The 103,939-nt window shown below is 38.4% G+C and overlaps 1 protein-coding gene and 1 pseudogene across 1 annotated transcript; both read right to left on the reverse strand.

Annotated features, from left to right (window-relative positions):
• Positions 1-38,206: 38,206 nt before the first annotated feature.
• On the reverse strand, positions 38,207-100,067 carry OTC (ornithine transcarbamylase). Its single transcript, XM_069464452.1, has 10 exons — positions 99,873-100,067; positions 87,940-88,078; positions 86,370-86,451; positions 74,389-74,476; positions 57,686-57,839; positions 55,689-55,811; positions 48,470-48,523; positions 48,240-48,389; positions 45,605-45,742; positions 38,207-40,185 (listed from the first exon to the last, which is right to left on the reverse strand). The coding sequence occupies exons 1-10, from the start codon at positions 99,947-99,949 to the stop codon at positions 40,126-40,128; spliced, it is 1,065 nt and encodes a 354-aa protein (XP_069320553.1). The 5' UTR covers positions 99,950-100,067; the 3' UTR covers positions 38,207-40,125.
• On the reverse strand, positions 44,678-44,796 carry LOC138379390 (5S ribosomal RNA; annotated as a pseudogene).
• Positions 100,068-103,939: the final 3,872 nt, after the last annotated feature.

Here is a 103,939-nt window from a genome sequence, read left to right on the forward strand (position 1 = left end):
AATCCTTGTCTTCAAACTCTGAAATTCTTTCTTCTGCTTGGTCTAGCCTGTTGCTTAAGCTTTCTGTTGTATTTGAAAATTCCCTAAATGACTCTTTCATTTCTTTAAGTTCTGTTATCTCTTTTCTAATGTTATCTATCTCTTTAGTGATTTTTTTATTCATGTCCTGAATTATTTTTGTGGTTTCTGTGAGATGGTTTTCTACCATCTCCTCAATTCCATTCATCTTACTTGCTATCCATAATCTGGATTTTATATCTGTCATTTCAACAATTTCCTTTTGGTTCTAGCTCATTGCTAGAGAGCTACTGTGATCCTTTGGGGGTGTTGAGACTGCCTGCTTTTTCATGTTGCCAGAGTTTTTATGCTGGCTCCTTCTCATCTGGGGCCTCCTCTCTCAGCTCAAAATAGATAGCAGATATGTCACATCTGTTCCCCTTTGCTGGGAGCTCTGCTGCTTGGTGAAGATAGGGTTGTGTCCTTGGATGGCATGCTTGGGTCCTACTGTGGAACTTTGACCAGGCAGGAGAGGGGCAGGTATACTGTGAACTTTAAATGCTGCTATTCTGCTTTGTCTCCCCGGTTCCCCTGTGGTTGTCACTGGCTGCTGTAGCAGGGCCAGCCCCTGGTTCCAGGTGTGCATGTGAGGTGGGGCTGGCTGGCAGGAAAGGTCATGCATGTGGGATGGAGGAGGCCCACTAGGCATAGCAGGCCTGGGTACCGAGGTGCCAGACACTTTGGTGGGGCAAGGTGAATGCAGGGCATACCAGGAGTGCAGTACTTAACAGGTCTGTGGGGCAGAGGAGGCCCACATGGCATGGGATGAAGCAGGCACCCAGTGTGGAGTGGGCCAACAAGTCACAGCTTATGTGTGGGGTCAAGCGGGACCCCAGGACAGAGCAGACTCACAGGGCAGGGTGCCTATGCCGGCTGGAGCAGGTTCATGGGGTGTGGCGCTCATGCACATAGGCCAGGGCAGCTGCAGGGCAGGGCAACCCCTGGGCGCATGTTCCTCCTGGGTCCCATAGGAAATGCAGTTGAGCAGGTTTACCTAGGCCACAGCAGTGGGCAGCAGCCCACCCACAGTCTCCTGCTCTGCCCAGGCCCCCCAGCAATGGTGTGGTAGGGGTGCATGTCACCTGCCCATGGTGTACACACAAGCACCAGGATTCTCTGCTCCTTCCCTGCCTGGCAGGGGGAAGGGGGAGGTGGCAGTCACAGATCTAACCCCCTGGGCACAAGTAGCATTCCGGGGTTGGGATGTTACAATGGCACCAGCCTCAGTGTCCAGGGCTTGCAAGCCAGCCATCCCCTCTCTCCGGAGACAGCTCCAGTCAGGTCTCTGTATCAGTTCAGAGGCTTGCAGCAGTGGAGGGGCCCTCCCACTGCTCCACTGTGATTACAGTATCCTCAAGGAAAGTGTAGAGCCCAGGATTCTCTCTTCTGCCCCTTTCACACGTGTAGGTGCCTTCCCTAACTACCTCTGGTCCTGCTGAGCAACTCGTTCCACTTCCATCTTCTTCAATTCACTCCTGCCTCCTCTCTGTGGATTCCCTGAGCTCTTGCTCAGATGATCAATCCAAAGGTGGCTATCTATTCACCACTTTCAGTCCTCTCTGTGAGAGAGGCATTGTGCAGTCTGCTTCTAGTCCACCATCTTGGCCTCCTTCCCTGAAATCTTTCTGATGAAAGTAAAATAAGAAATTTTCCCAAACAAAAGGTGAATGGAGACTCTATGGCAAATTAACCAGCAATAGCATTGACTCCACTTAAATGCATGCCTAACACTAAAATAAAGTGGTAGACTGCAAATGTAAAATATGGCAATAAGACAATATAATTACTAACAAAACTAAGGAGGTAAAAAAGATACATATTCTAACAAATTGTTGCTTGTTTTAGACATGCAACTGACTTTTATATACTTGGTTGTTTTAAAATTCAGGAAACTTTCTAAACTCTCTTCTTAACTCTAATAATTTACAAATTCTTTCAGATTTTCTTTTTTTAATTTTTTATTGATACATAATAATTGTACATATTCATGGATTACATGTTACATCTTGATACAAGCACACAACATACAATGATCAAATCAGGGTAACTGGGACAAGATTCACCTGAAACAGGCATCATTGCTTTATGTTGGGAGCATCTGAAAACTTCTAGCTATTCTGAAATACAATAAACTATTGTCAGCTATAGTTGCCCCATTGTACCACTGAACCTCAGAACTTCTTCCTTCTATTAAACAGAATTACCCCTTCACCAACATCTCTTCATTACCCCATCCCACCACCCTTACCAATCTCTGGTAGCCACCATTCTATTCACTACTTCCTTGAGATCAATTTTTTTTAGGTCCCATATATGAGTATGAAATGAAATATTTGTCTTTCTGTGCCTGGTTTATTTCACTCAAAATAATGTCCCCCAGTTCTATCCATGTTTCTGCAAATGACAAAATTTCCTTCTTTCTCATGGCTAAATAATATTCCTTTGTGTACATACACCACATCATTTTTATCCATTCATCCCTTGATAAACCCCTAAGCTGATTCCATAATTTAGCCATTGTGAATACTGCTGCAATAAACACTGAAGTGCAAATATCTTCTGGTTACATTTTATGACTTTGCCTCAGATTTTCCTATGCAGAATTATTGCATCATTTGCCATGATGACAACTTTTCCCTCTTTTTAAATTCTTAAATTTACATTCAATTTTTTTTCTTGTTTTATTGCACTGGCTAGGATATCCCGTGCGATGTTGAATAGAAGTGGCGATGGGAGGCTTCTTTGTCATTTTTACTGAACTTAAAGGTAATCCTTTCACTTTGTCACCATTAAGTCATATTTTGGGGTGAAATTTCCTGGGTTCAATAGTTATGTTTCTCCATGTCTTTTAATCTTTCCTTTATAGGTTTTATCTCCTCTCTCTGGGCTACATTCTGGATAGTTTCTTTAGATCTCCCAACCGGTGCTGCCACAACACATTCCTCCGATGGCTTAGCTTCTTTCCTCCCACATTGCAGTAGTGCCAGAGGATGAGGGCTCCCACTTGCACCTTTCCTTTGTTCATGTGGGATCTATCTTATGTCCCTCTCAGGAAACACGAATTTAAGTGGGGTTTGTTCTTGGCACCCTCTCTACTTGGCAGTCCCCCACTTTGCCATCTCCTCCCAATTCTTGTTTTCCTCTTCCAATAGTACAGGGATGGTCCAGCAAGTTGTATGACTAAGGAGGCACCCAATGAAGGAATGAAATTTCAGTTTTCTTTTCTAGTAGGCATCTATAACTTTATGTGTGCTTCTCTTGAAGCCCACATCTTGGCTTTGAAAAAGGGAAGCACCCTTACACAATCCAATCAGAGAAAGGTTAATGGTAATGGTGAGGGGTCAAAACAGCTCACTCTTCAGATACTAGACAGCCATGGGATCTCCCTGAGTTCTCCCACTATACTGACTAGGAGAGGGATGGGATAGGGTCTGTTTTTTTAATCTGCAGTTCATATCATTTCCACTCGAGTGGCTGGACTCAACTCTAGATGATTTTCTGAACCTGCATTTAGGGTACTAATTAGACTTTTATTGTCAGCTTTAGAGCTTAACTATAATTACAGAGAAACAGGAAAATCCCCCTCAACATCCAGTTACACACACAAGTGTTATTTTTGAGAGAGGTTGTTCAGCCATTGGGATACTCAGCCATTACTGTCAGTTGTTTTCTCAACTTTACTCCTTAATGTACTGTGCTTAACTCAAATAATTAAATGTATATGTGTTTAGAAGAATCACTAAACCTGTTTGAGATCTAGTTCTGATATAGCAATTTATCTTATAATTTCTAAAATTATATCTGTTATAAGGGATAGTTTATTAAACACTTTAAAATGTATGAAATCTACACGATTCAGTAGACCCTATCCTCATCTTTGCATCCAAACAACAACAAATAAACAAAAACATCAACTTCTGGTTATTTTTCCAAATTAGAGTGAGTACAAGTACAATTTATTGATTGGGATGAACACACACTAGCACCATTAACAACTCTAATTAAGGGAGACATCAATTAAAGTAAAGCAGGCCTTGGGCTGAGAATAGACATGGTGAAAAAAAGTCATGATCTGCTAATTATCTAAATAACTAATAGACATTAGTGAGTTAAAGGGCATTATGATTCTCATAAAAACAGCGAAATTTTTAAATAAAATGTCATATGCTTTGTGTAAGACAAGTTAAACAAGACAGAAAAGTATTTTTAAAAACCCATAAAAATCCCCACAAATCCACTGATTTGAAGATGAATGCTATTAATATTTTGGTAAACATCCTTATGGGCAAGTTTTAAAAGAATCACATTTTGTCATGATTTGGGGTATTTCATACCTTACCATTCCAGATGCTTTTCAATATTCTCCATAACCTCTTCTTATTTTGTCATTTAATAGAAGATAAATGATTAGCCAGTCTCTGTTTGTAGACACTTGCCTGAGGGGGTTGACCTCCAGAAAACTGGAATATAAAGAGGTTATGGACCCTATTGAGAAGCATCAGAAAAATTTAAGAGTTGCCTTTAATTTTAGGGAAATTCTTGATCTTTAATATAAAAGACTGTATTTAAAGGCATACGTTAGCAAGTTAGTTTTGCCGTCTTGATCCCATGCTGGTGTTCAATGAGAGGTAAGTTCTTTTTGGTTTTCTTCTGGGTGGCTCTTTTTTATAGTTGTCTTTATGGTGTCTCCTTTCTTTGCTAAGCAGGACTGCCACCTAGCTTTAGTTGGCTAAGCTTTCAGAATGTCAGAGCTCCCACTAGATAATGAGGGGCCAACTTGAAGGTCCCTTCCAGTGCCTTTATCACCTATCACTTCAAGTACCTTTATCCCAGGGCACAGGAGCTCCTCATTTGGCCTATTGTTTGCAGGCAACAAAGATCTTAGAGCAAAAACTAGAATGATTGCTCCTTGTGCAATCAGAAGATAACAACAATGAGGGGATGGAGCAAAGGGGAGTATGCCATGGTCCTTGGTCAAGGGAGGCTGGCAGGGACATCTTTTTACCTAAGGAGATCTTAAGTTTTATACATCATTCACAATAGCAGATGTCTTGTAATAGAAATAATTACTTGATGAATGCCCAAATCAATGGTTCTCAACCCTGGCTGAACATTAGAATTATCTGGGAAGCTTTTAAACAGTATCAATGACTGGGTCCCACCTCCAGAGACACTGCTTTAATTGTTCCAAAATGTTTCTCAGACATTGGTATTTTTAAGCTTCTCAACGATTCTAATGAACACCCACAATTTCAAATCACTGATTGAAATGAATATAAGGGAGAAGAAATTTCATTTTATCTATAGTTTATATCATGCAAAATGTCAGTTTGAGCAGATGCTCAAACTTTGGGGAAGGAGAAATGGGAAAAAGAGTTAGTCAATTTTTTTCATTTTGGTCTTTTGTGCTTTAGTGCAGTCTCCTTAAAGCTAGGATGACCATTTATTTTATCATCGAAATCGGGACACTTTTGAGAGTGAAAGAGGGAGCTATTAACAATTATGCCAGAATAACAGTTGTTAACTGTAATTGTCCAGGCAACTTGGGACCAATTGTCACTATGCTTAGAGCTATGGCTTGGTTTCAGTAATGGCCCAAAGTTAAGCTATGCTGTTGTTGATGCTTTAATATTTGCCTGTTGGAAGACTTTTAAGTCATTTTTCAAAAACAGGTGTCTTCATCTTATCAAATTTTGGCAATCATTTTTTTTGGAAAGCTATTTTTGAGTGTTTAAAAAAATGTACTTTCTCAAGATTCTTGTTTTACTTCTCTACCACCATTCTCTTACAGAAAAGGAAATAGAACACACATACATTTCCTTTTTTAAAAAATTAATTAAGCACTGTGGATACATTTTAGGACCTCTAGCCAAAGTTTAATGAGAGAGAAGTTAGAAACTACTTGCTGTAATTAAGTTTTTAGTTTGCATGTGGATCTTGCACACACAAACTGGGTCCATTTCCCATTAACAAGAATAATTAAATGTTGACTGGACTTACAACATTTGTGAATGCATAGGCTTAAATAATTACCCTTATTGATTGGTTTTGTTCTTCTGGCTAAATAAAATGTCTGTAAAATCTCTTTACAGAAGTAAAAAGTGCCATATAAGTGGAAGGCATTATTATATCACTAAAGTTTGTGTTTTAAAACAGAGAATCCTCATTTTCCTGGGATGATTTAATTCAATGGGCTTTCAATATTTTTCTTAACCTGAGAACCATTTTATCAAATGAAATATTCCATAGACAATATATAGAACAGTTTAAAGACAAGCTGCTTGGATTGAAGTGAAAAGAGGAGATTGGGGTGAAGATGAGGGGAAAGAGGTTGTGCCTTGCCTGTTTAGTCTATTCACTCTCTTTCAGAATAAGGGCACAAGAAGAGAGTGGGAGAGTAACTTTGGGCTTTGGAAATCTACATTGTACTCCTAGTGTCAGTCCCAGCTTTCTGTTACAGGCCAAAATATTAGTTTACTTCCAGAAGTTTCCTTTTTGAAGGAAGATAACATAGTCTGCCATTTGCCTGCCACTCAAGGATGTTAAGTGAGGCAAAGATGATAAATATGACATGCTTTGATTTCTGTCAATTAGAATCTCAATAAACCTAAAGGACTTTAGGTTTGTATAACAAAATTATTACTAATTAACTAAAAAAGCACAGGCCCAGAGAAAGAAACAGAGACAGAAGTTAAGTTGTTGAGTTGGAGTAAAGAATGTTTTAGCAAGAACTCTACTCTCTTTACACCTTTTGTTATTCATAAAGCCAAGCTAAAAGACCTACAGCATTTTTTTCCATTTTCTTTCTCTTACAGCTATTTGCTCACCAATTGGTGAATGGATAAACAAATTGTGGTATATCCACATAATGGAATATTGTTCAATAGTAAAAATGAATGAACTTCTGATACACATGACATGGCTGAATCTCAAAAACATTATTCTGAAAGAAAGAAACCAGGCACAAAAGACCATATACTCTATGATTTCATTTATATGACATCTTAGAAAAGACAAATCTAATGCATAGTAACAAAAAGAATGTCAATGGTTGCCTGGGGCTGGGGGTGGTGAGGATTGACTAGAATGAAGTACAAGGAGCATTTAGTTTTGGAAATGTTTTGCATCTTAATTGTGGTGGTGCTTACAAAGGTTTATAAACTTCAAAACTAATCAAAATATACACTTAAAACAGGCACATTTTATTGTATATAAACTATTTGCCAATTTAGTTGATCAAAAAGTTTCATTGTCTTAGGACAAACACTAGTTTGTTCTTGGCACTGATGTCAGTGAAACAAGACGAAATATTACACTGAACTAGCCCTATGCAATATATAGATCAGTTGGTCTGCTGTTGTCTCCCAGACACTATTATATCTGCTTCTAGAAGCTTAAACTCTAGATGTGAATGCTATTATTGTATCTACGTCTATGTTTACTCCTAACTTCACTTTATTCTCTGATTTATTTAATTTTCTTTCACCCCATTTTTAATGCTTGCTATTGTTTATGTAGATGTGTACCCATGCAAGTTATATGAAATCCTCTCTAGTACAAGGTAGAGTACAATTTTGGTAAATAAAATAACTTATTTATTTTTTTTAAATTATAGCTGAAAGTAATGTGTATTTTTACCTCACTACACTGATACACATCCTAGCATGTCCACACGTGCGTGCGTGTACACACACACACACACACACACACACAATTACTAACCATCAATAGATTTAGAAATCCAATACAGTTAGAGGATTTGAGAGGATATCTCTTAATTGTGATAGGTCCAATAAATGAAATGTTTGTTGTGTTCTATGAGTCCTCTCCTAAAATAGAAATCTGATCAAATATGATTAACAGTGGGCACCCAGTAGTTGAGAAACCTGGCAAAACGTAATTCTAAATGGCCCATTGGAGAAGTATAGTGTGGATTTAGATGTTGCTTATCATGTTATTGGTAGCAATGGAGATTAATAACAATAAGCCCTGCTTTTAGGCCGGGCGCGGTGGCTCACGCCTGTAATCCTAGCACTCTGGGAGGCCGAGGCGGGTGGATCGCTCGAGGTCAGGAGTTCGAGACCAGCCTGAGCGAGACCCCGTCTCTACTAAAAATAGAAAGACATTATATGGACAACTAAAAATCTATATAGAAAAAATTAGCCGGGCATAGTGGCGCATGCCTGTAGTCCCAGCTACTCGGGAGGCTGAGGCAGTAGGATCGCTTAAGCCGAGGAGTCTGAGGTTGCTGTGAGCTAAGCTGACGCCACGGCACTCACTCTAGCCTGGGCAACAAAGTGAGACTCTGTCTCAACAAAAAAAAAAAAAAAAAAAAAAAAAAAAACAATAAGCCCTGCTTTTGTATTTAGGAATACTCAAAATAAGCTTTTCTTTCCTGAAATCAAAGCTGTCTCATGACACTGATGAAGTGTGCTGTTAAAAGGAGATTCATCATTGGGAAATGTGCCCAAACAAAAGTAAATAAATGAAGTTTTAGATATCGAGTTGATGGACTAAATCCAAGAAGAACCTTTATTAAGTGCTTTCATATCTTATATATGAAATATATAAGAAATATATAGAAATGTGTCTTTGTAAAGTAAGAAAAAGAATAAAAAAACATACAACTCCATTTGAAGGTACAGATGGTGTATGTGATTGTGGTAGGAATGGGCAGTGCAGATATGTTAATAAAATTATCTAAGAAAATATCAAGTTCAGATTTGCTAAAAATTCAGAAAAGGAAACTAAATAAACAATACAATATAAAATGTACAGCAAGAACTGTAATCTATAATTTTTGTATCAATTAAAATGTTCTTTGTTGGCTGGGCATGGTGGCTCACGCCTGTAATCCTAGCACTCTGGGAGGCCGAGGCGGGAAGATCGTTTGAGCTCAGGAGTTTGAAACCAGCCTGAGCAATAGCCAGACCCTGTCTGTACTAAAAATAGAAAGAAATTATCTGGCCAACTAAAAATATATATAGAAAAAATTAGCCGGGCATGGTGGCGCATGCCTGTAGTCCCAGCTACTCGGGAGGCTGAGGCAGGAGGATCACTTGAGCCCAGGAGTTTGAGGTTGCTGTGAGCTAGGCTAATGCCACGGCATTCTAACCCGGGCAACAGAGTGAGACTCTGTCTCAAAATAAATAAATAAATAAATAAAATAAAATGTTCTTTGTTGTAAGTTCAATACCCTTCCTTTAAACTATTTTTCATAAACACAAATGCACTATTGGCAAGTAAATTAAATTTTTCTTCCTTCACCATGAATATCCATAGAGAAATATTATCATCACATAAACACTTTTATTTCCTTAAGTTAAAAGCAGAGATAAACTAAAATCAAATTTCAAATGTTGGAGATGTGCAGCAAAACTTGTCATCAATATCATCCCTGTCCTTGACTCTTCCCACTTCAAGTGTGTTCCACAAGTAGGCCAGAAGTATCAGCATGACCTGGAAACTAGAAATGCAGACTCTCAGGCCCTACCCCAGACTTCTTGAATTAGAATCTACATGTTAACAAGAAATTCAGGGAATTTGGATGCACTTTAGTTTAAGAAGCCCCGTCCTAAACCATTAATATAACCAGAATTATTCAAGAAATGGCTAGGGACAGAGAGAATACCCCATGCTTGAGACTTTCAGTGCTAAAACTGGGAAAATCCCAGGGAAATTGAAACAAGATGGCCACCCCATAATTGACCAAAGTTCAATTTTAGAATTGAGGAGGAGAAAACTGTGGATGTGGGAAAATTATACTCTGGGTCAATTTCCATTTATGTTAGCTCTTCTCTCATAGTCTATGTTTCTGCTTACTAATTTTAAGTAAATAAATGAAACGAGAAACAGCTCTCTGCTCTGTGTGATGTTGGGATCTTACAGCTCTTTAGGTCCTCCTATGAATCAAAACATGAAGATCTAAGGCCTAAGAGGCAAAATTTGTTCACTTAGTGGGTCAACTTCTTACCACAGAGTTAAAATACTTGCTAGTCTCAAGGATGTCATTCTATTCCATTCCTTTCCTGGTTTCTCATTCAGTATTGTTGGGCTGCACCTCTGGCCTCCATGTGATTATCTTATAGTTACAAAAACTCTAGGGAAGGCCACCCTGGGTAGAGCTGTTGGCTCTCATTAGCTGAGAAAACAAAGCTCTGTTTATTCCTCTTGCTAGTGTCAGGGGAACCCTGGTTTAATTCCAACACAGGTCTACGTGTTGATTTCACACAAAGGGATTACCTTAGGCATCTGTGAAAGTTCTAAGGCAGCCTCAAAGGAGACATCTGACTCAACACTGTGTGACTAGGGAAAACTGGGTGTATATAACACACTGTAATTTTCTTTTAACACATGTGATTAGCAAATAGTTATGAAGTCAAGTAAATAAAACACCAATAATGCTTTCCCATTTATCATGGCTATGGGTGTTGATTTTAAAATCATCCCTGATAAATGTCCCTTTTGCACATTACTGACCTCCCATGAGTGTGAGACGAGTAGTCAAATTCACTGAAGCAGATGTTGCCAGTGCTCCCCCCATTAAATCCGCCAATCCCTTTACCATTTTCATGCTTCCTGGCTCCCTAAAGGCTTTCATTCATAACAGTAGCATCCACAAGTCTCAGTTGAATGACTTCCCTCAGGCAGTTGAAGGCTGATTTGCCTGGAGACATGGAAAGCTGGAAGTACCTGGGAATCTGTGTCCCCTGAGAGCAGCCCTTAACCAATCAGTCACTGAAAGTGAAGAGAATAAATATTCCAGCTCCCTTTCTACATGTTGGGGACAATTCTGAGGTATGTTTCATGCAGTTTCCACAAATCCCCTATGAGATTGCCCCAGAGCAATATTCTTTGTAACTTCGCTACCACACCCTGGCTTGGCCTCCTTCTTTTTCTAGTCCCATTTCTCCATTAGCATACTTCTTTTTCATGGAAATATCTCATAATAATTCATTTTCACATTAATCTTCCTCTAAGGGTCTGCCTCTGGGGAACCGAACCTAAGACACTTACATAATTTGAACAGCATTCAAATCTTTCCTGTCTTAAAGGGACAGAATGTTTATACAAATAGACATGCAGATGACCCTCAAGCATGTATAAAGATGCTCTACCTAATCATGGCAAGAGAAATGCAAATTAAAATTACACTGAGATACTATTTCTCACCCATTCAGGCCACCAAAATCTCAATGTTTGACAACATATACTCCACTGGTGAGATTATGGGGAAACACACACTCTCATATAGAGCTGTTAGAAGTATAATTTCTTCAGAGAAGAATTTGAAACATCTTTTAAAAATTACAGATGCATTTATCTTTTGACCAAGCAATTTGACTTCTAGAAATCTATTAAAAACACAAGATTACATATATCAAAAACTATTCATTTCACCACTATTTGTAATAGTGCAAGATTGGAAATAACCCAAATGACCCTCCAGAGGAGACAGGTTGAATGAACTACGTTACATCTAGACAATGAAGAACTAGTTTGTATTAAAAAGAACAAGGGAGACCTCTATGTACTGCTGTAGATAGAGTAATCTCCAGGATATGTTGTTAAAAGCAAAAAAAAAAAAAAAAAAAAAAGCAAGGTGAAGTAAAATATGTATAGCTTGCCACTTTTGGTATAAGAAAGGTGTTGGAAGACACACACACACACACACACACACACACTTCTCATTTCAATAAGAAACAATGGCAGGAATCCTTTGAAGTGAGGTATCACAGGACGGAAAAACATGCACCATATGTACTCGCCATCAAATTAGTACTAACTGATCAACATTAAGGTGTTTACGTGGTAGTAATATTCACTGGGTGTTGGTAAGGGAGGGCTGGGGGGGTAAACCCACAACTAATGGAATTGGAGCGTACTGGATGGGGGAAGGACACGCTTGTAGCCCTGGCTTGGGTGAGGTAAACACATTACATGTACCAAAATGTTTGTACCCCCATAATATCCTGAATTTAAAAAATAAATAAATAAATAAAAGAAACAATGGCAGGAAACAAAAATTTAATGCAAAAATTATTACTCTAAAGGAGGATCGAGGGAATAAGTGGGCAGGAACAGTGATAGAAGTTAAAACTCTGTGAGTGTAACTTGTTCCATAATTTTGACTTTGGAATTATAGAATTTTTTTCACAAAAGCAAAAATTAAATTACATTAAAAAGCAAAGGAATTTCTAAAATATAAAACAATTTTAGTGATGGAATCTAATAATTCAGTTTGGTGGCATAACCATAGAAGAATTATTTCAAATGACTTTACAATGCATCCCTTCTACATACCTTTACATTTTTTGAGGAATATATACTAAAGACCAAACAATCTCAAAGAAATTTTACACTGCACTCAATAGTCTTATTTTTAATAATAATATTGTTATTTTTGAGACTAGGATATGTAAAATAAGATAAATCAAATGATTATGTTAATGTCACTAGGAATAAATATTTTCAATGTAAGAGAAAAGGGATACACATATAAAATCAGGTAAGTTAAAAACCCCGTAATCTTGAATTTGCATTGGAATTAGCAATATATACTCATGATTGGTTTTCACTTTCTAAAACTGTACATATTTCCTAATTCTGTTCACTGAAAGAATGTAGAAGCAATGAAAATCCAGCATAAATGAGAATACCTAATGCCCCAATTATGGCCTCTAAATAGCATTTGCCACAAGAAAAAAAAAAAAGGAATCAGGATTCCTTAATGTTTGGTTACACATCTGAAGCAGGAAATGTATAAAAGTAATCTGAGACATCACATTGTTCCAGAAAGTGAGGAAGCTATCAAAGCCTATTTGAGTAGTGACAAAAAGGTAAAGCATGAAGGGACTATGGCTAATGAAAGATGGGACTGTTTGAGCATCAAAAGAAATAATGAAGCACAGCAAACATATAAATACCAATGAGTTCACAATATTATTTGCAAAAGGGGTGGCTTCTTTGGAGTTTACCAGAGCATCAACTCTATTCTGAAAATTGATTAATAAAGAGAAATAATCAAATGTTTATTCTATTTCTTATACAAGCTATGTTTTACAGTAACCACATAGTTGATGCACAGTGTTTCTAGCAGCAATCATCAAAAGCTGTCACAATCATTAGGTGGATGTCAATGAGGACCTTTATAATGGAGGAATCAGACTGATAACATCTGAACCCAATGTCATCAGTCAAGTCAAAGAAGGAAACAATGTGGCACAGCCAAATAAGATAGTTGAGGACAGTTTAATAAAAGAACTGCTACCGTTGGACAAATAGACGTCAGAGGACAAAGAAGTCTGTTGACGCAGTCTATTAAAGTCAGCTCCTGAGGCAGAGAGCAGGGTGGAGAAGAGTAGACAGTAGAAATGAAGGGGAAAACATATCTGATATGCAAGTCATAAATCCTTTCAGCACTAGTCTGACTCTTTTATAGACCTGAAAAAAACACCCAACTTCATAAGGATGCTCTGATTTCTCAATTCCTTCCTAATTTTGAAAACCAATAAGAAGAAGGGACCCTATTTGTTCATTCCATTTGCCAACTGGCAGACTAAAACACCCACAGTGAGATCCAAGATTTGGTTAGAATTCTGAGCTCCAGGAACTCCAGAGGAGGATAAAACCTGTAACAAATCCAATCTGGCCCCTTGGGACTCCTTTAAGTTGATTTTAACCATTAATTCTCTTAGACAAAATTTTACCAAAACTCTAAATCGTCCTTTCTCTTCAACAAATTCTTTTGGAGCTCTCGCCCTTTCTATCCATGAAAAGACCTAATGATTTTTGTCACTTAATAACTAGGGTGAATTCTCAACAAACTGGTTATAGAAGGAATATATCTAAAAACAATAAAGGCCACACATGACAAACCTGCAGCTAACATCATACTAAACAGGCACAAATTGAAAGCCTTTCCTCTAAGATCAAGAACAAAACAAGGACACCTATTTTCACCACTTTTATTAAATATAGTACTGGAAGTCCTAGCTAGAACAATTAGGCAGGAGAAAGAAAGAAAGAGCATCCACACTGGAAAGAAAGAAGTCAAATTATCCTTGTTTGCAGATGACATGATCCTATATTTAGAAAAACCTAAAGACTGCCGAAAAAACTATTAGAACTGATCAATGAATTCAGTAAAGTTACAGAATACAAAATCAACATTTAAAAATCAGTAGTGGTTCTAAATACCAACAACAAACAATCTGAAAAAGAAATCAAGAAAGCAATCTCATTTACAATAACTACAAAAAATACCTAGAAATAAATTTAACCTAAGAAGTGAAAGATCTCTACAATGAAAACTATAAAACACTGATAGAGAAATTGAAGGGGATACACACATAAAAAATGGAAATATATCCCTTGCTTATGGATTGGAAGAATTAATATTGTTAAAATATTCATACTACCCAAAGTGATCTACAGATTCAATGCAATGTGTATCAAAATACCAATGCCACTCTTCACAGAAATAGAAAAAACAATCTGGAAATTTGTATGGAAACACAAAAGATCCGGAATAGCCAAAGCAATCCTGAGTGAAATAACAAAGCTGGAGGCATCATACTACGTGGCTTCAAATGTACAAAACTACAGTAACCAAAAAAGTATGGTATTGGCATAAAAGCAGACATATAGACCAATGGAACAGAATAGAGAAGCCAGAAATAAATCCATGCATTTACAGCCAACTAATTTTCTACCAAAGTGCCAAAACATAGATTGGGGAAAGGACGGTCTCTTCAATAAAGGGTGCTGGGAAAACTGGATAACCACATGCAAAAGAATGAAACTAGATCCCTATCTCTCACCATATACAAAAATCAACTCAAAATGGATTAAAAACTTAAATGTGAGATCTGAAACTATGAAACTACCAGAAGAAAGCATAGAGAAACACTTTAGGATGTTGGTTTGGGCAAAGATGTTTTGGGTAAGGCCTCAAAAGCATAGGCAACCAAAGCAAAAATAGACAAATGGGGTTATATCAAGCTCAAAAGGTTATTCACAGATAGAAAGGATTCAACAGAGTGAAGAGACAACCTACAGAATGGGAGAAAATATTTTCAATCTATCTGACAAGGTATTAATAACCAGAATATATAAAAACTCAAACAACTCAATAGCACAACCCCCCAGGTAACCCAATTAAAAATGGACAAATGATTTGAATAGATACTTCTAAAAAGAAGACATATAAATGGCCAACAGGTTTATGAAAAAAATGCTCAACATAACTAATAATCAGAGAAATGCAAATCAAAACCACAATGAGATCTCATCTCACTCCAGTTAAAATGGCTATTATCAAAAAGGCAAAAAATAACAGATGCTGGTGAGGATGCAGAGAAAGGGGAACACTAGTACACTGTTGGTGGGAATGTCAATTAGTGCAGCCACTATGGAAAACAATATGAAGGTTCCTCAAAAAACTAGAACTACCATATAATCCAACAACCCCACTGCTGGATATATATCCAAAAGAAAGGAAATTAGTTTATCAAAGAGATATCTGCACTCTCATGTTTATTGCATCACTATTTATAATAGATAATATATGGAATCAACCTAGCTGCCCATCAATGGATGAATGGATAAAGAAAATGTGATATATATACACAAGGGTATACTACTCATCCATAAAAAAAGAATTAAATTCTGTCACTTGCAGCAACATGGATGGAACTGGAGAACATTAAGTGAAATAAGCCTGGCACAGTAAAACAACTATTGCATGTTCTCACTCATATGTGGGAGCTAGAAAAATTGACCTTCTGCAGGTAGAGAGTAGAATGATGGTTACTAGAGGCTGAGAAGCGTAGTGAGGATGGAGGAATTAAGAGTGGCTGGTTAATGGGTACCAAATTATAGTTAGATAGAAAGAATAAGTTCTGGTGTTTGATAGCACAGTAGGATGACTATGGTTTACAATAATTTATTGTATATTTTAAAATAGCTAAAAAGAAGTTGTGAAATGTTCCAGTACAAAGAAATGATAAGTGTTTGAGGTGATGGACATCCTAATTACCCTGATTTGATCATTACACATTGTATGCATGTATCAAAATATAACATGTACCCCATAAATATGTATAATTATATATCAATAAAAAATTTAAAAATACCTAGGAAGATCATAATGTGCAGTCAATTTTCATAATTCAAAGATATCATATTTTCAAATTTGCCAATTTGCTAACATTTATTTGTAACACCAAAATCAATATCTGTGGTGCTTTTGCCATCATTCACAGACATGCATGGAGCGGCAAAAAATTTTAGACACTTAACGTACATTTTTCTAGCTTAGATTGAACAAGGCAACACTCTGCCTTCTTGTTTCAGCTCTCATGTTGTAAACAGTATCTCTTTCTTGGTCTATTTGGTGCCACATTGTTCCCATTTTTGTGCTTTTAGTTGGTGATTTTGCTATTTAAAATGACCTCCAAGTGTTGTGCTGAAGTGCTGTCTAGTGTTCCTAAGTGCAAGAAGACTGTGATGTGCCTTAAAAAGAAAATACATGTGATAAGCTTCCTTTAGGCATGAGTTACAGTGCAGTTGGCCATGAGTTCAAAGTTAATGAACCAACAATATACATTAAATAAAGCGTCTTTAAACAGAAACACACATAAAACAAGATAATCTACTGATTGGTTGATGAAAATGTGACCAAAGGCTTGCAGCAACCTAACCTTGTATTTCCTCTAGAATCAATGGTTTAGTATTTCCTAATTCAGTGTTTGCAGTGACTTTATAGAACATGATTATTGTGCATAACAAAAATAGACTGTATTAAAGAAGATACTTTGGGAGGTGAAAGATGAAATGTCTGAACAACAAGGGCAAATGGGGACTATCTTGGACACTCTACTAATAAGATTATATCAAGTGTGTGTAGCCAGCTTCCACTAGCTTGCAGAGCTGACTGTGTGTATCTCTCTCCAATTCCACATTCATTGATGCCACATTGGGAGCTTGAAATTGGCCATTGTGGGAGTATTTACATCATGGAAACTGGCAAAGCCTGAAAATCAGGGTTTTTTTTCCTTGGGAGGGCCAGCTGTTAAACATTTACCAGTGCATCACTGACTATAAATCTTCTTTTCTGTATTTTGCCATTCAAGTTCTTCAGCAGTTTGGGGTCTTTCCTCAGGTCATTGATTATTACATATCCTGCTTATAAACTATAATTAATTTCTGCCTCTAGTTAATTCCTTTTTGGATACCTTCTTCTGAAGCAGAATGGACTAGGAAGCCCCGAATGTCCCAAACTTAACTGTGATAAAATTTGGTGAATGATCTAGATCTCACTAAATTTGTTGAAGTACAGGGATCACAGGGTAGTACCACCAATGATATCAGCTGCCTGTAGCACTGGAGAGAGGAATCCTCAGGCAGATGCCTGGAAGTGTGTGGCAAAACTTCATGCCTGCTGCCTTGTCTGCTGATGCCCGCGTGCCTGCCATTATGGAATAATTGCTCTTCTTTCATTCCACTTTCAATTTCTCTGATACCAAAATCTGACTGGAACCCTGATGGCAAAGGAATCTGGGAAATATAGTTTCCATGCTTTCAGTGCTCGTGGTACAAGGGTAACTTAGAAGGTGGTGATAGCTCTGAATATTAGCAAACTGTATGTGACGTGGAAGGCAAATAACTCTGATATTAATATATATTAATAAATTAGTCAATAAATATTTCCTGGCCGGGCACAGTGGCTCACGCCTATAATCCTAGCACTCTGGGAGGCCGAGGCGGGTGGATCGCTCGAGGTCAGGAGTTCGAGACCAGCCTGAGCAAGAGCGAGACCCCATCTCTACTAAAAATAGAAAGAAATTATCTGGCCAACTAAAAATATATATAGAAGAAATTAGCCGGGCATGGTGTCACATGCCTGTAGTCCCAGCTACTTGGGAGGCTGAGGCAATAGGATTGCTTAAGCCCAGGAGTTTGAGGTTGCTGTGAGCTAGGCTGACGCCACGGCACTCACTCTAGCCTGGGCAACAGAGCAAGACTCTGTCTCAAAAAAAAAAAAAATGTTTCCTATGTGCCAGGCGCTGTGCTAGGGCAGTAATTTTCAAATTATGGGTAAAAATCTATGATATGTTGTAATATAAATTTAGTATGTTGTTTCCAATATTATATTTTAATGAAATTAAACAAAGCAGACTAGAGAGATATAAGAATGCATCACACATAGTATGAGTACATATTGTTTGCAAAACTTTTGTCTTAGATTGATAGATATACATATGAGTCTACTTGTTTGCTGAATAAAATGCATTTCTTACTGTTGATCACAGTCAAATAAAGTTTGAAAAAACACATTGCTTTAGAGCAAGGATCAGCAAGCCTTTTCTGTAAAGGGCTGGATAGTAAATAGTTGAGGCTTCGAGAGCCATAGGGTCTCTATCGCAGCTATTCAACTCTGCCTCTACAGGATGAAAGCAGCACATATAATAAATGAATAGGCATGACTGTCTTCCAACAAAACTTTATATACAACAACAGGTAGGTGGCCAGTAGGATGTGACTCACAAGCCATAGTTTGCCAACTTCTGATTTGGAATAGTGCTTCTCAAACTATCTATGATAAGCACTATTTTTTTTTATTCTTAATTAATTGCAAGCCAGACCAATACATGGTCCTGCTGCCTAGGACAAATATACAGCTTATACCACATGCAACCCATCCAAGCCAGTTCAACAACACTCAGTCTGGTTCATGCCTTATTCCATGAGGTGAGTGTACTCATTATGCACTTAGACAGTATGGTAATATTAAATTTCTATAAGAGATTTTAAATACCTACTCTCAGTTTGTGTACTTATCTTCTTGCAGACTGGTAGCAAACAGTTCACGGACCAGCTCCCATTCAGAAATCACATTTTAAGTAGCAGTGCTTTAGAAAATACAAAGAAATAGAAGACACTGCCATTGTTCTCAAGAAGTTTATGAGCTAATGAAGATGAACCTGTTAACAAACAACAATAATACAAGGTAGAATATAAAATGTGCCCTAATACAAAAACTCATTCATAGCACATGAACATATTTTTCCCAAACCTGATCTAACTATCTGGAATGGTATATGCCATTTATAAAATTACAAATAAATTACTTAATGCATATCAACAATTATTAAAACTTTTTCTTTGATAACAAGATGTATGTGTGTGTGAATTTTATATATATTATATATATCAGAATTTTCCTACTATCTTTTTTTTTGTTTTGTTTTTAAAGGTGCTCTGTGAAATCTAAAAGGAAAAAATCCTCTCATGGACTTCATTATGAACAATTCTTGGTGAATGAAGACTTGGAAAACATCCAACTCAATTACTGCTGGAGTTGTGGTTGACCAACTGGAGGCAGAGGCTATTGTTATTTCTGTGTCAAATGGCTTGCTTCTCTCTCCAGTGAGAGCCATCACTCTCCATATGCTAGTAGGAAAAACCATTTAGGAAATATTTTTAGATTTACAAATATGTAATATGGTAGATGAGAGCCAGATTATAATGTGATGGAGTCAAACTTCTTGATATGAGAGTTTTCAGGCCATTCCCTTCCCCATTTTCTCTAAAATGGACTGTTTTGTTGCTATTCCCTTTTTCTGCCCTCTGAGGAGGGATTTCTGATGACTGGTCTGAACGGTTCTATGCTGGAGAATAGGAAGAAAATGGTGAAGGATGGTGTGTGCACAAGAGTTTCATGAAATCTTGATTTGCTAGATACAGGCAAGAGATCCATGTAAGCATGGGCTGTTATGTCAAGGTGCTGGCTGGAACGAGAGAGATGGGGGAGCACCTGTGGTATGTGATGGGAGTGTATGAGAGAAAAATACATAAGGAAGTTTAAGGATTATTGCTGAGGACTATATGCTTCCCTTCATAGAGTTACTGAAATATGAGTAAAAAATTTAACCTATTTAAAATTTAATTTTGGTTGTGTGAAATGTATTCTTTTGAAGACAACACCACATGAGGGACGGTTTTATAACACTGATATTAGTGTCTTCAAACTAGTAATGTTAACTAGAAACATCTTACCTTGTCCTTTCCCCCCATCAAAGTTCTTAATGTTTGAAGCTGGGTCTTCAGAATCTGTCAGAGCTAGTAAGTTTTCTTTTGATGAATACAAAACCAACATGGATAATGTTGAAAGATTCTCCTGAGTCATAGATTTGACACTTTATTTTTGGCCACTAAACACTGACTCAGTTAAAATTGAGGCATTTTTTTCCCCTTTATAAGAACCTATGAAATGGGGAAGAGATAAACAACATAATTTCAGTTTTACAAGTAGATGAATTTAGGTGCAAGAGATTAGATGCTTGATCTAGGGTCACTTGGTGAATTGGGTCTCCTGATTAATTAAATTGCAAAGCTGGCACAGACTCTCAGTATTTTTTTTGTCCCAAAGACAATGAACAGATGATTTTGGCAACTAGAAACACTACAGACATAGGAATGAGGGGAAGCTTCAATAAACCTACTGATTGTTCCAACAGCCTCTTCATCCTAATATCCTGCCATGAACACCAGGATGCTCTACAGAGATACTGCTCTTGAGGAAGGATCATTTGGGACTTTTTGTGCTTTGAAAAAGTCTTCACTACCATCTATATCCCAGACCCCACCTCCAGCCTCTCTTCTGCCCACACATCACCCTAGAAAAGTCATACGCTCAGCTACTTTAAGTTGGGCTGACATCTGGAGGGATTTGAGACACTGAATGTTATAAAATAGGATTTTTCTTTCACTGTTTTGAGGGGCAAAGATCCAGAAAATATTACCAGGACAAGAATGAGACAGAAAGAGGACAGAGTATGAATTTTGCTTGAGTTTATTTATTTTTTATTATGCTGTGAAATAGAAAGTTTGGGACTATTCTTGATAGCAAACCCACGAAAAAATGGGTCACAGGGAGGAGCACTCCGAATCAGACCTTTCACTAATAAGAGGAAGTTGCCAGCCTCTGAAATACTCCCCCATGGGTAACAGATCTATTAGGTAGATATCCTCCCTCTCCCTGCCAGCAGAACATGATTAATGTCATGGAAAAAGCTCAAGGGTGGTGACGGAATGCACATTTCATAAAAAGCCTAACTGTCTAAAACCTGAAATGTATGTATTTAATTTTCGCCAGAAATGGTTTGCAATCATCTTCCCTTGTCACTGCATTTTTCAGGATGGAGAAAACTCATGGCTTTGTGTTTGCGGAGTGACTGATGGCGCTGTATTCTTGGATGATTCAGGAAGGATTTTTAGTCTCTTTAACGTATTATTTTAATAAGTACATTTAAGGCAGACTATTTCTCCAATTTAATTGCTTTTGTGACATTCCACTGAGTTCCCCTAGTTTATATAACAAGCTGACTTTGTTGGAAGGGTGACTTGCCTGGCCAAGGGGAAGAAAAATCTCTTTTTGATCTAAACTTACTCTTCCTCCCAGCATTGACTCATCTTCCCAGATGCTTCAGCACAATCTTACTCACCTTGATCAGGGATATGGCAAGAATGAGATCACTGATCTGGGTCAAGAACTCTTCCATATTCTGTTCCTGGTTCTTCCAAGGCAGCATTTCAAACTCAGCATCTGGCAAATGGGTTGTAACCTTTTTCAGGTCACAGACCTTTTGAGTATCTGATGAAAACTGTGTTGATCCAGATAACCTGGATCCAGTCCCCTCTGAGATGGGATTAACTGTGCAAGCGATTTATTGAAGGAAAGACTTGTGAGGGAAATGGCAGGAGAGGAGTTCCTGGGGGACGCTAGGAGAGCCATCAGACTGAGAAGGAGATTCTGCCCCCTTGTAAATGAGAGAGCAAAGGAAGGAAGGTTAGATGGAAGTGTCTTTGACTTCAGAGCGGTTCTAAGAGAGTTTGGCAAGTCTATCTGGGAGTCCTCGAGCCAAAATTGCAGGTTAGCGGAGTCCCGCATCTCCGGTGAAGGCTCCTGCCTTAGTGTCCCTGCCGCACTCACTCACTGGCTGTGAGCAGCAGGTGTGGGGCGTGGCTTCAACGCGGTAGTGGATTTCAGAGCACAGCCAGGGCTATGGGGTCAGTTACACTCCGTCTGAAAGCGGCATTCTAATAGCTGCCATGGTCTACTCCTTGCACTGCAGAGATCTACTTCTCCACACAAGTTCAAAGAGCAGATCCTCCATGGTTCCCATGGGCCTCTCTTCCTGAGGAAAAAACTCAGAAAAGAAAGGTTAGTGGGACAAATTTCAGCCCCTATTGCTGCAGTTGATCCTGGGGCTGCAACCGGTACCTCACCCTCAGCTATCACCTGTGCAGTTCTTACTGGCTTTACCTTGCGGTATAACCCAAACCTTCATTCCTGAGAGGTCTGAGCCCTTGGGAATCACACCCTTCTAAGGTTGGGTTCACTACACTTGCCCATTCACAGTCGTAATTGGGCAACAGAGTACCTAGGGGCACCCAAGTGTATCACCTGGGCAACACACACACATTCCTCCCTACTCCCATTGTGTAAAAGCAGCCTTACTTCCTCCTCATGACCAGCATCAATTACTATTGCCGTGATTGTAACTCCTCTTCTTGCCTGCTGGCACCTGGACACAAGAAGCCCAAAGTGTCCTGGTGGCAGCCATAGCTTAGAGTTCCTTGGGACCCTCCCTACATCCTCTGGCAAGAGTGTGCCCTCCTTGAGGACCATGATCACCAACCCTGCAGAACACAGAGTTGATGGAACTGGAAGCACAAAGTCCTCCAGTAGTGTGTGGGGCCACTCATACTTCTACCTTTCTGTTCTCTGGATCCATGTATTCTTTCTACTGGGGACACAGCACCAGATAGAATTTTCTGATTTAATCATATGCTGTGTCCTGAAGGACACTTTCAGAGTGTTGCCTTCAAACCAGCACTTTGGTTACTCCTTTCAAAGGCCATTCCAGCCTTCTATGAGGCTAGCTGCCTGCTTCTGGACAGTGTGGTACCTGATACCAAAAAGTGGATCTCACAGTCATGGGCTCACTCCCACTTCTCGTTTGCAGTAAAATGGGTCCTCGGTCAGGTGTTATGTTGCACAGGACTCCATGCTTGTGAATCAGGAGTTCCATAATCCCTGGATAGTGGTGCTGGCTGATGCTCTGCAGGCAGAAATGGCAAACCAATGCCTGGAATAGATATCTATCCCTGGGGGAACAAACTGCTAACCCTTGCAGGATGGAAGGGGCCCAGAGTTGGTGACTTGACATCAAGTGACCAAGGGATAGTACCATATCTGTGGGCTCAGTGTAGGTCTCTGTTGATGACAGGTTGAACATTCAGAGTCAGCATTAGCTAGATAGGCCTTGGTAAGTGGGAGTCGACATTGTTGACCTACATCTCTGCCACCATGGCTACTCCATACATATGCCCATGGTGCCAATTCTAGGCAAGATGATGAAAAATGCTGGCTAATGTCAACTGGCTGAGTCATTTTGTCTACTTGGTTGTTAGGTGCCTCTTCTGCAGTAGATGTTTTATGGTGGACATTTATGTGTGATACCAAGATCTTCACACTTTGTGCCCACTCCTGTATGTCCATCCACATGCTCCAACCCCAGTATCCCTTGTCTCTAATCTAGCCTTCCCTTTTAGGCTTCTGACCAGATAACCAGACCATTGGCCACTGCCCATGAATATTTAAATATTCTTATTTCAAACCACTTCTCCTTCCACACAAAGTGGATGACCAGATACCAGATACCACTTCAGCTCCACCTGTTAGGAAAATTTTCCTTCTCACTGTCTTTTAAGGCCACTTCTGAATGTGGTGGCAATGAAGCCATCATTCATTTTCAGCTTTCACTTACATACTGAGCAGACTCATCTGTAAACCAAGCAAGAGCTTTATTCCCCTCCTTCAGTTATTTATATGGAAAGCCTCTCCCGTATGGCTACAGGTACAAACTGGGGGAGGAGAACTGGTAAAACATTTATGGATGACATGGGGGTCTAGGCTACCTGCTCATACAACTTGTGCCCTCAAATATGGCTCAGGCTCCATCCTGGATGTACCATTGGACTGAGGCTAGGTTTGCCTAACTTTATGACTTGGAAGTTCAGAAAGAATCCAACCCATATGAGGTAGATCCAGCTGCATGGTCACTTGGTGCCCATGGTCAAGTGTTTTGTTTCTTTCAGGGCCCAGTAACATGCCAGGACCTGTTACTCAAAAGACATATTAATTTTTGCTATGGATGGCAGGTGTTCGTTTCAGATTCCTATGACCTACATTGTTTTTCTCCCACTGAAGCTTGCTTTAAACTCCATGCTATATCTTTTTCCACCACTGACACCTGTAACACCATATGGTCTGTGGGATTGTATGGCCCAAGTGGCAGGATTGATTGTACCATAACCTAGATCTGCTATAGATCCCTTTCCTGCTCTGGACCCTACTCAAAGCTGGCAGCCTTACATTCCACCTTGTATATGGGCCAGAGGAATATTCCAAAGAGTGGAATGTGGTGCTTTCAGAACCCAAAGCAGCCTAACAGGTGCTGTGCTTCCTTCTCTGTGGTGGGAAGTATAAGATTCAGCACTGTTTTTTTGTTTGTTTGTTTTGTTGTTTTATTTTAGAGAGAGTATCCCAGCATGCTCCTGACCACTGAACTCTACTGGGACATTTTCCCAGGTCACTACCAGTGAAAGCTTTAGCAATTGAGCCACCATTTTGTGTCAGGGTCTAACCATACCCCACCTATCAACCAGGACAGTGTCTTCTTCACCTGCTAGGCAATCAATGACCAAGTTCCAACTCCACACTTTACTGCCTATATTCTCAGACCACTCCTGGTACCACTTATATAGTCCAGGTCCTTCAAGAAGTAGATGCCATAATAGAATTAGCCATGCAAGAAATTTATTAGGGAGGGTGCCTATGAGGGAAAATTGGGAGAGAACCAGGGAAGGCTGGAGACATCAAAGCAGATCTAGCCCTGGGTGAAGGAGAGAGGGAGAAGGCAGGAAGGAAGAGAGGAAGGTTGAGTGGAAGCATCTTAAACTGAAGTACAATTCTGAGGGAGTTCAGCAAGGCTTTCAGGGAGTCCTGGAGCCAGAGTTGCCATCAGAGGAGACATTGGCTTGGAGCAGGCTGGGGAAAGTGTGGCCTTGGCATCAACTCAGTGAAGGATTTCAGAGTGCTGGAGCCATCAGTCACATACTATCCTGACAGTAGATCCAAGAGGTTCATTTTTGTGGCTGCCACAAAAGCTTTGGTTCCTGTCACAGGAAAAAAAAAAAATACTAATATGCATACAGAAATGCAATGTATAATTTCATGTGGTTCATGGATCCTCTAAAGTTTATTCATTATCCCCCATGGGTGGTTAAGAGCACCTATTTTCAAAATTTATAGTTGATCTTATTTAGCAAGAATAGAGTGCTGTTGAGCTTTTGTCTGAAAGCCATACATCTTCAAAAATCACTATAAATTCCTGCTATGATTTGAATGTGTGTCCCTCCAAAATTCATATGTTGGAATTTAAACCCCAAGGTGATGGTTTTAAAAGGTGGAGCCTTTACGAGGTGATTTGATCATGAGGGTTCCCTTCCCCCTGCCCATGAATGGGATAAATGCTGTTTTAAAGAGGTTTCACACAGCATTTATCCCCTTTTGACCTTCAGCATTCCACCAAGTGAGGACACAGCCACAAGGCACCATCTTGGAAACAAAGACCAAGCCCTTACTAGACACTGAATCTGCTGGTGCCTTGATCTTGGATTTCTAGCTTCTAGAACTGTGAGAAATAAATTTCTATTATTTATAAATTATCCTGTCTGTCATATTTTGTTATATAGCAGCAGGAACAAACTAAGACAATTCCTTAAGGAGATATATAACTTCTTCATTAAAAAAAAGAAGGGCTATATGCTCTCAATGTAATGTACAGTTCTGTATACATTGTAGATAAACTGAATATGTTGAATGGGTATCAAATAAGGATCCCAGCCAAAATAGTCCCATTTTAAGGATAGTTTCAGCAGTAGAAGTGGGAAATAGCAACAGCTTTTCAATCATGAAGCTCTCTCTTGTTTTGCAGTTTGGCAGAGCAGAAATTTGGTGAATTGGTGAATCCACCAATCGTAGAGGGTTCATACCTTCATTGTAATAAAGAAGATGCACAATTTATTTAATCAAATAAAATAATTTTAAAATGTAATTTATCTTTCATAGGCAGTTCAGTTGAAGCAGTGCAGGAGAATATATTTCCAAATCCAGACAAAGGATGAAGCTGGGCAATTCATTTATTTCCTGTGTTTTGGATTCCCCTATCTTCTTTAATATTTACAAATATTTATTTACTTTTAATTTTAATTGAGATAAAATTTATATACTTACAAGTGCACAAGTATTAAGGAAACAGCTCAATAAATCTTTACATACACTCATGTAACCACCAACCAGATCAAGTGTTATTACTGAGTCCTGGGACCTATGTATATGCACCTTTGCTATATACTACTAAATAGTTCTGCAGTGTGGTTGCACCAGTTTACACTTCCAGCATCAAGCTGTATATTCTATATCTTATTCTTATAGACACTAGGAAGTATAATTCCTTTAAATCTTAGCCATTCTGGTGGAGATTCCACTTTTAAGTAAGACTAACTGAGCTACTATCAGTCAGTACAAATGCAAGTCAATGCTCTGAGAGCCTTTCTAAGAGAGCTTGGGGGTCGTTTCATTCTGCTAGATATACAGGGTTGTGATGTGGATTCATTTTATTGACTATATATTAAAATATTCTTAGTTCTTTGGAAGAAGGCTTATAGAAATACAAAATTATAATTACAAAAAAAAGACACTGTAAGTGATTGCTGGAAACTGTAAGTTGGGTCTATGGCCAAAATTGAAGTGGTATAAGGAGTGAAATGGCCACTTCAGGGACCAGAGAAGTGGTCAGATCCAGAAGAAAGAATGGATCATGTATTTTATTACTGAGAATAACTGTCCATTCCTACTTAAATATGTATGACTTCTTCCCAATGGCATGTAAAGAATTAATAATTTAGTTATCAAAAAAGTTGGATTTTGTTAGGTTAGAGAAACAGAGTTGTTTACATCCATAAAGTTCTGATGTTATTCAGCTTTTACTGATGAAAGGGGGAGGACAGGGAATCCATAAATAAATATAACTAAATAGTTTCTCTTCTTCATTCTACTCTAAGACCCTTGAGCAGGAAATATGTTTGTTCAATCTATTAATATGTAAATCAAATTTGAAGGCAAGGAATATAGATCCAGTACTTTCTTTAATCCTTTCCCTTAGCTACTCTCACCCTATCAAACTGCCTTGATTTCTCTATAAGGTTCTACTTCTAAAGGTATAGAAATAATTAAAAGTGAACAAATATTTATTAATTACTTTCCTTGTGCCACTTAAGGGGCTGGAAGCCCTTGTTTCTATTATCATATTTATGCTTCACACCAAGTATCTTGCTTAAGTTTGTCTAATCACTGTGAAGCTAAGAGTTTATATTGTATTAACTCTGCTTTAAAGATAGAAATATTGAGGCAAAGAGGTATAGTAACCTGCTTTTATAAAACTCATGATAATTTTAAGTTCGAATTATTTATTCTTTTATTTGACTTTTAGATTCAACTGCCAAGTCCTGCCAGTTTTGTCTTAGCTCAAGTCTTCCATTTCCGCAACTGCTTTCCTAATTCAGGGAACAAAGTAGCAATGAGACTGGTTTCCCAAATAAATCTACACAGCATTGCCAGGTCAGTCTTTTTTTTATTTCAGTATATTATGGGGGTACAAACATTTTGGTTACATGTTATGACTTTGCTACACCCAAACCATGATTTTAGGCATGCCTTTTCCCCCCTACAACGCTCAGTCTTGATGAAACAGTGCTTTCATTACGTCCCTCTCTCATGTCAAAATGTTCAATGGCTCCCTAAAGCCTGTAGCAAAAATTGCAAACATTACATAGGTCTTTAATGAAGGTGCTCCTCAGTTTTGTGTCAACATATTTTTCTAAAGACATCCACACACAAATACTGCACTTCAAATAATATGGACTACTTGCTGGCCATCAGACAAGCCATGTACATTTTCATCTCACACGTTTGCTTACAGTCCTGCCAATTTGAATGCCCTCCTCATTTTTCTCTGCCTATCCAAATGTTGCCAGTCCTTCAATGATCAAGTTATATCCATCCACTAACCTGAAGGGTTTCCTTATCAGTCCTGCAGGTGGTATTTTCTCCCTCTTCTTAAGTCTTGTGGCATTTCACCGTTGTATCAAACAGACTGCAAATATTTACAGAGTAGCAACAGACTGCAAGGTGACATAGCATATTTGAAAATAAATGATATACTCTTTGAACTGAAAGAGCTCAAGATGTGAGATGCCAACAAAAATGAGAAGTTTGAATAGGAAATGAAAGATAATATTGCTAACATTTTTGAGCACATACTATGTAGCAGACCATGCACTAAATATTTTCCCTGGACTTGCACATTTATTTCTATGAGTAAGCACCATTCTTATCCCCTATGTACAGCTTAGACAGCTGAGGCTATAGGACTTAGTCAAGGTCATCCAGCTAATAAGGGGAGAGATGGGATTTGAATAGCTCATATTCTTATCCTTTAAGCTGTTGACCTAAAGAAAGAAACTGAGGCAAAATTAATATAAAGAGTTTATTTGGGCCAAGGGTGAGGACTGCAGCCTGGGACACACTTCCAAGTTGCCTGGGGGAATGCTCCCTTCGGCTTTTGTTAGAAGCAGGATTTTAAAGGCAAAAGGGGACAAGGAGGGGGCTGATACAAAGTAGTTTGACAGGAATTCTCACTGGTTTACAGAAATAACATTGGTTAGTGATTGGCTATACATTGTTGAACTATGAGTTCAATGGATATGAGTTATGGTGTCCAGCACGTGGCATTTTATGGTTAGTTGGCATCAGTTAGTCTAGAGCCAAGCTCTAGACTAACAAGTGGCCTCAGGATGTAATTATTTAGCTCAAAGGAGAATGAGAGTGACTGCTATTGCATTTCTTTTTTGTTATTTTTATTTTTTTATTTCAGCATATTACAGGGGTACAAATGTTTAGGTTACATATATTGCCCTTGACCCACCCAAGTCAGAGCTTCAAGCATGTCCATCCCCTAGATGGTGCGCACTGCACCTATTAGGTGATAATATACCCATCCCCTCCTCCCCACGCCCACCTGCCCGACACTCCGTGAATCTTATTACTGTATGTGCACTTATGTGTTGCTCACTTAATACCAATTTGATGGTGAGTACATGTGGTGCTTCTTTTTCCATTCTTGGGATACTTCACTTAGTAAAATGGGCTCCAGCTCTATCCAGGATAATACAACAGGTGCTATATCACTATTGTTTTTTGTGGCTGAGTAGAACGCCATGGTATACATTTACCACATTTTATTAATCCATTCATGTACTAATGGGCACTTGGGTTGTTTCCACATCTTTGCAATTGTGAATTGTGCTGCTATAAACATTCGAGTGCAGATGTCTCTTTTATAGAATGTCTTTTGTTCTTTTGGGTAGATGCCCAGTAATGGGATTGCTGGGTCAAATGGTAGTTCTACTTGTAGCTCTTTGAGATATCTCCATATTACTTGCCACAGAGGTTGTACTAGTTTGCACTTCCACCAGCAGTGTATAAGTGATCCTACCTCTCCACATCCACGCCAACATTTATTGTTTTGGGACTTTTTGATAAAGGCCATTATCACTGGAGATAAGTGATATCTCATTGTGGTTTTGATTTGCATTTCCCTGATGATTAGAAATGTTGAGCATTTTTTCATGTTTGTTAGCCATTAGTCTATCTTCTTTTGAAAAGTTTCTGTTCATGTCCTTTGCCCACTTTTTGATAGGGTTGTTTGATTTTTTCTTGCTGATTTTCCTGAGTTCTATATAGATTCTAGTTATCAGCCCTTTATCGGATGTGTAGCATGCGAATATTTTCTCCCATTCTGTAGGTTGTCTGCTTGCTCTTGTGATAGTTTCCTCGGCTGTGCAGAAGCTTTTTAATTTGATCTGGTCCCACTTATTTATTTTTGTTGTTGCTGTGATTGCCTTTGGAGTCTTCCTCATAAATTCTTTGCCTAGGCCAATGTTTATAAGAGTTTTTCCAACATTTTCTTCTAGAATTCTTATAGTTTCATGTCTTAGGTTTAAGTCTGTTATCCACAGTGACTTGATTTTTGTGAGAGGTGATAGATATGGGCTCTGGGCCTGATAATTAAAGGGGACTTGGATTCTTCAGATAAAAAGTTTCTTTTCTTTCTCAAGGCTATCCTGCACTTAAGATGGGATCTCAAGTCATAATTGCTCCAGGAGAAAGACAGAGAGATTGGGAGGATGCAACACATTGAAAGACTAATAGGAAGGTGAATACAGAATAGCAGAGGAGGGCAAAAATTAACAATGGAGAAATAGACAGATGGAGTGAAGCATGAGCCAGCAAAATGGAGCTCAGGATTCTGGAGCTAGTTCCGTCAATATTTCATAAACAGATCTGTGATAGATTCTTGACTGGCTCAAATTTGGTTAGACATCTGGTTCTCACCTTTAAAACTATGGAAATGCCAATTTGTTGGTTTGTCAACAGTTGCACAGACTTCAAGGAATAACTCATACCAACCCAATGTATAAGAAATCAATGGATAAACCAGTTAACAATGTATTTATATACAATGACTCAGTTTTACAATATACTCAACTCAAAATTTCTTCACAAAACACTCCTAATGGCTTCCCATTGAACTTAGAGAAAAAAACAAAATTCTCACCTTGACCTCTCAGGCCAACATGGGCCAAATACTGCTGAACTTTCCAAATTTGTCTTGTCTTCCTCTTTTCCTTGCTCACTACACACTAGCTATACTCTCTTCTTTTGGTTCCTTGAAGACAAGCCCCTTTTCACCTCAGGGCCAACCTCTACACTATTCTTTCTAGCTGGAATATTTTTTCTCCTTCATTCTTCACTTAATTATATGGGAATCAGAAATTAAATACCTTAATTTCTTTTACTGACCTTAGTTAAAGAAATGTAATTTTTGCAATTATATTTAATGAAAAGCCTTGAGGGGAGATAATCTTATTAGCATAAGTACTTTGAGAATTAATTCAAAGTGTCATGCTGGTGGTTAACATCTTAGCAAGACAATGAAGAGAATTTCAGAGAACATTTATATCCAGTGACCATGTAAAAGGGCACTGCCAGAAAAATAGCCAGTTGAGGTGACCAGGAATTAGAACAAACCTGGGGTTTCGACTTAGGACAATGGACTTCATGGCTACTACCTCTGGCCGGGCTGCTAATAATTATTTTTCTCCTTGTCACTGTAGGCCCCTGCATACTGAGCATGGTTATAAAATTCGTAGAGACAACTGTATCCCAGAGAGGAACAGCTCACATAATGGCCTTACAAGGCTATCACCCACTGGGAAATGATGCCCTATAATAGATATATAATGGCATCAAAGGGTGGAATGATAAGGAAGACCCCCATCTATTGCCTGGTGCATCAGTCACCTGAGACCCCACCCCTCGGACCACCCCAACCTAATAAAAGTGGGAAAAACCCGGTAGATCGGGCTCAGAATTTGGTGGTGAGACCCCTCTGAGCCCGCCAGAGAATAAACCTTGATTCTCCGACTCTGTGTGCCACTCGATTTGTCCTCAGAACCACCCACTGTAACACATTTTTAAAGATAAGGATATGTGATCTATTCCTTGTTAATGGGTTAAGACTTTCAGAGAGATGTTCCATGACGAGGCTTATAAATACAAAATGTCTAGTGCAAACACTCCTCTCAAAAAACATGCTTGTTATAGGAACTTGTAATTTGTTTACTTAAGCAATAAAATATTTTTTGTCATAAGAAATGGAATGGGCTCACTGAAACTGTAAATGAACTTCCCAGCCTTACAGCTGAACCTACAGCTGTAGAAGTACTGGCATCACCTCAAACAAATCTGATCCAAATCCAGTGAAAAGCCTGGTTCCCCCAGTTATTCTCATTAGCTAGGACTCAGTTTTAAGGTCATCTTTTATGAGAGGCTTGATCTGGGCATGGTGCTTAAAATACCAAATTTTGGAAAATCATTTGGTAAAAATACAGAAGCCCAGACTTTTCCTACTTCAATGAAGCCAGGACCTCTGTATACTTTATTAGCTCTCCAGATAATTCTGATACCCACTGAAGTTTGAGAACAACTGGTCTAAATGTGTACCCTTCCTTTCATCCCCTTATTTTCTATTATAGCATCCTATTTGTTCCCCCATACAGTTCTTATCAAAAAATCTATTTACATGTGGTTTTCAGTCTCCCCTAATAGACTATAAGCACCATGAGGGCAGGAATCATGTTTTTCTTGTCAATTACTATATCCCCACAGCCTACTACAGTGCCTGGCACACATGTGGGGCTCAAAAATTAGATGTCTAGGTATGTGTAGAATAAAAAGAAAAGATTTCAATGTGGATTTCATTCATAGTTAGTGCAGTTAAGACTTGTTTTATAGCAGTGAATCATAAACTATTTTCCACCAGAATCTTTTTGGGAGAATGTTAATAAATATTATAGATAAAATCAGAACAGGGTCAGTTGTTCTGGTTTAATCAGGAATGGTTGTTCCAGAGTTCTGGTTACTTGGCCTCCCTTGGATCCCTGAAGGCAGTATGGAGCCTTGCTTCACAAATGGTGGTCCCTGGACCAGTAGTATCAGCAGATTGTGCAATAAGAATGATGGGTAAAACTGCTGAGATCTTAGCATGAATCAAGGCAGTAGAACCAAAAGTCATTGTATTCTTTACTATTACACAGAGGCACTTAAGAAAGCCAGGTTTACTTAAGAATGTCCTCAATGAAGCAGCAAAAATTATTAATATTAAATTTCAACCCTTGAACACATGTCTTTTCAACATTCTGTGTGATGAAATGGGAGGTAAGCCTTAAGCCCTTCTGTGGCATTAAGAGGTATAATGATTGTCTTGAAGAAAAGCACTTGTGCAATTCTTTGAGTTGTTCATTGAACTCCTGCCTTTTTCATGGGACACCAGTTTTACTTGGGGGAAAAATGGCTGATAAACTATGGTCATTCAGACTTGGATATTTGGAAGACATCTTCTTGAAAATGAATGAGGTGAACCTGCCACTTTAAGGAATGCAACTCACAGTATTTGTTGCCAAAGATAAAATTTGAGCTTTCAAGAGAAAGCTATAATTGTGTATAATTTGTGTCTGCTTCTCAATACTTAAAAGATTTTTCTAATGATATCAGCAGTAATATTAACAAATGTGATTTTCTGATTTTGTGTAATGAAATGTGCCATCATTTGGAAGATCTACATAATTCAGTGAACTAGTATTTCCAAATGATCAATGTGGAATCATGCATGGGTAAAAGATCCATTCAAAATGTAAGATAGACATGAGATTTAATGTGAAAGTGTAGAAAAGTTAATGATATGGTTTCAGATTCCACATTGCAGCTAATCTTTAAGGAGCTATCACTTGTGGAGTTTTAGTGTAACGCCACAATTATCTGAAAAGGCTATTAAAGTAGTCCTTTTTTTTCAGCTACTTATCTGTGTGAGGCCAGATATTCTTTCTATACTTCAAACCAACTTAGTGCCACAGATGGAATGCAGAAGTAGATGTAAAAATTCAGCTGTCTTTTCTTAAGGCAGGCATTAAAGACTTGTACAAAAATATAAAACAATGCTGGCCACTCTATAAACTTCATTTTGTTTTGAAAAATACTGTTATTTCTCATAAAATATATTATTTATGTTAACTTGTAATGGGTTTATTATTATTTCAAATGAATTAATAAATAAATAAATATTTCTCAAGTTTCTCAGTTCTACTTTCTAGTGTGATATATAGTGATAGATATATCCCACATAAGCAAAAGATTTTTGAGATCTTTATAATTTATAAGAGCATAAAGAGTTTTTGAGACCAAAACATTTGAGACCTGCTGCCTTAACAGTTTGAAAACTTCTTTCTCTGAGCAGTCCTATCCTTAGACAAAGAGAGCTAAACCCCGATGAGTCCTTCCTAATCCTTTTCTCCTTTTATCAGCTAGACCCCAAGTCTAAAAATTGCTGAATGCCTCTGATTTATTTCACATAAATATATATTCCTGTTATGCCTTCCTACGCGGAGTTTAATCACTTTGATTGAATTTTCAGACTTGGCCTCCACAATTCATTTTGGCAAAGAGCCAAGTCACTCCCTGGAGTAGCATATTTACAAACCAGCTCCCAGGGAGAAACTGCTCAACTGAAGCAACAGCTGCTAGGCTCCACCAATTTCAGAAGACAAGCTCATTCCTTGTACTTTTTTTATACCAACTATTCTACTCAATATCTTTCTGATGATGGGATATATTTTTATACAGAGCTAAAGAAAAAAATGTCAAGTGTTAGAAACAATTAAACAAATAAAGGGGGGCTAATATTTATTTAGCATTTGCTCCAAGCTAAATACTATTGTTTACATTACTTAACTTAATCCTCCCAACAACTCAATCAGATGGCTGTTATCATTCCCATTTTACAGCTGAGGAGAGCAGGGTTAGACAGCTGTTACAGAGGAGGGATGAAACCCAGGCCTCAGTGACTCCAAAGACAGATCAATAGTCAGACAATCTGGGTTGTGTCAAATACTTTATAGTGGGACTTCATGGATGTGGGTATGAAAACATCTCATATAAACCTTCAGAATTGCCTCAGACCAATGATTGTCAAACTGTGTCCCCTAGACCGGCAGCATCAGCATCCCCAGGAACTTGTCAACATGCAGATTCTCAGGCCCCGTTCCAGACCGGCTGAATCAGAAATTCTGGGGTTGGGGCTCGGTCGTCTGTGTATTACCAAGCCCTCCAGGAGATTCTGATGCACGCTTAAGTTGGAGAACCACTAAGGCCAGTGCAAGGGGAAGGTCAATTAAACAGCTGCTGAGGTTGCCAATCTATAAGGGTGGTAAAATATGACAGAAATAAGTCAGAAATACTGTGGCAGTTAACTTAGATCTCCTTTTCTCTGGGGAAAGTAAATGGGTCTCACTTTTATTCCATGTAGGTAATACATTTCTTGTTATGAAATTGAACATGTGACAGAAAAACAATATTTGCTATTTCTAATATTCTGCTGCCTTCTTCAAAAGGCTGATCCTAGTAACCAGAAAGGTTTTTGCTTGCTAAGCAAGAGCTTTTCAACATTTGTCTAACAGCCTTTACCTCCCTACTCCTCCTTTGATGCCTGAAGGATGAGCAGTACAGACTCTCCTCCCCTACCACGATTGTATTCATGGATCATCTTAGATCAGAGTCCCTAGAAGCAGAACCTGAGATGGGGATTCTTGTGCCAGTGATTTATTGAGGAGGCGCTCTCAGCAGAAGGGCAGCAGATTGGGGTGTCAGGGGAAGACCAAGGATGTGGTCGCAAATGGATATTAGTTTCAGCTTGATTTCACCTATGAGGAGCTCTGGAGTATAAATTTCACTACAGAGCTGGTCCTGCCTACAGAGAAGGGAGCCAAGTTTTTGTATCCCTGTGTCGGTCACTCAATGACTGTGGGCTGCCAGTGGTGGGGTAGGGGTGAGAGTCTGACCTCCTGGGCTAAGAGTGGTTCCTGGTGGCTTGAAAGCAGCACTTCAGAGAAAGAGGCAGCCGTGAGCAGTCAACCCTGACAGCAGCCGGGGGATGGATGAACCCAGGCCAAAGGGATCTTGATGGGGCACCACCAGCATCTACTACCTGGATGTTTTTTAGGTTTCTGTTAGTTCGTCTGGATATCAGTGTCCATCCCTGACTCAGGTATGAACTCTCCTCTCTGTACCCTGGCCTTAGAGAACCATAGTCCTGGACCAGGCATCTTCCCATTCCCGACTCAGTGTATGGGTCAAATCAAGCAGCTATATTTGTAGGATCCCAGATAGCTTGCAGAGGGGCATTGAACACATGAATTATGCCTCTCTATTGAACATATTTCTATCTTAGGAACATTATTGTTATTTCCTAGTTTTTTCTTTTGTGAAATGAAGGGATACATTGGATTATTTTTAGACCTCATTCCAGTTTTAAAATTCATTTGCCTAACGATTTTGCTCCAGAAAGCAGTTGTTGTGCTCACATTTCCTGTGGGGATGAGTTTCATAAAACACTGATTAGAAACTAAGTCTGGTGTCATTGACATAAGTCAGGAACTAATAAGATTGGGAAAAGTTTTAGCACATGTCAGGGAATTCAATTCCATTTGATCTGACCTTTTTTCTTTTATTGATAATTGATATTAATTTTTCTGGATAATTATTAGGGAAGAAGTTTTTCTTTATTATTTTTATTTCAATAGATTTGGGGTTATAAACGGTTTTTTGTTACATGGGTGAAATGCATACTGTGTCTGGGCTTTTAGTGTACCTGTCACCTGAATAGTGTACATGGCATGCAATAGGTAATTTTTCATTGCTTGCCCCCCTCCCAGACTCCCTTCTGAGTCTCCAATATCCATTATACCACTCTTTATGATCATGCATACTCATAACCTAGCTCCAACTTATAAGCGAGAACATGTGGTATTTGGTTTTCCATTCCTGAGATACTTAAGATAATGGCCTCCAATTCCATCCAAGTTGCTGAAAAAGACATTACTTCATTCTTTTTATGGTTGAGTAGTATTCCATGGTATATATACACCACATTTTCTTTATCCACTAATCAGTTGATGGGCACTTAGGTTGATTCCATATCTTTGTGATTGTGAATTGTGCTGCAATAAACATTTGGGTGCAGGTGTCATTTTTATATAATGACTTCTTTTTGGGGGGTAGATAATCAGTAGTGGGATTGCTAGGTTAAATGGTAGGTTTATTTTTAGTTCTTTGAGGAATCTCCATACTGTTTTCTATACTAATTAACATTTGCACTAACAGTGTATAAGCATTCCCTTTTCACAGCATCCATGCCAACATCTATTGGTTTTTGACTTTTTAATTATGGCCATTCTGACAAGAGTAAGGTACTATCTCATTTTGGTTTTAATTTGAATTTTAGGGAAGAATTTCTTTACATATTAAAAAGCTGCAGAGTTGATTCTCTAATCCCTGTTTCAATGATCTGTGTGTATATTTTCCACACAAAATGGACAGACACTATCATTTCCATCGTGGGATCTTAAGGAACCTAACAGAAATTAAGGCAAGACACCAAAACCATCACCGCATTGTCTCTATGTATTTCATTGTCCTCAGGTACAAGGTGATATTGAAAAAATCCCTGATGTAAATTGTTGATGGAAGGGCTTTCCCTACCAGATACTAGTCCTTTGTGTGATTTAAAACAAAGCACCTATTCTGGCTTATGAAATACTGAAAAGTGTCCCCTCTGAGTAGGCAACTTACAAAAAAGGGACCCCTGACTCCTGGATAAAAGGCCTGTAAGAAGACATAAGACTTGGTAAATGAAGTGCAGACCAAGCCTCAACTTTGCTCAGGTCTTCCACCTGAGACCTTTGCACAGGGCACAACTTGCATATCAATATGTGGTGTTCCTGGTCGTAGGAGTCTCATCATTGTGACTTGACTGGCTTTCTATTAGTCAATATGACCCCTATATTTGTTAAAAGACATCAATCTTACAAAATTGCTGAGTAGCACCATGTCTCAAGATGTGCCTCAACCTGATGAGAGCTTCCAAGACAAAAAGGCTCAAAAAGAATGTGTTCTGGATATCCTCTCCAAATGCAGTCTTCACTCATCACATGAGAAGACTTGCCCTGGAACTGTGGCACTGGACTAAGGGGCCCCTGCCATTTTAACTGTGGTTCTAGGGTCACTTGAGTTAGGAGATCTAAGGGGGCATTGCCATGTTGATCCTCTGTGAAGATCTTTCTACCCAGGGACTTTACAAGAGTCAAATCCTTAGCACAATATACATTAGAAATATCTGACATTGAATTATTTTTCTAAAGTACCTGAAAACTTATCACTGAAAAAAACACCTGATGATTCTTCTCTGACATTGAAATCACTGCAGTGTAATCACTTCCAGTTGCTACTCCCAGTGTTACAGTGGAGAAAGCCTAGAAGAAAAGAACTCTTTGGCTAGTTATATTAATTAATAAGATTTATTATGGACACCAAGGACCCAAAGGTCATTGCTAGAATTTTTATTAATCTTTGGAGTTGCAGTAGTTACATAGGAAAAGGAATAAAGGAAGAAAGGGGAAGAAGAAAGAAGAGATGAAAATAGCTTTGCAAAACTTAAGGCCAAATTTTCTTCCCCTGTTTTCTTTTTTCCTGATAATATAAAAAAATGTCTTCTTAAGATGAAATGAAAAGTTAAGAAAGCAAATAAATTCCTGCAGGATTGGGTTGAGAAGGAGGTTAAATTGTGTATATATAAAAAGAAACCTTTGGGACTTTTTGAGGAAAAAGTGACGACATTTTGGCAAGAAAATGATTCCAAGTTCTTTCCAATTGGAAAAAGAATACTATACCATTCATTTGGTTCAAAGAATAACCAGAAAAGAGATGAGGGCTCATTCCTCTGGGGGACCATTTGGTAAGTGGAAGGATACTCCTTTCTATGTAGGCAGTTTGAGGGCGAGCCTCCTCATTCCCATGATACCTTCTGGTTAAATCATTCCTATACTCTCTGCTGGAAGAAGATATTCCACTAAACCCCACTCTCTTTCTTAAGTACTTCCACTAAATTATCATGGACATGAAAGTCACCTTTGACATTTACTGGAAAAGTTGATTTTTTTTTCTGTAACATCATGAGCCTTTTTCCCCCTGCAAAATATGTTTTATTGCCTCTTCATTGCAAATCTAATTTGTAATTCATCTCTTGCTTGGTTATTTAAGTCATAGCTGCCTGCTGAAGAATATCAGTCAACCAGCCTGGAAACATTCTTCTAATAGTAGAGGTAGAATAATGTAAAGGAAATTACTTTATTTTGTCCTCTGTAAAATGTGTAATTTTTTTAAAAAAGTTTCACTTATGTTATTTAACATTTTAACTAAAAACTTTCAAATTATATCATAATAATTAAGCAATACAAATGTTGGTCACCTGTAAGAGAAATCTAGTTTTAATCACATTATAATAATTAAATAATGCAAATTTTGATCATCCAGAAGAATAATTGGTGGGAAAAGACTAGCTAAAATGTGGCAAGTAGTAGATGTATGGAAATATCCAGTGTGTTGTATGAGTAGATGCATGATAAGAACACAGGTGAAAAAATTAAATTGCTCCTGGTGGAGAATTTGAACCTAAGAAAATGCCACTCTAGGCATCCATGGTTTTACCACTTGCTAACAGATATTTCTTTTGGCTTGTAACATTAAGTGTTCAGTACAGAGAAGAGATACGTGCTCTTGAAGGATCCCCCCCCTCCACCTTCCCACAAATGATTGGAAAAAACTCCAGAGTTTGGGCACAGTGCTAGCTGTTTTTTTTTTTTTTTTTTTTTTTAACAATTTCATGATTTGACTCTATAAGTGAATGTCTGTCTACCTCCTTGGCCTGAAAATTGTACCACATCTGCAATATGGATCATTTGGCTTTTTCATTGGTCCTGGGGGACATGAACACAGCCCACAGATCTACCAGCAGCTGACTGCCTGGTAAATGTTTACTTGTAAATTAGCATGGGTGATAATTTATTAAAGTAATAAGCATAGATTACATTTAATGGCTTAGACATTATGCATTATGAACACAGTATTTTATATTTAGTTGAAGCAAATGTATATGATAATTAATATGATACTCAAATGTAACTCAGAAATTGTAAATTAGAGAAAGAGTTTTAACTAAGTCAAGCAGTGTATTACAGTGCATTAGCACTTAAATTAATTTAAGGCTTCAGGAAGGTTTCACCATGGCAAAGCAATATCATACAGTTCACCCATATCATGTGTTAGGGATTTATTTATTTCTTAGATTCTCTTCTTCTTCCCCCATAAACTGACTCATTCTGTTACTGTAGAACATTGTTTCTTTCTTGACAAGCATCACAGCATCAAAACTTAGGCTTCTGGAGCTGAGGTGAGTAATCTGTCAGCAGGGACACCATGACAGCCTGTTATGACACAACAAAGAAAGAAAGAAATGGATAAACATTAGCAACAGTCTGCCTAGGGACCTAGAGAAGGGGAGCTATGTTTCAGCTTTATAGGCCTACAGTTAAAATGTGTTTTCCTAAGGAAATGATAAGGGAACCAGTCTGAACTAATATTTATTTATTTATTGGATAAAGGAAGCTCAAGAGGAATCAGATGGACTCCAATATGTGCTTACTTAGGCTTCTGACTAGTGGGTCAGAGAGTTGAATGAAGTGCTACAGTGGTAGCCATGATTGGATTTTCTAGTCATTAGTAAAACCTAGGCATTGGCTGGTTTTAGAGAAATATAATCCTTCCCATTCCAGTTCCTTGTGTTTACCCTGTGGTTTGGTCACTCACAACATAGAGAAGTTTAGGGATAAATCAGATGTGAACTAATATATAAAATGGAGTACCATTCCACCTTTAAAAAGAAGGAAATTCTGTCATTTGCGACAATGTGGATGAACCTGGATAACTCCACTCTTAAGAGGTAGTTTTACTGCTTCGTAGTTACTTGCACTTACACTTCAACCATACCATACAAGTGTCCCTAGCCTATATCAGAAGTGTAGGTCTTATATTCCAAAGGTGTTCATTGAATGTATTTATCAGTAATCATGTGCCAGGCCCAGTGTTGAGTGCTTTATGTACATAATACCATTTAATATCCTTTCCTACTGTATGAGGTGGTAAGAGATGTAAAATACAGATAAAGAAACTGAGATGTAGGAATTTTCCTAAGTGGTCATGGTGAGAGGTGGATCTGCACCTGCCTGTCCCTGGAACCTGACTACTATGCTCAGATGACTCTTACCTCATTAAATCCTCACAACTTTAGAAAAAGTTGTTTCTATTTTTATCCCTATTTTTCGTACGAATAAACCAGGCTTAGTGAAGTTAAGGTACTTGCCCAAGATCACACAGAGAGCTGGAATTTTAACCTGATTTCCCAAACCTATGTTCTAAAACCAATAGCCTATATTGCCTTTAGGCTATAAAAATGTATTGGGTGAATATTTAGGGAATGTGTCCAGTGCTCTTCTAAGTATAATGAAGAACATTACAGAGAAGATCACTGCTCTTATGAGGAAGTTTTCATTATAGTTGGGGGACAGACAACAAATAGATAAACAAATAAGGAAATATCAGATAGTGTCATTAGAAAATAAAATAAAAAGGGGATAAAGGAGGCTTGGGAACCATTTAAGGTTACCTGGGACAACTTTGTTAAAGGAATGACATTTAAGGTGAAGTCTGAATGACAAGAAGGAATTAGAGAGAGCAAACTCTGGGATAAGAACGACTACCAGGAAAAAAAAAAAACATTTTAAGCTTTTTAAAAATAGGTTCCTGGGACTACATCTCAGGTTTTTCTTCATTTTTAATGGTCATATGAATGGGTCAAGCTTATTTTCAAATAAAAAACTTAGAAAGTCAACTTGGGAGTAGGGTTGTCAGGTTTAGTTAAATAAATAAATACAGACAAACAGTTAAATAGGAATTTCAGATAAATAAATATTTTTTTACTGTGTGTTCCAAATACAAGTATGCATGAGACATACTTGTAATAAAAAATTATTCATTATTTATCTAAAATTCAAATTTAACTGGGTGTCCTATATTGTATCTAGTAACCCTAACTTGGAGAGATGTAAAAGACTATAAAATATCATGAATTACATTTGCAATGGTGTTAAACACTTAAGGGTCATCTGGATAGCAGTGCTTTGAAGTGCCAGCTTTTTTGCAGGGTCCTTTTGGGTTACTTTAGCTCCACAGTAAAATTGTAGGCAGAAGAAGAAACCTACCTGACTTTGTGTGAGTCCTGCTGTCTTACTAATTATTGAAAAATTTAAAAGCAAGCTTTGTGGGGAGGAAAGGGTCATTTTTGGTTTTGTCTTTAAACAAAGGGATCCAAAGGCCTGTGCACTACGAAGAGAATGATGTGATTACTGGAGTGTTTTGAACTGTATTGCTGGAAATTACCCAGCATGGACCCCTTATAAAGCTACTCTGAGTGCTGAAGGAATACACTTTTGCTTTAAAAATGTTATAGGCTTTAAGAATATGCCCTTCTTCCTCTCTTAGTTATATACCTTACATCAGCTGTTATTAGCAGCTCAGAACTGGGAGCCAGATTGTGTCTTTCCTTCCTTCTTCCATCCTGATTTCAAGCGAAGCTGTGTGTGTGGAAATCATTTTCTGGAGTACTGCTGGCTAATAGCATTTTCTGCAATGATGGAAATGTTCAATGTCTGTGCTGCCCAATACAAACAGTGTAGCCACCAGTCACATATGGCTATTGAGCATTTAAAATGTGGTTAGTATGACTGAGGAATTGAATCTTCAATTTTGTTAAATTGTAATTAGTTTAGATTTAAATTGAAATAGCCACATGTGCCTAGTCGCTACTGTATTGGATAGGGCAGTTCTAGAATAAGAAAAGTATTGTGCCTTTAGAGCATCCTAGAAAAATCTATCACAGCAGTGATGAGTCTAAAGGCCACTCTAAATAAGCTAAGAATAAATTCTTTGCCTATTAAATAGGAATTTAGTGTGGATAATCTGTATGATCTTATTCCACTTGAAAATGTTATGCTTCTGTGAATTGACTGCACATTCTTCTTTTTTTTTTTTTTCAGTCTACAATCCTGGTAGAGGACAGAGAGTAGATGCTCATTGTATGGCTACTGAAATGAACTGAACCCAAAAGGACCTCCAAATTGTCTAGTTCAGAGATATAAAGAGTGTGACAAGTATATTGCCACTTCCTTTTCCAATATCCACGTGAGGCACACTTATCAATTATGCTACTCTTTCTGTCTGTCCCACACCACAAGCAGGCACAAAAGCCTTCTCAACAGAAGACTCCGAATATCCTGTTGACGAGATTAGGGACTTGAGATTAAAACTCATTTGCCATCTCTGTGGCTTGATCTGCCTATTTTATAGGTGAGGAAACCGGGACCTAGAGTGATAATATTTATCCAAGATGACACAGCTGACTAGTATTAAAGACAGTTATAGAAGTCAAATCTCCTCACCCTAAGTGGAGCATTCTTCCTAACTTAGACTCTCTACCTTCACTTTAACATGCTTCTTCCTTTTGATTTCCTTAAAATATATTTTCCCCTAATAATGGTGGGTACCTCAGGGGAATGGGAATGGGAAGATGGAGACCTAGATGGATGGAAAATGGGTGGATCTAAGATTTCAACCATGTGAATACATTATGTATTTCATTTTTAAAATAAATTGAATTTAAAGATTTTTTTTAATAAGCTCTTTAAAATTCCAGAAGTGCAGAGCACCTCAATAATTGATGCTTTAGAACGCTTTCTTTTAGTTTTTCCCCTTGGATTTCTACAAAGGACCTACTTTAATGGATTTTCTTAATTTACTTTGTAACTTTTGTAGTCTTCTGATGAAAAATAGAGCTAAAGGAAAATGTTTTGGTGTTATCTCTGTCTGAGGTATATGGTTGAAGAACTCACATGTTTTTATTTTGTCACCTAGATCTTTGCTACTCAAAATGTGGTCTGCAGGACAGTGGCACTTGCATTACCTGGGTGCTTGTTAGAAGCGCCAAATCTCGTGCCCCATCTTAGACCTACAGAATCCAAATCTATATTTTAACTAAATCCGTAGGTGATTCAAGTGCACATTAAAGCTTCAGAAGCACTGGTCTAAATGACATGGCAATTGCTATTTTGGCCAAAGTTAGTGTCCTGAGTTGGCAAGCTGGAAAGATACAGTAGAAAATCAACCTTGTTATTAGATATGACAAATTTAGGCCTGATTACAACCTTCCATTGAAAAGGGAGTCATGATTGGCTTCCAAGCAGCCAGCCATACTGGAGCTTGAACTGCTGGTTGCTCACTGTATCAGATCAACAATGAAGATGAACAAAAATGAGGATAATAATTATGATTATAATATTTACCATGTATTTGGCACCATACTAAAAGCTTTATATGTATTCTTTTAATGTTCTCAATAATCCTATTCTCATTTACAGATTAGTTAAATAATTAGCAGATAGTCCTTTCCAGCTTGCTTTTCTCTACTACAGAGGCTAAAAGCTTAAAATTACATTTCGAAGACTCCTGCAGCCAGAGTGCAGGGATGCCCCTCAGCTTCATCTCCTCCACACTTAAATGCATAAGTGAACAACATGCAGTGGAAGCCATCTTTTAAAAGTTTGGATCTTCTGCTCCATATGCAGGTGGAGATATCTGTTTCAGCTGGGGTAGCTATAATGGAATATCTGGTTTCAAGAGCCTTAGGTACCAGACTGTGGGCGGCTGTGTCAGTGTCAGTGGTGTTCTGGCTATAAAATAACCGCAGTGTGGCTGAACAATTTTCCTGCCTGTGTTGTGTCTGGCTATGTGGTGTCCAAGAATGATTTGCTGTACTCCCTTTCCCAAGAGATTCTGGAAGCTGCTTAACATCTTTTTTTTTTTTTAAGCCTACAGCACTAGGTATTCCCAGGCAGTCTCCCATCCAAGTACTAACTAGGCACGACCCTGCTTAGCTTCTGAGATCAGATGAGATCGGACGTATTCAGGGTGGTATGGCCATAGATAACATCTTTTAATAAATTCCTTTCCATTTATCTACCTAGAGTTGACTCTGCTGTTTGCAAGTAAGACCCTGGCTGGTATAGCAATTGAAACCAGTTAAATCACTAAAAGCTAAAAAATGGTGGAGCTGTTACAGCATGTGAGTACTGTATTCAGTTTTCCAGAGAATGTAACATTTGGGATATTATAAAGTAAATGTAAGGTTAATATTTCCCAGAATTACAGTGATGAAGATGAAACTAGCAGCTTTATCTGAAAGGGATCAATAATTTTTTAAGATAAGTTTTGCCGTGGAGTTTGGAATGTTCTATACCAAAAAACACATGTATCTCTATGGCCAAAGTCAAATAGAGAACTAAAACAATTACCCGGTTAAGTCGTGAAGAAAGGAATGAAAGGAGAAAAGAGAGAAGGAAGGAAATAAGATTTTTTGAATGCCTATTTTGTACCAGGCATTGAATTAGGGGCTTCTATAAACATGAACAAAGAGATTCTAAAGTAAGAATTATACAACTTACATTGCTTGGCAGAAAATGGTGGCTGGTGCTCATCAGGCTGATCAAGGGCAGTAAGAATTTTGATTAAAATAGATTTATTTGGAAGCAGATCAATTTTACTCCATTAAAATACACTATAAATGCTAATGAGCAATAATGATCTAATATGAAATTTCTGGAAAAAATAGATGCCATATGAGCATGTAATGTAGTTGGATAACCTCAGTTGCTTCTTATTTACCAAAAAGCATAAATGACTAAGTTGGCACCACACAAAGAACTCCTTATCCTCCATTCCTTGCTTCTTGCTTACCATGATCGTCCACTTTCTGTTTTCTGCCTCTGGGAACACTAGTGATCGTGGGGAATAAAAGACTTCATCGTCCACTTCTTCTGGCTTTCTGGGCAAGCAGTGTAGAAATGTCCAGTCAGAGGCAGCAACGTTAGCAGTCTAAAGAGATGAGGATAAGACCATGTTTTGACTATTATATGTGGCAGTCATATTCATCTTCTCCAGTATTTAAAAATACATATGGCCTGGGGTCAGCGATCAACACAAAAGGAGAGACAAATGGGGAGAAAGAAGGTTTTATCTCAAGACACCCTGGGAGAAATGTATATAGTACTTAGGGAATTTTATAGTCTTTTTTTTTTTAATTTGGGAGATCATCACTGCAAGTTAAACCACAAACTCAGTTTTCTGGTATTCTGTTTCGTGGGATAATGGGCATTTCTGTAAAGAACTATACTGGTGTAATATGTGGCTAAGAGCATAAGTCACCAATTATACTCCATTATATAAAAAAAAAGTTGCTTTGATGTGATTGTATTATATTCTGAGCTTATCTCCAAATTATGATTTTTAACACTTGAAGCATACTTTGCAACTAGTTAAATCGATTTGAATAAAAGCAAAGGTAGAAGTGAATTAAACATGATTATTAGCACTATGCACTGGATGTTGCATTCTTAATGTAAATGTACTAGCAGTTTTCAGTTTCTCCAGCACTTAATTCCTGAAAGTTACATTTCCCCATCCATTTCCATTGTTCACTTACAGATTCAAAACTACAGTTCCTCATACTTTCTTACCTCAAAATTACTGCCTTTGTACTAAAATTTTGTTTTACCTCCCACCCTAGCTCTAGGTTCAGAACATTCTGAATTTCTAAAATACTAGCAAAATGACATAGAAAAAGAGTAACATTTATACCTGTCATATATCAGTGAAATAAATGACTGTTCTTCAAGCCTACAGTCCCAGCACCAGAAAAACTCGTAAGATTGGTTATGTATGAGATAAACCATGTAGTTTAAAATGTCTCCATGAAAATATTTACCACATATATGACAAGGAGTTAGCCATAATATATAAAGAGCCCCCATAACCAATAATAAAAAGGGCACAAAAGTAGAAAATGAGCAAAAGATATGATAGCAATTTATAGAGAAAGAAATGAAAATGACCAATAAACATGAAAAGATGCTTAACTTAATTAGTAATTAGGGAAATGCAAATTTTAAAAAGCAGTGAGATATCATTTTTCCTTCAGATTTACAAAAATCAAAAATGTAAATAACTGAAAATGGAGAGTATATGGGGAAAGAACTATAATATACATCTGTGGGAATATAAATTGTTAGTCCTTTTTGGGTGGGCAATTTAGCAGCATCTCCCATATTTTAAAAAGTATATACCATTTCTCCCAGAAATTCTTCTAGGGATCTATTCTCCAGTAATATTTGCACAAAGAAATATGTATAAGGGTGTTCAGTGTAGCATTGTTTATAATTGGAATTTTTGTAAATAGCCTAATTTACCAATAGGAAACATTTTATGTCAGTTTCATACTTTGAAATTCCATGCAGCCACTAAAACGAATAAAAAAAAGCTAAATGAATGGACAAGAAAATCTAAGATTTTTAAGTGGAAAAATTAAGTCAGAATAATATGTCTAAAATACCATCTATAAAAAAATCAGTAGCAGTATGTGTATATAGACACATATATGTAAATGCATAAAAAATGTCTGCAAAGAGCCACATCAAATAACAGTGGTTATTTCTGGGACTAGTTACTATTAAGAGGATGAGGGAAAGACATTTTTACTTTTTCTGTTTCAAACTTTTGTCCTATTTGACATGCAATAATAAAGAACTTGTATTTATATATTGCTTTATCAATAAATATTAATTGTATTTGCTTAATTCCTTTCTCCACTGAGGTAGATTAATTGCTCTGTTGCAAAACCCCAGTGTGCACCTGACTGATTCTTTCAGAACAGTGTTTCGCTAAGTGTGGCACTGGAGCAGCACCATTGCATCACCTGAGAACTTGGTAGAAATGCAAATGATCAGGTCTCACCCCTGACCTACTGAATCAGAAACCCTGGGGCTGGCCCCCGCCCCCCAGCTGTGTATTAACAACTCTTCCAGGTGATTCTAATGCATGCTCAGGATTGAGAAGCACTGCTCCAGATCTTATTAATAGAAGGCATCAGAGTGAATGAGAGTCCCCCGGGAATGTCCTGGAGCGAGTTAGCAAAACCAATAGGATTTAGGGGTCTTTAAAAAAATAGAGGCAGGGAGTAGCCTGGGGAGCATATTTATGGGGCTTTTCTGAGGGGAGAAATAAGAAGAAATTGCATGCATCAAAGGTAACCTAATGTCTCTAAACAGAGCAAAGCATTCCAATGCCTCCATTGCCGTGAGAGGAAAAAGCCTGCTTCTCTCTTCTGCCTGGGTTTCAAATTCCTTTATCCAGCACAAAAGTGTCTTTCTAAAGGACACTGCTAATCTTTGGGAGGAGAGAAATTCCTGAGGGATATAGTCAGTCCTTCATAGGGAATGAAAGGACAGTCTGCTCTCCCCAAAGTGAATGAGTGATTAGATGGTTCTGGCCTTTATGAATGGAATTAATGAACCTTCAGAGAGGCATCAATTTGTACCTTCATTGTAACCTGGTAACCTTGGAAAGCCTGGAGCCGCTTTTTCTTCTCCTCTTCTTGTCCCATGCTTATCCAAGTGTCTGTAATTAATACATTGCCTCCACGCGCAGCTTCCAATGGATCATTCGTCAGTGACAGCTTGGTACCATTCTAGCATACATAAGCATGCCGGTTAAACAACTTCATGGAACAGACAAAGGCAATTATAGTTTTACATATAAGGAGCATACCTCCTTGGCATACTGCTCTGCCAGCTTGGTTATACTAGGATCCGGCTCATAGCCCTGCAGGAGGAAGAATTTAATGGTTATTTAGATAATTATATATGTTTTCTTATACATGCATCATTTTCTTTCCTAGAATATTCTCTTGCTTTCCCTTTTTAAAGATGTAGCCCAACAATGTTTAGTAGGACATGATTTTTACATCTAGAATTTGAAACCTTAATAGTGCCTTTTAGAATTTAAAAAGGTAACCAATTGCCCCGTCTTTCTGTTATTATTTCTCACCTCTTTAGTCATAAAGATAAACAATGGGCATGGTGCTTTCTGGCTCTTGGTAGCACCACTGCTGCTGCTTCTTGTTCCCCTAATAGCTTAAGAGGATTATGTACATAATTGTGCAACCTAATGCATTTTTGTCTGAGTCTTTCCACGTGCTGTTCTTTTTTGTCTGAAATGCTTTTCCCCACCTGCTCCATGTGGATAACCCTTTCAGGTCTCAGTTCAAATGTCCCCTCCTCAGTGAAACCTTCCCTGACCACCCCATCTAAATGCCAACAGCCCCCCATGGAACACACACAATCTTATTCTTTTGCATTCTCCAGCAAGTATTCTGAGTGCAGGGTGCTTGCTGTGAAATGGCATTTACATAACAACTACACTGTTTTCGCTAAGATTTTGTATTTTTTTCTGTATCCTTTGGTGAAGGCAGATTGGACTCAGACACAGGTGAGGCAAAGCCCGGTGCCTAAGGCATAAAATTTAAGGAGGCCCTAGAAAAAATTTAAGGAGGCACTCATTCTCAAGGTCATGCAAACACAAATTTTCCACCCTAGGTGTCTCGTTTGCTTACTCTAGCCCCAATTGTGGATGAAGGGATATTATGGGGGCAGCTAAAGCCGCTCCCCAAGTTATTCCAGGTCCCCACAGGCAGCCTCCCTGCTTCTATCCCTGCCCTCCGATCTGTTCTGTAGGTAGCAGTGAGAATTGTTTTCTCTGAAGCCTTGGATGTTTACTCCTTGTTTCTTAAGTCAAAGCTGATTAAGAGCATTGAGGCTCCCCACCTCCATCCCCTGCTTCTGTCTCTTTTAATTCTTCTCAACATCTTGCTGCAGGAAAGCCAATCTTATTGTTGTCCCTGTACACATCTTGCCCTTTTCTGCCATCACAGCCTTTCATCCTTGAACACCTCCCCCTCTGTCCCCTCCTGGGCATCTTCATCACAGTTGTCAGCTCCTCAAAACTCTAGTCCAGCCTCACCTCCAAGACCCTCCATATGGAAGTCTTGTCTGTTCAAACACCATAATTATCCTCACCTTCCTCCATCCTTCTAATTTTCCTGAATTCCTAGCATTTATTATGAATTGATTTTTATAAGTTTTCATCATGGCATTGTGGTGAATACTGTGATATGGCCCCTCAGATCCCCCTTCATGAATAATCATGAATAATGGAGTTATTCCCCCAGCTGCTGGGAGTGCTGGCAGAAGATGGCCTTCAGCTGTCAGCCCCCTTTGGGCACTGCCTCAGCTGCAGAGAACAGCCATGCCCAAGGTCACACACCCTTCCTGGGCGACCCACATTCAATGACTGATTAACAGGAGGGTATAGAAACCTGACCCCTTTCACCCAACTCCAGATAGCCAAAAGGCCATCTCGCATCCAGAATTCTCCACAAGATTGCCCAAGGCTGTTGTTGGGACTGCATCGCAGCTAGGTTTCTCCCCCTGCCCACTCCAGCTTCCTTCCCTTCCTTTCCACAGTTGTTCATTTCAAGGACATGCTCTCATAAGCATCCTGCATGTCCTGCACGCTAAACTCTCAGTTTCTGCTTCTTGGGAAACCCAACCTGTGAGAGGCATGTCCAGGTTTATTCGCTTGAAATTGTGTTTATTTGCACACGATTTTCTACCATAGTTCCTTCTTCCAATAGAAAATTCTTGAAAAAAGAAACTACTCAGATGTTGATGAGGATGACTGCAGACATTTCAGGAGCTTTACCACCCTCAAATAGCCATGAATTCTGGAGCCTTATTTATAGGCGTCTGGGGAAAGTTATTAATAAAGGCTTGCTAATTTAGTAACTAATGTTGTGAACAGTCATACTGATAAACATAAATGAAGAGATTTGAATATTACCCATGTGCCTTCTACCCTGAAATTTTAGCCTTCCCTTTGGAGAGCAGGTTTTATACTCCCTAAGTATAATCATTCTTAGTAAAGGAATCAATAAGTACTTAGAGAACCAACAGAGAGGTTTGGAAATTAGAAAATCACCCAACCTTGCATGCATTGGGCCATGACTTAGAATACAGAGAGGAATTCTTTACTCACATCTCAGCCATCTCAGCTTTCAATACTAAATCACTCACTAGCCTTTACGTAAATCTTAAAACCAGACAAAGAAGGTAATTAACAAACCCAGTTCAGTCTAAATATTCATTTAGAACAATGTTAAAATCATTACTATCGATAGTTTATGGAGCAATTTTACAATCATGGAAAAAAATATTTTTTCTTGAAAAAATGTAAGTTATTCTTGGTTGAAGAATGAGAAAATAATTATATTTTGGAAACTTTTGTGTTTTTTAAATTTACAATAAATCTCTTAGCTTTATCTTTAAAGGAAATAGGTCTACCACCAACTAAAAACTTAAAAATTGATGGAATGACTATGGCACTATCAGACTTTCCAGAAGAATTTTTAAAACTCTTACTCCCACCAAGATTTAACCAGGGTTTAGTACTCTTTATCATTCAAATGAGTTTCTGCATAAGAACAATACTGAAATTACTCTGTAATATTGGAATTTTTTCCTTTGATGTTAATAAAACATCTCTGACAGGCAATAAAATGTTTAAACCATATATTTCTTCAACAGAATAAAGCCTTTCCAAAAGAACCTTATAGCACAGAACAATTATTGTTAATGTATGTTTTATCTGCAAAAACCAAATGCAGTAAGTTTGCCTTCATACAGAGCCTTTCTTCAGACTAGATTTGTCACAAGAGTGTACTTACCCTTCCCAGAAAGTGAATAAAAGCCACCTTAAGCACATGTCAGATCTGACCCCTATTTCAGTTCATGCTGAATAAAAGAGGAGAATTATCTGTTGTAAGGGTCATCTCTCTGAGTCCTTAAAATTTACTATAATAGGATGGCTTCCAGTACATGCTGTTGAATATCCCTGCCATTTCTCTGTGGCAGGTACATTGGTTTGAATAGTGTCCACCAAAAATTCATGCCCACCCAGGACCTCAGAATATGACCTTATTCGGAAATAGAGTCTTTGCAGATGTAATTGGTTATTATGAGGTCTTACTGGATTAGGATGGACCCGAATTTAATATAATTGGTGTCCCTATAAGAGGGACATTTGTACAGAGAGACACAGACACAGAGGGAAGATGATGGAGGTAGAGATTGGAGTGATGCAGCCAAGGAACGCCTGGGGGTACCAGAAAGTGGGAAAGAGACAAGGAAGGATCCTGCCCTAGAGGCTTTTGAGGGGGTGTGGTCCTGCCAGCACCTTGATTTCTGGCTACTAGTCTCCAAAACTGTGAAAGAATAAATTTCTGTTGTTTTAATCCAACCAGTTTGCGGTAATTTGTTATGGCAGTTCTACAAAACTAAGATAGCAGGATGCATTGACCCAAACTGGTTCAATAAAAACACTAAAAAAATTTGGTGTTTTATTTTGTTTTAGCAGGATGCAGCAGATGATGCTGGTGTTCTTCCTAGATGCCCTCACAGGATCTCTTTTTATGGCTTTTGCTCCGTCCCCCAACTTGAGTGTGTTTTTAACATTTAGCCCTTGCAGCTCTTCTTCAGAAGATAGCCCTCCAGCTTCCAGGTCGCTTTTTGCACCAAAAGTGCCAGGGGATTTACCACTCCACCTTGCCTGCTGCCCTTGACCAATGACTGGTTCAGAAGAACGAAAGCCCACCTTCCTCACCCTAGGTTCGGACAACTCTGGGGAATAACTTAAACTCCAGAGCTCACCTATGGGATCAGGCTGAAGCTACTTTCTGTGGGACTGTGCCTGACATGGTACTAGGGTGACCAAAAACCCTGGTTTGCCCGAGACTCTCAATTTTAGCACCAAAAGTCCCATGATCATGGAAATCTCTAAGTTAGCAAACCAGAATGGTTAATCATTGTAAGTGGCACCCCCATTTGGATTCTTCCCTCTCCCTGCCCTGCTCCCCCTACAGGTCTCCCTTAGGAGGGCTTCCTTAATTTATTAAATCACCTGTATACAAATCCTCATTGAGGGTCTGCTTGTGAGAAACCTGCCCTAAGACACTAGAGACACTGGTGGCAGGGAAGGGTGAAAAGCGCATAAGAGACTTAAGGATTTGGGCATTTCGTGTTGGAGAAATTAAGCTATTAATTCACATTGTGTAACTCATGTTCCCAGTGGTTAGCAAATAAACATCTCAAACTCAAGAAACAAAGGGAGGGAGGGATTTTTTGTTTGTTTGTTTTGGAGATGAGGTCTCACTATGGACTCGAATTCCTGGGCTCAAGAGATCCTCCAGGCTTCAGCCTCCCAAGTAGCTGGGATTACAGGTGTGTGTCACCATGCCCGGCTACAAGGAGGAATTTTTAAGCCTCACATGTTCACCTCCAGATACCTTAGCTTCTCAGAGTGAACCACAACAGTGACAACTGAGATAATAGCACACACATTCTTGGTCAGAAACACACTAGTGCAGAATATTTGTGAATAGTTGTCTCTTAATGACTGGGTCAATTCTATCTTTTACCACAAATCAAGATTTTGTTTCTGAAACGGTTTCTATTTGGGGAAATTTTCCCTCCAAAGAACTCCTGATGGGACATTAGTAGCCAATGAAGAAACATAATGAGGGAAACAATTCAATAGAGATAGGTATTTATTTATTTATTTATTTTATATATACATATTTTTACGGGGCTAAGGCCTGGGAAGAGATAGGGTATTTAAAAGTTTCTATTGATATCTTTTATAGGTGGTTTGTGTTTGAGTCTCTTGTAAGGTTAATTTTTATCCTCTAAAAGGCCTGTTTATTCCTTATGGGGCTGATACTATTTTAACACAGGGCCTCTCCTAGGGGGATCTGCATGGTTTTTTTTGTTTGTTTTGTTTTGTTTTGAGACAGACTCTCGCTCTGTTGCCCGGGCTAGAGTGCCGTGGCATCAGCCCAGCTCACAGCAACCTCAAACTCCTGGGCTCAAGCAATCCTCCTGCCTTAGCCTCCTGAGTAGCTGGGACTACAGGCATGCGCCACCATGCCCGGCTAATATTTTCTATATATTTTTAGTTGTCCAGCTAATTTCTTTCTATTTTTTAGTAGAGACAGGGTCTTGCTCTTGCTCAGGCTGGTCTCAAACTCCTGACCTCAAACGATCCTTCCGCTTCTGTCTCCCAGAGTGCTAGGATTACAGGCGTGAGCCACCACGCCTGGCCTGCATGTTTTTATATTAGCATATTTATTTATGCATTTATATTATTATACAGGTAAAAACATTTACATGTTAAGAAATTCAAGCCATATAAAAGGATAGACTGTTGTGCTCCATATAACATTTCTTTTTTTTTTTTTTTATTTCAGTAAATTGTGGGGGTACATTTTGGTTACATGTTATGACTTTGCCACTTCCCAACCATGATTTGAGACGTGCCCTTCCCCCCCTACAACGCTCACCATGTGCATTAGTTGTGAGTTTACCCACCCCCAACCCCCTACCCCCAAAGAATATTACTACTGTGTGAGCACCTTAGTGTTGATCAGTCAGTGCCAATTTGATGGCGAGTACATGTGGAGCCTATTCTTCCATTCTTGTGATACCTCACTTCGGAGGATGGGCTCAAGCTCTATCCAGGAAAATATAAGAGGTGCTACATTCTTATACACCAATAACAGTCAAGCCGAAATTCAAATCAAAAATGCAGTCCCTTTTACAAAGCCTCAAAGAAAATCAGATATCTAGGTATATATTTAATGAAAGAGGTAAGAGATATATACAGAGAGAACTATGAAACACTAAGAAAAGAAATTGTAGAAGATGTAAACAGATGGAAAAATCTATGTTGCTCATGGATTGGTAGAATCAACATTGTTAAAATGCCCATACTACCTAAAGTGATCTATAGAGTTAATGCAATCCCTATCAAAGTACCACCATCATTCTTTACAGATCTAGAAAAAATAATTCTACACATAACAACATTTCAGTCAATGACAGACCACGTATACAATGGTGGTCCCATAAAATTATAATGGAGCATGTATAGAAACCTGATCTATGGCACTTGATATTGGCATTGCAGATAAAGTAGCAGAAATGATTGATATTCAATAACGGTGCTTGGATATTTGGTTTTCCATATAAAAATATATACATATATATATATATATATATATACATAAGCAAATAAGTATATACTATCTAGGTTTTTGTAAGTACACTCTATGATGTTCACATGATTGCTTGGAACATATCCCCATTGTTAAGTGACACATGATTGTACAGTGAAAATGAAGTTTCCCTCCTACCTCTATCCTTGAACCTCCCAGTTACCCTCCTCAGAGGCAACATCTATTACCAGTTTTTTGTGCATCAAAAGGGTTACATTGGGCCTGTGAAAGGAATCATGCCTTCCCATACGTTCTGTGAGAGATTAGCAACAAGGTAGGCACTATGCAGGGGTCATCCTCATAGCCATGTGGGACTCAGATTTTAAAGGCCAAAGGGCCCCTGAACTTGAGTTTTGAAACATTACGCTGGTATAGATGCCATCACTGTGACCTTCATATCAGTTTGACATTTTTCTACTAAATTGCAGTGTTAGAAAAATGACAGCATTGTTCCCATGCAGTGGGAATTCTATGCTGTCTGGATTTCATTGCTTTCTTTAGCCTTTGTGGTGGTAATGCACAAGATGCCAGTCATCATAATGGCCGGTATCAGGGCATTCAAAGGGATGATGATTCAGACATGCTTTTAACACAGACTTGCAGAATGAAAAGCATCAGACAAGACTACCTCTTATTGTAGAGATGGAAAATCGGGCTCTTAAGAGGCCAGATAGCTACTTAATAGTAGGGCTGGTAACATAACCTAAATTTTGTGGCCTAACCTGTGCTCTCCCTGAGTGGAAGAGAGCTTTGTTTTCCGTGGGTAATTGCATCTGGAGATGATTTAGAGGGGGTTAATTTCAAGGCAGAAAGTTTCCCTACCTTTGGAGTAGCCGCCTGAAGGTGCATACCAAATTTCGCTGCACTCATCATGATGGAGTGCAGGATGTTGTTCCCATCCCCTATCCAGCTGAGGGTAAGACCTTTCAGAGAGCCATAGTGTTCCTAAAAGGCAAGGGATGAAGGAGATTAAATCTGGGAGGAAATCTGCTTATTTGCAATAATTAGTAGTGTCAAAAATAAAGGAAATAGTCTTCATCTCAATTTTAGTGCCTTGTTGGAATGAATAAACTACTATTTTTTTGCATTATACAGAACAATTCAATAACATAAATGTACAATCACAAAAAATAGCAAAATGTCCTAATATCTTAAACCGAGACATCATATGAACTCATACAGAGACTAAGATTTTCATATATTTCAAATATGAACCTTAGTTGTATTCATTTATTCAGCAAATGAGCACCATCAATGTCCAGACACTGTCCTTGGCCCTGGAGATAAAACAATGAACAAAGGAGACAAAAATCACTGCTTTTATGGAGCTTACATCTTTTGGTATAAGAAAAGGGCAATACAATGTAACAGTGTAGCATGGTGGTTCTGAGCATGTTCCCATTTATATAAAGTTGAAAAACATGCCCAATAATGCTGTCGGTTGTTTATGGATATAGATGTGCGCAGTTAAAGTATAAACACATGGCTTGGAATTATAAACACGAACATCAGGATAATAACTTCTTTGTGGAGTGTGAGGAAATGGGGTCAGGCAGAGTTACATGGTGGCGCTTCAACTCTATCTGAAATGTTTTATTTAAAAACGTTACATTCTAAAGTAATTACTCCCTCAGGTTAAGATTTGATCAAACTGTGTAATGTGGGTACATAGGTGTTTGTTTTAGTTTTCTTGCGGTGTCTGTGTGTTTCATATATATTTATATAGATAAAAAAAGAGAAAGGCTAAGCCATTTGGAGATCATGGAACTAGTAGGTGACTAAGCTAGGATTTAATTCCAGGTCCATCTGATTTAGATTCCATGCTCTCAAGAAGCTGCTATTTGTTCATTCAGCTCCTACTTTTAGTATCTCCCATATGAAGGCATTGCATGAGGTCATGTATGGACACTATGATGAATCAGACAGCTCTTTGTCCCTCAATGAATTCATAATCTAGTAATGATAAAGCCCCAGGAGGAAGCATTAAATTATCTGGTGTATATGTAAAGCCACACCTGCAGACAGCCACTTGGTATCTGATATCATTGTGTCATCTTCTCTGCATGTATCTTATCCACATCTCCGAAGAGCTTCATTTTGAGCTTAACCTCACATTTAAACATGGGTAGCTTATTCAAATGGGGAGGAAGATGGGCCTATCCAATTTGCTTTGTCTCCTCAGAATCATCCACAGACACAGTAATCATGGCTATTAGGATTTCAAGTGGCAATACCATGTAGATTGGTGGTGGCAAACCAAACGAGATGAATCTCTCAAAGTTATTCAAGTTCCTAAATTGGGGGTACTCAGTTGGCTAAATATGAGCCTCAATCTATATATTTTGCACATTCTCAGTTTCTTAAAATGGTAGAAAGTGGCCCCCTCTTCCAAAGTGGTTTAGTAATTGACTGTTTTGAATATTTAAAGCACACTCCACTAGTCTTCACTCCCAAATCACAGACTCTGATGTTTGTAGGATCACATAAGGGTTATCCATTCTGTATGTCCCCGTGTTCCTATTCATACATTGTGTTAAATATGGCACCAAAAAGAAAAGTGATTAATAGAACAGAAGGTGAGAGAGGTGCTAAAAGGTTTTGAGAACAGAGTTGAAAGCAGAAGGATCTTATAGTATGTTTTTAACAATGCCCTGTTTTCCCCAGATGTGTAGAATGCACACATAAGCTATAATTCTTTGTTAAGATGATATTTGAAAATAAAATACCAATATCATAATTTAAGTAAATGATTCCATTTAAAGCTAGTCAGGAATTATTTGCTGATTTTGCTCTTTTGTAAGGCAAAGAAATAAACCAACCTGGAGCGTGAGGTAATCAGCCAGGATCTGGATAGGGTGGTACAAATCTGACAGCCCATTGACAATTGGAATGGAAGCTTCTTTAGCCAGGATGTCCAGATCTGATTGTTTATACACGCGAGCCAGTACAGCATCTGTCATGCTAGACAATACACTGTGGCAAATCAAGAAAAGATAATCTAAGTTAATTATGCTCAATAACTCCTTGTTTAATACAAGATCCTAAACAGCAAGAAGAAATGCTAATCATAGAATTTTTACTAACGACTACCTATCAACATGACAGATTTAAAAGCTAATATTATACATGTTGTATCACATAAGGCAGATGTTGTACCTCCCATGTCTTAGCCAGTGACCAGTGATGTTAGATTTTTTTTTTTTTTTTTTTTTGAGACAGAATCTCACTCTGTTGCCCAGGATAGAGTGAGTGCCGTGGCGTCAGCCTAGCTCACAGCAACCTCAAACTCCTGAGCTCAAGCGATCCTCCTGTCTCAGCCTCCCGAGTAGCTGGGACTACAGGCATGCGCCACCATGCCCGGCTAATTTTTTCTATATGTATTTTTAGCTGTCCATATAATTTCTTTCTATTTTTAGTAGAGGTGGGGTCTCGCTCTTGCTCAGGCTGGTCTCGAACTCCTGAGCTCAAACGATCCGCCCACCTCGGCCTCCCAGAGTGCTAGGATTACAGGCGTGAGCCACCGCGCCCGGCCAGATTTTTATAAAGATAAGAAATCAACTATGAACCCAGCAGACATGATGATGCATTATAATTGATAAATGGCAGTTGGTTAAGTTAAAAGGGATGAGACCAATAATAAGATACACAGAAAAATATTAATGACCTGTCATGGGGCTAATTTTCTTTCACATTATCCTGCAGAAAAATATACATTTTCACTACAAAATTGAAAGTGCCAGGGTAGCGGCCATAGAAGTACACAGACAGATCACTTTGCAGAGAGAACCTGCTGGGAGAAGTGCCTTTGGTACTTCAGGACCCTCTGCAGCATTCCTGCTAAGGCCACCCTCTCCCCAGGCTGTTCTCAACCCAATGACAGAGTAAGGTGGGGAGTAGGGGACTAGAGCTGGGCCATTCCTGCTGGACAGGGAACCTTCTCTGATGGGCAGTCTGCACTCTGGGCTCCCAATCAGCCTGGTCCACACTTTCTCAGAGCTGTGCTGCCATCTAAGGCTCTCCCTACCCACCTCTACTCATTGCCTCCTGGAATTAGAGGCTCAAAGATTGAAAACCATATTCCTATAATAATATTTTCTCGACTTTCAGATTTTTTTTCAAATTTTCATGAATTTCTTATAACCATGGTTCTTGGATTTTCAGCTTTCATGAATCAGCAAAATTTCCTAAAACATATGAAGATCAACAGAAGATTCCCAACTCTGTTTAGCCAATTAAGGGCATGAGAAACAAGCAAATAAGCAGGTATAATATATCATAGCCTTCATTAATAAAAAGGACATTTTTTAACACCAAAAAAAGTATGAAGGACAGAATTTCAAAGAATAATATTTGTAATGAATTAATTGAGCTTTATGAAATTCACTATATTATTCTTATTTTTCTTATTTCACCTCTTTTGATGAAAACTTCTTCATGGCAAGGTTAGTGGGAAGGATCAAAATTTGTAAACCACTGCTTTTAACTATCTAAGCACATTGTATATTATAGCATGAAAGATATGAATAGAAGAGCTATTTACAGTTTCTCTTTAAAAACAGGTGATGTCAGTTGACTTCTGGTGGTGAATTAAGACAAGGAGTTTTCAAATTTTGCTGCACATGAAAGTCACTTGGAGAGTTTTTTAAATTATTGATGCCTAGGCAATACTCTCTATCAATCAAGTCAGAAAAATCAGAATCTGTAGGGCTGGAATCTAGGGATCAGTATTTTTAAAAAATTTCTTAGGAGATTCCAGTGGGCAACCAAGGTTGAAAACCAAAGCTAGTACCTTGGTCCTCAGGTCAACAACATCATGATCACCTGGAAGCTTATTAGAACTTCAGAATCTCAGGCCCCATTCAGATTTACTGAAGCAGAGTCTGCATTTTAAAAGGTCTACAGGTGATTTCGTTTGCATATTAAAGTTTGAGACTGCAAATAAAGAGGGCATTGAGGCCACCATATTTTTGAAAATACCATCCATTATTTTATTAGAATCACAGATCAGACAAAAAAAGTCAAGAGTAGGCAAAGCTTCTGAGATGGCAACTCACAAAAACAGAGGACTTTGTCCATAATATCCTTAGCAGGGAGTGCTTTCTAGTTCAATTAAAAGAAAAAGGCATCTTAAATCCTCAAAGAAAAGAACAACTAATTACCTTCCATTAATGCCACTCTCCTTAGAGTAAACAGCTACTTGACCTATCTGATATCCTACGGTAATGGTTTCCAGACTAAGTGAAGAACTAAGAAACTACACAGAGGCCCAGGCTCTGGAAATAGAGTAGGCCCTAGGCCTTTGTATTGCTACCAAGTTCCTCAAATGATTCATATAACCTTCCAAAGTTCAGAAACCACTGTCTTGAAGCATAGACTGCTATGTTGGAAGAATTTTAAATCTGTTCCCTCTTTCTTCAAAACTTTATTGCAAATACTCTTTCCAGTACAAACTAATGTTTCATACTATAAGAATGCAGGCTTCTAACTCTATCATGGGAAAGTAACTGAGATGGAGGTAGATTTATAAGATCATAAGATCTACAATTATAATCAACTATCAATTCCCTATTTTAGAAGAATTGGTTAATTTTAAGATACTGAAAACAGAGAGAGAGAGAGAGAGAGAGAGAGAGAAACTGAGAGAGAGAAAGAGAAGCAGAGGGGTATTTGACCCTAGAGGTCATACTTCAGACTTCTTTAAACATAAATCACTTCCTAAAGTGGGTATAGATAGAATAAAAATCTGGATTAACATCGCAGTTGACCTCCTGAAATCTCATAGTCAGAAAAGCAGATTTGACTTCTATTTCAGCTTTTCAAATCATTTTAGGCAGCTAGCACCATGGGCTACCAACCTCTTACGGTTTTCATTAACTGTATAATGTGTTGCTGAGTTTTTGCTAGATTTAGCGCCTATCACATGTAAACATTATCTTAACCTCAAAGATGAAGATATCAAGGCCTTCTAAAACATTGAACTAATTACAGTAAGATTAGGAAAGAGTGAGGAAGATGAGGTTGAAAGATAGAAATGCTAGGGGAGCACTTGGAGAAGTCAATGCCCTCTACAGGAGTCTTTTGAGAAGCTTGATAAAAGGCATTGTGTCTCCCACTCTTTAACAAGTCCTCATCCCCAAAATCTTGAAGCAAAGCAGCCAAAAGACAAGCATGCTTTTATTTGTTCTGTTTATAATGCCAAGTTGGTATCACTGGAAACTGTATGAGATAATTTCATGGGAGGGTGGCTGGTTGGCTTTATTGAGGTTGCCCAACACTTTCTAGAATAGAGGTTCTTTACCTTGGCTGCACATTAGTACCACCTGTGGAGCTTTACAAAACCCCGATGCCATATTCTGCTCTTTGGAAGGTTGAATCAGAAGCTACGATGGTGGGATCCACATCAATGCTTTTAAAGCTTTCCAAGTTAATCCAATATTAAGATTACACTGAGAACCATTGTCCTAGGGCAGAGATAGAGAGAGACAGAGAGAGAGAGATCGAAGGCAGGAGGACAGGGGGCTACTGTGCTGCTGGGTGGCACAATGGGTCAATGTAGAAGAGGAAAGTCTTAGTAATTGCTGAAATATCATGCAATAAGAAAAGTAAGGGCTAGCACCATGATATGTTATACTGGAAAGAATAAGATTTCATATGCTTATGAAAAAAGTATTTTCCTTTCACCTCGGTTACTACCAAGAACAGTCCCATGGCAGCAGCAGTAGCTGTAGTTTCTCCCCCTGCCCTTGACACTTGTAAACATCCCTAGTGTCCAGATTTTTGTCTCTAATATTGTTCTATACAAACAAACAAACAAAAAGGGGAACCAGAAACCATCAGAGGATAGTGAATTCCATGTCCTTGGGCAGGACAAAATCAGAATAGGTCTATAACATTCTGTTGATGCCAGGAAGCAAGAGTGATTTTTAAAATGGCAGGGATACTTCTAAAAGGAAAAAGAGTCAACTTAAAGGAGCTCTCTAGTTTATCAAGTCATGATTATTTATAGTAATAAAAATCATTAAATGAAATAAATTGTGCTTGTAAAAGGCCATGATACTTATGAGAAAAGAGTTAATATAAAGAAAATGTATAATACCTAACGGTAATATCAAAGATGGTAGATATTACCATAAACAAATAAATAGGAAAGTATTTATATACAACTATAGATACAGATAGATATTTTGTGGTTTTTTGTTAAGTACACTTCTGTTCATGTAGTGTGTGTGTGTGTGTATATATATATATATATAATTATTTTATTTGCATAAACCACAAGGAATTAACATAATTTCTAAGCCAAATAGTCCTAGAAACAGTAGAAACTGTGCTGACAGACCCCATCAACATTTGTGGTCTTATATATGAGTGAAGAAGAAAAGGAGGACAGCACCAGTTGCACACACAATTTCCAATTAGAAAGATGATATAACCATTTATTCCAAAATAGTGACTTGATTAACTGTCCTGAAAAAGAAATCTGTATTTTCAAACTCACTTTTCTGTTTCTCTGGGCATGACATATTTTGATGATTTAACTAATTACAACACAATGCCAATAAGAAAGGTACATGTTTTTAAATAATGAAACCAGGCTAGGTTAATATATTATAAAAATATTACAATGGGTAATGTACTGCCAGAGGTTAAAAACAAATAACACTAAAACACCTCATCCTCTAAATTTTTTACAAAATCAGAATCTACATGAAAGACAGCAATAAGGATCCTGTGGTAGACAGAAAATGGCCCCCCAAAATATCCATATGCCAATCCCCAAAACCTATGAATATGTTAGCTTATTTGGCAAAAGGAATTTTGCAGATATGATTACATTAAAGATTTTGAGATGGAGAGATTATCTTGAGGTGGGCCCAATATAATCACAAGAGCCTTTATAAGACAGAGGCAAGAGATCAGAAATGAGAGAAGATGCTACGATACTGGGTTTGAAGATAGTGGAAGGGGCCATGAGCCCAAGGATATAGACAGTTTGAGGAAGATGTAAAAGATAAGGAATCTCCACTGAAATCTCCAGAAGGAACACAGCCCTATGTGCCCATTTTAGTCTTTTGACCTCCAGAACTGTAAGATAATACATTTCTATTGTTTTAAACCACTAAGCTTGTGGTAATTTTCTAAAGCAGCAATAGGAAACCAATATAGATCCCATGAAAGAAAGTGAAAATTATGTAATAAAAAGATATTCAGCCTAGTGGCCAGCAGCTTGAATTTAATTCATCTTGAATGTAGCCACCAATTCCCACTAACCAACCAAAATTCAAGTGGTCAACAATCCACTTAACCTGCATCCTTGGCTTCCTGAGATGATTTTTTTTTCTTTCTAGTCTTGTAAACCCTGAGGAGGTGTAAAAACAGTCTCTTGTAGAATTCTCAACAAGCCAGCAATGTATAAAAGTTTAAATTCCAGGACCATGAAAGAGTAAAAACGAAATGAGGTTTCACAGTGGCGACTGTAATCCTAGCACTTTGGGAGGCCAAGGCAGGAGGATCATTTGAGGCCAGGAGTTTTAGACCAGTCTAAGCAACATGGTGAGACCTTGTCTCTACAAAATCATTATAAAAAAAATTAGCCAGGCATGCTGGTGTGCACCTGTAGTCCCCGCTACTTGGGAGGCTGAGGCAGGAGGATCACTTGAGCTCAGGAGTTCGAGGCTGCAGTGAGTTAGGATTGTGTCACTGTACTCCAGCTGCCTGGGTGACAGAGCAAGACCCTGTCTCAAAAAAAGAATGTTTAAGAATAAAATATAAAATTAAATCTATGATATTAATAGCATTGTGGCCAGTTTTGTTGTCAAAATATTAATCAGCTCTGTAATCAATGTGATAGTTTTGTTCATTTTTTTCTTTTGTAAAATGCTTAGAGAAGGGAAATTTGAAATGCTAGGCATGTGATTAAGTTAAATGTTTAAAGGCATTTGATTAAGTTTTCAATCAATGTTTAAACAGTTGAGGAGACTTGTTCATTTAATATGCATTTGATTTATTGGCTGTATATGTAGTGTGTGAATGTTTAAAGCAATGAAAACTTGAACATGCATCAGAATCACCAGGAGGACTTATTAAAACACAGTCAGTCTATAAGAGTTTTCTCAACATTTTTTCCTAGAATTCTTAAGGTTTCGTGCCTTAGGTTTAAGTCTGTTATTTACCATGAGTTGATTTTTGTGAGAGGTGAGAGGTGGGGATCCAGTTTCAATCTTCTGCATATGCTATATCAATTGCTGTACTCCATGAGCACTTTTTGAGCAGAAACATGATTAAAAAATAGATAGTGAAAAAAAAAAACCACAGTCATCTATATTTTTGATTCAGTAGGTCGGTTTGAGGCCCGAGAATTTGCATTTCTTAAAAGCTCCCCCAAGGGCTGCTTATGCTGCTGGTTTGGTGACCATGCTTTGAGAACCAGTGATTTGGAGGAATGTTTGTTATTTTGTTTAAAAGAATACTAAATGTTTCATAAATTCATAAAGTTAATAGATTGGATTATAAACAAACGACAAAGAGTAGGGAATATTCCTGTAGGTAAAAAAGCCCCTTGGACATTAAAGCATCTGTGGGCAAAAGGGAGCATGACAAAGCTTGACAGACAATGCCACTTTAGTCCTCCATCAGCCACAGAAGCTGCAGGTGAAGAGGAATCCAATGATACGGGGGCGAGGGGAGGCAGCTCCCAGGTTGTTTTCACATTGTTCCACTTAGAGGAACAAAGATATTGTTCCCCCACTTAATTAGACAATTCGTTCATATTATTTTGTCAATAGCATAGGTTTCTACTTCATGCTTAAAGTTGCTATAAATCATAGAGAAATCATCATTCTTATTCTTATTGTTCCAGGCTACTAAAAATCTTTAAAAAATAAAAAACAAACCTTTCACTGGAGACAATGTCAACCCTATAACTAGAGCTGGACTACAGGCACATTAGCAGCAATCTGGGCTTTATATAGCTCTCCATCAATTCAAACCCCTAGCTTTAAACATTGTAAAAACTCTATTATACATGCTACAAATGAAAGGTTGGTAAGTTAAAAGTACTTTCTGGTTCTGACTTTTCATTTCAGCCTCTTTTCACTTCCATTAAATATATAGAGTTCTGCTCGCCTTCAAGTGCATTTCTGTAGCTTTGCAGACAATCTTAGGCATCTGCCAACAATGATAGTGAAAAAGCTTTTGCAAAATCCAAATTACCCAAATTTAAAGTTTCCCACATATTCCAGTTTGTCCTGGATGTTTAATAGCCAATATTAGGATTTTTCAAAAATGATTAACAAGTTAAAATATTCATTCAATTTATTTTACCTAAATGTTTAAAATGTGGGTCTACTTTCCACCATCATTTCTTTTCCTACTTTTTAGAAAAAGGAGAAGCATGGCTTGGGATTTTAAATGAAAAGATGGTTCAGGAGACAAAATGTTAACATCAATTATTTCTGGATGATGGTGGTATCAGTGGCTCTATCTATATTTTTGATGTCTTTCAGTATTTTCTATCAAGAATAATACTGTAATGATCAGAAAAAAATATCATTCCCCAACAAAAAGAAAAGGTGATTTTGAAAGTAATTGAAAATGAACTAAGGTTTCTTAGAGCAATGGCTAATTCTTGGCCTTGGTAAAGAAATGTACAAGATGAGCCTGGAACATCTTGTCATACCAAAAAGCAAGGCAGTTATCAAAGACTGGTGGAATTAGGTCAAACTGACCCAACTGGAACACAGATCACATTGGCTAAATATGGGACAATTTGAGCATCGATAAGAATAATCATTGCAATGAATTGAAACCATCAAATGTATTAAAATCCAACACGTTTATAAAGATACTAAAAACACCCAGAAGAACATTGAGAAGAGTTATAGCAAGACCAATTCTAACTCAATTTAAAAGAGAACTCTCAGATTGTATAAACTCGTGGTCAGAACAGTCAGACTACATAAAAATAGAACAAGCTACCTCAGTGTGTAAAGAGTGCCCTAATACTGGCTATCTTCAGGCAGGGCTCAATGACCATTCTGAAGGAGTGATGTGGAGGAGACGTGAAAAGGATGGTTGATATAAATAAATCCTTTCCAACCCTTAGTTTCTGTAATTCTTTGATATTTTTTCCTTTGGTATAAAATTGAAACTTATTTAGAAATTAACTAAAACACCCTGAAGGCTAAAACAAAACAAAGCAAAACAAAACAAAAAACACAATAAGCAAAGTCCTCCACTACCCTAGAAAAACCTGGTGCAGATTTTTGTGTGATTAGGTGAACAAAATACAAAAAAAAAAAAAAAAAAAAGCCACAAGTAGGGTGCTGGGACAGATCTTAAAAGAAAAGGTGGATGTTGATGAGATGGACAATCACACAGCAATCCTGATGCTCTTAGAAGGAGTTGAGTTGTTTTTAAAATATTGCAACATGGTTGAATGTGTCACAAAAGCCAAAGGCAAACAGAAGCTGCATTCTCATAGGGTCCTTCCATTCATTCTCCCTTTTGTTTCCATATTGCCTTGCTTGAATGAAACTGCATACCTTCTAAACTCCAGTTTGCTATCCAGCTTCAGTTGAACAGCTGACTGGGAAATAGTGGGAGGGAATTTCGGTGGTGCATAATGACACCATCGAGAATCTTGTAATCATTTTTTTTAAATGAATGCGTCTTATTTTTCTTTTTGTCAAAGCAGGCCAAAGCCCTAGAGGAGACATAAGCTTTATCCCCAGTGTAAATTGATCAAGGGATAAACTCTCTGACTGAGTTTCCCTCTAGGAAAGAGAATATTCTAACCCTTCGGCGTCTTTACCCAGATTATCATTTTAGTTATATCAGCTATAAGAATGATGAGGAAAAAAGATAATAAGATAATATTAATACCTTCAGCAAACATAGATAGGCTCTTCTCAAATGGGCTGGTGTTGGAAGAAGCCAGAAATGTTGAATGAAATTTCCATATTCAATTTACTAATGAAGGATTCTATAATGGCCAGATTGTTTTGGCTTACATGTTAGGTTCCAAGTTTGGAGATCTCAGAGAAAAATTGGTGGGGCATTCAGAATTACCTCCTCAAAATTTACTATTGGAAATTCAGTGTTGAGTCAGTATAAGGTGTTCAGGAAACCACAGAGAGGGCCAAATTGAGTCAGAGCTTGCCCTGAGATTGGGTCAGATCGTAAGTTGATTCAACCAACATTACTTGAACTTCTTCTGTATGCTTGCCTTTTACAAGTATGATCTCATTTATCCTCATATAGCACATTGAGATAAGTATTAGTATCTCCATTTTGCAACTAAGGAACCTGAGACTCAGAAGCATCTGGCCCAAACTATAAGGGCCAATATATGATAGAGCTGTGAATTGAACTGAAGCCTGACTCTGCCTCGAAGCCCCTGCCCTTGGCACTACAGAACACTTTTTAAAAAAGAAGATATCATCATTCATGCTGTGATAGATTGGCTTTTGTCATCATTAAACAAGGATATACAATTGTTGTGCCTGCTAGTTTCTTGGTGTAAAGATTCATGGAGTTATATTAATATCATATTTCCCATTAGGTGCCAGCATATTAGTACCTAATTAGGTATATATCTCCCATTAGTTATCAGTATTTTAAAGCATTTTACCAACAAGCATAAGAATTTACATTTTTTGATCTTAACATCATTGGCATAAATACCTTAATAACAGTATTCCAGCTTTTAAAAATATTCCTTTCAATATGACAATGGTTCACTTCTCTTGAGGACTATGTCTCATCCATAAATCCCTCTATAACTTCCATCATTTTAGGTATCAGAATAACAATGACTGGAAACCCTTCTATGTTGCCACAGGTGCGTGTGTATACATAGTTATAGTGGGTTGAGTGGTATCCCCCCAAAATTCATGTTTCACCCAGAAACTCAGAATGTGACCTTGTTTGGAAGTAGGATCTTTGCAGATGTAATTATTTAAGATGAAGTCATACTGGAGTAGGGTAGGTCCTAAATTCAATGACAGGTGTCCTTATAAAAAAAGGATAGGATACATAGAGGCACACAGAGAAGAAGTCCAGGTGAAGATGGAGGTGGAGTTTGGGGTGACACAACTTTAACCCAATGAATGCCAAGGATTGCCAAGAGCCACCAGAAAGGGAATTGTGGTCCTGCCAACACATTGATTTTGGACTTCTAGCTCCCAGAACTGGGAGAGAATAAATTTCTGTTGTTTTAAGCCACCAAGTTTGTGCCATTTTGTTGTAGCAGCCCTAGGAAACAAATACAGTGGCTTATGCTGGTTTTCCTTTCTACTAGTTTTACATTAGCTAGACACACTTTAACAATCACTACCATAAGTAAATTACATCTATGGGGAAAGTAATTAGAGTAGAACAACGTTACATTATTTGGTTTTATACTGAGCCTTTCATACACATAGTTCCTGAAGCTGCATTACTAAGTTCTGTTTTAAAGGGAAAATGACTGTGAAGCTATTATGTACCTTTCAATAGTGCACTCAGAGCATTAGGCATGAACAGCTGTCATTACAGAAGAAACTGAAAGCCTTGAAACTGGATTGGTAATATGCCGTTGCTAAGTTTCATTTGATTTTAAACTTCCAAAGAATCAGTGATCTGAGTCACGGTAAGGTGTCAAGTTTGGTGTCACATCTACAAGCCTAGAGCAAAGAAAAAAAAAATAGAATATCCAGCTTTTAACCCCAGTAGAGCACCGGGAAAATAAATGACAAAATCTGATAATACCTTCAAATCTGAAGCAAATTTAACTAAATGTATATGTGTATGTTTTGTGTTTTCTGCTATGTTAGGGGGTGGGAAAGAGTTGCTAAGAGAGAGTTCTCAAAAGAAAGACGTAAGAAATCGGCTTGATTCTATCTGATGAAAGCCAGGGCCTTCAGGGATCCACAATGAACCAAAAAAAAAAAAAAAAAAAAAAACTCAAATCTTAAGGCTGTCTTCCCATGGCTATAGGATATATTCCCTTACCAGTTAGAGTACATCTCAGGTAAAGGAAATTTAGAAAGATCCAGATGAGTGATGGAGCCCCATTGTGCAGAAAAGAGTTAATATAGCAGCCCTGAGCTGGCTATCCTTCAAAGCTCTGCTTATGAGGTTGACCCTTGGCTGACGTCTGGGAACTTGGACTTTAGGCGGGTTTCTGCCATTCTCAGAACTGATAAAGGTGGCTCCTGTGCCTAAACTCTTTGTATATGCACCGTGATTGATGTTGAACACCTGCTTTCCTTCTGGGAGTCTGGAATTTCGGGTTCACGCTAGGCAGAAGGTGCTCTGTGACCAGTCCCCAATAAAAGCCTTGGGAACTGGTTTGCTGGGGGAATTGAGTGCATCCTGTGTGACTCCACTGGAAGAGGACTCTTGGAAGCTTGTGCCTGGCTTCCACTAGACTTCACTCCGTGTGCCTTTTCTCTTTGCTGATTTTGCTTTGTGTTCTTTTGTTGTAATAAATCTTAGCCATGATTATAACTGTATATTGAGCCCTTTGAGTTCTCCTACCGGATTATTGAACCTGGCCTGGTGTTGGGGACCCCAAACACATCAGCTCCTCCAAAATATCAGTGGACAGCTAACTTCAGTGTTCTCCTTCACTCACCTTCAGATTCTAGAATAACCAACTCAGACTCAGCTGAGAATTCATCCACAATATTTTCTATAGTGAACAAGGCTTATTATTGTAATCAAGGAAGAAAAGAGCAATATATTTTTATCTCTTTAATTGTAACATCATTGTACTACTTGTTTATTATGATCTAGTTTTAAAAATGTTGCTTAACTCTAGAAGATTTTATTATGGTAAGAATACTTACATGAGATCTAAAAAGCTTCTACACAGCAAAAGAAAAAACAGCGTGAAAAGGCAACCTACAGAATGGGAGAAAATATTTGCAAACCTTATATTTGATCAGGAGTGAATGTCCAAAATATATGAGGAACTCTTACAACTCAACAGCAAAAACAAACAAACAAACAAACAAACAAAAAAGATTAAAAAGTGGGCAAAAGATTTGAATAGCCATTTCTGCAAAAAGTCATACAAATGGCCAAAGGGTATATGAAAATGTGCTTAACATCACTTATTATCAGTGAAATGCAGATGAAAACCATAATGAGATAGCACCTCACACCTGTTAGGATGGCTATTTTCAAAAAGACTGAAAATAAGTATTGGTGAAAATGTGGAGAAACTGGAACCCTTGTACATCATTAGTGGGAATGTAAAATGGTGCAGCTACTATGAAAAACAGTGTGGAAGTTCCTCAAAAAAATTAAACGTAGAATTACCATATGATTCAGCAATCATACTTCTGGGTATTTATCCAACATAATTGAAATCAGGATCTAGAAGAGATACTTGCACTTTTCATGTTCCTTGCAGCATTATTCACAATAGCCAAGATGTGGAAACAACCTAAATGTCCATTAGCAGATGAATGGATAAATAAAATGTGCTATATACACAACGGAATATCATTTAGCCTTAAAAAGAAGGAAATCCTGGCACATGCCACAACATGTATGAACCTGGAGAACATTATGCTAAGTGAAATATGTCAGTCACAGAAGGACAAATACTGCATGATTCCACTTATATGAGTTATCTGAAATCGTCACATTCATAAAAGGAAGGAGGAGAATGGTGGTTGCCAGGGGCTAGGGGGAGGAGGAAATGGGAGTTACTGTTCAGCAGGTATAAAGTTTCAGCTATGGAAGATGAACCAGTAAGTTCTAGAGATCTGCTGTACAGTAAGTTTTATTTTGAATGTTTATTTAGGTTTTTTATTCCCTGATCTGATTTTATTTTTCCTTCCTTTGGTGGGTGAGACCAAGGACCAACCTGTAAGGGCACTTTTTAAAACTTCAGATTTAAAATATTTATTTGCAGATTTTAGAATATTGCTGGCTTTCCTTCTGTTCCTGTACACATCCATCTCATTGCTGCCTTAGGCTTTTGCACCAGCAGTTCTTTCTGTCTGTGATGCTTTTCCCACAGCTTTGCATGCTTGGCTCTGTCTTTTCATTGAGTTCTCAACTGTCACCTCTTCAGAGAGGCCTTCCTTGACCACCCAATCTAAGGCAGTCCCCACCCCACCAACAAATTACCCTGCTTTAGCTTTGTTGTAGCACTTATTTCAATCTACTCTTCTATTCATGCTTTATTTGTTTAGTAAAAGCCTCCTAGCCCCAGAATGTAATTTCCACTCCAACAGGAATCTTGTTTGACTTGATCAACATTTTATTCTCAGTGCTAAAACAATGTCTGGAAGAAAAACTAGGCATTCAATAACTATTTTTGGATAAATGAATAATTAAATCATTGAAACCAATAAGTGACACTTTGGAAACTGTACTTAACAGCTTTCAAGAGACTGGCCCAGTTTGCCTTCTTATTTTTCATTTCTGTTGCTACATTCACTGTATACCCCCTAAAATTTTCCTTCACCAACACGCAGGCACTTTTTATTCGACCAGGCCCCCAAAGAAGCCAGGCAGGCAGATGGAGAAGCAACACCATCAATCAGTGCCAGGTGTGCACTATTCTCTTGATTTGAAAGGGCCAGCGCTGCATTTAAACATCATCCAACCCTTTTGCATCTTAAATAGTTAAACTTCTACAAAAGGCAAAAGGAGCAAACGTCATCCAATTCCTCTGCATCTTAAAAAGTTCTACCAAAAGCAAAGGAGGCAATTACTATCCTGTGCATATTAGCAGGGGAGATGTCATTAAGATTCACTTCCTTGCTTCTCCTGTTCAATTTCTTCTGTGGAAGGCAGTGGATTTCTCTTGTCTTCTTCAATTTAGATTTATTGAGTTTCTGAGTCTCAGCATATCTTGTTTGTCAGATATTTTGGCAGATTAAGCAGTAATGAGGTGCATAGAAGAAAAGTCAGATTTCTGCATCAGCTACCCCCATTTTCTGACATCCCCCATCTCCCATCCCAGCCTCTTCTGATATTGTACTATCTTTATTTTCCTCATACCCTGAGGATTTCCTCCTGCCCCTTCTTAATTGCACCTGCCCTTAAGGTACAGCCTTGTGCAATTCTCCCACAATGAATCTGTGGAGCTCATTTTTTTTTTTTTTTTTTTTTTTTTTTTTTTTTACCACTGAGCTTCTATTTCTCCAGCTCACAACTTCACCCAGGGTATTTACTCCAATGGCTTGCAAACATTTGCACTTGGAGGTCCAACCTTTAATGTAATATGTCCAATACCTAATCTTTCACCTTCTCTACAAGGCAGAAACTCCCTTCACTTTTCTACTTCTGCCTTTCCCTTTGTTGATTGTGCTTGGTATCCTTTCACTGTAATAAATCATAGCCATGAGTATGACTATATGCTGAGTCCTGTGAGTCTTCCTAGTGAATCATCAAACCTCAGGGTGATCTTGGGGACCTCCTGACAGGGAAGCCAATGCTTTCCATAACTTATTTCACTGCCCCTTTCATGGGCTGAATAGAAGCAGCATTAGGTGGGTAGTTGGAACAACAAGGCCTTTTAAAAAAAGACAGCATGATTTAAATCCTGACTTAGTCAGTTTCTTAGCTCCATTAACGTCTTTGAGCCATGCTTTCCTCTTCTATAAACCTGGGCCAATAATACTTATTTTGCATGATTTTTACAAAGATTTAGAGATAATACAAGAGGTTCATAGTAGACCATACTCCTTTAAGGAGTAGCTATTATTTTCATTCCATCTTTTGGATAAGATGAAACAATCAGAAAGAATTATATGGACCCAATTTTAGGGATCCATATATCCATGTAGCAATAGGACTAATTATATGGACTCAAAAAGTCCCAGTCATGTTGGAACTTGTGAGCAGACTATTTTTCTTAGGATCTATGTAGAGCTCCTTTAACTAAGCACTTGCAGTGGGAACTGTGGGTAAAGCAAGCCCAGAAAAGAGCACATTTATACTTATCTTCATCTTTCAACCCATGCTTGGCTGTTTGTCTCTTGCTTTTGGGGTCCTGCCCACTCCACTGATTTCTGGGCCCTAACCTCTTTCTGGCTGCCAATCTGCACTGCTCATCTCTGTTTTGAATGCTCAGCTGTTACTCCAACTGAACCTTTTTCCAACGACTAATTCACACATGATTCATTCACCCTCATTCACCTGGTCCTCTACGGAGGTTCCCCCCTGAAACTTCTCTTTTCCATGTGTCTCTGGCTTCATCCCTTGACTACATTGTAATATTTTCTTTTGAATAAAGCATATTTAATTTTTTTGGAAGCATAATTATTAGGCAAATATAATCCCAGTCAGTGGCAGCATATTTGAAAGAAAAACTCATTTATGTTCATTTATTTTTTTTGTTCCTAGCATCCAGGGGATAATCCCATTTCTTAATACTGTCATTGTCCTATCTGAAATAACATAACTAAAAGGTTTAAAGATGAGTTATTTGAAATCTCTTCAGCAAGTCAAATGAGGTGAATTCTTTAGTATATACTAGGGTGGTTGCCATAAAAAGCAGATGGTGTCTGTAAGGAATTACTTTACGGCATATCATTTTCAGGAAAAAAAAATCATTAGTCTTCTCTATTGAGGGTAAAACTTTTAACAAAGACATTTGTTCTGGATCTCTCTGCCAGACATGATATAGTGGTGAGAGCACTGCACGGGGAGTCAGGAGGCCTGTGAGGAGCCTTTCACTATAATATAGTGGGTAAGAGCCCTTCCCCACTTCGCCTTTCATCTAAATAGAGGTGAGCTACTAATATGCCAATGGAATGTAAGTGGAAGTGATTGTGCCATTTTCTTGCTAAGGTGGCTTTGAAGCAAGTATGCCTTCTCTAGGCTCTCTTCTCCTAGGTCCTGCTTGGATCTAGGAGATCCACCCAGGGTGGCCTTGGAGGCTGTATGTTGAAGACGGCAGAGCCATTCTCAGCCAGAGTCCTTGAATGACCACATAACTTAATAATCTGTCCTTCCCTCTTACCAAACAGGAGCATTTGTACTATGTTAAAACATTGACATTTGAGATTTTGTGTTGTTATAGTAGCTTGTATGTCTCTAATTAAGTTGTTTCACCTCTTTATGCCAACATATTTAGGTTGTTACAAAGATTAAATGAGTTAGAACAATGCCTGGCACATAATGAATGCTCAATAAATGTTAGTTATTGATATTATTACCTACTCTGATACTAACCAGTTATGAGTCATCAAACATGTCAGTTTTCCTGGACCTCCATTTCCTCAACTGTTAAATCCAAGAGTCATACTTGATGATTTCTAAGTTTTTCTAAGTTTGAAATTTTATAATCAGAAGTCTCTTCAAAAAATTGTGGAGAAAAAAATTATCTTAATCCACGGAAAGTGGCCAGAGGATGAGACAGAGGCATTCAGAACATCAGGAAAAGACGGAAAATAAATAACAGTATAAAGAACAATGAGAAGGAAAACCATTATTTAAAGAGAAGCATGTTTTCTTTTTGAAATTTGTCCATCAGATTTTCAAATAAGCTTTGGAGAGAAGAACATTTACAAACCGGGCTGTGTCTGTAAGACTTTCATTCACACCCAAATGAATATCTTGTGTGGTAAGAAAACAAGGGTGTCCTCCCAGAAGTGCAAAGCCTACAATAAAAAAAAGAAAAAAAAGTATTTTGAGAAAAAGAACTAAAGTAGGAAACAAAATTATGAAGAATTGGCACAATCTCAACTGAAAAATGAAAATCTTTAAAGCTCTCCAACCTCTCTGATAGGGAATTCCCAGGCAAAGCAAAACGAGGAATTGAGAGAAGTAGATGAAATTTTGTGCACAAGAACTTAACTCTCCTTCAAGTCCTAAATAAGAGCCTATTTTTTTACCCCCTTGTTCAGGATCTGGCATTAATGAAGCATTGTTCCCTTTGGGGGGCTATGTCTGTTTTTTTAAAAAAATATAATTACTTTTATTTAATGATTTCACTTATATGAGGTACCTAGAATAATCAGAATCACAGAGACAGAAAGTAGCATGTTCATTGCAGGAGGTGGGGGAGTGGAAATGGGAACTTTTTTTTTTTAATGGGTATAGAGTTCCAATTTTACAAGATGAAAAGAGTTCTGAAGACTGGTTGCACAACAATGTGAATGTATTTAACACTACTAAACTTGCACTTAAAAACAGTTAAGATGATACATTTTATATGTATTTTACTATAATTAAAAATTTAAAGAGAAATACAAAAAGTTAAATAGACAAAGTGACAACTAGGAACAAGAAATAAAATAGAATTCAAATATTCTAGCATATTAGTTAATGTGGCTCTGGTGCACAAGCATCATAGCTTCCTGTCATCCATGGCAAAAAGGGAAATATGATAGATTTCATAACTTTTACTAAAAGGGGAAAAATGTAGTTCTTTGGAAGAGGTATAATTTCCCTCAGTATGAAATCCTTATTCTCATATCTTTGTAGGTAGCATCAGTTTGTTTTGTTTTCACTGTTCACTGAAAACTTTTATGATTTTTCTCTGTCTTTGATATACAAAATCTTTCTATGATGTATCTAGTATGGGTCTTTTCTTCATTTACCCAGCCTTTAGTGGGCACTATCAATCCAAACCTATGTGTCTCAGGAGGGAATTTTCTTCTACTATTCTTTTTTTTTTTTTTTTGAGACAGAGTCTCACTCTGTTGCCCAGGCTAGAGTGAGTGCCGTGGCGTCAGCCTAGCTCACAGCAACCTCAAACTCCTGAGCTCAAGCGATCCTCCTGTCTCAGCCTCCCGAGTAGCTGGGACTACAGGCATGCGCCACCATGCCCGGCTAATTTTTTCTATATATATTTTTAGCTGTCCATATAATTTCTTTCTATTTTTAGTAGAGGTGGGGTCTCACTCTTGCTCAGGCTGGTCTCGAACTCCTGAGCTCAAACGATCCGCCCACCTCGGCCTCCCAGAGTGCTAGGATTACAGGCGTGAGCCACCGCGCCCAGCCTCTTCTACTATTCTTTTGATATTTCCACTTCTTAATTTTTTTTGTCCTTCTATTCTGCAACTTCTGCAACATCTACCATAATTATTTTGGAGTTTATGGAGCTATTTTCCACATCTCTTTACTCTCTTTCTTCTGCTTTATATGATGAAAGAATTTCTTAATAATTTTTAATACTGCCACTTTCTAATTGGGTCTTTAGTTATCTAATTATTCTACTGACAATTTATATCTTATTTATCTATCTATCTTGATGATTTAAAGTTTATGTTTATGTTATAAGATCCTTAAGTCATTTTTTTAAATGTCAAAGTCTTCTGATTTTGTGACTATAATGTCTTCTCTTGTCCCTGTAAAGATATTATTTATGACATTTTAAAAGGCTTAGTGTGCCCTATTAACTCTCTTTACTCAGGTGTTTACTTTTGAGTTTATTTGATGTGTCCTTTTCAGGGTGTTACTTTTCTTAAATATTTAGTGATTCTTAGTTGTATATGTCTGTTTTTGATCCTTTAAAATTATAAAGATGTCCATCCAGGAGAATGAAAAAATACACTGTAGTGTGAGTATGGGATATCATGGATTACAATGGATACTACTCAGTAATAAAAAGGAATGAACTAATAATGCACACAACATGGATGAATCTGACAACATTATGCTGAATGAAAGAAGCCAGACACAAAATAGTAGATACTGTATACTTCCATTTATATACAGTTCTAGCTTAGGCAAAACTAGAGTGGCAGAAATTAAAATAGTGCTTGCTTCTCTAGAGGGTGACTGACTGGGAAGGAGCACTGGAGGATTTTCTGGGGTAATGGAAAAGTTTTCCCTCTTGATAAATTTGTGGGTTACATGGGTATACGTATTTGTTAACACTGGTTGAACTTTACAGTTACGATCTATATAAGGTATAAAAATTATATCTTAATTTTTAAGAAATTGAAAATAAAGTAAGTATTGATATGGTGGTTTTGAGTCACCAAGAGTCTACAAACTCAAAGGGTTACCCTACTGTTTTCTTTATCCTTCAACCAAGACAAAGCTAAGCACCACTCATATGTTAACTCTCGCCACTTGTCAACCCTCCATGCAATGTGAGGTTACTGCAAATACCTAAGCAGATAAGAATGGCTCCTGCCCTGCCCTCACAGCATGTTCCATTGGTCTGGGGAGGATAACACACAGAGGAGTCTGCAGCAAGCCACTCTGGGCACAAGCAGAGGCCTTTTATCACATACTATAGGCCAAAATCAGGGGAGATGGCGACATCCAATGAGAACTTTGCTACCTCATTTGAGACAGGTTCAATGGGCATTCTTCAATACATAATTAAAAGCAAATAAACATCATTACAAGACAGAGACTTGTCCAAGGCATTTTGCAAACATTACTTTTCTCCTGTTTATTGTAATGTGCCTGATTTATCTTTTGGGAAATATACAAGTCACAATTTGCTACTCTCATTTGTTTCCCATGAAGAAGGAAATCATTAATTACATGATGGATTGGGGTGTGAGGAGTTTTGGACTCTTGAAAGGGGAATTTGACTCAAGATCTCATGAAACACCCCACTGAAGCCTTAACACAATTTGTATATGGACTGTTATTAAATGATATTAAGGAATCACTGTTTTTGTTGGATGTGATAATGACATAGTAACCATATAGGGAAAAATCCTTATATTTTTAGAAGATGCAAACTGATGTATTTTGGGATCAAATGTCATTATAGCTTTAATTTACTTTCAAATACTTCAACAAAAAAATAAATAGATAAATCAAAGATCTTTCTACTTTTCTGTTTATTTGAAACTTTCCTAAAAAAAGTAAAAATCAAACAAACCTAAACAAAGCAATAGTCCTCATTTCTGTTACTATATAAAATGACATAATTATAGTCTTCCTATTTTATACTTAAAAGTGTTCCCTTAAATATGCCCAGACCAATTTATTTTTTTTTAAAGAGACAGGGTCTTGCTCTGTCATCCAGGCTGGAGTGCAGTGGCATGATCATAGATTGATGCAATCTTGAACTCCTGGGCTTAAGCAGTCCTCCTGTCTCACCCTCCCAAGTAGCTGGGACTACAGATGTGCACCACCATGCCTGGCTAATTTTTTCAATTTTTTTTGTAGAGACAAGAGTCTCGCTATGTTGCCCAGGCTGGCTCAAACTCCTGGCCTCAAGCAATCCTCCCACACCGGCCTCTAAATGTGCTGGGATTACTGGCATGAGCCATTGCACTTGGCCAGTTTTTAACTAGAGGCCACCACATTCTGACCCTAGCAATAACTATTCACAGAGCATGATCATGTGCTGGCAACTTACAAACATTCTTCCATTGAATTCCTCACTCTGGCAAAGTACACAGTAGATATCATTATAAGAATTTTATAGATGGCAGCTGAAGTTGTGGGACTTGGAATCTTACAAATTGTGCAAGATTGTTTTGAAGTCTCTATAGCCCTAGGCCTTGCCATAGGGGAGCCAGCCCCAGAGCCAATTCGCATTGTGATCTATAGAGACAGAGCAACGTAGTGGAACAGGACCCAGTCTTCTTCATCTGGAAAATAAAACAGTTTGCCTAGAGTCATAACGTCCCTTACAGATCTGAAATGCTAGGTCCCAGGTAGAATCAGAGAATATGCAACACCCAAACATTCCTACTTGCTACGGGTCCTATAAGGAAGAGTCTGACTCCATTTTTGATTTTTGACTGCTGACAGCTGTCAAACCCACCTCTCCCCCTTCCCCTCCTGCCCTACATCTGAACCAGCTAGAAAGTGCAAGTGCTCCCTCCTTTGGCACTAGCAGGAGATTCAACTCACACAAGCCCCAGCCTGTTCAAGGGAATGCTCACCTCAGCCCCATCCCCAAACCACAATAAACCCTCAACCCACTATCATTTCCCTGATTCTCAGGCTATTTTTGGACCAGCTTGGGAAACAGCCTTACTCTCTCCAGAAAGCCGCATTATGTGAGTAATAAAACTTTTCATACTTTTTTGTTGCATGTATGGTATTCTCACTGTTAACAATCGAATGAAATTTTAGGTGGACAGCACACCTCATTTTTGTGGAGTGACCACAACAGTTCCTGGCCTCACTGCATGGTTCTGAAATGTATTCATTCATTCTAAAAATATGTGCCTGGTGCTGTTCTAGGCAGTGAGGAAAGCACTGTAAAAAAAAAAAAAAAAAAAAAAGATACAAGTCCCTGCCTACATGAAACTTACATTCTAGTGGGGAGAGACAGATTATAAACTGAATAAGTAAATTAAATATATTGTATGTTTGATGCCGATAAGTGCTACAAGAAATGTAGAGCAGGGAGGGGGAATAAGGTAAGTAAAGGATAGGAGTCGTCATTTTAAGTAGCATGGTCAAGGAAGCCACAATGATTGTGGGACAGTTGAGTAAAGACCTGAAGAAGATGGATGAGTGAGCCATGGAGAACATACAAGATGGTGGGAAGAGCATGTGCAAAGGTCCTACGTAAGGGTTATGACTGGTGGGTTCAAAAGACAGCAAGAATGTTGGTGTGGAAGGTGCAGAGTGTGTGAGGAGGGGAGTAGTAGGAGGTGAGGCTGCAGAAGGAAGGTGGGGAGAAGACAGCAACTTTGACTTTTGTCAGAGCAAGATGGGAAACCATTGGAGGGTTGGAGCAGAGGAGTGACATGATTGCACTTATGTTTTAATAGGACATCTGTAGTGGGGCAGAAGCAGGGAGATGAGTCAGGAGACTGTTCCAAAAATCTGGATGAGAATTGATGGCATGGACCAGGTGGTAGCAGCTGAAGTGCTGAGAAAGTAGTTGAATTTTTGATATATATTGAAAGTAGAGCCAGCACTCAGCTGTTGACCTTGTTTCCTACCTCACTGAAAAAATTGCAGCAATCAGAGAACGTCCAGCCTCCACCACCATATTTCCCTACTTGCCAGCATCTGTGCTGATATACTGTGCTTTGCTTCCTGTTAAGCACAGGTGAACTTTCCATGCCCCATGTAAGGCCTCCACTCATGCACTACCAGCCATCCCCTCTTGACTACTCAAGCACATTGCTCTAGAAATTCTTCCCTTTCGCCCTTACATTACCTACATCTTGAATGAGCTATTCTCATTTTTTCACTAAAAACCAAATACAAATTTGCTCTTGGCCCTACTTTCCCTGCCAGGTATCCCTTTAATTCTTTGCTCCCTTTGCTGCAAAACTCTTTGTTCTTTCTTTCTCTCTCTAGTTCAACTTTACTCATTTCCATCAAACTTATTCCTATAACGCTTTGCCCCCCACCACCACTGCACTAAAACTCCTGTCACCAAGGTTACCATTGACCTTCACATTGCTACATCCACTGGCCATTTCTCAGTCCTCTTTCTTCTTGATTTAGCAGCATTTAACAAAGTTGATCTCCACTTTCTCCTTGATAAACTTTTTTCACACAGTGTCCAGGACACATTTGCTTAGTTTTACACTGATCTTAGTAGTTGCTCCTTCTCAGTTTCCATTGCTGGTTCCTTCTATTTTCCTTGGCCACTGAATATTGGTGTGCCCCAAGGCCAGCCTTTGCTTCTCTTTACAATTGTAACCAGTCACATGGCCTTAAATACCATCTGTATGCTGGTGACTCCCAAATATCTCTAAGCCAGATCTCACTCCCAAACTCCAGATTCATATCCAACTGTCTTTCAACACCTTTGCTTGTATGTCTAATAGACATCTCAAACTCAATACACCTAAGACTGAACTCCCAATCTTCCCTCTCTAACCTGCTCCACCTGCAGCTTTCACATTTACTCAGGCAGAAACCTTGAAGTCATCTGTGTCTTCTCTTTCTTATGCAATACATTGGTAATCTTGTTGGCTCCCCCTTCAGAACACATCTGTCCCTCTTACCCCCTCCACTGCTACCACCCTGCTCCAAGCCTCTATATGTGATAGCTACCTATTGACACAGGTTTCACTACTTTTACCTCATTTCCACCCCCAGCTCCCACAGTCTATTCTCAAGCAGTCAGAGGGATCCTTTTAAAATGCAAGTTAGATCACAATCCCCCTTTTGTTCAAAACCCTCCAGTGATTCCCCATTTCACTCAGAGTAAAAGCCAAAGTGCCAAGATGGTACACATGTTTCTTCCTCAGTTCTAGGCATATTCTTCTTCTTGTTGAGAGCACTTATCACTTTCCAATATACTATACCATCCATTTATTTATCATGTCTATTGTTTATTGTCTGTGTACCCAGTAGAACGTAAGCCCCATGAGGACAGGGATTTCCTCTGTTTTGTTTACGGATGTATCACTCCTGAGCACCTAGAATAAAGGCTGGAAAATAGTAAGTGCTCAATAAATAATTGTTGAGTGAATGAAAGAGGGATTTGGACTCTGGAGAAAGGACTCATTCTTCTCACTTGCAAATACCCCTCATTTTGTTAACAGAAAGAAATTACTACTGTCTGTGAAGTGAGCTAATGGAATTTAATGATTCATTTATAAATAGGCAAAGTCAACTAAACAAATATGAATACTGCACCTTCATGAAGAAAGTATTTATTGTGCATCTACTCTGTGCCTAGCACAGAAATGAGTACTATTGAGGGTTGAGGACTATGGAGGAAGAGTCCAAACAAAGTTTAAGATCTCCTGACAGGTCTGATCCAAGACACACTCTTTCTTTGACTAGAAGTCATTTTGCTGTAGCAACTCAGAATTAGTCTGTTGCCCTTCCATTTCCCTCTTTATGCTATAAAGAAGATTCACAGAGAGCCTGAACTTATGAGATAGAAGTAGGAAGAGGGGTCACAAAAAGTGTTTACAAGTAAGAGCCAAAGACTTGAGCAGTTCGTGAAAGAGAAAAAGTGGGCGGATATTGCCTTTGAGAAAAAATTGCCTTTGCAAATTTTGTCACTGATCAAAAAGAAGCCTCAGACCCCAGTCCAAAAGCACAGGTCTAGCATTTGCCAGTTTTATCAGGCCAGGATGGCAACACGTGCTTCAGGAGGTGTCAGAGGTTCTGAGAAGCCACTAGGAGCTGCCATTGCTGAGGAAAAGAGGACAGAGGGATGGGTCTCCACTCTCCACCCTTCATCCAGAGAAGCTGGCTTTTACCTATTTCATTTATGCTTTCATATCAGCTATTATTGAACAAAGGGTTTCTTGTGTTAATTTCTTAATTTCTGTTTGGGAAAATAAAAGTAAATCTTATTTTGCTCTTTTTTTGCCTCACAGATCCCTGTAGGCTTTAGAAGAAAGAGTATGAATAGAATTCATTCACTGGCAAGATGAGGGATCTGAGGGCTCTTGCTGTTAGAACTAAGGCACTCATTAACCTCTCTGTGCTTGGCTTTTATAGCTGCAGAATAGTATCACAATTTTTATATTGGCATCTTTGTAAAGATGATGAATTTGAAACGGCTATTAAAGCTCCAGCTTCTACTTCACCTTGAATGTGAAATACCAATGTTAAATAATGAAAAGAACCGTCTCTTAGAATGCTTTGTACATTTTTCTATTAGCTAGTGCATTTACCAAGATTAATAAATGCATCCGCCTCTCGGCTCAATTAATTTGCAATAAAAGAATATAATCATCAGCAGACACACAGGAGAATTGTCTGGCTTGCCAGACAGGCATACGCAAAGAGTGGATGAGGAATGAATGATCTACAACTACACACAGCGACATCGATACATCTCACAAACATAATGCTGAGGGAAAGAAGCCAGACACAAAAGAGCACATGCTGAATGATTCCGTTTATATAAAGTTCAAAAATAGGTAAAACTAATCTGTGATGTTAGAAGCCAGGATAATAGTTACCCTTGGGTGCAGAGAATAGCAACTAGAAGCAAATACAAGGGCGGGGGGTGGGGTTTGGGTGCTATTAACATTCTGTATCTCTATCTGGGTGTTAGTTACAATGGTGTGTTCACTGTAAGAATTTGAATTCATCAACTATATACACTTAAGTGATTTGTGCATTTTTCTGTAGATGTGTTATACTTTATGAACATGTTACATAAACAATATGGTTTAAGTTGGGTGGAGAATTTTATTCTGTCTCCTGAGATAAGTAGAAATATGGCTGTATCTCTGACACTCCAACTTGCAATGGACTCCTCAAGGACTGTGCTGTGAGGATTACCCCATCCCAGGGGCTGGCAAAAGTCTGGGGCAGTAACAGTTATAATTACATCTTATTTTCATTGTAAACACCAAGGTAACAAGTGGTACCTGTTGAAAAATTGCACCAAAGAACAACTATTAAGATGCACATATGCACGATAGAAATGCTCTGCCATGATTTTTATTGGGATTTAAAGTTTCTGTAAGCATTTAAGGCAGCTACTCACTTTGACAAATTCTCCTACTGTTGAGTTTGGCAGGATGCCATATGCAATTAGATCCATACATAACTTAGTCAGGATAATGACAAATACTCTTTCAACTATAAGTTTTAATGGTTATATGTTCCTTTCCTCATGTATTTGTTTTTTTTTTTTTTTTTTTTTTTTTTGAGACAGAGTCTCACTTTGTTGCCCGGGCTAGAGTGAGTGCCATGGCATCAGTCTAGCTCACAGCAACCTCAAACTCCTGGACTTAAGCGATCCTACTGCCTCAGCCTCCCGAGTAGCTGGGACTACAGGCATGCGCCACCATGCCCGGCTAATTTTTTGTATATATATATATTTTAGTTGTCCATATAATTTCTTTCTATTTTTAGTAGAGACGGGGTCTTGCTCTTGCTCAGGCTGGTCTCGAACTCCTGACCTTGAGCGATCCACCCGCCTCGGCCTCCCAGAGTGCTAGGATTACAGGCGTGAGCCACCGCACCCGGCCATTCCTCATGTATTTGTTATTGTGGTTTGCCATTTTGTGCAGATTTCAGAGGCTTTCTTTACATAAAACCATCATTTAACCAAAAATGCTTATTATCATGAGTAGAAACAATTTTACAAGAATCAAACATGACTATTACATGCCTGAATTAAATTAGATACTTAAAAATATATATTTAATAATAGCTTCCAATCCTGAGTCTGCTGTTTATTAGCTATGTGTCTGTGGCCATTTGCTGAACCTGTTTCAGCCTGTTTTCCTCAATGGTCTTGCCCTCAGAGAGTTGTCATGAGGATTAAATGAGATAATACATGCAATTAATATAGAGCACTTGGCACTGGGTCTGCATTCGAAAACTTATTAAATCCACACTCTTGTTTTATTAACAGCTTAACTACCATATTATTGTGAATGGGGAAACTGATCACTTATTTAGAAATATTTTTATACCAAATATAACATTTGAACAGGGAAAAGTGGTAGAAGCACCACCAACTAAGGAAAATTCATGTTAAAAAACTTAAAATTGGCCGGGCGTGGTGGCTCATGCCTGTAATCCTAGCACTCTGGGAGGCCGAGGCGGGTGGATCGCTCAAGGTCAGGAGTTCGAGACCAGCCTGAGCAAGAGCGAGACCCTGTCTCTACTAAAAATAGAAAGAAATTATATGGACAACTAAAATATATATATAAAAAAAATTAGCCGGGTATGGTGGCGCATGCCTGTAAACCCAGCTACTCGGGAGGCTGAGGCAGTAGGATTGCTTGAGCCCAGGAGTTTGAGGTTGCTCTGAGCTAGGCTGACGCCATGGCACTCACTCTAGCCAGGGCAACAAAGCGACACTCTGTCTCAAAAAAAAAAAAAAAAAAAAAAACTTAAAATTGAGCAATTTCTATATATTAATCAATTCTCTTGGTGACTTCAAAAAAGATCACTTGTATTAAGTACTGATGGTAAAGTAAAAAAAAAAAAAAGAGAAAATAAAATTCTGCTCAACTCATGGAAGACCAGTATTAGAAAGAAGCAGAATTTGAGAATTACTGACTAGCTTATTCATTTTTTCCCTGCTATCTGTCATATGCTGATATGGTCTCTTATAGGAGCCAGCTTTAAAGAGCAAACTGTTCTCATCTGTTTTCTTCCAAGGGTTTTAAATGTTAGGTGACACCTTATATATTTCCCTTCTTCCTCCTTCCTTCTCCCAAAGGCAAGGGGAGTGCATTAGTAAGACTTGAGATCTGAATCCTGGTACCATTTGTATTAATTGAGTGAACTCAGCAAGTCATTTAATTCCTCTGAATTTCATTTTTGTTATCTATTTGATGAACTTCATTATTGATCATAACAAAGCAAAAATCACATGCAGCAGTTATTTGTTTCTAAGCCCTAGAAAGCTCTGATGCCTGTAAGGTAGGATAAGATATTTGAAGAATCAACCAATGTGTTTTTGTTAGTAGTACTTCCTCCTCAACCCTGTCTGATTGCTCATTTGGGCAGTCATATTATCGATTCATGTGAGGTCTGATAGGGCAGAAATGCAGAGACAGAGAAAAGAGGCAATTTGTGGCTTATGAGTTTCAGAATAGACTTTTTGAAACTCATTGCAGAGATAATAGCTTGAGAAAAAAAGAAAATTTGAATTTTAATAGCCTAGGATTGTAGGCACAAACAATAGATTTGGAAGAGTACATGGATAGTCAGAGCCAGTTTTTCCTCCTGCTTTACTGCCTGGCCTCCAATACTGGGAACTGAAAGGAGAAGAGCAGGAGCGAGAGAGAGAAGCAACAGAAATTGAAATCAATGGACCTTTGGCACTGTACCCTGCTGTATGCCCCCCTAGGCCAACTGCCAAAGGGCAAGGAGCATGACAGAAATCTCAGATGAGTTTGGGGAACCCCAGAACTGAGAACATCTGTGTCTTGCTTTTAAGACAGAGCTCTAGGATGCAGTAAATGTTATAGAGCTCACTGGCACCCAGCATGAGGAAAAAACAATAGGGATGGCTTTGCAGTATCTCTGTACCCAGTGTGGCTTGGCGAGCTGCCAAGAGGTTGACCAAACCAAGAAATATCTCAGGTCTTGTGATTAGAGAGATGCAAACCCAGCAGTAAATGGGAAACAGCCAAGATCCAATGGGAATACAGAAGTCCCAGCAGACTCCAACATGGACACTTGATGATGATGTCCTGATGACCAAGGACCACATCTCCATACCCCTACATGCCTTGACATTCAGATACCTTCCAGGATTTAGCCATGTCTGTAGGGAAAGGGAGAGGTGACCTGAAATTGACAAGGTAAACCCTGGAACAACTGAAGATTGCCTAACGTTGCAGAGATTAAATTTCCAGAAGAACGGAGACACAAGAAAAAGTTCTTTACATATTAGAAAAATAGACACATTTCTTACCCATATGAGTTTGAAGTCAGAGAATTTATGCCCACCTATATTTTGTCCCGAACATGAAGAGCTATATGGGACTTCTACTCAATTCCTCATGGAATTTCTATGGATAAAGTTAATTGTTCTGCTTGCAGCTTTTATGAGCATTGGAAAGATCATCACAGGCTTGCACTGCTAGTCTCAGTAAAAGTGTTTGCTTTGTATGCTTGCTAAAGACGCAGACAAATCCCCCCACTGGGTTACCTCTCCCAAGTCCTCACACTTGCGCCCACTCTTCAACACAAGTGTGAGTTTGTCGGTGGACTCACCTGTTTCTGTAGACAACCTTGTTCGAGTACTTCTTTTCTCAAAAATCATGCCTAAGGACTTCCCTTGCAATAAAGGCAAATACTGTAAATTGAAGACAAGAATACAATTAAAATGCAAAATATATTTTATATCTAATACCAAGGATTATGTTTTAAAACTTATCCTTTATACTATTCAAAAATAATCACTTTTTCCAAATAAGTGTTCAAAATATTGTTTAAAAAGTGAATTGAAAGCGCTTTTTTTATATTCTATTCAGATATGGGAAAAGAACAGTAACTCCCACAGCTTATTGACATGTAATTAGAAAGTGGTATTAATTGTTTTGGGTTCAACCTATGTACTTGTTCCAAAGTATATTAATATGTCATACTGGGACCATCTTCTTACTTAACTCCATTAAAATTTTCATTCAATTTTCAATGATCTTGAAAATGTTTGGTTCAGAGGTGTTTTCTCAGCTGGGATCATGCTACTCTGTTACAACATGGGATGCTAAGACTCCTACTTAGGTAGATGATGAAGCCCCAGAGTTTTAGCTACATGTTCATCATGCATCCTTATGGGAATGCAAAGGCTTTGTTTCTGCAAGTCATTTGAAAACAATCTGGAGAGTTTGGGTGTGGGGTGGGGCTCTTTCTTCTTCCTCCTCTATATAAATGGACTTTCTGATAGAATGAGTTCTGGAACAAATATTAATAGATCCCTGCCAGCTAACCTTCCTCATAAACAAAGTGTGAAGAACAGAGGCCTGGGTATGGGGAGAACTTTTTTCTCATCATTTCGGTTGTTTTATAAGAACATCAACTCATAGCAGTTGGGGTCACTTTTGTCCTCAGTCTGTTCCTAGGAACTTGGAGAGCTAGCCAACTAGATAAGAAAATCAAGATCATGTCGAACTTTCTCAACGTGAAACCAACTCCTTTAAAAAGCATTTGAACAAGCTTGGAATATGAAAAGGCTTTCACAATTAAGCAGTCTAAATGAAGCTATTGCATTAATTAAGCGTGTTTCAAACATAAATTGCTCAAAATGCAGAATAATGCTTACAGCTAACAACCATATCTCATCTCTTCTCCTACTTGGCTACCATTTAATTGTTTCTTTGCTATTCTAAATGCTTTTTTAAACACTTTCACATAATTGTGAATTTTTTGACATTATCCTATGATAATATATCTGATATGCATCCAGAATTGAAATTTGTTACTAGAAAAAAAAGTATCATCCCTATTTTTAATTTGATAGAAAATACACAGAGAAAAGAAGGGAGTTATAAAAATCAAATCTTTCTGGACAAATGATTCCTTAGGTTCTGATCCAGTTAACAATGAATTTCAGCATTCCAAGTGAAAGAAGTACAATGACTTATCATTGAATAACTGATTTTTATGCTTTTTTATATGCTTGTACACTCAGCGATAATCAATTACCTCGACTGTGTGATTTCATTACTTAGCTACTGTTTAGGAATTTTAATGTATTTCCTTTCTTGCTCTTTCTTTGGGAAGGCTGCCTTTGAAAAGGCTGATTGGTAGTAATGGAAGGTAAAAATAAAATGTTACATACCTCTCCTTTCTGTTTTATCCTAAATTTCAGATCTGCTGATAGCCATAGCATATATTTAATTTCTTCTCCTGTAAAGTTCTTTAGAGTGAGTAGATCACGACCCTTCAGTTGTACTTTATTTTGTAGTGGTTGTCCACACCTACAAAAAAGAGAAAGAGAGAGAGAAATGAGTATTCAGGAAAAAAAAAAACATATACTATGGTGATTCTTTGTTTTATTTTTTAAACAAAACAGCAAATCACATGTAGCCTCATGTGTCTCTGCAAAGTGTTAATGAAATTGATACGGCAGTGGTTTACATTTTAGATATTGAGTATTTTGTATGTTTGAGAGAAAAGGATAATTTCTGGAAAGAGATCAAGTTCTTGTTTGCTTGAAATAGCCATATGTGTGGCTTTTCTACTTACCAGTCATACAACATCAGGCAAGTTACTTAACCTCTTTCTGCACCTAGATTTCTCACCCAGATAATGAGTATAATAATCTTATAGGCTTGTTGTGAGGAAGAAATAATTTAATACATACATGTAAAGCAGACAGTATCTAGCATATAAAAAGCATTTGATAAACTTTAGCTATTATTATTGAAATCATTAAACTGTACAAGCAAAATTTGTAATGCACAATAGAAGACAATTTCATTTTTCCTCCTACTATCCTTCAAATCTGTTCTTGGAGCCTTGTTCTTTTTGTCCCTGTATGAAAATACAATTGGCCCTGTAACTTTTCTAGTAACTTTCAAAAAAATGAAAAAAAAGCTCTCTGCTTGTTTTACTACCTCAAAGAATCTCAGTGAAATGATGTATAATAACAGTATTATAATAATAATGATTTTTTTTACAAAACCTTAAAACATTTACTACAAGTTAACACCTTTTCCCTTCTAGCTTATGCCTGATTCAAGCTGGCTCCTCTATGGGGGAAGTGGGACCATGAGCTGTTTCCTCTATGTCCTTGCCTTCAGTTCCTCTAAGCAAAGCCAAGGGAAGGTGGGAAGTTAAGACACAGTGAAAGTTTGGTTCTGTTCCAGCAATATAGCGTTGGTATGGGTATTTGAGGCTAACTCTTTTTCTTGTGGGGTGTTTTTGGCAGTCCTTTGGAGAACCTCCTGATCACTAGGAATCTCTTACAGCAGTCCTTGATGCAGACAATTATAATACATTTCCTCTGGCATCCAAGAGAACACATCCAGCCTCTTTTTGCTGAGGTTTCCCCAGCTCTCCAGGAAGTCATGATCTGAAACACTACCATGCTAGTTCTCTTTCTCATTCCATACTGGTTCATGGGAAGCTCTCCATGTTCTTTGCCCTAACAAGAGTCAGGCCCATCCCAGTATAGATGCCTCTCTTATTCTGCCATCACAACAACTAGCTAACCAGTCCCTCATACTTTAGATTTCTCAGATATAGGCCTGACATCAGTTTATTGTGTCCCTAAGCTCTCCTGAACATATTAGTCCCATTGGATCCATTTCCCTAGGCTTGGAGTGAGGAATGAGTACCCCTTCATGGGGAGGGGGCACATCATACACAATGGAAAAACTCTCCAAAAATCCTCTTCTAATCCCCAACCCCTCACTTGGTTTCTGCAACACATTTTATAAGCTGGAAGTGGATACCAAGGGGTTTGCAAAACTGATTCTTGCCTATCTCCTTTGCAAGTCCATTTTTAGTGGTCTAGCATCTCATTTGAGAATGAGGGGAGAGTCAGTACCTATTGTGCTTAGGTAGAAACCAAGACAGAAAAAGACCTATGTTAACATTCTGTTACATTGTGATGACAGTAATTGTTATTTGGGGTAATCAGTATATAAAATGGACAGCATTTGTTCTTTCATTATTCCCAGTGTTATCTGTATTTAACAATAATTAGTATTGTCTACCATTAGAAATTATAAATAACCAAAGGCAAATGGTGGTTCACAGGTATTAAACATTAATTTTACTAGGAGTAAAATAACTGCCACAAATTCTAACCTCTTAACCTCAGGCATGAATTCTAACCTTAAGAAGAGAGACACTTGGGATGAAGAGTAAATCCTCTGTTGGGATTTATGTGGGCCTTTTGGCAATGATGACAATATCATAGGTAGGAAAATCACAAATTCACTCAATTTGTTGTTTCCACTGTATGATGTCAAACAACTTAGACAAATGAACATTTCACTAAATATCTAACTTTATGGCAGAGTTGGTTGGTTCATTTAATGCTCAGTAGGTGAACAGATATTTTCAGTAGACATTTTGTGAGATTGAGCCCTTCAGAGATTCTATTAATAGTTAGCGAGGAAGAGAATCTCTACAAGGATTGAGAGTTTGTGAGTTGGTGGGCTAATTTGTTGATTGATTTCATATTCAACTATTAATAGAAATTACTGTTTTTATCTTAGATGTAGAACAAAATTTTGGTCAACACTCCCTTTTCAAAGAGGTATTATTGTCTTCAACTTTTAAAAATATGTGAATCATAGGCTCTCCAAATGGAAATTTCATTAGAGCAATGGTCTTCAATTTTTTTTATTACATACACCTAACAGTAAAAAATTCTGAACATGGATCCATAATGTACATTTACTTATTTATAATATATGTGCTACTATACACATTATGTACAGATTATGTACATAACAAAACATACACAAAAATAAAAATTAAAAAATTTAGACTAAAAAGAACTAAATATTTTAAACATAAGTTTGTAAATATACAAAAACATTTTGCTGGCTAAAGAAGTTTCTTTAACAGCCTTTCATGTTCTTCCTTCTACAGGAACCCTAGTAAAAAGCTTGCAAGACTGTGTCCAAGTTCTCCATCATAGTAGTCACTTATTGATAACTTTGGAGGCATGGCATTTAGGCAGGAAATTTGTATTCACATATGAATTTTGGTTATGTACTTCATTCTATCACTAATATTAATTAGTGATAATATTAAGCAACACCTGGAATATACTAGTACTGATACTGTTGAGAAATAAACACTTTGACTGATATTCATGCCTTTTTCAGGGTCAACTAGAGCATTCTTCTGGGGATTATAAAACAGGTTTTGCATATCTAACCTAAAATGGAGGCATGGCAGCTTAATCTTTCCCAATTCACATTTAGGGCAGCTTTGAAGTATTTTTTCTTCTACAATAAGAGCCAAGCAACATAAAATTACAGAAGATAAACTTTCTTGACTCCATGTCTTAAAATAACACATTAATATTCAATGGTTTAAGACTCCCTCTAATATTATTTTAAAAGGGAAAAAAAAATGCATTCCTGGAAACCCCACTCCCTCTGTTTCAAGGGATTTGGGAAATATCACTATGGCTGTTGAACTCACATGCATCAACAACAGGAAAAACAACCCATGAGCTAATTTTGAGGCCTTATTTTTTGCCTAGAGCTCAAGCTCAGACTCCCGGTTTTCTTGGAGTCCACAAAAGTTGAGCCTCCAAACTGCTATACTTCAGGGATTCAATATGCTCCCCCATTCTCAGCCTCTGCAGGCTTTTGTTACATCCTCTCTCCTGAATGTTCACAGGACTACAGGCTTTATTTAAGAGAATATCATATATCTTATCATTGTGTTGTTCTTCTTGAATCTCAGGGAAATAGTATTGGAAATAAAAAAAATAAGAAAAATGTTCAAGGAACTAAACTTTTCTCCCCAATTTCCATGAAAGGAAACAGGAAAAGGGAGGACTGATGACACCTTTTGCTACTTCAAAAGCTCCAACTTCTTTGTATGTTTGGTAAAACTCTGAAGTGCAACCATCTGGTCCGGGACTTTTCCGTTTTGGAAGGTATTTAATTGCTGCTTCAATTTCTGTGATTGAGTTCTTATCACCCCCAATAGAAGACAGATTGAGGGAAAGTAAAAGTTCTCTAGGAATTTCTCAAACTTGTCTTTATACACTTCAAGAAGTTTCTAAATTGGAGGTGGGATTAAGCTTGTATTTCGGTTTAGGGTTAATGTTCTGCTGTTGAGATTGCATTGTGAGATATTTCTGTTTCCATTTCTCCACTGACAGAAGATTTGAGTATAAAGGTAGAAAGAATACACAAACATCCTGCTTGAATCTTTCCTTTTTGTCAAGAACCTTTGATTTTCAAATTTATATAGAACAGAAACTTTATTTCAAGTTTTTTTCCTTAGACCACAAGTGATCAGAACAATCTTTTTTTATGACTCTGGACTTTCCGTGGCAGGTGCTGGTAATGTTGCCCTCACTCTTGTTGCTCTGGGATTGCATCTCCCACAAAGGTTAGCAGATAAGCTTCCCTCCTCAGTTTCCTTGTGTCCCTTTGTGTTTGTGTTTGTTTGTTTTGCAGTAAGGACACTTAACATGACATCTACTCTGCTCACAAATTTGGAAGCACACAATACCATATTGTTAACTATAGGCACTATGTTGTACAGCAGATCTCTAGAACTTATTCATCTATTAATAGAATAACTGAAAGTTTATATCTACTGAACAACTCCCCATTTCCCCCACTCCCTAACCCCTGACAACCACTATTGTATTCTCTGATTGTATGAGTTTGACTATTTTAAGTATATTATAAAAATGAAGTCATGTAGTATTTGTCCTTCTGTGGCTTATTTCATTTAGCATAATGCCCTCCAAAGCTTTTTTTTTTTTCTTTTTTCAAAAATAAAATACAGGCAATTCTAGCTTTGCATGGTCATGTGGGACTATAAATAACCATTAAGTCTGAAACTGTGCAAGGCAACCTTAATAACTAGTGGGAAAAAAACCACAATTGTTCTGTGACTTTTAAAAAGTTTTGTCAAAACATTAAAAACTCTGTTATTGTCAGTTATAAATGTGTAGTGAAGTGAAAAAATAGTAAAACTGATATATCTTTAGTATGCTGTAATTTAAAACATTAGAAACATTGAGAATGACAGTGCTTTATTTCTTTGTAAAAACTCTATCAGTAGTAGTTTGAACAATGCTTGTCTTCCCATCATATAACTTAACGGATAGAGCAAATATTTTTTTCTATGCTTTGGTGGATTGTCATACTCATTTCTAAGTTTCAATCAACTTCCAACATTTATCATTTGCACTTTCAGTGTTGTGTAATATCCCTGAGAGTTTCTTTAATGTGAAGTGTTTTGCCGGTGTCACTTCCTCTGGGACAACTTTATCCATTTTGTCGCAACAACTTTCTGCATTTATGTCAATAACTTTGTCTTCACTAAGTTCCTCTGCCTGTATATCTAGAACATCTCAAACAGCAGCAGGGTAACAACCCACAGTCAGCTGTTTCTTTTATAACTTAGATTCGATTCAAATTTAACTTCCAGTGTTAGAACTTTTTATTTCTGTGCTGCACTTTTATGTCTGTCAGCAATCCCCTCTTTCGATTATCCATTTTTCTAGAATGCCTATGGGTCTATCACTGGGAACAAAGGAGGTAGACTATATACTCTTTGCTGTCTGTACATGAGCTGAATGACAGATACAGTGATCAATCATAATTAGACTTTGAAAGAAGTGATGTGACTGGTCACTGATCATGTGTCATTTACATAGTGGTTCGTGGACTGAAGGGTTAGCAATGACGTTTTTATTTTATGCAATTATTCACAATTAGAATATCATGGTAACTGAAATTTGAACTGTGTTCTTGCAGGACTGGTGTTATTAACTAAACTGTAGTAATTAAAATACATGCATATTGGGATCATGCAAAGGAAGGGCTGCCTGTCCTCCAAATGCTTTCCCATCACAGGACTCTGATATACCATTCTCTCTGTCCAGCACACTTTCCCCTCAGCTCTCAAGGCTAGCTGCTTCTCATCCTTAGGCTGGGGGCTCAAATACCACCTCCTATAAGACTCCTCCCATGACTCTGCTGCCTGAGTAGATACCACCTCCTATGAGGCTCCTCCCCTGACTCTGCTGCCTGAGTAGTCTTCACTTTACCTTCATTTTATTCATAACACTTATCACAATTTTTGATATATGCTTATGTATCTGTTTTCTGCTTCCTTTTAATCTTCTCATTGGATTATGTGATCCACAATGTCAGGGACCGTGCCAGTTGTATTCACTAATATACACCCAGTGCTTATTGCAGTGCTTGGGACATAGTAGGCATTCAGTAAATATTTCTTAAGTAAATGAATGAATGCCTGATAGTCTCCAGGGCAGAAGAAGTAAATCAGTTTGTGTAAGAAATCCAGCAGACTTCTGGAACTGAATTTGAAGAGATTCGTCATCATGGATCTTCAATGTCCTGATCTAATTCTGATGACAAGACACACCCCCACCAAACAGAATTAATGTTGGGGAAGAGCAAGTATGGGCTGTAGCCCAGGCTGAACACAAGGCCTAAGAGAGATGGAGGATAATTGATTGTGACCTAGTGTGTTGCTAAAGCTGAAATCCCCTAGGGCCCAACCACTCTGGCACAGTATTTGCACTACTGGGAACAACCATTGGACATAAGTACATGAAACAAGAGCAAAATAACCTTGGGTCTTAAGCATAACACTGTGGATCAAGGGTCAAACCCTGGAAAAAAGGAGACCTGGTGGGGCCAGAGTTTGCCCATAGCACCCTGAGGGCTAGATCAGAAGTACAGAAATAGGGAACAATACCGATACTTTGGTTTCCTCTCTCCACAAGCCCCTTTTGGACAGCATAAGTCCCCAGGGTTCTTGGGACAAAAAGGATAAAAAAGTAGATACTGCACATCTTATCATACCAGCATGTGAAGGCTTGAGTGACTAATCAGAAATTTTTTTAAAAAATTGTGTCTCAACTGGTGAAGGAGGTCATGCTGTTTATACCACTGAAAAATCATTAGAGTAGTCACCACCTTTCTCAGTTCTATCCAGGAGGTGGGGCAGGAAATGTTTGCTTGGGAAAAAGAGCTGTTTGTCATAGATATCAAGAATTAACCAGGAAAATTTATCACTGAAAGGAAAGCAAACACAATGGCCCCAGTTTAAATTCCTATCCTGTTTACTATCTCCTGATAGACCTACCCTTGGCTTCAAAATGCAGCTGCCACTGCTCTTTCCTAAGCTATGTTAAAAAGTAGAGAAATGTAGAAGAGCTCCACAATTGTACCACATTGAAACGCCTCTGACACAGGCCTCCTCTTTTTCTGGTCTGTATCAAGAATTTTCTTGCTTTTTGATGATAAAGCCATACTTCAATTAACCAGGTAAAACCACTGGCATAAATGGTTATTAAGTTCCCCCAGAGACCCCATGCCTCAGTTGGAGGCAGCTTACTCTGGTTCATGAGCACCAGAACCAGGTCCAAATCACTATTTTAGTCTTCCTGTAAAGTGCTTGGTCTTCTTATCCTAAAGTGTGCAAGAAGTAAACCAGAAGTAAACAAGCAATCTCCTTGATAAACCAGACCTAAACCACATTATCATTCTTTAGCCCACACATAATAGGGAGGATACAATGTTGGGGAAAATAATGGGAACCACATACAAATTCTCTATCAAAACTGTCCTTGCAGTCTGGTTAGAGCTAGAGCCTTCCTTATATTCATTTTGTTCCTTGAAAAAATAATTACAGAGATTTCTTAACCCCAAATCACTAAATGTTAACAAGCTAAGTAAGCCAAGGCAATAATAGACCCTGTATTACTTTTACCCAAATATCTTCCTTGCTACAAAATGTAAGAGTATTCACTACTGGCAGAATGAAGCCTTTCATTGATACAGTCTGCCTTTTCTAGCTCTGGTAAATTGTTTGTAGGGTGGGGGAGACTTGGATGTGTTCCCTGGTATAATTGTATTTTGTTGGAAGAGAAAGTGCTTGATTTGAGTAAAATATGGTCAGTCAGAAACTGACTTTGCCAGAGTAGGAAAAAATTCAGTGTTAAATGATATTCTGATCCCCATAGAGAATTTGAGATAAAGACTTTAGCTTCTGGAGGCATAAGAGAGAGCCAGTAGGCCTTACGGCTGAGATTTTGATGTTTCTTTAATCTTGCAGTAATGCAAGAGTTAAAGCATATTTTCTTTGTGTTTTCTTTCCTTTACTGAGATATTTTGGCTATACCTAAAAAACGATATTTGGCAAAGATAGATTGGTCAACTTCATCAATTTGGAGGGATCAAAGTAATAAAAGTAGTAAAATGAAAAGAGCAGTAACTTTAAATGTTTGAATTATAGTCCTAGTTTAGCCCAGATTTAGAAATAAACCAGCGGTCCCCAACCTTTTTGGCACTAGGGACTGGTTTCATGGAAGACAATTTTTCCAAGGATGGTGAAGGGGGGAGGCGGAGTTCAGGCGATGATGCATGGCCTGGGCCATGGACCTGTACTGGGCTGCAGCCCCAGAGTTGGGGTCCCAAGGAATAAACTATAACCTTGGGAAGGTCATTTGCCATCTCTGGCCTCAATTCCTCATCTGAAAAATTAAGAAAGTGAACTAAATCAGTGATACACCATGTCTTTGTCTTCCCCAACACTCATGAAGTTTATAAACACAAGATTTCTTATAAGCCATCTGGAACCATTTAAATTCTCAGCGGTGTAACTTTAACTCCATCTTTCCTTTTCTTCTCAAAAAGGCATATTAGAATGCATGAAAGGGACAGTAACTTTATTTTCACAAAAATCCCTGAACTGATCCCACTGATGTGGAAAAAACACAAATCATTTCCAAATTTATTTACTCTTATTAACAAAAATAATTTATTAATAAAAATTTACTTGAAACTTTCCTCACTGTTGCCACATACCTATATTTGATATAAATTATTGATAACTGAGTGACTAGGTGGTTGCTAAGATACCCTGGATTGTCAATATTCCAAAATTGTGAAACTTCTCTTCATCTGAAAATTGAAGAATTCAGATAAGGGCTAGGTTTTTACAGACCTACTATTAAAGAGATGGAAACCTGAAACTGTCAAAAATTCTGTGGCTTTTTAAATCCAAGTTAAATCGCTAAATTACTAAAAATAGCAAACTTGGGAAAAAATTCTACTATTGGCCAAAGGAAACATCATGACCCCATTCCATTCCTGGTCCCATGTCTTGTATGGTTTTCTGAAGTCAAGTTATGATTTTTTAAAAGGCATTCATTTTGACATAAATGTGAATAATCAAAGAGCACTGTTTTCTCCCCTCTGTGCAAGAACAGGGATGGCCTGTATTCGCTTTGTCTGAGTGCCCACGTGTGTATGGATGGGCATATGTGAGGAATGAGGGAACATAATGAGTTATGTGAGCCCTTATAAAGGTCTGGAATGAAATGCCTGAAAACTGGTCACCTCTGGCTCCAATCCATAACCTCCACAGAATTGGGTGGCTTAGCTCAATATTCTTTGAAGAAATTTCTATTTGTGAGATGAAATTGAACTGCACTTACAAATTGGTCTTCTCTGATAAAGAAAGAGATTTTTTTAGTGGCTTCTTAAAAAGCTCTAAGTGGTTTCCCTAATAGGCAACAAATCACAGGACACTCTTTGTTATCCAAATATAACCAGGCTCTAGAGCTTTGTTCATGAGATGGAAAGCCTGTGAATTGGGTGTTTTCAGCAGTCTTGGTGTTTGATCTTAATGATTTTGTAAAAAAAAATAACTGACTAAAAATGATTGATCTAGCGGCTTGTGTGGATGGCTTCAGCCTCATTTAAGCTGTTATTTTATCATGTGCATGGGCAATATGGATGCTCACTTCAAAACAGTGTGATTTTTGTCTTGTGGCACTGCCAAACCCTAACCACATATTTCCTGTTACTCTGGAGTGGTAAACTCACGTGGTATGTTATGTAATAGGGGCCCTCCATCGTTGCCAAGAGATACGGGGGAAAAAAGAACTTGAATTTCTGTGGAAGGCTGACAATCAAAGTGAAAATATAGCACAGGCAGCGTTGACAGGGAAATTTTCTGTTGTTGAGGCGTTTGTCAAAGGTTGTAGGTCTTATTGAAGATCAGTAATTCTGAATTCATCTATCTGACAGGTAGTGTGACTAATACAGCAGGAAAGAAAAGTGCCCATGCCACATGAGAATGCCATGTTGAAACCATTTCAACATTGTCTCATTTTTTCAATAGAGACCCACACTACTGAGTTTCTAACAACATGGGTGACTCGAGGCTTTCATATTTTTAAAAAGCAAGTATAGATTTGGGCTGATTTAGCCAAACTTTTGCCTCAGCCCCTGTGCACTGTGAGAGATAGCCAGCCAGGATTTTCAAAAATGTAGTCTGGCTACTGGATATAGACAATAGAATATTAGTAAATATCAAAAAAGCCCAACTATTTGGAAGAAGTTTCTCTTATAAAATTTAAGCTGTAATAATTATAAAAAAATCAATCATCTCTGTATTTTTTGAAGAGCGTAAGTTTAAGTTTCAAGCTTTGGTTATTCATTCAGTTGAGGATTTTCAGCTAAGTGATGAATCTTCCTTGAACACTGTGGAATAAAATTCCATCACATTTTTATCTGATGTAACTCAGTCGGATGGAATAATAAAATAAATAATGACCACTGGTCTGCTACTTTACAGGTTTCACAAACATTATTTCATTGATTATTGCTAGACTGTGAGTTCATGTGGCTGTAATAAAATGTCTTATTACTTTATTTACCACTATATCTCCAACACCTTGCACAGGGTGTTGGCACAAAGTAGGTGTTCAATACATATTTGTTGAATAAATGATTGAACCACCCTATAATGTAGGCAGGGAAGGAATTATCCTTTTTCCCATTTTGTAGGTGAAACGACATTGCTAAAAACTTTAGTGACTTGCTCAAGGTCATACAGCCAGCAAGTGGTGGTGCCAAGCCTTGAACCTAGTACTTTAGACTCCAAAACCTGAGCTTTTCTCCATACTCTTGAGTTATATGGTCTAACTCTGGCATTAATTGGTAAACCCCATAATCTCTCTGGGCACCATTTACCTTATCTATAAAACAAGAGAAGGCATTATTCCATGGCTCTGAGGTCTCACCTAGGTCTAATATGGCCTTAATTTACAATGCCATTTACAGTGTCATTCTGGCTTCCGAGAGCCTTTAATTTACCACAGAAGTGGTGCTAAAGCTGTCAGGTTGTCCAGAGAAAGGAGACTCAGAGCCACTGTCACAGGCCCACTTCCTAATAGCAGGAGAAAACTTCAGACCAGAAGATTCTTCCTTTAAGGAGTCAGGGAGGTTGCTTTAGGTTGCAAATAGGCTTTGGGGAAATTCTACCTGATTATTAACATGCAACTACTCCAGAAACATTCTGGCAATAATGTCTCCACCTGATAGTCTGGCTTACCCAGGTAACTCATCTCCCCTGTTCCCTTCCCCTTCCCCACTGACACACTCCATGCCATCTTCAACAACATGCTCAATAGCTATAAACAGGATGTAAGCTTTTATAATGAATTCAATTGGAGACAGCCTCCTTTGCACATGCCACCAAGAATTCCAGGGATGGACTGCAAATCTGGATTTTATAAAAAGTAAAAATACTGCTATACCAATCACATATAAATCTCCTTTGCAGAAGCTTTGTCAGTATTTATTTAGTTGCTTTTTGGAGTCTTTTTTTTTTTTTAAAGGAACTGATTAGCCTCAACACCTTACAGTGATATATTGTTTTCCAGCAAACCCAAATATAAGCTGAAGGCCCAGTGTAAATTAGTTCCCTTAATTTCCTTCAGCCAGTTGCTTGCTTAGAATGTACACAAACAGAACATGTCAAGAACGTTTAGTCTGTTATACCTGCCATGGTCAGCTTCCCCCACAGTGCACGATGAAATCTGATTACAGAAGGACTAAGAAATGAAAGCTCGGCTGGAATTAGAGACAGCTGTCTCAAATAAGAGTAGAGCAGAGTGTAGCACTACACTCTGCAGAAAGAAACCTTTTGTAGCTGCACTCCTCTGCAGAATATAATTTCATTTATCACCATGGTTCCTAATTCAGACTCAAATCTCTGGCCTTCACTTACCGAAGATGTCGAACCACGAAATTGTGACCATTTCTAAGAGCTGCATTGTTCAGCAGGTTCCTCAAATTAAACAGCATCTTCTTTTGATAGCAAAAAGGATGATTCTATGCTCTTGAAAACTCCACAGCAAGTTAGCCAGTGGGGGCCACCTAACAGCTAAGAATGCTTTCAATTGCAGTGAGGGAGCAAAGGTAATATCACCCCTTCAGCTCCCTTATCAGCGTCCCTTGGTTAGAGATACCGCAGGGCAGGGTGCAGGGACATTTGAACTTTATGCCAAGCTCCACCACTGTGTATTTTTCTGAGAAGAAATCCTGACTCTTTTGCTACCCAGTCTTCTCATTTTTCATAACATATTTATGCTGCCACATGCATGTATAAAATAAATTGACAAGTACTCATTGAGCATATAATATATGCAAGGCACTGCAGTGCTGGCTGCTGTGAAGGTACATAGAAATAAGTCATTCAGAAAATGTGATTTGGCAGTGCAAAAACCCAGATGTAGATGTGACATTCCTGAGTATTTCCATTGGTTTCACTTTCCTCCATCTAATTCCCAGCCTTTCCATAAAAACAAATAGAAAGAAGTGCCCTGAAAGCTATTGTTTTGGTGGCAGGAAGCTTAGAGAGGTGATAGTAAAAAGATCTCAGTCCTGGAGCTCCTTTTGTGCCTTGCACATAGTAGGTCTTCAATAAATAAATAGTTACCTATTAATTCTAACAGGAGCCCACAGTCAGTAGAAATGTGTGTGTAGGGGGGGTTACTATATGCTCCTCCCTTGGCAGCCTCTCCAGGTCACTAAGCGGCCATCTGCAGCTTCACATTCATTCATTTATCCTCAGTTATAAGTCAGATGGTTCAAAGTCTATTGTGTCAGATACTGGGCTAGGCTGGGGTTTCAGAGAAGGAAGACGATCTCACCTTTGCAGAGTTTACAGTTAAGTAAGGGTGATATGATTTGTAAATCAATATCCATAATACAAGTCTATAGGAGAGGTTCAAACAATATAGTCCCACATAATAAGAGGAGGGGGAGTCCTCTAAGCTAGGAAGGGTAGGAAGCAGGAGTGGGGGCTGCCTCTTCTGGTCAATTTATATTACTTTAGCAAACCCAGGTAAACATTTACTAGAAGTTTGTAGAATTCCAAAAAGTGTTATTTAAAAACTAGGAGGGGCGGCAAGAAGGCTGACTAGAGACATTGGTTGCCAGATTGTCTCAGAAAGAAGGTAAAGCTTTAGATGGAAAAAACAAAACAAAACATAGCACAGGTGTAATTCTGAGAGGACAACCTGACAGAGATTCCATGGTAAGAAGTTGCGCAGTAGAACAGGAAGGAGCAAGATTTCGGAAGAGATCGACCCCTGAGGAATTTGGAGCCCCATGGAAAGGGTAGGTGGGAGTATTTGTTTTTCCTCCCCTCACACCTCTGGTAGACTCAGGCTCCTCAACTGTTGGAGAGCTTCTCTACCCTCACAAGCCCAGATGCTGCTGCCACCAGTGAACTGAGAGATTCTTGAGGACAGACCACCAGGCTGCCAGCCCCCTTGGGTTGCTTCCCCTCACCACAGACCTGAGCCAAGGCAGTGGGTGCCATACTGCTTTTCCATCCAATTATGTGCCTTTGTACTCCCCAGGGAGCTTCAGTCCTTCAGTTTTCTTGTCACTGGTCCCCACACAAACATTTCCCAACTCCTGCCCAGAATGCAGTGGCCAAAGCAGGCTAGTGGGGCTCAGAGGAACTGTGTGATCCCAGAGCTTGGACATTTAGGGCAGACTGCCTTCAGGGGCGAGGAGAGTACAGCAAGGCAGGAGAGCCCCTCGGGACAAAGGGGACCAGCGTGCCAGCTCTCCTCCATTCAGACTCTTCTCCTCTTCTTCCCCTCTCCCACCCACAGCTGCCAAGGCAGCTGAGGCAGTTCCCAGGTGAGTCCTCATGGGTTCCCCAAGGGATGATTCAGCCAGAGCTCTCAGGAGCAGCTGCTTCCCCTCTGTTGGCATGCCCACCACACGAGGGCTCCCACAAAGAGTGGGGCTCATGCCTTTCCTCTTAAAGACCTGCAGTAGACCAAGGAGTGCTCGGACTGTGAGCTCCCTGCCTGCCGGTGATGCCCACTTGGCTGCTCCAACAGAGCAGGGCATACCCTCAAGTGGAGGGACATTATGTCTACTTGAGCACTCCATGGGTAATTGGGGACCAGCATGCTTCTCCCTGGCACAAAGATTGAACTTGGGAAATCAGAGGACAGGCCTGCAGGTTGGATCCCATATCCTTAGGGCTCGGTCCAGTTGCTCAGGGGCCTGTAGGGGAGATTTGTGAACTAATCTTGAGAGGAGAGGGAGCCCACATGGGCAGAACTAGAAGGAGAGTGTGGTATGGATCCAAGAGGCAGTGCACTCACAGAGTATACCTCCTCCTTCAGGAAAGCTGTGTTTTTGGTCTGGGGCAGGATCCTGAGCAGGGAAACTCCCAGCCCACAGCACCATTGCTGGTGAGCTCAGCTAGTTTGGACTGCTGCTTGCAGCCAGACACTGGAAGGAGATCCGCGGGACAGGGGAAGAGGGAAAAGAGCGAAACCCACTCCTGACAGCTAGTCCGTGAATCCCAGATGGCCCCTCCCCAACAACCAGACTTTTTGGCTTGGTGGGGTTGCTTCAGCTGCTCCCTGTTGCCTTTCCCCAGTGGCCTGGGACCTGACCCTCCACCTCTGCCAAGACAGCTCTTGTGCCTGCATTTGCGGAGCCTGAACACAGGCTCACTCAACTCAGCCCTGCCAAGCTTCATTCTTCCACCAACCTCAGCTGTTGTGGAGCATAAGAAGGAGCCCAGGGGAGCTCTAGGGCCCCACCCACCACCTGGGGCATTCAGCACTTCTTCAGACCAACTAGAGCCAGCCATAGGTTCCAAAAACACCACTGCAGCTGGCTCTTTATTGAAAGCACCACCTATGGGAAGGAAGGACAAATTATACAGCTAATTACAGCATTTACTGATTCAGTCACAAGGGCATGGCTGACTCTTACCCATGAATGCCACCTGCTGACTTAGAGATTAAACTGAGTGTCCCAATATAATTAATACTGTTCAGAAGACCACAGGGCTAGGGAAAGAGGAAGGATTTCAAAGACTTCCATCTCTCCTTGTTGACAAGAGAAATGGAATCTGCCCGTGCACATAGTATAGCACTGCTACAGTCTACAAATAACTAGCAATTGAGAAAACCACCACACTAAGGATATCTGTAACCAAAGTATCCATCCAGAACCTAGGTACCCGCAGACAAAGCCAAAAGTCCTTACCTAACATATACTACAGCATACACTTAAGAGTGAGAGGGAAAAACAGTCCCATCTAGACAAAAGAAAATCCAAAAACAGGAAGTGGCAGCTGCTCTAGATGAGAAGGAACAAGCATAAGAACTATGGAAGTATGAAAAATCAGAGTGAAATAACCCTCTCCTCCCAAAGGAGCACACCAGCTCTCTAGCAATGGATCCCAACCAAAATGAAAATACTGAAGTGACAGAAAAATAATTTCAAGTTTGGATTATAAGGAAGCTCAATGAGATCCAAGAGAAAATGAAAACCAACTCAAAGAAACTAGAATATTAATTCAGGAAATGAATGAAATATTTACTAAAGAAATAGATTATTTTTTAAAAATTAAATAGAACTTATAGAAATGAAAAATTCACTTAGGGAAATACAAAACATAGTAGAAAGTGTTAAGAATAGGCTAGATCAAGCAGAAGAAAGAACTTCAGGGCTTGAAGACAATTCTTTTGAATTAACCCAGTCAGTCAAAGATAAAAAATGCAGAATCAAGAGGAATGAACAAAATCTACAAGAAATATGGGATAATGTAAAACAGCCAAATATAAGAATCATAGGCATCCCTGAGGGTGAAGAAAAAGCAAAAGGACTGGAAAACCTATTTGAGGGAATACTTGAGGAAAACTTCACTGGTCTTGCTAGAGATTTAGACATCTAGATACAAAAAGCTCAACAAACACCTGGGAGACTCATTGCACAAAGGGCATCACCAAAGCATATAGTCATCAGACT

Source organism: Eulemur rufifrons, chromosome 30 (genome assembly GCF_041146395.1).
Source record: "Eulemur rufifrons isolate Redbay chromosome 30, OSU_ERuf_1, whole genome shotgun sequence".
In the NCBI taxonomy this organism is placed as follows: Eukaryota; Metazoa; Chordata; class Mammalia; order Primates; family Lemuridae; genus Eulemur; species Eulemur rufifrons.

What these genes read in the sequence shown, in the direction of transcription:
- OTC (XM_069464452.1), bottom strand. Translation starts at nt 99,949, where the DNA reads ATGCTGTTTAATTTGAGGAACCTGCTGAACAATGCAGCTCTTAGAAAT. An exon ending in AGTCTTACAGACACAGCCCG is followed by an intron (nt 57,840 to 74,388) that starts GTTTGTAAATGT and finishes GATTTGCCACAG; the next exon opens with TGTATTGTCTAGCATGACAG. An exon ending in TTCAGGCGGCTACTCCAAAG is followed by an intron (nt 48,524 to 55,688) that starts GTAGGGAAACTT and finishes TTCCTCCTGCAG; the next exon opens with GGCTATGAGCCGGATCCTAG.